We start from the raw sequence: 144,179 nt of genomic DNA, 5'->3' as shown, positions 1-144,179 counted from the left end.
TATAGTTATCACTTGGTGATTGGATTGATGAAATTTAAAAGTTGAAGAATTTTCTTGCTACCCAATTTGAAGTAAAGGATCTAGGTCCTCTAAGGTACTTCCTTAGGATTGAAGTGAACCGCTCACAAAAACATATCTTCATTTCCCAAAGAAAATATGTCCTAGATCTACTCCAAGATATAGGAAAGTTGGGAGTGAAGCCAGTTCATTCCCCTATTGATCCAAACCACAAATTAGGTGACTGTCAAGGTGAAATCAAAGATGTGAAATAATTTTAGAGAATTGTAGGAAGATTGTTATATTTTTCTATGACTCGACCAGACATTGCTTATGCAGTGGGTGTTCTTAGCCGGCTCACGCATGCCCTAAGACTACCCATCTTGAAACAGTAGAAAGAGTTCTCAGATATCTTAAAAGTTCCCAAGTGCAAGCTTGTTGTTTCAAAAGCACAGACATTTGAAAATTGAAGTGTACACTAATGCAGATTAGGCAGGATCCCTGAATGACAACTTCATTTGTGATCATATCTTTTTTAGTTTTACCACTCACCCATTCAAACACCATTTTAATGGACGCCAAAACGCTGCGGAATGGGTGGGCGAATTTCAAAAATTTTCCTACCTTCTCCCAACTAATACAATATTCAAGGATCCTACTTGAACCATAATCGAACCAGATCTTAACCAAAAAGAAAAAAGGAGGATTATACCTGATCCGGAGAAAGAGTATCTCCCAAATTTGGTGTTCGCGCCCAAAAAAGACACCAAAATCCGCTCCTGCTGAAGATGACACAGCTGTGGGTGAAACAGAACCAGCAGGGTGCGTCCTACATATTGGATCCTTCCCAAGAATCCTCTGGAAACTCTGAACACCGAATCTTTTTCAGTCTTTTCTGCAAAACAGATGTGAAAAAGAGTGGCGGCGGCTGGAGGAGAACTCTTGGGACGAAGATGGCTGAATAGCTGCTCTTCTCTCTGGAGTCTATATGAGATTTGATCTCAAATCGTAGGATGTATCCTTGCAAAAACCTCTGTATGAAATCTGATGTATTTCTCTCGCAGGATGTACGAAATCTGATATATTTCTCCGCGTCACTATGATCACCCACTCAGATGAATTCTCAGACTGTCCCAACATACCCAGGTTTTGATCCCCACCAAGGATCTCACTGATTGGCATATCAAAGACAGCCTGATCCAACACCTAAGGGCATACAAGACTGTCTAACAGCTCCCACTTGCACTTAGGTCCAATCTAGTAGAAGCCGGAGTCCTATACTTTCCACGTGTTTCTAAAACACCTTCTGTGTTAGTGGCTTAGTCAATGGGTCTGCCACATTATCCGCTGATGCTACCTTCTGAATTAGGATGTCCCCTCTACCAACGATCTCCCGCAGTATATGGTACTTCCTCTCGATGTGCTTTGACTTCGAGTGGGCCCGAGGCTCTTTAGCCTGAGCGATCACTCCATTGTTATCGCACAACAATAGGATGGGTGATGTGCTGGATGGAATCGCTCCCAATTCGTGTATGAATTTCTTCATCCACACGGCTTCCTTGGCGGCTTCACTTGCGGCAATGTACTCGGCCTCGATTGTGGAATCTACAGTGGATCCCTGTTTGTTGTTTTTCTAGTAAACAGCACACGATCCTATCAAGAAAACATACCCAGATGTAGACTTTCTATCATCTCGATCCGACGGGAAATCGGCATCGGAATACCCTAGAACTTGTAGTGAATTACCATCAAATACCAGACAAAACTCTTTAGTCCTTCGAAAGTATTTAAGTATGTTCTTCACAGCAGTCCAATGCTCCTGCCGTGGGTTGGCCTGGAATCTGTTTACCACACTCACCGCCTGAGCTATGCCCGGGCGAGTGCACAGCATGGCATACATGATGCTCCCTATGGCTGAGGCATAGGGAACGTCTCTCATGCCCTCAATCTCCTCAGAAGTCTTGGGAGACATCTTCTTGGAGAGAGTGACTCCTGCCTGAAAGGAACGTTTCCTTTCTTTGAGTTCTCCATGCTGTATCTTATGACAATTTTGTCAATGTAAGCAACTTGGGATAATCCAATTATCCGCTTCGATCTATCTCTATAGAGTCGAAAACCCAGTATGTATGAAGCTTCTCCAAGATCTTTCATGAAGAACTGCTGTGATAGCCATACCTTGACCGAAGTCAACATTCCTACATCATTCCCAATGAGTAGGATATCGTCCACGTACAACACCAAAAAGGTGATCTTATCCCCACTAGACTTCCTGTAAACACAGGGCTCATCCGGATTCTGCTCAAAATCAAACGTTTTGACAGCATAATCAAAACGGATGTTCCAACTCCAAGAAGCCGGCTTAAGTCCATATATGGATCTATTAACTTTACATACCATGTGTTCCTGACCAGCAGCAATGAAGCCTTGCGGCTGCTGCATGTAGATATCTTCACTAAGATCCTCATTCAGGAACGCGGTTTTGACATCCATCTGTCAAATCTCGTAGTCATGGTATGCTGCTACAGGTAGCAGGATCCTAATGGATTTAAGCATGGCCACGGGTGAAAAGGTTTCCTCATAATCGATACCTTCTTTCTGAGTGTACCCTTTCGCCACCAAACGAGCTTTGTAGGTCTCAATCCTGCCATCGGGGTCCTTCTTCCTCTTGTACTAGAGTCCAGACCCTATTGGTCTCCATCGAGTCCATCTCAGCTCTCATGGCCTCCACCCACTTCTAAGAATCTATGTCTAACATAGCTTCTGCATAAGTTACGGGATCCTCCTCACTAGTCAAGGCTTCCACCAGGTAACTATCCTGGTCATAACCATATCAGACTGGTGGCCTGGATACCCGAGTGGATCTTCTAGGTTGGTCACTACCTGGAACTTGTGGGACATCTCCCACTGCTCCTGAGCTCTCCTCATCAAGAACTATTTCCTGACGATGGGTTTCCAGGATGTATTCGGTTTCTAAGAATTGAGTGTTTCGACTGCAGAACACTTTCTGCTCACTTGGGTCATAGAATAGATAACCCACCGAATCTTTTGGGTAGCCTATAAATAGGCAACGACTGGTTTTGGATTCCAACTTGTTCGCACTTGTTCTTTTAATGTGTGCAGGACAACCCCAAATCTTCAAGTGTCTTACACTTGGCTTCCTTCCGGTCCATAGTTCATATGGAGTCTTCGGAACCGATTTGGTTGGAACCCGATTCAGTACGTAGATAGCAGTCTCTAATGCATATCCCCAAAAGGATGTGGGTAATTCTGAGCGTACGAGAAGGGACCGGACCATGTCCAACAAGGTCCTATTCCTCCTCTCTGAAACACCGTTGAGTTGAGGTGTGGCAGGAGGAGCTAATTGTGACACTATCCCGTTGACCTATAAGTAGTCCCTGAATTCGTCAGAGAGATACTCGCCACCTCGATCTGATCGAAGGGCCTTAATTTCTCTCCCTAACTGTTTCTCGACTTCCTGTCTAAACTCTTTGAACTTTTCAAAGGATTCAGACTTGTGTCTCATTAGGTACACGTAACCATATCGTGAAAAATCATCTGTACAGGTGATGAAATACACGTGTTGATTTCGTGTCTAACACTCAGGGGACCACATACGTCAGTATGTATTATGTCAAGTGTGCCTGCAGATTTTCAGGCTTACCGTCAAATGGCCGCTTAATCATCTTACCTTGAAGGCAAGGCTCACAAGTGGGAGAATTTTCTACGGTTAGAAAATCCAAAGGACCATCCTTTACCAGCCTTGTGATTCGATCAACACCGAATCTGCACTGCGATCTCTAGGTTCGAATAGTCCATTAAATCAAAATAAATAAAGAACAGTTCTAAATAAATTTTGGATTTAACAAAAATTAATTTCAGATCAATTGCCCTTAACAAGAAACAGTTTCTTGAAATAAAGAAAACAATCTGCGCAAATCTTGGCAGAACATCTTCTGTCCATCTGCGCATGTTTAGATCTGATTTTCTTTTGGTTCAAGATTCGAACCTGTGGTTCTGATACCACTGAAAGAATGGTAGGATCCATCTAATGGACACCAAAAGGCTGCGAAATGGGTGGGCGAATTTCAAAAATTTTCCTACCTTCCCCCAACTGGGAATCGTATTCCCTAAATTTAGAATACAATATTCAAGGATCCTACTTGAACCATAATCGAACCAGATCTGAACCAAAAAGAAAAAAAGAGGATTATACCTGATCCGGAGAAACAGTATCTCACAAAGTTGGTGTTCACGCCCAAAGAAGACACCAAGATCCGCTCCTGCTGAAGATGACACAGCTGTGGGTGGAACGGAACTAGCAGGGTGCATCCTACACACCGGATCCTTCGCAAAAATCCTCTGAAAACTCTGAACACTGAATCTTTTTCAGTCTTTTCTGCAAAACTGATGTCAAGAACTGATTTCTTGACTTCTTTCTTCTTCAAAGATCGAATCTTGTCTGAAAAAGAGTGGCGGCGGCTGGAGGAGAACTCGTGGGACGAAGATGGCTGAATAGCTGCTCTTCTCTCTGGAGTCTATATGAGATCTGATCTCAAATCGCAGGATGTATCTTTGCAAAAACCCCTGTTCGAAATCTGATGTATTTCTCTTCGGGTTTCTCCTCTTTTCTTCTTGATTAAGAAACCTCCTAATTAGGAGTTATCCCAATCCAAATCAGTATTTGGATAGGGGATTATCTTAATCCTATCTGCAGATTAAGTTAGCTTACTCCTGATCTTATCAGGAGGTTACCAGATTCAAATCTGATTTGAATTTGGTCTCCTAGAGTGGATAAGGTTAAAGGCCCAATCCTTTTACTAACATTAATCTCAGATTCGCCCCATAAATGGGTGATCATATCAGCCCAGCTCGAAATGGGCTTTTGGCCCATTAAGTGTTCAGTGCTTAACTAATTTCTAATCTGCTGCCCAGTTGGGCTTCTTTGTATGGCGTAGGACCCAAGCATTGATCTACACACCAGCCACATGGGTTCGGCCCAGCATTTATTACAAGGCCTAGCCGAATTCACTGAAAAACTCAGTAAACCCCTGAGCCCATCATATGGACCCTATGGGCTCAACACTTACATTAAATGGTCCTTGGGCCAAGCCATCTTATAAAAACCCAGGGACTATGGGCAGGTGCAAGATTAACCCATCAGGCATTATCCTAAATGGTCTTACACTTAAACTCTCGGCCCTTAATGATCTAGCACTGCCCAACAAGATAGGACCTCTCCCTCGGCTACAAGGAACAGTGCCGCAGTCTCAATTCACATGGATCCCGGGAATTAAAACCATTTGCAAACATTTTGAAACCGTACATATACATATATATATATATATATATATTAATTTTGCAAAACAAAATTCCAACGATTGAAATCAACTACCGGCAATTTGGTTTCCATCAGAGAGAGTGCACTCCTGATCATTACCTTTGTCCGACAAAGGGGCTGATCCTATCACTATGATCACCCACTCAGATGAATTCTCAGACTGTCCCAACATACCCAGGTTTTGATCCCCACCAAGGATGTCACTGATTGGCATATCAAAGACAGCCTGATCCGACACCTAGTGAAGTATCATAATCGAGTCTAGGGGTCAGGTGTAACTTTCCAGTTTTGCCCATCTATCTCCAAGGTCTAGGGCAACACTGGAAATCTGGTCCGGTTCAAGGATTCGAGTAATCCCATACTACATGTGCCTTGGGTCTTACCCTGGTGGCCGAGACAGGCCATCCCAACACTTGGTGGCACACCAGTATCAGCCTTGGCAAGATAAATCTCCCCAGACTTATCCAATGGCTGTGAACATTTAAAACTAACACGAGTCTCTATAAGTGTCCAGTTTTAGGGTCTTATACAGAATTAAACCAAACAACATGAATCAAACATGCACTTTATTTATTTACACTAAATGTCAAAAGTACATGAAATCGGATTGAAGCTAAGGGCATACAAAATTGCTATTTTCTCATCTCCTTCCAATTTTACCCCTTGGCCCAAATTCATGTTTTTTTGGACATTTTGTCTCATTAACACATAACTGTTCAAATAATAAGTTGAATAACATGTTCAACTATAATTTGTCCAAATACTGAATCAATCAACTGAGAAATAATTCATATATATTCTTTTTTTTTGTTTATGGTCTCATATAAAATACTTGTCAGTACGTAGATTCCAGGGTTTTTTTCTCTATTTCTTCTTTCTTCTTCTTCTTCTCTCAGATTGCCTTGATACACATTGTAGACCCCTACCAAGTTAACCATTTAGAACCTAGACCTGTTGAAGAACCTTCAGGGCCTCATGATTTTGGAATTCTAAAGTAGGTTCCATGGGGGCTTGGCTCTGATTGGAATTCTAACTTTCTGGTGGCTTGAAACCTGCCAAGTTTGCTAGTTTATCCACTTCATCAACTAGTAGTTGGATCCTTGCTACAATTTTAATCAACAAAGAAGCTACTGTGTTAAGAGGAAGAACCTCCATGAGAGGTATGGAACTAGTGATTGATGGTTGCTGCTCTCTGTGCTCTGTTTCTGGAGCCTTGGTTATTGGTAAGTGTGGTGGAATGAGCTAGTTAGGAATAGATTTTAGGGCATTTTGGACATCTTCTACTGCTTTGTTCAATTCTTCAACTACGGAATGTATTGTGGAAGAGGTCCTCATACTCTTAATGTTGATCACCAATTCCCTCAAGATGCTTGAAGAGATGGAGCTTAATGCCAAGCACTCTTCACTCGGATGCTTCTTTATGTAGTCGGATGCTTCTACTGCTTTGTTTAACTCTCTCTCTCTCTCTCTCTCTCTCTCTCTCTCTCTCTCTTCGTATGTATGTATTTTATGTAGGTATATATGAACTGGAAACTGTTCCAAATTACCTAAGTCTCTACGTTGATACGACCACTGAGAGCCTCTACGCAATAAGCATAGTCACGCATGGAGGCTGTGACCTTGAGGTACTGTTTCCATGGATGCCGGAAGTTGAAGTTGCCATGGGCGGGTTCCCATCGAGCAAAATTGGCCTATATAAACGAATTAATGCATGATTAATTAGAGAAGAAAAGAATTAACATAGTTTTGAATGAATGAATGAATGAATGAATGAATTACAAGAGAATCTTCTGCTGCCATGGAATTCAGCACACACTTGTAGCCTAATGCAACCTTATTGGAAGTTTGAGGGCTGAAAACAAAGTCAATTACCTTGGCAGGTTTCTACAATGAGAAAGCTTCGTTTATCAATTACCTTGTCCTGTTTGTGGGCTAAAAACAGAGTTGAACTTGAAGACCTTCTTGGTTACACCATTCAGCTTGACTATAAGTTCACCATCTTTAGCAAAATCAGTTACACCATTGATGCTCCTGCACCGATTTCTTTTGTGTTCAGAGGCCTGCATTTGTAAACGACTCCTATATTGCCCACAACAAAAGGCAAGTTTTGAGTTTGGGGCAATTTTAAGCTAGTATATGTCCTTTTAGCACGCTCTAATTCAGCAAGATCCGTCAAAAGGATCATTGCACATAAAATATTCATCAGCCAACTCGTCATTTGGGATAGCATTGTCAGGTGAAGCTGGATGGACTTTTCATATTTGCTCCAATGTGATTGTGAAGATAGCATGTGAACGACTTTTACAAAAAATAGAATAGGGAGCTAAGTACAGTTAGAGTAGCTATTGAAGATTAAAGAGTGAGATTTCAGTCAGAATATGGAATGGGGACATATGAAATTAACATTCATCTTTTGAATTCACATCCCGAAACAAATTCCAATGGAAAAAGGGAACTCAATATTTCTAAACCAGACTAATAGTAGTATTTCCTTGCCTCACATCACACCAAATTCCTATAGAAATATTATGAAATATAAACAGTACTTTTATCAGTGAAATATGAACAGTATTCAATTCCATAACCTAAGACAAACAATGGATAGTGGACTTTTTATTCAATTCCATACACTCTTTATTTTTCAATCTTCATTCAATACAATATAAGGTGTCCATTGGTCTTGAAGGAGTTGGGATAGGATGTATATGTCTATAATCCGGTGGCAATCTAAAAAAATACTCCACCTCACTCTTGTCACTAGTCATCTTCCTTCCTACCTTCATCCTTGCATTCATGCTTAAACTAGGGACCTTCATTAACTTGTCAAACACCCTCATCCCCATCTACCTACCCTCTTTATCGATAAGAGCATCTGCCACGTGAGATATTCTTTCCCCTACTACGGTAAAATGTTGTTCCACCCTAAACAACTCATCTATAAGAGCCCTAGCCACGGGATCATCATTTGTGTTGCTTTCTTGATCTCTTACTTGCTCTATGAGGGCAAGGGGCTAATGAAGCACCTAATTGAGGTCAATGATTAGGGGATTGTGGGGTAGAATGAGAAGCCATCCCATTATCCTGAATGAACTCTATTCCATTATATTGAGTTTCTTCACCATTGACTGATTCACCCACCATAGGTGGGTTGTTATACACCTCCTCCCTTTCACATTTTCTGCAGCATCAGCAGGAGCCTCTGCACTCTCCCTAGTTTCTCTATCTCTCCCAAATATAATGGAGGGGTCTCTATCTCTCCCTAGTTTCTCTATCTCTGCATTTATTAAAATAAAAGTATGTTAACAAATTAGAAGTTATGTGAAATAGATATATAAACATTTGCCTCATTATAGAGTATAATTGATAACAATTACCTTTACCTAACCATTGAAGACCTCTTCTTCACAAGTGATACACTTTTTTAGATCATCCCATCCAAATCCTGTGCAACTGGGGCCGAGCATCTCACAAATGACTGCATATTGTCTCTTCATATGTTTCACTCTAGACTCAATGTGTGGGTTTGCTTTCAACCCACATCTACGAGGTTCGTTTCCATGAACCTCTCTAACTGATTCAAGTACACTAACTTGAAGGTCCCATTATGTGATCTCCACATCCCAATATGAACTAGCATAATTAATCCTTCAATTAACTTGTCTTCTTCTTTTGACCAAGTTCTATTTTGTCTAGTTGGTTGCCTTTTTTCCTTGTCTTTGCTAGCCATGTCTAAAAAACAAGTCATATAAAAACATAAGGCAAATATAAGAAAATAAATCAACAAATGCTACTAAAACAAACCACTAATTATTGAACATCATAATAATAACTCATACAATAGTCTCATAATAAACAAAATGGACAAGTAATACTTTATTACAACACAAAAGTAACAAATACAAATTGCTATTAGTGTCTAAAGTGCTGCCACATTTGATTTGCCAGGTTGTCTCTAAATGCATTCCACTTGCTACTACCATTTATGCTTGTTGTTCAATCATCATCTACCTTAGTTGCACTTTGGTCTTGTTCACCAACCAAAAATTCTTCAAGTCCAACTTCCATGGGGTCATTTGGCATGCTTCTCCATATGTAGTTGTGTAGGAGGCAACACACAATAATGATCTTAACTTGGGTTTTTATTGGATACCAAGTTGAAGTCCTAAGTATTGCCCATCTTATTATGAGGAGGCCAAATGTCCTCTCAATTACATTCCTGGCTATATAATGTCTCATGTTGAAAATCTCAACTAGGGTGTTGGGATGGTGCCCATGCATCCACTCATTTAGATGATATCTTATTCTCTATAAGGTGTTAAGAATCCATCACTATTAGAATACCCAGCATCACACAAATAATAACAACCTAGACAAGTAGCAAAACATATATTAAACTAGTAAATAATTGCATTGGTTCTCTAAACTATTTCCTTAGTGGTTAGGGTTTATTATATACCTTGTGGTACTTTTAAGTTGTTTCTCCTTGAGATGGAATCACACAGGACTCTGGTGTCGTGGGTAGATCTCTCCCAACCAAGTAAAACATAAATGAATTGCATGTCTGGGGAGCAAACACCCAAGACATTTGTTGCAATTTCATTTTTCCTTGTTCGATACTTAGGCTTATCCTTTTAAGGTACTCAAACCCTAATATAGGTTCCACCTACAGCCCCTAGGTACTTCTACACACACAAAAAAAAAGAAAGATGAATTTAAGGACAATAATCCTAAATATATGTTGTAATGGAAAGACAAATATATAGAAAAGTGGACAAACCTTGAACCACTTCCATTTCTCATCGAGTTTGCAATCACATGTCGGGGTTTTTTAAGTATAAATTCATGCAATCATAACACCGAGTTCAACACCAAATTGAAGTACTTACTTATGGTAAACCCAAACCTCCTAAAATGCCATTATTGCTATCTATTTTTGACATCATGTGCCAAAATGTTTAGGGAGCATGCAACCATTTCACCCACTCCCATTTGTCTACTATCCTTAACTTTCCTACCCTTCTAAACAAGTCACATAGTCTAAGATAACTACTCCTATCCATTCGTGTATGGTATATACACGCCGCATCTGAAACCATGACCATAGTTTTGACATTTGAAAGCCTACATATAATCATTTACTCAGTTGTCTACATATTGATGTAATCTTGACCATCACTACTTAATCTCCTAGGGACCCTCAACATTCTCTTCCTATTTTCAATGGCATTCATAACCAATACAACCAGAAAAGTATATTGCACCAACATTTCATAGTAAGTACAAAGCAAAGTTGTAACCAATTTTTTCTTACTATCCATATCTAGTGGTGGTCCAGGCAAGTTTCTACAAAAGATCATTGTTTGTTCCAATTATGACATAACATAATGAATCCAACTACAAAGAAGATCAATTATGGTGTATAAAAGGCATATATACACATGATGGTTTTTGTGATTTTTTTTTACCGTGGAAATTTAAAAACAAATGAAAACAAAAAAAAAAAACATTCAAGAGTACCCCCTAAATTCTGAATGTGTCAATTAGAAATCCCCAGAACATATTCCTTTCTATTTTCACCTATTCTAAGGGATGGCACAAACCCTAAAGATAAGGGGCATCTGAATTAGTGAATTAACCCTATGTTTAGGCTATGTTTGGTTTGATAGAAAATGAAGTCCAAAGGATATGACCACCAAATGATTTGAAACCTGTTTCGGAATGATTTTTAAGACTCTTATGTGTACAAAGTAACCCATAATGCTATCCTGAATTCAGGTTTAACCCCTCTCGTATCAATGATTCAAGCAAAGTACATTATTATTATTAGGAGACTGACTGATGTTTGCATGAGAAAAAGCACTCAAAGCCCATTATTTAAAGGGAAATCTGATCGTTTAAGCATAACCTACAACCAGCCACTTTTTTATTCATTTTTATTTTTTGCTTTTTTTGTTGTTTCTTGAAAAAAATAAAATAAAAATAATAATAGAAAAAACTAAAATGAGATTCCTACAATAGTATTTGAAGAGGAAAACCACAGTCTAAGCTTAAACAAATCCTAGGATTTCAGCATGCTTGAGTACAAGGAGTTAGTGCAGTACATCACGTTCTAGGGGAGTTCCACCAGCTCAAGAATCTCAGGAATCCCACACATTCTGTCCTAAAAACAAGCCATTCATAGGTTGCACACATGAGAACCAAGTAACCCACTTAGATGGAAACCAAACAACTTTCTTCCAAACGCAGAAGAACTAAAAACAAGATTTAGTTTGGGGCTGGTTTGAAGGGTTCAATTTGGTTTTGCAAAAAAAATTACAAGACAAACCAAGTGACCCATTGTTAATTGTTGTACAGAACTGATTGGCTGATGGCATTGGGCTCTCAGCACCACAAGTAGGACTCAATATTCGACTCATGGTTTTTAATCCTGTTGGTGAATGTGGTGAAGGGGAGGAAATTCTTCTTATAAACCCAAGAGTTTACAAATATTCCAAAAGAACAGAGCTTTTCAATGAAGGTTGCTTATCCTTTCCAGCCATTTATGCAGACGTAGAGGTATTACTTAACTATGGAATTCATTTTTATTTTTTTTTTCTTTTCATTTCTCCTTTAGCAATTCTTTTCCTAGTTTGAAATCCACTTTTAGTAGTCTGGAAGACATTTCTCTTCAGAAAGGGACAAACGCAAACACAGACTTGGATCCTCAATTGTGGACTATGCAGGGCATTTGGAAAAACAATGGGTACAAAGATCAACCAATAGTTAGGCTAAGGGGTTACTAGACAACAAATGTTTTGGGCTCAGTTGTAACAAATTATGGTGAGATAGAAGGGGTTATGCTCAAGTTTTCTAACTGATTTGTTAACTCTTAACCTCTTATTGTGTACCTACATCTATCTTAACTAATCAATGGTGTCATATCATTTTTTAGTTATCCCAACTGTTTCTTTTGTTTGGCTATTGATCTTCTAGGCAATACTTACAGCTAGATCACCTGTATGTTGGATGTATACCAAGGTTCACATTTTTGTCATATTGGGGCCCCTCCGATACGTCCCCACACAAGGTGTTTAGGGGTCCCACCTATTTCAGGGGGGTAGATGGGCCTTAAACTGACCCCCTTGAACAAGTTTCGAAGAAAAAAACTAAAAAAAAATTAGGCAGTTTTTCAAGGGGTCCCGCCTAGCAATAGCCATCCCTGGAACAAAGAACAAGCAGCACCCACAAATGAAATCTACAAACCCATAGGCAACTTTTCCCTCCTAACCCCCTTGCCCCCTAAAAAAGTTCAGACCAAATCCACCAACCAGGTTCTGATGTCAACCACGTACTCATGAAGGTGTTCTGTATGTGGAAGATATTTTGTATGCATATGTAGATATACTTAACATTACCCAAAAGAAGAAGTGATTTGTTTCAAGTTGAAGAGGCTAGAAGGGCAAGAGGGTAGGCCAAAATGGACATGAGTAGTAGTAAGAAATGATTCAAAAACCAATAAATTAAGAAAGGATATGACATTAAACAAAAAGAACTAGTGAAACAAGATTCATGTAGCCAGCCCCATATAGTTGGGAAGTTGAGATAAGGCTTGGATGATGGTGATGATAATGTGGATTTACTTCATTTTGTAAAACTAAAACTATGTTAATTGTTTTTAAACAATATCTACGGATTTGATTTTAAACAAGTGAAACTATTGTCTTCTTCTAAGCTTTCAAAGAATCCACAAAAGTTAAAAATAGATGTGATCTTTTTGGTATTATCATGGATTTCTATTCAATGGGCGATTGAATCAAGATTTTTTCTCATTTTGATCAAAATTCATCAAGTTTAACTTTTGATTGATAATGGAAACTTCTTTAACTAAAAGAAACAGATACAAGCAACAAGCCTTCCCAAAAACTACAAAGCAATGTTGCATGGGCATAGTCACGAGAATCAAAATCCAACACATGTTCAGGAATCTGACTTCGCAAGAAGAAAGTCATTTGGCAAGTAGCTAGCCCACATGTGCTCAATCAAGATAGCCAACCAACATTTCCTTTTATTCACTTTTTTATTTGAGTTGCACTTAGGTTGATTATCATTAAAATGGGTCACACTAAATTGATTAGAGAGAACCTCTCTAATTGATTTACTTAAGATAATTTAATAAGATTTGAGAGCAAAATTCTCTAATTAATTGCCATGAACAATGGGCCTTATTTCCATATTTCATTCAGTTCTCTCATGAGGTGCTTAGGGGTGAGTCACATGGTAGAGGACTAATCCCCTTGCCTCTATTCAATTTGGTTTGTAATGAACCCCACCGAGCACTCTATTAAGCATGGGTTCAACAATTCTCCTCTTCATTTTTTTCCAATTTATATTAGGCCCTCATTTGAAGCAGTTCTTGAGCCTATACCATAGCTCAATTAAAATTTACATAACAAAAAATATATCATAATTGGTTATCTTGTTACATATTAAACCAAAAAATGGTAAAAAATGAGATTTCTTCTTCAAATCATCCACCCATTTGCTTATTGCTATATCTTGTATATATGTTCAACTTGAAAAAATAAAAAGAAAAAAAGAAAAATTTAATGTCATGTAGACCAACTTACATATAAAATATCATTTAAAAGCAAATAAAATTAAAATATCACTTATACAAATTAATGGCTAAGCAATACTCCCACCAATAAAATCTCCAATTGTTTTAAAACAACTATATGGTTGAATTAAAGCTTTTGTTGTGCATAATTGACATATCAATAGATACCTCCCAAAAATATGGACCCAATTCTATACATCTTATTCTTATGGTTGGATCTTTGTTCAAAAAAGTCCCTCGAGGCACAATGGCTCTATGCTTCCCATAGCTCATTAGGTAGACACTTGTTTGTATTAAGATAAACTTCAAAAAATGCATATATTGCTTCATAAAAAATCTCATATCAAACAAAAAATAATGACCATAGTATAAAAACATATCTCAATATCATTTGAAGAACTTACACTTCTTGCTTTCTTTCTTAGTGGCATCTATAAATTATAAAAGTAATTTCAAAATATTGAGATTTATTTTAATTATAATATATCTTTTTCATACCTCTAATAAATCCCTAGTCTATTATTATGAATTGGGATGCTTAAATTGCTAGGGCAAAAGTAGGCTATCAATGGGCCAGGTTTGATTCAAGACAAGGTAGAACCATCCTAAATTGACTTGAAAATGCCCTGTCCCAGTTCTAAAGCAGAATTGAAAGAGCTAATATTTTCAAAAACATACAACGATCGAGGAGGGCATCCCATGTAACCTAAACACCTCTTTCATGAAAACCTTAGCAATGTCTTGGACTGAGAAGGAATGAGTCAGAGCAATGAAATATCCATATTTGGACAATCTGTCTACAACCACAAGTATGGAAATCTTCCTGTGAGAGGAGGGTAATCCCTTTATGAAGTCCATGCTAATATTAGTCTAAACCCTTTATAGTAGTGGTAGGGGATGTAATAACCTAGGAGTATTTATATTTTTAGTTTTGTTCCTCTGGCATACCTCACACTATTGGACCCATTTCTTTAATTCAAAGCGATGCCCCCTCTAGTAACAAAAATATTTGAGGCGGTCCATGGTGTTCTGATACCTAAAATGGCCACCTGAAAGTGCATCATGGGCTTCATCGTATAGAGCTCTCTTGAATTTAGACTTTGGGCTTAACACTATTTTGCCCTTCCTCCATAAAAATCCATTCCTATATTCAAACTTAGCCGGCATGGGCTCTCCTTGCTACAATCCCATAATAATTTGTTGTAGATATAGGTCTGAGGTTGTCTTCTCTTTTAACGATTATATCCAGCTGGGAACTGGGTGGGAGATTGCGAATAACTCTTCCTTAGTTCTTTGAGAGAGAGCATCGACCATAACATTGTCCTTCCCCTTTCAAGTCACTATTTCATATTCAAGCCTAATAACTTGGTAATTAGTCTCTATCGGGGTGGGGGTGTGAATTCCTTGCTTCAAGAGAAAGCCCAAACTTTTATGATCTGTCAAGATTGTGAATTTTGAACCTAACAAATAATGCCTCCATTTTTGTTTGTTGATACTATAACTAACAACTTCTTATCATATGTAGATAGGCCCAAATTCCTTCCTTGTAAAGACTTTCTTGAGATAGAACTTGCTCAAAGGCCCAGGGTGCTTGCATCGCTTTCTATGGTGAAGTTGTTCGTGAAATCTGGTAATGTAAGCACAAGCGAAGTCACCATTGGTTGCTTTAACTACTCAAAAGATGATGTGGCTTGTTCCATTCACCTCCATTCCCCCTTTTTAAGGAACTTTGTAAATGGTTGGGCGATGACTCCATACCCCTTCACAAATTTGCGATAATATCGAGTCAGCCCAAGAAAGGCTCTTAATCCCGTAATGAATTTAGGCCTGGGCCATATGGTAATCCCTTTAATCTTCTCAAGGTCCATCTCAACTTCATGGGCCGATATTACATGGCCCAAATATTCCACTCTAGCCACAACAAACTAATATTTACTCAATTTTGCAAACAGTTGGTGATGCTTAAGGATCTCTAATGCAACCTTCAAGTGTTGAAGATGGGTTTCAAAGGATTAATTGTAAATGAGAATGTCATTAAAGAAAACAAGGAAAATTTTCCTCAAGTGATCTCTAAATATATTGTTCATTAAAGCTTAGAAAGTTTACGGGGAATTAGTAAGCCGAAGGGCAAGACCAGAAATTCATAATGCCCCTCGTGTTCTAAAAGTTGTTTATGTATGTCTTCTTCTTTTATCCTTATTTGATAGTAACTAAACTGAAGGTCCAATTTAGAAAACACATTGCCGTGGCATTGTTGAGGGCTCAGTAGTCAACACACAAGTGACACCTTCCATCTTTTTTTTTCTCACTAGAAGAACAAGGGCGGAAAAAGAGTTGGTACAAGGCATTATAATTCCAGTGGGTAGTATCTCTCTCACCAAAAGTTCAATCTCTTTTTCCTGTTTGTGGGGATACCGGTAGACCCGAACAGAAAGGGGTTTGGTGCCTTCCAAGAGGGGAATGGCATGGTCTTGTGTTCTAAGGGGTGGGAGGCCCACTGATTCCGAAAAATTTTCTATCTAAGATTCCTATAATGCTTTTACTTGTGGTTCGTACTCATCATGGGCTTTTCTTTGGTATGAGTGATCAGCTATAACAAGAATATCTCATGGGATTTGTCTACTGCCTTTTTTACCTAATCCATTTCCACTACTATGAATTTAGGTATCCTTATTCCTTTTAGCTCATGGACCCCATCACTATCAAAGAACTAGAGCCACAAAGCATTGAGATCCTAGAGAACCAACCCTAAAGTTTTCAACCATCGCATGCCCAAAATTGCATCATATCCAGGTAATGGTAATAAATAAAAATCAGCAAATATGACCACACCTTGGGCTATAATGAGTATCTTTAAGGCATTTGCATGTAGGCCTTATAGATTTTGTCCATTAACAAGCATGACTTCAAAGGCATGATCAGAGAAGGGAGAGAGTTTTGCTCTCTCAACTACTTAGGGGTCTAAAAAGATGTGTTGACCCACTATCTATGGGAATTGATAAGGGTCGATTATATAGAGTACCATTGATTCGCATGGACTAAGAAGAATTGATACCAATGACGGTGTGTAGAGAGATCTCTACTGGGGTTTCCCACTCTTCAGTTCTATCAATGTTCTCTTCTAGCCACCCGGATTCATCCTCCATCTCCTCATTCGGCCCCATGATCCATAATATCTTTTGCACCTCACATTTGTGCTAAGGGGTGAATAGCTTGTCACAGTTGTAACAAAGCCCCTTGGCTACCATCTAGCGGGGTCAGTCGCTTCACTTCTGGCATCCGGAGTCCTCCATTTAGGTTTAGGTTTGGGAATGGTCAAGGTTTTAGATTTTCACTCCTCACTATAACCTTCCTCCTTCTTCTAATTGGTCTAACCGAATGGCTTTGGTTAGAATCACCGGTTCAAATTTTTCAACTTCGATTTTAGCCACGCCAAGAAATAACCCACAAGATGTTCTTCTAGTAGGCCCTTAACTCTCGTTGAAAGCCTCTGAAACTCTTCAATATATTGAGATAGAGTTGAAGACTGTGTTAGTTTAGCGAGCCTACGCGAGAGATTATGGCTTTGAGGACCATTAAAATGACTGTCTAGTCCTACAATGAACTGTCTACACCATCTCAAAATCTAAGAAGAATAGATGTCTCATCTCTTAAAATATAGAGTCAAAATAGCTATAAAAAGAAGTTATTGTACCCATGCAAAGATTTAATTACTTTAACATCATAATAAAAGCATAATCATCAAATGAAGCACTAAAAAGTTACTAAACACCAAGTAAGCATAACCACAAAATGCTTCCAAATGCAAAAAAAAATGTCCTTTCAACTTAATACAACATGAAATTTGAATGTGAATAAAGTAACAGTAGGATGAGGAGTTATATACATTTTTTAATTTATCTAAAATTAGTACTCCTAGCAACCTAATGAATTATTTTTTAATTTCTATTGATTTTTATAATATTTATTATTTGTTGAATAATATTAAGTATTGTGTACATCTTTTTAATTGAATATGTGTATATTTTATTAATTTTTAATTAATACATTTATATTTTATTAATTATTATTTTTATATAAAATTAGTACTCTTAGCAACCTAATATATTATTTTTTCTAGTTTTTATTGTTTTTATATTCATTAATTTTTAAATTGTATTTGACTTTAGAAATATTATTAACTTCATAAATTACTCTTAGCAATTAACTAATAGTTTTTACTATGTATGTTACTTAAAAACTAAATCATTGCCTTTTTCTTATTAACGCCATAGATCATCTCACATAGTATGGATAAAATGCATCGAATCAAAACATAGGGTGTGAACTGAAATGCATCACTTACGGGGTGTAGTTTGGTTCAATCCACACTTATTTCTCCATGGTTTAGACCAACTACGATGTTGGGGTGTGGAGTGTGTAGGAGAACACACCACCCAATTTTTCTACACCCTATTACTTGGAAAACATTAGTTTGGTTTTGAAAAGTCACATAAGTTTATTAAGAGAAAGGGTAAAATATAAAAATCTCGGCTGAGGTTTTTGATAATCATTAAAACCTCCTTTTAAGTTTCAGTTTAACAAAAGCCTCCCTTGTAGTTTTGAAAAATCTTATAGTTACCTTCCTTCCATCATTTTCCTGTCAGAAAATGTTGGCTTAATTAGAGGTGTTCAAATTCGGTTAATGAATCGAAATCCGAACTAAACCGAAAGAACAAGTTCAGTCTAGTTAATTTGGATAATGGTTCGGTTCGATTTTTTATATTTAATAAACTCAGTTTTCGGTTTTCAGTTCAGTTTGATAAAATTTTTCAACCTAACCTAACCGAAAACTGAATTATATAACATATAATAAACATATTACATGTAATTATTACTCAATAATAGTGTAAATTAATCAATAAGTTATAACAAAAATACAATAAATTAAATTTAAAAAATTCAATAATAGTAGTTTAATCACCAATAATTATTGAAAGTTTTCTATTAAATAACCAAACAAAATAAATTTATACATAATCATTTAAAATACATGTATCACAAAAAAATAATAAATAATTACTAACATACAATAAATATTAAATTGTATATATAATTAGACAATAAAAACAGATTAAGAGTTTAAAATTATTATTAATAAATATTAATTTTTTGAAAGTCATTCTCTCGAATTATTACTTGATATAAGTGAAATTCATTATTTACACTATTAAATTATTATTAATTTAAATATTATGTTAAAAGTATTTTTCTCCTGTTTAGAATTTTTTAAATTTATTACATAATTTCTTTATTTTAACTATTTAAAATCTAGGTACGTTAAATATTTTGTTCTTTAAAATATTTAGTTACTTAAATACTTAAATAATATGTAAAATATTTAAAATTTAAATATTACTTTTAATTGAATTTAATAATCCAAAAAATCATATTTTATACTATTATTACATAATTTCTTTATTAATTTTGTAATATATTAAATTATTCTTAATGTCAATATTATGTAATAATTATTTTTCTACTTTGAAGAAATTTTTTAAATTCATTACATAATTTTTTTTATTTTAACAATTTAAAATATAATTATGATACATATTTAAATAATCTATAAAATATTGTTTTTGTTATTTTAATTTTATTTATTTAAAGCTATTACATATTATTAAATATTTGAAAAACACTTAAATTGGTAATCCAAAAAAACATAATTTAAATTGTTAATACTTAATTTTGTGATATATTTTGTATAAATGTAAAATTATTTTCTTTTTTGTATTTTTAATAAATATTTTAAAGTTATTATATAGTTTTGTTAGAATATTTATATAATTCTTAAATTTTTTTAATGCAAATTCTTTACATAGATATAGATAAAAAGTAGGGGAGATGATAAATTGGAATTAGAGATAATTTAAGAGAGAAACTCTCTACTAAATTAGAGATGATTTTGGAGATAAATAGGAATTCGAGATAATTTAGAAGATAAATATGATTTAGAGATACTTTTGGAGAAAGCGGGGGAGGTAGTTTAGGAGAAATTTTGGGAGAAGAGATTATTTACGTAATTGGGAAAGTGCACCTCATTGGTTGTTTCAAAAATGACACGAAATTAATATTTATATAGGTAGATAGATAGATTAATTAATATTATCTTTTAAAAGTTATTTTTCAAGAATTATTAATTGATGTAAGTGAAATTGTTTATTTAAAATATTATTTAGTTATTTAAATAATATCCATATTTAAAATTCTAAAATTTTAATTATTTATTGAATTTAACAATATATGAAATTATAATTCAATCTATTATTACATAATTTCATTATTAATTTTCTAAAAGTATTGAATTATTATTAATTTGAATATTATGTTAGGATTTTTTTTATTGTAAGATTTTTCTATTTTATTGAATAATTTCATTATTTAACTATTTAAATTATAGTTATGTTAAATATTTCGTTATTTAAAATATTTAGTATTTGAATTTAAGATATTTAGTTATTGAGATATTGAAATAGTTAAATATTTTCTATATAATTATTTAGATATTTTTAGTATTTTATTATTTAAGATATTTAGTATATTTAGCTATTTTTTAGTATTTTATTATTTAAGATACTTAGTTATTGAAATATTGAAATAATATTTTATTTTTAATGTTAAATTTCTATTATTTGAATAACATTTAATTTGAGTAATCTGGAAAATCCTAATTTATACTAGCGGGGACCCGTGTAATGCACGTGATTTGTTAAGGAAAGCTAAATAATAAAACACATAAGAGTATACAATTGTTTTATACTTCTAACTTTTTATATAAGGATTACTTATTTATATTTTATAATATTTTTAATAACTTTTTATAATACAAAAGTAACAATAATTTACTTCAACTAAGCTTGTTCATCGAACTGGTAAAACCAACCAACCCGACCAACTCGACTCAAATTGCTTATTTTCTAATACTTCTGGTTAAAATTGGGATCAGTTTCGTTGTGGCCATTTGTAAATTGACCAAAATCGATTGACCCAATCATATATATATTAAATATAATTGTTTAATATGGGAAAGTGGGGAAATTCCCATATTTCTTAGTCACAAATATTTTATATTATAAATTTATTTTTTAATAATGTCAATGAATTTTTAAAATTTAAAATTAAGTTTTTAGTGTAATCTTTTAAACCAATTGAGCAAACCGAAAATCAACCCAAATCAATACAACTCGATTTAGTTGATTTTAACTAATGGTTACAAGATTTCGGGTAACCAACTCCCCAACCTGACTGTGTCGATTTGGTTGACCAAATAGCCTAAAACCGAACTAAACCAGACCGTGATAAACACTCCTAATTTCATCTAAATTATTATTTTAATCTTTAATAAATAAAAGTAGTTTAATTTCCAATGATTATTAAACATTTAATTCAAAAAAGCACAATAATTAAAAATATATTGATAATAAAAATAAAATAAATAACTAATAAAAAATAATTATAATAATTAAAAAAATAGTAAAAAATATATTAAGTTAGTCAATAAATATTGTAATATCAAATAATAATTTAATCTCAAATAAATATCAATGAATAAAGTACAAAAAAATACAATAAGTATTATTAACCGAAAGCTAAATAAAAGAAATGGTCATTTACTAAAATACCACTTATAGTTTCATGGATTTACTAAAATCTATCCCATAGTTAAAATTTTACTAAAACAACACTTATAATTTGCGATGGATTTAATCAATCTTCCATTAGATGGCAGTGGAAAATGATATTGTTGACCCTAATGTTCATTTAAATAAATTTAATCAAGAGAAAATAAAAATAAAAAATCCATTTTTGCCCTTTATAAGACGCAGGCAACCACTCTATCGGCAATATTTGGTTAATTTTGTTTTATGTACAAAAAAAAGTGTTAAGAGTATTTTTGGAATAAAAAATCATGAGCCTAATGGCAAAACAAAAACACTCCTTAACGAAAGGTTGATTAAGTAAATAAATTGTAAAATATATGGGATGTTTTAATAAAATGAAAACTATGATGTAGGTTTAAGTAAATATGTAAAACTATAAGATATGTTCTAGTAAATGACCCTAATAGAATCACATAAGAGTATACAATTGTTTTATATTTTCAACTTTTTAAATGATTAATAATTATTCATATTTTATATACTACTTCTAATAAATTTTTTATAATATACAAATAAAAATAATTAATTTCAGTTAGGTTTATTCATCAAACTGATGAAACCGACCAATCCGATCAAAATTTTCTAGTATTTTAGGTCGACTTTGGTTCAAAATTTTCCCAATTCGACTAAGTTGGATCAATTTCACTTTGGCCATTTGTAAAACAACCAAAATCAAACAACCTAACCATGGATATTTATATATTAATATTTTATATCTTAAATATAATTTTTAATATAGAAAAGTGAGAAATTTCCCATATTTCTTAGTCTAAAATGTTTTATATCATAAATCTAATTTTTAATAATTGCACTATATTTTTTAAAATTAAATTAAATTTTTAAGTTTAAATCTTTTGAACCGACTGACCAAACCAAAAAATCGATCCAAACCGATACAACTTGAGTGGGTCGATTTTTATAAAAGGTCAATCGGTTTTAGCTTACCAACACCCCAACCTGACCAGGTCAATTTGGTTGGCCAAATAACCTATGATCGAACCGAACAAACTCATGAACACTTATAATTTCAGGTAAATTAATAGTCTCATCCCTGATAAATAACAATAGTTTAATCTCCAATAATTATTGAAAACATATTGATAATGAAAAAAATACAATAAGTACTAAAAACATATTAACTTATTCAATAAATAGTATAATCTCTAATAAATATTAATCAACAAGTTATAACAAAAATACAACAAGTACAATAAATTAAATTTAAAAATTTCAAAAATAGTAGTTTAATCTCCAATAATTATTGGAAGTTTTCTATTAAATAACAAAAAAAAATAAATTTATACATAATCATTGAAAATACATTTATCACAAAAATAATAAATAATTACTGAAACACAATAAAGATTAATTTTAGTATATATAATTATATAATAAATACGAATTAAGAGTGTAAAATTATTATTAATAAATATTAATTTTTAAAGTTATTTTCTCGAATTACCACTTGATATAAGTGAAATTAGTTATTTACAATATTATGTAAAAATATTAAATTATTATTAATTTCAATATTATGTTATAATTATTTTTCTACTTTTTAGAAATTTTTTAAATTTACTACATAATTTCTTTATTTTGACTATTTAAAATCTAGTTATGTTAAATATTTTGTTATTCAAAATACCCGATTATTTAAATACTTAAATAATATTTAAAATACTTAAATTTTAAAATATTAGTTATTTATGGAATTTAATTATCCATAAACTCATAATTTACACTATTATTACATAATTTCATTATTAATTTTGAAATATATTAAATTATTATTAATTTAAATATTATGTTATAATTATTTTTATGCTTTAAAGAAAAAATTTTAAATTTATTACATAATTTTGTTATCTTAACTATTTAAAATCTAGTTATGATAAATTTCTAGTTATTTAAATATTTAAATAATCTATAAAATATTTAAAATGTTTTGTTATTTTAATTTTATTTATTTAAAGCAATTGCATATTATTAAATGTTTGAAAAACATTTAAATTGATCATCCAGAAAAACATAATTAAAACTTTTAGTACATAATTTCATGATATATTTATGTAAAAATATAAAATTATTTTTTTGTGCTTTAATAAATATTTTAAAGCTATTCTATAAATATAAATTAGAAATAATTTAGAAAAGAAACTTTACTATATTAGAGATAATTGTGGAGATAAATAGGAATTAGAGATAAGTTAGAAGACAAATAGGAATTTGAGATAATTCTAAGAAAGTGGTGAGGTAGTTTAGTATAAATTTTTTGAGAAGATATTATTTAGGATATTGGGAATGTGCATCTCATTGGTTGTTTTAAAAATGACATGGAATAAAAAAACAAAAAATGATAAAATTTCTTGACTGCTTTGTAATATATGTGTGTGTGTATATATATATTGTTAGTACATAATTTTGTGATGAATTATGTAGAAATATAAAATTATTAATAATATGAATATTATTAAATCTATTATAATTACTTTTTGTATTTTTAATAATAAATTTAAAGTTTATTAGATATAAATTAGAGAGAAATTTTATAATTTAAACTTTCTTTAGATAGATATAGATAAAAAGTGGCAAAGAGGATAAATAGGAATTAGAGATGACTTAGGTGAAAGTGGGGGATGTAGTTTAGGATAAATTTTAGGAGATGAGATTGTTGGGAACTTGTGGGTAAGAGAGAGAGAGATTTTAGATAACTTTTCATGAGGAATGAGAGCATCTCATTGATTGTTTCAAAAATGACATTGAATAAAAAAAATAAAAAATTCAAAAAAAGGAGAAAAGACATCGGACTGAACAGTCATTCCCTATTCTCCATGAGCGGAATTGGGAAGCAAAGACATCGGGCTGAACAGTCATTCTCCATGATATTTTGCACCCACCAAGTCAGTTGTCCTATGATATGACTCCTATCATTGTACATGTCCGATGTCTCTGCTTCCCTATTCCAGCAAGTCAGTTCCCTAAATATAGAGACATCGGACATGTACAACGATAGGAGTCATATCATAGGACAACTGACTTGGTGGGTGCAAAATATCATGGAGAATGATTGTTCATCCCACCTCAGAATTCTTAGCCCCATTGTACAATTCTGCAGTGGGTTACAGTATACTTCTCCGAAATATCATCAAACCAAACAAGTTTTGTGAATTCTGATAGATCAAGAATAAATGCACCTGATGATTGATGATGACCGAGCAATGTATCGTGGTTTGGCCAACCAATGACATGCCATATGCAACTCTCACGTTTGTTATGCTCAACCAAACCAAACTGAATTGAATTAAATTCAGTTTGGTTCAAAAGAAACAATTATTAACTAAAATTTTCAATATTGCACATTAAAGAGTAAAGTAAATTAATATTGTAAATTCATTATGATCAAGTGAAGTCTAAAAGGACAAATTTGGTTTTTTGATTATATTAAAAGATTTCATAACAAGTGGTAAGGATAATTTTGTAACTTGAAAGCCTTATTAAGATATGATATCTGAAAATTTTCTGACTAGTCAATTGGAGTCATAAACGTGGTAGCCAATCATGTGTTATTTATCAAAATTCATGGATGGATTTTGATTGATCAAAATTCTTTCCATATCATATCTTTTCTGCATCATGGATTTTCTCATTATGGAGGTAGTAATGTTTTCTTCTTCATCATTTAATGAGAAAAAGAATCAATGATGGAAGGGAGGTGATGAAGCACGAACTGGATGCTCCCCTCTGGAGGATAACCTGGAGCTTCGCTATGCGATGAGCAGGTTGTTCTGCAAAATAGTGAGTTTAGAGAACCCAGGGTGGCTAACCCGATTAGGTCGCTCCGATGCTTAAGTTAGTATTCTTGTAGTAGATGCGAGCTGAGAGTGAGATAGAGTGCTAGTGTGCAGGTGATATATGCGTACCTGGGCCCTGGAGGGGTTGTTGCCTTTATATAGAGAACTATCGTGAACCTCACGGAACAGTTTGGGGATCTTCGGCTTGGATGGATGAGGTCAGTTCCCGTTTTATCTAGGGAGTATCGTATCAGTTAGGGAGGTCTATCTTCTCCGCCCGATTCAGGCGGGGAGAGGATAAGGCCTGCCATTATGCGGTGTGATCCTGCGAGGTTCTGAGTTCATTGGGCAACTTATGGATTTGATGACATGTCATTCCGAGTCTTGAGCCCCGAGCTGGATTAGGTGCCAAGATGCCTTTATGCCAAGGTGGTTTTGGGCCGAGGCGACCGAATACCCGAGCTCTAACTTTTGTTGACTGGGATCTTTTCTATGAGTTGTCATCCCTCGGGAAAATCGTGTCCACGTGACCTCTACTTACTAGGTCGTGCTAAATCACCCTCCATCAATTGCCCCCCACTCCTCGTGCCAGGGGTCCTGACCTAGCGTAGAGAGTTCATGGCGAGCCCAGATGGATTTGGCATAAAGTCTAGGTGATATAGAGGGCGGACCATTGGTCGGACCTATTCAACCATTTGGCTCAACCAGGAAGTAACCCAGATCGCGTCTCGGCTACGCGCGGACGTCACACAATTTATAAACTCCGTGGACGTCAAAGAACGCGCTCAACCGATTTCGTCCTCGGATAGCGTGTAGCTAGTTTTCATGGGAGTCGTCGGATCATACAGATCACAACCACCGATTGTCGAATGCGGTGGATTATAAATAGAGGCCGAAGGGCCCATTATCCTTGCCATAAATCGTGTAACTGAGCTTTCTTGAGATCGTGCCGAAGTCCTTCAACTCGCCATTATCTCCCCTTGTGTCTGAGGTCATTACCGCCTTCTTTGGTGAGTTCATCTTCTTGTGCTAGTTGTCCCCTTTTACTTTTTCTTTTTTTTTGTCCAATATGTCTAGCACTAGCACAAATAAGCTACTTAGCGATTCTAGTGAGTCTGGGGGTGCCAAGGTGTGGTCCTCAGCTCCCGCTGGTGAGGCTAGATCTTTACCGGTGAGCTCTTCTTTGAACCTTTTAGGAGAAGTGCCTTTACCCGGAGTCAAGCCAGCTCGGTTTGAGGAACCCAAACTTCAGGCAGAGCGGCCGACCTCTAGAGAGGGGGTCTCATCTTCTACTCAAGGTTGGGACACGGATAACTTTGGTCCTTCCATGATGACCTCGGACAGGTTGCTATCCTTAATAGCTCATTACCGTCTCCCCAATACCCTTGTCTTCATTATTCCTTTGGGTCAGTACCCTTGGGATCATGACCATTATGAGGTCACGGTCTTTAAGGAGCAGCTCGTAGTCGGGCTGTGCTTCCCGCTCCACCCCTTCATCATAGAAATTATTAAGTTTTTTAACGTCACCATCGATCATCTTCACCCAAACTCCATTCGTACTATTGTTGATACAATCTCACTCTTCCACGAATATAACCGATCTCTCTCCCTAGATACCTTTAGCTCAATTTGTTCCATTAAGAAAAATTTTTCTTGTTTGCTCGGCGACACCCGACAAAGTTACTATATTTCACCCGACAAGGTATCGGCTTGGAAGAGAAGGTACTTTTTTGTTTGGAACCCCGAAGGATGGTCATTCCTGACTCACTGACGAGTGGCCATTAAAGACCCCGGGGTGAGGTTGGATGCAGAGACCAGAGCGGTCATCCATTCTTGGAGGGAGCTTGGCCTAGAGATGGAAGATTTCTTGGCCGAGGAGAAGCTTGTGCAAGCTGGGCTGAGTCCTCCTGGTAGACCTCTACCTCGGCACACACATTACTTCTCTCTTTTTCTCTTATTTGCACTTACTTCAGTTCGTAGCTGACTGGAAAAAAAATTGTAGAAGCTATGACGGGTGTCGACGTTGCTAACCTCTTGAAGAGTGTTTAGAAGGAGAAGAAGAGAATGGCCTAAAAAAGGTCTCATCGAGAGGAGGCTACCTCTTCAGTTCTAGCCAAACCCAAAGTCGCAGCGCCAAAGCCTACCACTGCTGAGCTCCTAGGGGAGGATGTTCGTCCCCATCCTCCGGTTGTTGACCTAGAAGAAGACCAGGGTGAGGAGACCCCACCCCGCGAGCCCGAAGGTACTTCAGTGCCTGAGCCTCAACCCCCCTCAACAAAGGAAAGCATATTGACTCTAAAGCGCGGGTTCCTTAAGAGAAAAGACGCAGTGTTTCCTGCGAAGGTCGCGGAATGGGCTGACACGCCAACAAGTCAGATCGGAGGAAGAGCAGCTAGCTACTGTATGGTGGTAAGTAACCTACCTCTTCATCTATTTCCTTATCCTTTTTTTAGTGATACTTACACTTGCTTTCCTTTTTAGGTGAACTTTGTTATCCACTCGCTAGTTTATCAATCTAAGATCCGCTTGAAGCGAGCTCGAGAGGCCGAAGAGAATGCCTGGAAGCTTTATCGCGAGTTGGACCTAGCTCAGGGTGAGATTCTTGGGGCGAATAAAGGAGCTCGGAGCCAGGAGGAGCAGATTTTGTTGCTAACGGAGGAGAAGAAGAAGCTCAAGGGGGAGAATGAAGCTCTTCATCGAGAGAATGAAAACCTTGTGGCAATGATCAAGGAGAGCACTGAAATCTTTGACACCGCAATTCAAGAGGCGAGGATTCAGGAAAGAGATCCTGCCATCAAGGAGTCCCCCGAGTTTCATGACCTCCAAGTCAAGTACGGTTCCGGCTCGTTTTGATCGGGCTTCAAGCTTTGTAGGTGGCTGGTGCGGCAGAAGTTCCCCGAGCTTAACCTCGGATCCATCTCCATGCCTTCCATTACTCCAGAGATGGCAAAGGAGGCCGCCGAGGAACTTGACTCCTCAAAGGGAGAAAGTGATGATGAACTCCTCGAAGTGAGACCGTTAGAGGATGCAAGCCAAGACGACATGGAGGAGGACCACATGGAGACCGACCTACTTGCTGGAGGAGATTCTAGAAAGTCCAATGTCTGAACTTGCCTCTTTTCTTGGATCCCCCCCCCTTTGTAAATACTTGATGAGCTGAGCCTCCGAGCTCGGCTAAATAGTTGTAATCTTTCTCTCTTCTCTTTTATTTTTTTCCATGTATTCGAAGCATTTTATCAATGGAACACCAATATTTTGTAAAGCTCCTTGTGTACAAAATTTTTCTAAGTGTAGATTTCTCTCGGACTCGCAAGCTAGACCATATATGCCGGGGGGGAGACACTGTAGGGTATATATGCCCGACCTGTCTGTACCTTAGCCTTTATGTGGTGCTGAGGTCTTTTATCAGCTCGACACCTTAGACCTTAGGCTTTTGGGAGTGACTTAAGGTCCACTTTCCTTATCCTTGATCTTGCCCATGCCGAAGAGGTGACTGGGTCCCATGTGGTGCCGAGGTCTTTTGTCATCTCGGCACTATAGCTCTTAGGCTTCTGGGAGTGACTTAAGGTCCTCTCTCCAGTCCGTTGTCCATCGGATCAACTCGGTGATCTAAGGACCTAGTCGTTTTTTGCTTGTGTTGAGATTTACAAATAGTATGACCTTAAGTTGTTGTTCCAAGCTCGAGGTACTTGTTTTCCTTCCATGGTCTCGAGCTCATAAGTTCCTCCTCCAAACACCCATCTCACCCGGTAAGGACCTTCTCAATTTGGATCAAGCTTTCCCACGCTGGGGTCAGGTACCATTACCTTGCGAAGGACCAAGTCGTCGACTCGGAATAGTCACTTCCTGACCTAGGCGTTATAGTACCAAACTACTTTTTGCTGGTAAGCCGTTGTTCGAATGTAGGCCTAGTCTCGTACCTCTTTTATCAGATCGGTAGCAGGTAGTCGGGGGATGTTGGCATGCCTTTGGTAGTTGTTGCACTTCTTGACGAGCTCAAGGGCGTCTGCCTTCATGGTAGGCCAATAATACCCTTGCCTTAGTGCCTTCTGGGTAAGTGCCTTGCCCCCCTAGGTGTCCTCCGCAGAGTCCCCCGTGGATGTCGCGCAGTACTTGATCCGCTTCTGAAGGCCGCAAGCAACGTAGGTAGGGGAGCGTAAAGGATCTCCTGTACATCCACTCATCAATCAAAACATATCGAGTTGGCTGTCGCTCTACCCTCTGAGCTACATTGCGTTCTGCTGGAAGGGTCCCGTGGAGTAGATAATCGATGAGTGGGTCGATCCAACTCGATTTTGCTACTGACACGGGAGCGACCTCTTCTGCCCCCCCAAGAATGCTAGGGTGAGGCAGGTCTTAGATATATATTGTTCGCTTTGTGGTGTCACTGGTACTGGTCAATCGAGATAGTGCATCATCCTCAGCCTTCCCGGATCTCAATATCTGCCTGAGGAAGCAAGAGTCAAAGTTCGGCAGAATCGCTCTGACCTTAACTAAGTATGCTGCCATTGTCTGGTCACGAGCCTCGTAAGTACCGTTAACCTAGTTGACCACCAACTGGGAATCGCTGCATACGACGAGGTGTTTTGCTCCCATCTCCTTCGCTAGGTTGAATCCGGTGATTAGTGCCTCGTACTCTGCCTCATTGTTTGACGCTTCGAATCCAAATCAAAGGGCGTACTCCAACTTCACCTCGCTTGGTCCGTACAGGATCAATCCGACACCACTTCTTCGCAGATTCGATGGGCCATCTACGTGGAGGATCTAGGGCTCCTCATCCCACGTTGGCTTAACCGCGGGGACCGGTGCCGCGTTGGTCAATTCCCCCAACATATTGGCGGGCTCAATCAGTTCCAGGGTCGGCGTACTAAACATGCATTCTGTGATGAAATCCACCAAGACTTGGACTTTGATCGCTGGACGGGGCTCAAACCGGATATCGTATTCGCTCAGTTTGATGGACCATTTTGTTAATCTTTCAAACACCTCAGATTTGAGCAAAATCTGCCTCAGAGGCCTGTTGGTGAGGATAACAATAGTGTGGGCTTGGAAGTATGAGCGTAGTTTTCAGGCTACTATGACTAGTGCGTACGCTAATTTCTCAATCTCGAGGTACCTGGTTTTGGCATCTTGCAAAACTTTACTAACATAGTAGACGGGTCGCTGGACCCAATCTATTTCTCTAATCAGTACCGAGCTGACTACCTCATCACTCGTGGTGAGGTACAGTTTTAACTCATCTCCTTCTTCAGGTTGAGTTAGAACCAGAGTGGTACTTAAATATTTTTTCAACTCGTTAAACGCAAACTAGCACTCCTCGGTCCATTCGAAGTGCTCGTTATTTTTTATTGCCTTAAAAAAGGGTAGGCATCGACCCGCCAATTTAGACATGAACCGACTCAAGGTTGCTACTCAATCGGTGAGTCTCTAGACTTCCTTTATTTTTCGAGGTGGTTTCATATCTAAAATGGCCTTAATTTTTTCTAGGTTGGCTTCGATGCCGCGTCGATTCACTATGTAACCTATAAACTTACCCAATGTGACCCCGAAGACACATTTTCTTGGGTTCAACTTCATGTTATACTTCCTTAGAATTCAAAAAACGTCATTCAGATCACTTAACAGAGAGCTTGAGAGTTGGGTCTTCACGACCATGTCATCAACATAACACTCAATTTTATTGCCAATTAATGGTTCAAAAAATTTATTTACAAGGTGTTGGAATGTTGCCCCAGTGTTTTTCAATCCAAAGGGCATAACCTTATAACAGTATAGCCTGAGCTCAGTTACAGTGCGGTCTTGTCCTGGTCAGCAGGATCCATCCTAATCTGGTTGTAACCGGAGTAGGCATCCAGAAAACTTGATAACTCGTGCCCCGAGGTCGCGTCTACTAAGCAGTCAATCTTTGGTAGTGGGAAGCAGTCTTTAAGGCAGACTCTGTTCAAGTTGAGGTAGTGACGCACATACACCACTTGTTGTTGGCCTTTTTCACCAGAACCGGGTTGGCACCCTGCTCTGGTCTTTCGCTAGGAGCTTCCCGACCTCCTCATCGACTACCCTCCACCGTTTTGGGGCAAGGTTGCGTTTCTTTTGTCTTACTGGCCTGACTAAAGGGTTGACATTAAGCTTGTGAGTTATTATTTTAGGGTCAATACCGGGCATCTCTGCCACAAACCAAGCAAAAATATCTAAATTTTTAAGTAAAAAACTTACTAGTTGAGTTCGAAGTGGCTCGTTGATCAAGGCACCGATTTGAAGAGTTCTGGTCGGTTCTGTCTCAGAACCAGTATGTGGATTGTTTCTTCTGTTGGGGCAGCTCGCTTCTCTGTATGTTCCGCTGGTTGTTCAATCTCGATATCCTCCACCAGTTTTGCTTTTCCTTTCACGGTGGCCACATAACATTTACGGGATTCAAGCTAGTCACCTCGCATGACCCCCACGTCGTAATCAGTTGGGAACTTCATCGCTAAGTAATAGGTGGACACTATCACACGTAGAACGTGTGTGATAGGCCGACCTATGATCGCATTGTAGGGGGATGGAGTCCCGACTACCAGGAAAGTGTGCTCGAATCGTACGATGTTCGATCACGTGCCTGCTTCCACTAGTATTGTGACCCGACCAAGGGGCTTGACCTCTTCCACTAGTATTGTTGGCTTTAGGTCGCTCCGCTATAACTGCAGCTTATCGAATGTCTCCTTGAAGAGGATATCCACCGAACTGCCCAAGTCCACTAGGATCCGCTTCACTTCGAAGTCATTGATTATGAGCTTCACGACTAAGGCATCATCATGCGGATACTGAATCCTGCGCGCATCATCCTCAATGAAGTAGATAGGTTCTTCGAGCCGAGCTTGCTTTGGCGGGTTTTCGCTTTCATTCTCCAATTCACGAATCGATGTCCTTCCTGCTGCCGAGGTGCACCCCACAATAATGGATCCGCTAGTGATCATATTGATCACGCTGCGGGCTGGTCTCTCCTCTGGTAACTACCGAGGTAGTTGCTCGTTCCGTCTACTATCTTCTGGAGCATCTTTTTTTCGATCTCTCTGTCGGTCCCCCTGTCCTTTTTCCTCATGCAAAATGTACTTCTTCAAGTATCCATGGTGGATTAGTTCCTCGATCTCATCGCAGAGATTTCTACAGTTTTCAGTGGTGTGGCGATGGTTCCGATGAAAGTGACAATAGACATTCGGGTTCCTAGTAATGTTCTTCAGCTTGTTGACAACGACATTCCATTTGAACTCTTTGTGAGTGATTCTTTTTTGCGCTGCGGTGAGACGTACTGCTAGGTCAAGGTCCGGTATCTGTAGGCATGTCTTGTTGAAGCCCTTGGTGTAGCTTCGAATTAACTTTCCTTCCCTTTGCACCACGTTCAGTAGACTCTCCTATGATTTCGGGCACTTTTTACTAGTGATGAAGTGGGCCGTGAACATGTCCGCGAACTGTGCCTAGGTTCTGATGAAACCTGGTGCAAGGTTTCTATACCAGGTCTGAACTACTCCTTTGAATGTGGTGGAAAAAGCCATGCACATACAAGCCTCGTCGGCCCCCGCGAGATGCATCTAAGACTGGAATGCATTGACGTAATCGTTGGGATCAAAGGAACCATCATACTTGTCTAGCGATGGTACCTTGAAATCTTTCGGCATTGGGGTCGCTAGAAGCTCGGGTGATAGGGGGATGGCCGACGCAAGAGAGCAGGCGTTGTTCTTGTAGCCACTGAGCTCACCTCCTCTCTTTCTTGACCTTGATCCACTGGATGGTGAGGCTTCTTTGGTGGATCGTTTCTTTGCTGATGAACGGTGAGTTTTGCGGCATCGCCGCTGCTGCTTCTTTGGTGGTGCAACATTCATACTGTGAGCCTCATTATTGTTAGGTAATTCGATCTTACTTCGAAGGGTAGGGCGAGGTGGCTCAGGGGTTTTCCTCACCGCCTCTTCTTCATCGCGCGTTTGTTGCTGGCTATCACGGGGAACCGAGGGGTCTCTTCTCGAGCCCGCACCTTGGGCCTCGGGCTGACGATCCGTATTTAGATTTTGCTGACTGAGCCTTTCAAGCTAGCCGGGTTCGGGTCTATCTCTCGAGCTTTCTCTTTGGGAAGCAGGGGGAGTACGCCGGTCACCTGCTGTGCCCCACGGCAGGGTTCATCCCGAGGGAGGGACCAGTACCTATGAAGTTCTCTCACCGCGGGGGGGGGGGGGCAGACTAGCGGATGTGCTAGTGAGCTCGGTGGTGCTCACCTGGGGGAGTGGTACACTCACTTGTTGGGTAGTGTGCGGCATGGACAGCAACAGGACCCCGAAGGCGGTCAAGGGGATGGTGAACTGGCCGATAGTCACCAAAGATCCTTGGGGAACTACTGCTTACTTATCTTGCCCCCCCCAGTGATGTTCATGTCGCTCTTTCCGTTGTGGTTGGATGATGCCATTGAGGTTGAAACTGAGTCTAAGACTGTAAGTAGAATTGGGATGACCTTTCGATTGTTTCCCACAAACGACGCCAATTGATGGAGCACGAACTGGATGCTCCCCTCTGGAGGATGACTTGGAGCTTTGCTGTGAGACAAGTAGGTTGTTCTACAAAACAGTGAGCTTAGAGAACTCGGGGTGGCTAACCTGACGAGGTCGCTTCGATGCTTAAGTTAGTATTCTTGCAGTAGATGCGAACTAAAAGTGAGCTAGAGTGCTAGTGTGCAGGTGATATATGCGCACCTGGGTTCTAGAGGGGTTGTTGCCTTTATATATAGAGCTGCCGTGAACCTCACTGAACAGTTACGGGATCTTCGGCCTGGATGGATGAGGTCAGTTCCCGTTTTATCTAGGGAGTATCGTATCAGTTAGGGAGGTCTATCGTCTCCGCCCGATTCGAGCGAGGAGAGGATAAGGCTTGCCATTTTGCGGCATGATCCCGTGAGGTTCGGAGTTCATTGGGCAGCTTCTGGGGTTGATGATGTGTCATTTCGGGTCTTGAGCCCCGGGCTGGAATAGGTGCCGAGATGCCTTTATGCCGAGGTGACTCTATGCCGAGGTGGTTTTGGGCTGAGGTGATTGAGTACCCGAGCTCTAACTTTTGCTGACTGGGCTCTTTTCACTGAGTTGTCATCTTTCGGGTAGATCACGTCCACGTGACCTCTACTTACTAGGTCGTGCCAAATCACCCTCCATCAGTAGGTAACTACAAGAATTTTTCGAAACTATAGAGAAAGTTTTTTGTTAAACTGAAATTTCAGGGGAGGTTTCTATGATTGTCAGAAACCTTAGGGGTGATTTTTATATTTTTCCCAAAGAGATGTGAAAAAGTGATGCTGTAAAATATGATTTGCGCGCTCATTACCACTCTTTCTCTTTCCCGGGTCTTGTTTTGAAAACCCCATTCACCTCGTCCGCCATTTTCCGTTCAGCTCGACAATCCGGTGCCATAGACGTTCTCTATCCTGTCGGTCAATGCTCTGAGAAGAACTGACGACGGTCAATGCTCTGAGAAGAACAGGTTTCGCGGGAACCAGTCAGTTGCTGTTAGATAGAATATATTTATGGCGGGAAGTTTGAAACCGGTTGGGGCATTTGCCATTACGCCGCACAAAGTCTCTGTGTGCATTCTCCTCCAGATCTACGCGCCACCGGCTCAAGCATCAGTGCCGTTTCCATTCTCTTCCGTCTCCCAGCACAATCGCCTCGGCTTGTTTCTGTTGGCCTTGACGAAGGTTCGTTTTAAAAAATCCCTAAAATGAAACCGAATTTGGTTTTTATGGGGTTTGCTTTGTTTGGCTATTTGCATTTCGTTCTGTATTACATTTACGGTTCGTTCAGTCCTTGCTTATTGAGAATACGTAGGATGGAACCAAGGTGTGTGTTCGTGTGTTACTTAGAGTCGTAAACTTTTCCCTACTGAATACACTAAAATTTGTCTGATTCGTCTCATTTCGGATTATCCGATGGAATTGGTCTGAAAGCAAATTAACTGATCGAGTTTAGGCAGTTAGGCTGTTGACATTTCAATGTTGAACTAAGGCGTGGACCATCAAAAGATAGCCGGATAGAAGAATGTGAGTTTACTGGAGAAGAGTCTCTAAACTTGGTAATATGATGCATGTAGTCAGTCTGTGGCTGTGAGATTCCTATAGTTTAGTGACTTCACTCTTCTCAGACCCTGCAAGACAGCACACAATTCCACCCTTGTTAAGTCTCCATCTCCAACAGTGCCAAAGTATAAAGCAAGCATGTTTCTTTCCTAGATTCTGATTACGTCCCCAAAATTAATGCTCCTTTCCTTATCTGTAAAAAGGCAGTGTGTAACTCCAGCTTCCAAATGCACTTCTGGATCAAAACCCGATCATACATCGCACCAGAAGCCCAACCCTTCTACCAATGAAAAAACCAACAAACAACCAAACCCAAGCACCGTAAATCCCCCCCACACAAAGAAAAAAAGAAAATAAAAAAAGAACTCCCAGCCAAAAACTCAAAACTCAAATTCAGAAGCTAGAAATTTCTTCACCCTTTGAATCTGAAAGTGGGATTGCAGCGGAAGTGGTGAAACCATCTAGGTAGTAGGTGATTTGCAATTAACAATTCAAACCAATAAACTGCTACTAAGCTGAAACGTTTCACAAAGAGAAACATTTTTCTCCAAAACCTAGGTCAAAGAGGGGATTGAACCACATTATTTCAGACCCAAAACACAAACTAAAAGAAGATTACCTGAAGAAAATTCCACTACAAGTGCAGCAGGTCACTGTGTAGTTCACACCCAAACTGCCAAAGTCTCTCACAACCTGACAAGAGATTGCAGATGGCACATGGCACAACATTGTTCTTGCTCCAAATCTGGTTCCTTTGGGATGTATAATGAATTTGGCAGCTAATAGCATATCCTTCAATGAGTCCAATTCACCAAAGATGGCTGCTATGGACTGGTACAAAATAATCTCCAATAGGTTGAAGAGTAACACCCAACGTGTTAGATTGTATCTAACAAAGAATGATCAAGTTGTTGGCTGAATTAAGAGATGTGAGACAGCATTAATATGCTGGTTGAACTAGGGTTTTTCCAAGCCTTAAGAGACCTATTTAAATCCCAAATAAAGTCCCGATCAAATTAGGAAAGAGCTAGTTACAAGTGCTTTCCTAATTCTGATGCAACTTTCCTAGTCTTTTGTTTTGGTAGATTACACTTTCCTAGTCAAACTAGTTAAAATCTCAGTCACATACGGACTTTCCAAAAATTGGCTGTACTAGCCCTATGAACTTTCTAATTCTCAAGAGAAGTGTGGAAGAGTGAGTTTGTAAGGCATGGGACCCACAGGAGTCCATCTGAACCAATATAGAAGTTTCCTTCTCTCTTGAATCAAATCCTAGGACAGGGACTCCACTATGGTCAAACTTGTTTCCTATTCTAACTTCTAAGGAGCATTTGACCATAATGATTGGGCCTACAATTAGGCCCAATTATAATTGTTATTTTATGCTTTGGGTTTGCCATCCTTACAGTCCAAGCCCTTTGGTCCTAACTATGGTCAGATCATTATTGGCTTCTCCCTTTTCTTCTCTTCTCTCCAAGAAATTCTTTTAACTCTTTTTTTCTGTCACTGTTATCAAATCAGGTTGCAGTTCTGAGTTTTCTACTGTGCTGATTACTCGACTAGCTGAATAGTGACATCAGTTTGCATTTCGTTCCTCATCTCTTCATTCCTTACAAAATAATAAACATGTTGCAAATTTAGGAGCTCATCTCTTCTGAATATCTGTGATTGTATGCTCTCACATGATGGGTTTAGGCCTGCAAGAAACTAAAGGCACTTCTTTCTTGAACTTGTTTCTCATACTTCTGATCACCATTGCTGTCCCAATCAATCACCAAATGGTGGTGTAGCAATAAGTAGCAACCTACATTTCTCCTTTTTGCTAAATCTTGGATTGATTTATAGATCTGAGCATTGTTCTTCCACTGTCTGTTGGTCTTGGAAAATTTTTCCCAAATCTTGAAGGCTATAGGAAAGTGCTGGACTGTTTTAGCAATTTTGGGAATCATAGAGGTTAATAACCAAGACAGGACAGAAACATTCTCCCTACACCTAGTCTATTTGTTAGGTTCGTCTTCCTTTGTCTCCTTAATTTTCTCATTAAGGGTCTGTTTGATTGTTGAGAAAATTGGGCTGAGAAAAGGAAAATTTATTTTCCCAGTTAATCATAATGCGTTTGTTTGCTGAGAAAATTTTTGTGAGAAAATCCATTTTTCAGTATTTGTTTTGCAAGAAAATTTATACGAGAATCCATCCCCAAAAGATTTTTTTTTTTTGAGAAGGTAAGGCAAAAATTTTATTAAAGAAGGATGGAAAAGATACAGCTATTTCTGGGCATCTCACACCCAGAAAGAAGACGTGTTATAGACTCCAAACAGACTGAGTACAAAGCAAATGGAAAAGATTCTGAGACTTAAACTCAGAGTTAACTGACAGCCAAGAAGCAAGCTTAGACACTGCAACCTGAATTAATTCCTCCGGACTTCTCACTTTGTTGCAGAAAATTTTGTTGTTTGTTTCAGTCTATAAAGTTACTAAGACAGCCACAGGGGTGGTTCTCCAGATCAGATTACCCATTTTCTTTAGGCCTGGCAAATTCTAGCAGCATAAGAGATCCTTAATTGAATCAAGCATAACCCAGTAGACCCCAGCTGCTTTAAAAAAGTTTTCCCAAACTCTTACAGAGATTGAACAGTGGATGCCAAGATGATCAACTGTCTCTGGCAAAAGCCCACATAAGCCACTACTAAGGTCAGAAAGCTGAACTCCTCTCCTAACCAAATTAGCTCTCGATAGGCACTTATTTAGAGCCATCACCCAAATCAAAAAACTGAAGGGATGGGAGATCCATCAAATGGATGGCCGAACCATGCAGGGTGGCTAGGCGGAATTTCAAAAATTTTCTTTTTCCCTTTCGGAAATCCTATTCCCTAATTTAGAAAAACTGCATTTTTCAAGGTTCGTTCTTGAAACAAACTGGACCAAATCTGAAACCAAGATTAATGTAGGGATATACCTGATACAGAATCAACAGTAGTTCCCAACGCAAGTGTTCACGCCCAAAGAGTTCACCAAATCTTTCCTCCACTTAAGATGACACAGTTTAGGGTGAGGCAAGATTAGCAAAGAGATTCTTCAGCAAGAATCACGCAGGGATGTGAGCACAACTTCAAGATTGTTTCTTCTAGCAAGAAACGATATCAAGATACAATCTTGATCACTCCAAGAACTGGAGATCAAACAGGGTAGGGTGGCAAGAATAGCTTATAACAGCATAACGAGGGGACTCATTCTTGCATGTCAATATAGTTTGCATGCTGGAAAAAAATGGTGAAAGAAAAAAATAAACCAATACTCACCCATGAATAAGCGTGTGTACTATCCTCTTAACTTTTTATTTCAACTTTCTTTAACCTTAAGTTTGGAGTAAATATGGATTTAAGTTTCTGAAATTTTGAAGAATTATATGTTTCTAACTCAGATGCGATTTGAACTACATATCTGAAATTTCTTTGATGCATGCCATATTCTCTTTCACTCATGGCTGGGGATAATAGTTGAGTTTACCATTAAATCCTCCTATACAAGTTTTGTGCTTCACAAGTGCTGCCCTAGTGGCAGACATATAGTTCTCTTAAATAAAATCCAACATCTATGATGAAATCCGAGACACAAAATGGCAAATATCACTTGAAATTTTATGCATTCAAGTAAATGAGTTGAACAAGTTGATCTGAAAGCTATTCATTCAAAAAAAAGTTGATCTGAAAGCTAATTAATTAGACATGAGGCCAGGAAATCTACAAAATTCATGGATTTTTTGGTGGGTCTTCTGCTAGAAAGTTTCATGAATCTGGACTTATAGTTATTTCATTTCTAATTCCTAGAAAATATTTTGAAAGAGATTTATGTTACCAATAAAAAAATCTACAGTTATATTAATAGGACCATTCATGACAGTTAGCTCTTCTATAAAATAAATCTTGTTACTACCACGAAGATATGGTTTAGTGGCTGCTAATTAGCACTTCAATATAGCTAATATAATTCATGACAGTTGGTTTTGGGGTCAAAGAGTTTGACAAATCATTCAAAAAGAGTTTGACAATTCAAGTGCATAAAAATGCAAAACCCAATTGCATTGTTTCAGAAGAGCCAAATGTTAAGACAATGTTCTCAACTTCACATTTCGTTTTAACAATATTGAGGGCTCATGATCTATATTGTGGCTTGTTTTTTTGTTAAATTTAAAGAAATTTGTGCAAATACCCTTGGTTATTATATTTGAAATGCAACTTTCATAATTGACAGCGGCTACCTGATAACTATCATGGTTGATTAAAAAAGAAATTGAATGACTTTAAGACCTGTTATTTGAAATTATATGGAAAGATTCATGATTATCTTAAGACCTATTCCATTCAACAAAATAAATTACAAAGATCTCTACTCAACCGAACTTAGTAGAAGACTAGGAGGATTACCACACCATTCAACAAAATAAATTGAAAGATTGAATTTAAGAGGGCTACCAGTACTGAAATACGGGTAGCTAAAACTTTGTTCTTTTTAGGTATGAAAGCAATTTCATGAAACAGATTTTACATAGTTGGAGGAGAGGGAGAGACAGAGAATTACAAGATGTTCAAAAAGAAATCAGGGGTTCTAATAGGACTTGTTATTTGGTTATGGTTTTAGTTATGTTGGCAGAGGAGAGGAGGTGTTTGGGATAAAGCTGTAAAGGAGAGTAGGGATTATGGAAGAGAGTTTGTGATGGGGTTAATGAAGTTAGCAGAAATGGGGGAGGTAAAGTAAGCAGAATCTTGGTTAAGTGAAGGATTGTGCATTACTGAAATTTAAAGTGGCAGAGTGTTAATTAACGGGCTAATGTTAGTTGCCTAAGTAATTGATCCAAGTACTCCATATATTATACTTGTTTTTGAGTATCAATAAGCCTAATGCAATTACAAATGATAAGGGTAATCAAACCATATAGGTTCTCTCAGATTTACAAAATATACAAGAAAGTATACAGGAAAAATAACATAAACAAAAAAATATTGATTTATTCACAGATTGATCTGCATGAAAGGTATTAACAAACAGATATACAAGAATGAAAAATGCACAGCTGGGTTTCTTTTTACAAGAAAAACCATATCTGGGTTTCTTCATAGCAGTAAAATAGTAGATCTTCATGCCTTTTAATGAAGGTTGGAGATTGGAGCAAAATCTGAGTACTCTGCAACGGTAGACCAGGAAGATGGGTTTTTCCATGAGTGTTGACTGATGAGCAATGTCTGAGTGCTCTGCAATGATCGATCTAGTGAAGGCTTGGATGAGAAACATGGTCTGAGAAGCACAAAATAAAAAAAAAGGAAGACAAGGGGTGTGGCTTGTTCCAGCTGTTGAAGGGAAAACATGAAGATGGGGAAGAAGGAATAACGGATTGAAAGAAAGAAAAAGGGGTAAAAAAGAATTGCTGAAGCAAGCTATTCACCGATCTGGTCTTACCTTTCAACGAGACGGACGGAGCAGTTGCCGGAGATCTGACCGTTGGGACACGTAAAGGTCGATGGAGACAATCTCTTGAGGCTCAGTTCTGAAAAGCCCGATAAGTTTTCTAACGAGAGTCTTTATTTTCCTTTTCTCAATGGGGTCACACTGTTTTAGTGTCATCCCGCTTGCCTGTTTTTGGGATCCCACGCCCCACGATTTTCTCGTCCCAAAACACTGTTCCTACAAACAAATGCCAGAAAGAGGGAATCATTCGGGAATATTCCATTTTTCCATCCCTTTCTCAGCAATCAAAGAGACCCTAATATACCCAAAAGTCCATGGCTGGTTACGAACAACTTGGCTGAAATGGAACATTCCTAGCTGCATACATAACACTTCACATCATTGATTTGAAGGCTGGACAAATTGGGATTCTCTATATTGGTTGCATTATTCCCTGGGCTGGAAGTCATGTCCCCCATGCTTGAAGACATCTTGAATCTTAACAATAAAGAAATCTGCAGCTGATTGAACTGAGAGTGTAATATTATATATACTATAACATTTGTAACGTTTGTGGTTTAATGGACAGTTTTCTAATTGTCAATCAAGTGACTTAGGTTCAAGTCTTAATGATGCTTTTGTAAAAAATGCAAATATATTTGGTCAATAACTCTACCAGTGTGAGCTTGTCTTACACTGCTGGTCCCAAGCCTGGATAAAGGAGGAGTGTTGTGTCAAGTTGGCAGCCTGGATTGAAACTTTTGCCAAACTCTTATTAGCTGATCCAAATTGTTGGGAGCTGGCTTAGATGATAGTGAAGATGATCCAAATTGTGTCAAGTTGGATGCCCATCTTTCAACAATCATCTCCTGCAGAGATCTTTTCTACTTGGCCAAAGTTCAGAGGAAGTTTGAAAGCTAAAATTGTATGGAGCTGCATTCCCTTTGCAGTTTGCTGGTCTCTGTGGGGGGAAAGAAATAGGATACTTTTTGAAGGAAAGGAAAGAAGCATTGAAGAGACTGTGGCTTTGGTTGGCAATCTCATCACAAGCTGGGTCATAGATCTTCAAGAATTTGAGCAAATCAGTCCTTCAGACTTTGCTGCGAATTTCTGAGGCATTTTAGAGATTCAAACATGTAATGCGAATCAGTTCAATCTGAACTGAAGTATTTGATGTATGCTTGATTTGATTAAAGGTGTTATCTTGACACCTGAACAGCTTGTACTTGTTTTTAATAAAATTTTTCCGCTTACTCTTCAAAAAAATGGTGATGATGATATATTTGGTCAATATAGGTATTAAAGAAACAAAAAATAAACACAACGGGTGTTGTGGCTTAATGATAATGTGCAATTTTTTGTAAATAGAAGGTTATGCGATCAATTCCCCTCATTATCATTTTACAATACATGATGAAGTGGTGACCCAAGTGGGTTGTTGAAAACTAGATGGGTTGCTAAAACCCGGCCAGTTTTTAATGTTTTGCTCCAGTAAATAGGAGGTCAGATGTTCTTTTGGCAAAAAACTAACAATTGGGGTTTAAGAAAACCAGATTCTCCTGTTATTTCTGAGTCTGATGATCTGGTTTGAGTCATTTACATTGGTCCAATGTGATTTCCTTTGCCTTCAGTGAAAAGTTTCCTCCATTAATAGCAATTTTGATTTTCACTAAAAATAGTAAATTTCTAGAAGATTGAAACTTAACCCTACAACCACCTCTATGGTTTCTCTTCAAATTTAGCTCCTGCATGATGCATCACATCCCCTTCAAGTTGTTATGGACTTATGTCAAACAAGCATAGAACAAACAGGAAAACAGCAACCCAGGAGTCATCTTACCAAAATCCAACCATGTTGAACCAGGGCACTTTGCCCACCTATTAATGTCCATGCAACATGGTATCATAGTTTCACCTTTCTTGTATTGAGGATTAGAGTAGTGTCACTGGTTCTATGGAGTCACACCTTATTGAAAGACAGCTTGCAGTTCTTGTCTAATACTAATTCTACTCTTACAGATGCATTCTGGAACTTATATTCTGTTATTATTTTGTTAGTTTTTGGTACTGCAATTTTGCCTTTAAATAATATGTGCTGTTAAATTTTGTCTTGTAGTCCTGTGATGATATTTTGGAGCCACAGTTGGATGAGCTTATAAATCAACTCAAGGAAATTGGTGGCTTACTCAATCATTGGTTAAGTGAGCATCTAACCCGCAAGCTCTCAGCTCTATCTTCACCTGATGATTTATTTAACCTTTTCAGCAGTCTGCGAAGTGAGTTCATCGTGATCATTTTGTTCTCCTTTCTATTATATAACTTATATCTCATCTTTTTCAAAAGAGTTCCACTTCTGCATTAAATTCAATATGAGTTGGCCAGGTATCCTTGGAGGCCCTGAGACGAGTATTTTGGAAGATGACCAGATTATCTTGGATCCAAATAGCCATCTTGGGATGTTTCTACGTCGTTGCCTATTGGCCTTTAATTTGCTATCATTTGAGGTATTATCATGTTGTTGTCATTTGATAGTTAAGTTTCCGCATAAATGTATTTTTTTCTTAGAAATAGATAATTTTATTGTAGATTTCTGTTCTAATTTTGTTCCCAGGTTTTCTTAACAATCCAAGACTTAAAACTTAACGCAGTTGTATGGGATAGAGTGTCAACTAGCCAATCTCTAGCTCTGGAAAGAAATTGTAGTCTTGAAGAAATTAAGGAGGCTGTTTTTTCAATGGAGAGATCTAAAGCCCGAGGACTAGATGATTTCTCAATTGAATTCTATCAAGATTGATGAGAGTTTTTAAAAGAAGACTAGTTAGAAGTTTTGGGTGAATTTTATCAAAAAAGGGAGATTTCACCTAGAGCAAATACTATATTCATAGCTTTGATGCTATTATAATCTAATCTGCACTTGAATTCTGTTAGAATAAGGATTGGAGAAGTAATAGAAAGACTAGAAGAAGAAGAGAAGAAGAAGAATTCTGGTTCGAACAAGAGAGATTAATCACCTCTCTAGTCGGCCAGATTTAATTTATATGTTTCTACTTAAAAACAAGAAGACTCCTTTGCCCCTACTTAAGTATGGGACACAACCACTAATAAAACATTATACATCAGCAGCTTTAAACATAAATATAAAGCCCAAAATACCCCTACACAGTCGACATTAACACTCCCCCTCAAGCTGGTGAGTATATATCATATAGTCTCAGCTTGTTACATATGTAGTCCACTCTCCCCTAATTCAACCCTTTGGTGAACAGGTCTGCCCATTGGTTTCCTGTGTTAACATGTGCAATATCTATCACTCCACTTAGCACCTTCTCTCTCACAAAGTGACAGTCAACTTCTATATGCTTGGTTCTCTCATGAAACACCGGATTAGAAGAGATGTGGACTGCAACCTGATTGTCATAATAGAGTTTCATTGGAGTGTCAATAGAGTATCCCATCTCCTGTAGAAGGTTTCTCAGCCACACTAATTCATAAGTAGTATGTGCCATAGCTCTATATTCTTCCTCTGCATTGCTTCTTGCCACAACTATCTGTTTCTTACTTTTCCATGTCACCAGATTACCCCCAAGGAAAGTACAATAGCCTGTAGTGGATCTCCTGTCAGACATAGAGCTAGCCCAATCAGCATCAGTATATCCCTCTATTTCAAGTTTTCCTCCACTTCTATATATCAAGCAACGACCAGGAGCCCCCTTTAAATACCTTACAATCCTTAGAACTGCATCCCAATGTGGAACCCGAGGTTTCTGCATGAACTAACTCACCATACTAACTGCAAATGAAATATTTGGTCGAGTAATGGTTAGGTAGTTTAGTTTACCCACCAACCGCCTGTACCTTTCAGGATCTTCAAACTCTTCACCCATATCACTGCTCAGCTTAGCATTTGATTCCATAGGTGTTTCAGCTGGTTTGGGGCCTAATAATCATGTTTCTTCTAACAAATCAAGAACATATTTCTTCTGGCACAAATTAATACCATGCTTAGACCTTGCTACTTCTATCCCCAAGAAGTACTTCAGTTTACCAAGGTCTTTTATCTGAAAGTGTTCCTACAGAAAAATCTTCAACCTATCAATTTCCAATCTATCACTCTCGGTAATGACAATATCATCTACATATACCACCAATAAGATCTTTCCAGCCTGAGAGTCATGACTGAAGGCTGAGTGATCAACTTACGCTGTTTCATACCAAACTTCTTTACCACCTCACTGAACCTACCAAACTATGCACGGGGAGACTGTTTAAGTCCATATATGGCCTTCTTTAGTCTACACTGAGCAACAAACCCCGGTGGTTGCTCCATTATAGACTTCCTCAAGTAGATCACCATGTAAGAAAGCATTCTTGATGTCAAGCTGAAAGAGAGGCCAATCATACATAGCAGCTAGAGATATCACAACACGAACTGAACCAATCTTAGCAACATGAGAGAAGGTCTCCGTGTAGTCAATACCATATGTTTGGGAATATCCTTTGACAACCTGTCTAGCTTTTAATTGCTCTACACTACCATCAGGTAAATACTTAACAATGTATACCCTCTTACAACCGACAACCTGCTTAACAGGAAGAAGTGTAGTGAGGTCCCATGTATGATTTTGAGTTAAGGCAGAGAGCTCTTCTTCCATTGCATGGCGCCACCCTGGAGAGGCAAGGGCTTCCTGGACATCTGTGGGAACAACAATAGAGGATAACAAGGAGATAAACTGGCGATGGGAAGCAGAAAGGTGAGTGAGAGAAACATAATTAGAAATGGGATGAAGAGTGCAATTATGTTTACCTTTCTGCAAGGCAATGGGAAGATCAAGTTCAGAAATCGGGGTTGGAGCTGGTGTGGGAACAACTGTCGGATCTGTCGACGGTGATGGAGCTAGAGGAGTAGCCGGTACATGTTGGCGATGCGTATGCACTTGACAAATGGGTGGCCGTTCAACAGGAGGTGGCACCGGAGGCAAAGACTTTGTCATAGCTGGAACAAGTGGAATGGGATTCGCAACTGGAATTGGAAGAGGAGGAGGTGATGAGGAAGAAGAAACATCACCTGAGCCTGAGAAAAACGGAATGGACTCAAAGAAAGTAACATCAGCGCACACAAAGGAATGTTGGGAGTTAGGATTATAACACTTATACCCTTTTTGGGTCCGGGAATAGTCAATGAAGATACACTTAACAGATTGTGCATCTAACTTGTCCCTTCCTGGTCCTAAATTATGAACAAAACAGACACACCCAAAAACCCGAGGTGAAAGGGGAAACGGAGACAATGTAGGAAACAAAGTGGTGAAAGGAGAGTGACCTTCAAGGATGGACGTGGGCATCCAGTTAATCAGAAAACAAGATGTAAGTACAACATCACTCTAAAAGGGTTTGGGTACATTCATATGATGCATAAGGGACCGAGTAGTTTCCAAAAGGTGGCGGTTCTTTCTCTCAGCTACCCCATTTTGTTGTGGGGTATAGGTACATGAAGTCTGATGGATAATGCCATGTTGTTCCAAATACTCCTGAAATAGTGTATAAAAATATTCACGGCCATCGTTGGAACGAAGAATTTTAATGTGTACACCAAATTGGTTGCGAATTTCAGCATAACATTTTTGGAAAATGGTAAACAATTAACTCCTTTCTTTCATTAGGTAAAGCCACATCATCCTTGAATAATCATCAACAAAAATAACAAAGTATTTATAACATTGTATAACATTACTTTATTTAGACCCCAAACATCTGAATGAACTAAAGAAAAAGGACTTGACATACGATTATCAACCCTAGGACTAAAGGGAACACGATGATGTTTCCCAAACTGACAGGACTCACAATACAAAACAGAAAGATGACTCAACGATAGAACAAGAGACTTCAAAACCTAAGTGATGGATGACCAAATCGATAGTGCCACTGGAGAGGAGAAAGAGATGCCTGAAGAGCTGTTGACTAGTATTTTAAAAGGCGTGGGAGGTGTGCCTCCAGGCGAGGCGCTCCCAAAACGCCCAGAGGCGTATGCCAGAGGCGCTGACACCTCTGAGGCGTACGCTACGCCTTTTGTGCTTTTCTCATGAGGCGTGCTAGAGGCGTATGCCTCTTGCGCCTCATGCACATCTGGTATGAAAATATAGAAAAAAAAAGAAAAAAGAAAAAAGGAAAGGAAAGGAAAGGAAAAGAAAAGAAAGGGAAAGAAAAGGAAAGGAAAGAGAAGAAAAAAAGAGAAAATGAAAGAAAAGAAAAGTTAGGGAAGGGAAGAAAAGATAAGGGGAAAGAAAATGGTTTGCTTCCTGTCCCTTCGGTTCGCATCGACAAGACCCCCCCTTTGAACTATTGTTATGCATCTTTATTCTTCTTAATATAAAAGATTTTTATTAAAAGTAAATAAAAAATGAGATCCCCCCTTCCTTTTCATCCTCCTCATAACCCCCCTCCTCTTAAGGAGGCTTACGCCTCTTGCGTTCTAAATTACGCTCACGCCTCTAGGTAGTGGAACGCCTCGCGTCACACCTCCACGTTTTAAAACACTGTTGTTGACACACTTCCACCACCATCAAGGTAATACAGTCCACTAGCTTCATGCGCTCCACCAATCTTCATCCCTGTCTTGAGATCCTGAAAAACACACGGAGAAGGGTAAAAAGTGATAGAGCAATTAAGAGATTTGGTCAACTTACTAACAAGCATAAGGTTAAAAGGAAACTTGGGGACATACAAAACTGAGGATAAAGATAAAGGGTCTATGTTAACATTACCAACACCACAAATGGAGGATGTGGAACCATTAGCAAGGGTAACAGAGTGTGATGTTGGGCACTGAGAGAGGGAGGAAAACACACCCTGGAGTTCCAGTCATGTGATTGGAGTCTCCAGAGTTAATAATCTAGGGATTGGGTTTGGATGCCAGACAAGCCATACCTGAGTGTGCAAGGGTGGCTGTATTCTATTGAGATGTGGCCTGAACAAGCCTCTCATACTCATCATGTGGAACACTCATCATCTCCTTCCCGGGAACATCAATGGATATAGAGGGCATCTGATCAACTGGATGGCTCTCCTGTCTGGAACTACTATCATTGGTCACCGCATGATTGGCCTAGTTGAAGGTGGACCATGCAAACCATAGAAATAATTGATGGTATGTCCATCCATACCACAGTGTGTACATCTTCTTGGACCAGAACTGCGTCCTCTACCACGAACTCCCCCTGAATCTCGACCTCCAGTACGTCCACCACCACGACTATACATAGGTTCACCACCACCACTACGACCATACATTGGTCCACTGCTACCACTACGGCCAGATTGAGCTCCCCGATCTCCACCTCTAACACCATGGCCCTTGATACTGCAAAGGCTGACCTATCAGAGATACTAGAATTCTCGGTAGATCCAATCGAAATCCTTCGAAGCCGAGCAAACACCTTTTCTAAGGAAGGAAGAGCTGATCCTCCTAGTATCTGTGCCCGTACTGGTTCATATTCAGATTTCAGCCCTACCAAAAATCTGGTCACATCTAGTTGTTCCCTCTGCTGTTGCTGAATTTTAACATCAAAGGTGAGGGGGTGATACACATTCAGCTCATTGCGAAGGTTTCTCATGCTAGCATAATACTCCTCAAGACTTTGATTACCCTGTTGCAGATTAAAGTATTCCTGATAAAGCTGATATACTCTAGTCGTGTTGTCCTGCCCTGAATACAGCTTTTTAGCATGGTCCCAAACTTCCTTGGCTGTATCAAGAAACATGAAATTCGTACTAATCTTGGGTTCCATACTATTCCATAACCAAGTTATAATCTGTGCATCTTCTTGTTCCCAATCACCATACTCATGAGACTCAGTAGAGGGTTTTTCTTCCCTTATATGCTTTACTTTCTTCTTTGCTTTAAGAAAGACTTCTATGGATTTTGCCCAAGGCACATAGTTTCTCCATTCAACTTGATAGAAGTCATCTAAACATTCAGGTAGTCGGTGGGAACCATCACACTAGTTTTACTTTCACTGTTGTCTCCCATGGCTGTAAATTTTTTTTCTTATTTCACCTCTCACCATACTGCACACTATACCACACTGCACTCAGCACCACTTGTTTCTGAATTCTTCACTCTCCATACAACCCTACTACACGACTACCTAAAAACTCACCGCACTACTTGCAACTCACTCACCCTTCGAACCACACTAAAATTTGCATAAACCCTAACACACGACAATCTGAATTTTCACCACACAACTTGGAACACATCAACCATTCGTTTCACATTGAAAAACTGCACAAAACACTTACCTAATCACCAGAAAATTAAGCTGTACTCGACACTCCACTGCATCACTCGGATCAGCCCTCTTCTCTCCATCGATTAGGGGGGGCTTCCTATAAACCACTGCAAACACCCACGAACTTGCTGACCGGAGGCATAGAAATCTCCAAGGGAAGAGGGCGATCACTCCTTTTCAGCCCCTTTCCTTATCTCCAACTAATGATGAAGAAAAAATTAAAAAATCCTAGGCTGGATGTGTGAAGATCAAAATTCTGGGCAGATTCGGTTTTGTCACAGTTGTTCTGATACCATATTATAATCTAATCTGCACTTGAGTTCTGTTAGAATAAGGATTGGAGAAGTAATAGAAAGACTAGAAGAAGAAGGAGAAGAAGAAGAATTCTGGTTCGAACAAGAGAGATTAATCACCTCTCTAGTCAGCCAGATTTAATTTATACGTTTCTACTTAAAAACAAAAAGACTCCTTTGCCCCTACTTAAGTATGGGACACAACCACTAATAAAACATTACACATCAGCAGCTTTAAACATAAATATAAAGACCAAAATACCCCTACATAGTCGACAATAACAGATGCCAAAGAAGAAGGTGCCAAAACTCCAAAGGGTTTTAGACCCATAAGTCTGATTGGGAGCCTCAACAAAATTATATAAGATGTACTCTTTGGAAGATTGGAGTAGGTATTACCCTCGGTGATTTCACAATATCAAAGAGCTTTTATTGAAGGCAAAGTGTAGATCGGATCCTAGTGGCAAATGAATGTCTGGTAGAGAAGAAGGGTGGGGGGAAGGGGCTTATTTGCAAGTGGGACTTAAAAAAGGCTTATGATCTAGTGGATTGGTCTTTCCTCCTAGAGATCGTGGAGAAGATTGGCATGGGCGAATGGTGGAGAATGTGGATTAAAGGTTGTACAAGTTCATTGCACTTTTCAATTTTAATCAATGGTGTTGCTAGAGATTTCTTCCTTGCAAAAAGGGGCTTGAGACAAGGGGGACCCATTACCTCTTTCCTGTTTATTCTGATCATAGAGGTTCTAAGCAAAATAATTATCAAAGCTTACTTGGATGGCTTAATTAGAGGTTGGAGGGTAGGAAGGGATGATGTAATAGTAATCCACCTACAATTTGTTGATATAATTTTATTTTGAGAAGGAGACAACCTGGATCTTTTGAGGAATCTAAAGCAGTTGGTTGTATGAGAATGTTTCTAAGTTGAGGGTGAACTGGGGAAAAAGTGGAGTAGCAAGGATTAACTTGGAATAGGAGGAAGTTCATAGGTTGGCATAGATTTTGGGGGTGTGAGGTTAGAAAGGGTATTGAGGTTTGTTTTTGAGAAGACAAGACCGCCCCCCTTTCAACTAATGTTATGCATCTTTATTCTTCTTAATATAAAAGATTTTTTATTAAAAATAAAGAAATAAAATAAGATCCCCCCTTCCTCTTCATCCTCCTCCTAAGTCCTAACCCCCCTCCTCTTAAGGAGGCTTATGCTTCCTTGTGTTTGGGAGGCTTATGCCTCTTGCGTTCTGAACTACACCTCACGCCTCTAGGTAGTGGAATGCCTCACGTCACGCCTCCGTGTTTTAAAACATTGATTCAACTACTGGTCAAGGTGGAAATTGTTTTCTTTGACCAAAATGTGGAGGACACTAGAATTTGGACAATCCGTTTGATGGTTTTTTCACTTGTGCCTCTTCTTTAATAACCTTACTATGTGTAGTCCATTGGTGGAGAATCTTTTGGTGAATGAGATTTGGAGTAAGCCTATTCCACTCAAGGTTTCAAGCTCTGTGTGGGGAAGTATTCATTAGAAAGATAAATACCTGTGATGTGCTACAGAAAAAAGGTTCAATAAATGCCTTTCTCCTCATATGTGCTTTTTATGCACAACAAGTGGTGAGACCATTCCCCATTTACTAATCTCCTGTCCTTTTGTGCTTTGTATGTGGGAATAGTTTTTTTCTTCTTTGGTTGTAGGTGGGTTCCTGCCCCGATATTGTATCTTCAGCCCAAGCTTCTTGAAGCAACCAAAGAAGAGAGGGAGAATTATGTGGAAAGCAGTAAGGGCAGCAGTTGTGTGGACTATATAGGAAGAAAAAATGGAAGAATTTTCAATAAGAGCATATCTAAGGAGGAGATGGTAGGCATTATACAAATAAAAGTTACACATGGGGTAAAGATAATGGAAACCTTTGAAGTTCTCTTGGTGAATGGCATAATAAGAACCTGGGTGGAGGTGGCACAATTGTCTAAAGGACAAGAACGGGTAATCATGGAGTGGAAACTTCTTAAAACTGAATTTTGATGGGAGTTCCATGGGCAATCTGGGGATGGTAAGATGGTGGCGATGTATTCAGGACCTATTGGAGCTGGAGACTATAAAAGCAGAAGTGATAGCTTTGCTGCAGGCTTTAAGTTTTGCAAAGCAATCTAACTTCCAAAGGGGACTCTAAAGTGATCATCTCTTGGACAAAGTGCAGCTGTAGTGTACCTTGAACCTTCAGACATGCACTTAAGGAAATATAAAGCCTATCTAGGGAATTAAATGCCACTTTTAAGTGGATGAGAAGGACAGCAAATGGGACAGCTGACTCTTTAGCAAAATAGGGAGTTAATAGACAGAAGCTGTTTTGGGCAACAATGTGAATCTTTTGTAATCCTTTGTAATTTTGGGTTGCTGGACCTTCCAACCTACTGTACTAATTTTAGTGATATAATTAATAAAACTTCTTCTTGCTATTTAGAAACCATAGAAGAGAATGGGTCCATTTCACTACAAACACATTAATCTCTAAAAACTATTGATTTTGGTTAAAAAAATGATGGGTAGTCAAACTGGTAAACTGTTCACTGGTTGATGATTAACTATTATAATTAATAAATTTCAAGAAACACATTAAAAATAAAAAATAGAGAGAGAAGGGGGATTTGGAAGTGAGAGAGAGATTATGAAAGAAGAAAAAAAGAGCATACCGGTAGCAATGATGGTGGCAGTTAGGGGTGTAATCAAGCCGAGCCAAGCCTAACTTTGGCATGCCTTGGCTTGATTTAGCTAAAATACTACTAGGTTTGAGCTCAAGTTCGAGTTCGGATCGATTAAATATAAACATGACATTTTTTTATAGTATATAGTATATTATTATATTATATAAATATAAAAATATTTTACATAATATATATTATAAAATATATTTTTATATTCTATAATATTAATATTAATCAAGCTAGGTTTGTGAACTTTCGAGCTGAACCTTTTATTGGACTTGCTCGAGTTTGAATAACCAATCAAGCCTAGGTGACTAGGCGACAAGGTGCCCCCTTGTCGCCTAGCCTTGCCTTGGCGCCTTAAAAACTATGCTATCTTGGTTGAAGAGAGGGAATGAGTAATCACAAAGGACAGAACCTTTGAAAAATTTGAAATTTTGACTTAATTGATATACTTTTCGTTTGTTTTAAGATGCCTTGGTAAATCACCCTTGTCCACCTTCACCATCTTGGTTGAAGAGAGGGAATGAGTGATTGCAAAGGAAATTCACCTTTGTACAGGGGTGGTTTTAGGTTTCAAGAGATGAAGAGATTTCTTTCCTTTAAGCTGATGAGAGGGAGCAAGGGAAGGAGAGTGAGAGAGGAGGGGCGGTGTGAACAAGAGTGAATGAAAGATGAGGAGCACTTACCAGAGGTCGCTGGCAGTGAAAAGATGAAATAGTGTCATCTTCCATCTTTTGAATTTTGTTTTGGTAAAGGATGACTTGAGAAAATATGTTCATACAACCAAGAATGAAAATTCATTTCTTGCATGATATTTTTTAGTGCTACGGGGTACGGGCAAAGCTATTTTCCAACCCAAGGCTCATATCTCATTCTTTTTGGAATGAGTCCTGGGGCAAGAATCACAGAACCAAACAAATAACGTTAGCTCATTCTAGCCCAGAATGAGAAAGAATTTTGGGAAGGAAGCCTGTAGCAGTGAACCAAACATGGCCTAATAGAATGACATAATGAGAGATTGATATGCTCCTTTCTGGCTTTTTTCTTTCAGTTTTTTGTATACAGATGTATATCTTCATAATATGATCCGTATTTGAACAGTAGGGACTTTTTCTTTATTCTTTTGAAACTTTCTTCTATATTAATGAAATTATACCATTGCCTATAATAAAATTTACAACTTTCATCTCTCCATTGGTCTGATTTGATTTAATTTATTTTGCTGTTGTCTTTTTATTTTATATTCATTGATTTTGCTTTTGTTTGCCCATAAACTTTGCTCATATGCCCATTAATTTCTTTTAGTAGTTTTATCTTCATTTTGTTTGTCAACAGTAAAGAGTTGAATTTTTCTATTTACATATTCTGCATTCATTTAAAATTTTAAATATGTTGAATTTTTTGACATCTTATGCAGGGTGTGTGCCATCTTTTGACTAACATAGGGACATATTGTAAAGAGGCTGTTTCATCTTGTCCTCCTTATGATTTGCCTGATGAGGATGATTCTAATAATGACTTGGAAGAACTATTGGAGTATGAAGACATGGATCTTGAGTCATTTGTTTTTCGGAAAGTTGCTGAAGAAGCTGAAGCTAGAAAAAGAGCTAGAGAAAGTGCTACATTTCATACTCATACACCTAGATCACTACTTGGATTGGTAGAAGGTATAAACACTAAGCATAATTCTTGCTTTGCATGGTAAGAGTAACTGTAATAAAAGCAAATTGGTCCTTTTGTATTTATCAACATCTCATTCTTTGTGAGCTATTCCCTTGTAGTAGTAATTGATTGTGATTTAAGGTTTTCTCATCGTTGGAAATTCGAAAATCTTTTGAAGTGAAGATATTTCATAGAAACCACTGAATATTTTGAAAAACTTCAGTGATTTGTGGAAGGATTCTATAACGATTAGCAGAAAATGTGGAATCTACTGAACATAGTTCCAGCAATGATAAAAACCCCATTATGACACAACTCTAGGCTCAAGAGGCTATAAACAATATCTTAATATAACAAGCAAGAGAAGATTAGATAAATAAATCAAGGTTTAAATGTCAGTTTTGTTGGAAATGGCAGACACTCTTAAAATAATATTGGAAAGTTTGTATAGATTTATTGTAAAAATTTTATAACTATTAATCTATGAAAAATGTATTTATATATAAATTTTTAAATCATAGAATTACTTGCTCTTTTGAATTATTATATCATTACAAACTACAAAGTGACAAAAATGATGCTTTTAAAATGATTATACCATTTCAAGATGTCTGCTCCATCCACTTTGAGTAACTAGTAATAATAACAACCCATCAAGAATAATTTGAAGACTGGAAAAATGTGTCTTTTTGAAGGACAGCATTTTATTTGTCTTGTTCCACAGTTACCCATGAAAAATCTAATCCATCTTACCTGTCACGTTTGGAAGCTATTGAAACTAAAATCAATTTTTTTTTTTCCCATGGCAGCCTTTACAGTTTATGTGTTTGTAGTGGTTGTTTGGTTTGCTTATTAGCAAAAGGATTAATGTGGTAGAAAAGATAATTTTTCTATTTACCATTATTTTTGTAGGAAAGAGTGAATTGTTTATGTATACATGTTTTATGCTGTTATTGGGCTGTTAGTGGACTTAATGGGCCTCTTTATTTGTTCTTTTATCAGTTATAGGCCTATTTAGTGGGCCAATTCTTCTTTTGAGTCGTTGTAGGATGTTTTTGTTTGTTGCCACCATTCTAGGGGCTGGTATGCAATTATACCTATCTTATACTTAGAGTATAAATAGGTGGGATCTCACATTGACACCCATGATTTGTTCTTCTCCCATACCACTTCGTTCCCTCTTCTCTCCACTTCTCTACTCTATTTCTTCTCTTCTGCTTCTGAAACTTCATTCTCTAATCAAAAGTAATTAGTTTCTAGTGATCTGAAATTTTAATCATACTTACTGCTCGACAACTTGGTATCAGAACCAAGTTTCCGCCTACATATCATGCAGTCTTAGTCCAGCCAACTACATGAGAGAAGGAGAACTGGAGTGTTTTGTGTATTTGGCTTGGTTTTGGAAACTTTTTGGAGAGATACAGGTTGCTGGGCCAGGGGGCAGTGTCCCAGACCCTTGATTGAGCCCCTTGAGGCAAGCTCAAACAAGTCCATGCTAGGTTCTTAAAATTCTTAACCTTTTATAATTTTAATTATAGTTCCTTCTCTCTTAAATATTATCTTGTTTTAAGATGAATGTAAAAATTGTCTTATTTTTACTTGTTCACTTTGAATATGTTTTATTTATTATGTTTATGTATTTTAATTTGGGTAACAGGCTTTTTAAAATATTTAGATTTAGATTTAAATATGCATATTTTGATTAATATTATTTTTAATATTTGTTTTTTATTTTTTTGCAATTTTTCTGATTTTCTTTTTTGCATTTTGTACTTTTTTTTTGAAAAATTTGCATCTTACTTCAATAAGACACGTGCCTTGCTTTGCACTTTGTGCCTTGGGCGCAAAAATGTCTCTTGCACTTTTTTTGCGTCTTGCGATTAAAACATTGCGTAGGCTATAAAGGTATATATTAGTGGATGTGAGGAACTAGGTTATCTTATAGCTTCTGAGAGAGCCAGACTCACAGGACCCAAAATGTGCTACGTGGGTGCAAGAAGGTATGATGATGATGTCATGGTTGCTTAATTCTATGCAACCTGAAATCAGCCAGATTTTGTTTTCGATGAAAACATCAAAAGAGATTTTGGGATAACACAGCTGAAACATATTCTCAGGCTCTTAATGTGGCCAGAGCTGATTGGTTGAAGTTGGATTAAACATGGGGAGTTGCATATATTTTATTATCTATTACGATTCCTCTTTACAGAGGTCAGCTTAGGAGGTACACCCACCCACAAATCATGTGACTAGGGGACAAAACAACCTTTCTTGGGTTCTGCTTTCTGAAGAAGGATCTTACTGATCAGTTCCCAGTGTTATCCCAAGCTCATATCCTTCTGCTCAAAATATAGCTGTGGCTTGATAGTCTGAATAAGTTGCATCACATCTGGTAAGGACCGGACCTCCCATAATTCATACCAATCACAAAAAAACTTTCCAATACGTCATTTCTCTGAATACAGGGTCCTATATAACCTTTTTTTTTGATGAATAGCAGAAAAAATTTGTCAACATTTTTAGAAGAGTACACCCATTGAAAGTGTTAGCCTCGGCTAACCATCAAGGTACTTACCACAACACAAACAAGATACAAACAGAACCCTTTGAGCATTACAACATAAAAGAGATTCAAAACAGTCCTCAAGTCTTCCTCCAAACAATTTACAGAGTTGCCCAGAAAAGAGGGTCCCTATTATTTTCCCTGTTTTGAAAGATGGTCTGCTAAGTTTTTTGCTGATCTATAAACCTACTGTATCTTCAACTGCATGTCTCTTGTGAACCACTAACAAAGTAGAGAACCAGGTACTAAGGTCCAATTTACCAGCTTACATTATCCTTTGAACCTCACCCTCTCTCTGTTGCCATTATTATATTTAATTCTGCTTGAGAATTGTTGTTATGCCTTTTGAATACCTTGCCACATTTCACATCCATCAGAAGAGCTTCCTTCACATGTTCTAAATATTGTGGCTATAAAACATCATAATGATTAAACTTGAAAAAATAAGTGTTGACTCCATATCTTGATGATACATTTCAATATTTTGAACCTTGCTTCTAGCTACATAACTTGTTAAATTTTCTCCCTGCTTCGGTTTCTCAAATGTTGACTCATTGGTCATTATCACACCATTATTTCGAACTTGCTATGCATTGTCTACCAAGTTATTTGGATCCCCATTGGTGGAGCTTGATCGGTCATGCTATCTGTCATCCTTGTACTTAGGAATTACAGTGCCGTTGTCCAATGCCTAAGGCCAACACTTAGAGGGGCATTGGCAATCAAGTTCTGTTATCTCAACTGAAAAGCCTTTTTAAGTTTTTCCTGCCCTTTGATGAAATAGCTTTTTTTCCTTGCCTTTTCTTTTAATTTTTACCTCCTAATTTTTCATTGCTACGAATGGAGACATGTACCTGCAGATATCCAGGTCTCTGCTGACTCCAAATATAAAAACTGTGATGGTATTGGACAAGGCAGTGAATTTTTAGGCCCTTCACATGATACATTCAGAGGTGATGATCACAACAGTGGACTATTCTTACGTACAAACTGGCAAGTGCAAGGTTACTTAAGAGAGCAAGCAGATTTAATTGAAAAGTAGGTGAAATGTTAAATTTTTTATCTATATATGGATACATTATTGGTGGTGTAGTGCCTCAAGTTGTTTCCTTTTAACCAGGCATGGCAGCTCATTTCCACTGAATGCTTTTGAGTCTATCTTGAAACAACTTCAGAAACTGGCTCCAGAGCTGCACCGTGTAAGTTGCAAAGCTTAGATAATGGAGGTGTTCAGTGTTGACATTGTATATGTTATTCGAAATTATATTTCCTGTCATTGATTAAAAAAGTCTATATTACATTTCTTGTTACTGGATCTTTTCAATTAACCTCTGTTGTTTCCCTTAATTTTTTTATCTTCCAGGTTCACTATTTGCGCTACTTGAATAACCTTTATCATGATGATTATCCTGCTGCTCTTGAAAATCTCCACTGCTACTTTGACTACAGGTAGATGACTAAATCTTATTTGTTTCATTTTACTCTTTCATACATCAGACTGCTGTTGCTAGGTTCTTATCCTTTTTTCATGTGTAGGTATATTTCTGAGTCAACCTAGACCATGATATTGTAACAGCAATTCAGAACTTTGGCTGGAGCCTTCTTCATAACCATGTCTATGTTCATATATATTAACTCTTTTCCTCAATCCCCGAATATGGTTGGATCTTAGCATGGTTGTCAAGGTGTTTGGGCAATCGTTGGTGACAGATGACTACCAAGTAGCCTTAGTGACAGATTTTTACAAGGAAAAAACTAAATTATGGGTTAAATCCCTAATTTTACATACCATCAACATGCATATAAATTGGAAAAACACAATGCTCTTTACTAGTAATTTAACTTTCCTCTCAAAACATAGCAAATGATTGCATCTGAAAGACAATTGTCATGGGGCTTTTCCACTGCACAATCTTACCCTGTGACACTATAGAATTATGTGCAAATTAATTTCAATATTTCAACCACTATACTATAAGTATTTTAACAGAGCAATTGAATGTTATACAAGTTCAGCAACTAAAGAAGGCACTTGGTTGCTGTTAGAAGAGGATGGCAGCTCTGTTATTTCTTTATGTTTGTCTTGTTGGAGTTTCCTGTATTTTCACTTAATGTAATTTCATAATACGGGCATTAGTGTAATTGTACACATTAAAATTTAATATTAAATACTAGCTGGTCGACTTGGAAATGTGACCCTTTTCTCTCCAGTTTGACAGCTGGGTTTCTTCTACTCTCCCGTGGCTGTTTACTGTCTCCCTCTTTTCTACTTTGCTGGTTACTGAATCTTTTAGTTTTTGATCTGCTTTTACATGGTATCAGAGCACTGATTTGGCCAATCTAATTCTTTTCTTTATTTTGTTTTTTTCTTGATTAAGTTGATTGCTCTCTTTCTTTTCTGACTTTTCACAAAATCTAGAGGATCAGACTTGATTAGAGCTAATCGGATTGCTCTGTTAAATGCTTCATGATGGTTCAGATCATCAGAATTGATGCTGTGATTGACTGATGAGGTGAAACCCTCAATGGAACAAAAAATTAGTAGTGGCCAGTGGGCTGATATTCTTCAGACACATCTAAGCTGATTTGGTACATCTACATATGTGGAGCGGATTCAAGAAGATGCACAAATTATGTCCTGGCTTTGGAGTTCAGTGGAACAAAAAATTAGTAGTGGCCAGTGGGCTGATATTCTGACACATCTAAGCTGATTTGGGAATAGTTTTGTAAGGTGTATTCAGGAGGAATAATTTACAAGGATTTATTAGTTGTTCCAGACTTTATATGTACCAGCTGATTACCTCAGATGTTTCTGCATAAAGGAATAACTTTGATGTGGCTAAATTCCTATTAAGGATTAAGCCCGGGTATGAGCCTATTAGATCATAGATATTGGGGACTCCAGAGTTACCTGATGTTGAAGAGGTCTTTTCTCGTCTACATAGAGCTAGCTTGACCCATGATACATAATAGGTCTGCTGTTGCAGTTACTGGAAGTAGTTGAAGAGGAGGTTATTGTGGTGGCCGTAGTGGTCATGGTACTGGTGGTAGAGAAGGTAATGAGTCTAGTCATGGTTGTGGTGGGATGGTAGGACCATTGTGGATTGGGCATACTATTGGCTACTATAAGGAAATATAGGGAGTTTGGGTTTGTTCTCATTCTAGACAAGAGGGGCATACAGTTGAGGCATGTAATCTACTGAACAGGACAGTAAGGAATGCTAATCAGACTGCTCATGATGATAGCCCAGTTACACGGGGTACTACTACCATGACAGTACAGATCACTGCACCTACTACACAGCAGTTAGAGAGTCAAGCAGAAAGAGTAAAAATTATCTTACTAAAAAAGTCAAGCAGAAAGAGTAAACACAAAGAGAAGGGAGGGAGAAAGAGTTTCTGGGTAGAATAGATTGTGGGTTCTCTATCAGAGTCTCACTAGAATTTATATTAGACCATAAACTAATGTAAAGCTACATATGTGCCCCTCAAAAGGCAGAAGAAATGTAAAGACTAGAAGAAACAACATATAAGGCCCATTGGGCCCAATAAGAAAGACGAATTAAAAGACTAATAATAGGCCCAAAATAGAAATATAAAAGAGACAAAACCAGTTCATTGTCAACACTTCCCCTCAAGTTGAGAGTATACATCTATCTTTCCTAACTTGCCAAGTGTACTCTAAAGCTGCAACTGGGATACTCTCTTGGTGAAAACATCTGCCAATGTTGATCAGACTTCACATAAAAAAGACACACTTCTCTAGTCATCACTCTCTCCCTAACAAAGTGATGGTCTACTTCAGTGTGCTTGGCATGATGTTATTAGCTGCCTTATTGTCATAGTAGAGTACCAATGGCTTCTCCCAGGTAATTTCCAACTCACTAACTTTAGAGTTGCAGAGCAATAATATGTCATTTATGTTGCTGTTAGCATGTTATTAGTGTCAGTAAGTTATTTCAATTAATTTTCAGCTGCTGTTTATTTATGTTAATAGTAGGGGTAATATTGTAAGTTTACTATGTTTTAAACTATTATAAATAGCTGAGTGGGGCGGCAATGTGTTATTGACCCACACTCTTTTCTGAATTCTCTTCTTCTTCTTCTTCTTCTTCTCTCTCTCTCTCTCTCTCTCTCTCTTTTCTGTCTCTTCTATTCTCTGAATTTTTTTCTTACTGAATTCACATCTAGAGTGGGACTGATTACAGTCTCTACAAGACAAGTCTAACTAATGACCTCAACCATAATACTTCAGAGAAACCATGAGCTATAGATTTGTTCTTAGCCTCTCTGTTGGAACAAGCTACAATAGATTACTTCTTACTCTTCCAAGAGACTAAGTTACCAGTTACCACCAACAAAAACCCAAAACCCAGACATGGACCTCCTGTCATCAATGCGACCTGCCCAATTAGCACCAATAAACACCTCAATCCAAATATGATCATGCCTAGAAAACAAAATCCCTTTTCTAAGACAACCCTCTAAATCTGCCAAAGTCTTTTGGACTGCTACTAGGTGTGTGGTACGAGGTGTTCTTGTCCTTCGCTAGCTTTGAAAAACTTGTAACTTGTGAGTAGGAGAGGTAATGGTTGGCTCAACAACACTAGAAAGAGGAGTAGGAGGGGGAGGTTCAATGATAGCAAAGGGCACAATGTCTCCTTGCATTGAAGTATCAGAAAAGAAGGGAGTAGACTCAAAGAAAGAAATCTCCTCCCAAAAGTAGGATCAAAGCAACAATATCCTTTTTGATTAGATGTATAACCTAGAAATACACATTTGATGGATTTAGGATCAAACTTAGATCGTTGAGGCCTAAGGACATGGACAAAACACGTACATCCAAACACATGATGGGGAATAGGAAAATAATCAAAATATCTTCCTTGGAGTAAGAGCACTAAAGGGAGTTTTAAATCCAAGGACACGAAAGAGAACTCTATTAACAAGGATGACATCTGTATGAACAACATCACCCCAAGAACGAATAGGTCCATGAGTTCTGTACATAACTCCCCTAGAGACATGAAGAATATGTTTGTTCTTGTGCTCTGCAACTCTGTTTTGCTATGGAATGTAGGCACAAGAACTTTGATGTATAAGACCATAAGAACTCGGGTAAGAAGGAAGATTTTTCTCAAAATATTCCTTAACATTGTCAGAGAAAAAAAGAAGTAAATCAGTCCTCAAAAAACTGATATAAACTTGATTAAAATTAGAGAGAAAAGTGAAAGAAAGGTAGAGGACAGCAGTACAAAAGAAGAAGATGGAGAAAAGAAGAGGAAGAAGAAGAAGAGTTCGATTGTCTCCTCTCTCCCTTCTCTAATCTTTTTGTTGATCTTCATTTTCTAGGTTAATTACAAGTATGCCCTTAAGTGGGCGGCCAGCTAAGCAAGAACTTAAAAGAAACTTATAAAAAGATGTAACAAATCCATAAAGACAGGCCCGTTAACAAACAAATAAATAACACACTACAAAAATAATAAAAGAATAGATACTAGGGCCCATTTGGCCCAGTCTCTCTACACTCTCTGTCAAGCTGAGCATAGATGTCAATCATTCTCTTCTTGCTTATATAGTGTCAGATTCCCTCTTGGAACACCCTTGGTCAAAACATCAACCAATTGCTCTTTTGAAGAGATAAATAGCAAGCAAACTTCCCCTGAAGCAACTATTTCCCGTATAAAATGTCTATCAACCTTGATGTGCTTAGTTTTGTCATGTTGAACAGGATTATGTGCAATGTTGATAGTTGCCTAGTTGTCACAATAGAGCATCATTGGCTTTTCATAGTCAACTCCCAACTCTTCTAAAAGTGATCGCAACCACAGTAATTCTGACACACCATGTGCCATTGCCTTGTACTCTGCTTCAATAGAGGATCTAACAACTACAGATTGTTTCTTACTCCTCCATGAGCCGATGTTCCTTGCCACCAAAGCACAATATCCTGAGGTGGATCTCCTATCATCAATACATCCAGCCCAATCAGCATCGGTGTACGCTTTCGGTTTCATGTGTTCATGCTTGGCAAATAGAATACCTTTCCCTGGAGTACCTTTCAAGTAACACAAAACTCTTTCTGCAACAGCTAAATGTGTATCTCTGGGAGAATGCATAAACTAATTAATAACACTCACTGCATAGGAAATATCCGGTCGAGTCATGTAGAGATATAACAACTTCTCAAGTAATCTCTGAAACACTCTCCTATCAAACAAAAGTTCACCATCAGTAGCAGAAAGCTTATGATTGGGATCTATAGGGGTGGAGGCCGGTTTAGCACCAAGTTTTACCAATCTCTACAAGGAGGTCAAGAACATACTTGTGTTGAGAAATGAAGATACCATCCTTAGATCTAGCAACTTCAATTCCCAAGAAATACTTGGGATCTCCTAAATCCTTGATCTCAAATTTAGAGTTAAGAAACCTTATGAGTTTATTCACCTCCTGGGTGTCATTACCCGTGACCACAATGTCATCAACATAAACAATCAGAAAAGTCACCAAAGAGTTACTTCTTTTCAAAAGCAAAGTATGGTCAGATTGAGTTTGTGTGTAACAAAAGGAGATAAGAGCAGCCCTGAATCTCTCAAACCAGGCTCGAGGAGACTCTTTGAGACCATAAATGGATTTCTACAATTTACACACCTTCCCTTGCATTTTCTTTCCATACACCTCCAGAGGCAAAGCCATATAGACCTCTTCATATAGGTCTCCATTCAAGAAGGCATTTTTAACATCAAACTGGTGGAGAGGCCAATCAAAAGTAGCAATTAGAGACAACAAAACCCGAACTGAGGTCATCTTGGCCGTAGGAGCAAAAGTCTCAAGGTACCATATATCTGAGTGTAGCCTTTAGCAACCAATTGGGCCTTAAACCTTTCAATAGTGCCTTCAGAATGATATTTAATGATAAATACTCATTTACAACCTATTGGTTCCTTCCCTTCTAGCAAATCCACAATATCCCAGGTATGGTTCTTATGCAAAGCATCCAGTTCAGCCATCATAGCATCTAGTTCAGCCATCATAGCATCCCTCTATTCAGGTTTAGACAGGGCTTCTAATACAGACCTGAGAATCACATGGGAAGAGACAGAAGCAAGAAAAGAATAATAGGTAGGGGATAGAAGGCTATAGGACAAGTGTTTAGAGATACAATGTACTGTACACTTCCGCTTGCCTTTGCGAAGGGCAATAGGAATATCAAGGTCTGGAAAGGAAGTAGATGGGTCAAAGGAAGGTTGACCTATTACCTCAGTAATGATGGGAGGAGCAAGAGGCTCTTTTGCAGGAGTGGAAACAACTTGCCCATGCCTAAATCTGTGTCTTTGGTACCACCTTTGGAGAACAGGATGTGAGGGAATTATAGGAGGATGAGGTGGAGGAGGAGGGGGAGCAAGAACACTTGAGGTAGACACAGTGGGAGGAGAGGATAACTCAACAGAGGACTCAAAAGGAAATAGAAGAGGAATAGTTGGAGACATAGCAAAGCGCTCCTCAGATTGCTTCCCCTCAGGAGAAATACTAAAGAGAGGAGTAGACTCAGCAAATGCGACATCTCGAGAGGCAAAGCAAATGCCACTAATTAGATCAAAACAGCAATATCCCTTTTGTGTGGAGGCATATCTTAGAAAATTATAGTTATGTGCCTTAGGTTCAAATTTGTGTCTTTGATGACTATGAACATGTACATAGCAGGTGCACCCAAAAACTCGGAGAGGATGAGAGAAGAGATCCTCATCCGGAAAGAGAAGGTTAAATGGGGTTTTGAAACCCAGAACTTGGGAAGGCATACAGTTAATAAAAAAAAGTAGTAGTAAGGACAACATCTTCCCAAAATTTAATAGGAACATGAGATGCAAAAAGGAGGGACCTAGCAACCTCAACCACATGGCGGTTCTTCCTTTTCGCCATCCCATTCTGCTGTGGAATGTTGGAATAAGAAATCTGATGAATAACCCCAAAAGTCTCAAAGTAGGATGAAAGGTTCTTTTCAAAATATTCCTTAGCATTATCATAACAGAATATTTTGATCCGGGTGTTAAATTGGGTAAGGATAAGTTCATGAAATTTTTGCACAATAGTCGGTATTTCATCCAAAGATTTCGTGAGATAAATCCAAGTGTAATGAGAATAATCATCAATAAAAAGGATAAAGTACTTGTAACCTTCCTAGTAGGCAAATGATATGGCCCCCACACATTAAAGTGCACAATATGAAAAGGAGAAATATATCTTTTATTGCTTACTGAGTAAGATTGTCTACAATGCTTTGCAAGTTCACAAGACTCGTAATGAAGACTCGATAAAGACACTCCCTTAAACATATTGGGAAACAAATGACTCAAAGCAGAAAAAGGCAAATGACCAAACTGGAAATGACATAACATGACTCTATCAATGGACTTTGACAAAATAGACTCCAAGGCTAATCCATGAGGTGGTCCAAGACTCCTATCAGGTGTGTCCAATAAGTATATTCCATTCATCTCATGGCCACTCTCAATCGTCTTATGAGATTTCAGGTCCTGAAAAACACAATGGGTAGGAAAAAAGGTTATGTTGCAATTCATGGATTTAGTTAAGCTGGTAATAGATAAAAGATTAGTATTAAGTTTGGGGACATGAAGGAGAGAGGATAAAACAAGGGTGTCCGAGGTCTTGATATCCCCCTTGCCAAAGATGTGATCAAGAGACCCATCAACAAGAGATATTTTCTCTTTACCTGAGAGGAGATGATATAAACAGAAAAGGTTAAACAAGCTGGTTAAATGGTCTGATGCACCAGAATCAATGATCCAAGGGATTTTATGATTATTTGAAACAAAAGCATGATTTGCAAAAGTATGAATACCTGAGTGAGCAAATGCGGATGATGATGTGTTGGTTGAAGAGTGGGATGTTGAGACAATAGTTTCCATGTGATTCAATAGCCTTCCATACATTTCAAACTTTGCCTTCATTGCTGCCAACTATTCCATGGCTTACTTTTCTTCACTCTCCTTATTCCCTTCTTCAGGCACTGTGGCAACATTAGCATTCTTAGGCTTTCTTGTCTAACCAATCTTCTTAAAATTGTTGTTATTCCTAAACCTGTCCAGGAGAAGATCTGGATGAAGCTTTCAGCAAGTGTCCTTTGTACGCCTCCGTTTCTTGTAGTATTCACATATCATCTCTTTCTTCTCAGTCGGACCCTTCGAATTTATTCCAGTATGTGCAAAGTGTTCTGTAGGTGGACTCTGTAACTGAACCTGCCGCCTGCTCTCTTCACTACTTACCATAACATATGTCTGGACAAGAGTGACCTCATCCTTTGCCAGAATATTCTACCTAATAATGTTGAACTCAGGGTTGAGTCCTGTAAGAAACTTAAACACCCTGTTTCGTTGCACCAATTTCCTAAAACTCTCTGGATCCTTTGTACTCTCCCATACAACTGTCTCCATAACATCAATTTCCTTCTATAGCGATTTCAGCATAGAGTAGTAGATTGCCACACTCTTCTCCCCATGTCTTAGATTTTTCACATCTTATAGGCTCTTGCCACATTCAACTTCTGTACATAGGTTTCTGTAACATTGTCCCAGATCTCCTTGGCTGAAGACATTAAAAGCTAATGTTGACTTATATGGGGCTGCATAGAGTTGACCAACCATCCGATTATTGTATAGTTCTCCTGCATCCATTTCTCACATGTAGGGTCTGTCTCTGCGGGTTTCACCTTACTGCTTGTGAGATACCCTAATTTACTTCTACTCCAGACAAATCCGTATAGACTGTGCCCAAGCTAGTAATTGGTTCTATCCAACTTAATTGTGGTCACTCTAGTCAAAACGGAATCTACCGAGCCAAGCCCGGATATCGACATCTTCTTGGACTCACTTCCATATTGTTCCATTGATAAAAAAAAAAAATAAAGAAAAAACTAAATTTTCAGTCTTTATAAACTTACTTGAGGTCAAAACAGTACTTGGATACTTGACAACTAGGGTTTCACTACACTCGGCTGTTGGAGAGAAAGAGAGAAGAGGTAGCCGCTCCTACCAGATCTTCCCAACCTCTTTCAAGTCTTAACCACACACTTCTAGAATTCACAATACACCTCCCAAGCACTGAGCGCCACACTAAAAGCTTCTCCTTGACCTGTAACTTCAAAACTCTCTAATTGGCTAGGGTTTTGGGCAGAAAAAAATACAACATCACTTCTTGGCAGTTTTCAGTCAGACTTCAACTCTCCAAACCCTCTATCAACTAGGCAAAAGATCTTTTGAACTATAGGGAACTTATCTCTCCATATACTCTCCTAATCAAAGGGTGTATGGGAAAAGAGAAAAAGAAAAAAAGAGAAGGGAGAAACCTTCTCTGATACCTAGAAGTAAATCAGTTCTCAAAAAATTGATATAAACTTGATTAAAATTAGAGAGAAAGGTGAAAGAAAGGTAGATGACAGCAGTACAAAAGAAAAAGATGGAGAAAAGAAGAGGAAGAAGAAGAAGAAATCGATTGTCTCCTCTCTTCCCTCTCTAATCCTTTTGTTAGTCTTCATTTTCTAAGTTAATTACAAGTATGCCCTTAAGTGGGCGGCCAGCTAAGCAGGAACTTAAAATAAACTTATAAAAAGAAGTAACATGCTCATAAAGACAGGCCCATTAACAAACAAATAAATAACACACTACAAAAAATAAAAGAATAGATACTAGGGCCCATTCGGCCTAGTCTCTCTACAAAAAATGCTTTAACCTTGACACCAAATCGAGTCAAAACCATCTGATTGAATTTTTGAACCAACTGCGGTATTTCATCTATGGAATGCACCAAATACTCGGGAGAAACAAGAAAAATAATCCACTAGGAGCAAGAAATACCAATATCTACCCATACATTCGACATGATATGACCCCCACATCAATATTGAACAATATCAAAAAGAGAATCACTTCTTTTCTTGCTTGAAGGAGAGGTGTAGAGAATCACATGTGCGGGGAAGTTTGGAATGTCACCAAACGAGCCATCAGTGTTGAAGTCAACAAACAGGTGGGCAACCATCAAGGTGCATTGAGGACTTCAAAAGATGCAAGTTGCAGAATGGCCAACTAAAGGCTGAGGCCAAGGCCCAAGGTGAGGTGATTAGCACAAAGAGGCAGCCTGAAGGACCTAAACCAGGGTTTGTGGTGGAGGATGCCACATTGGAAACTGTCATCCCCATCCCATATGATGTTGTAACTATCTCAAAGGAGGTTACTAGGTCAGCGGTTCCTCTTAGATTTTCTTGTCTATTTTTTTTTTCTTTTTGTGGACATTTTATGCCCCTAGTAACCTAGTTATTGAGATATGAGTTTCGTTTTTGTCAAGAGTTTTGTTGTTTTGACTTGATAGGCAACATATATACCCTACTATTTCCACTAGATGCAAGAAAAACTTTTTGATATTCTGATGGCAGCCAGTTAGTTGGTCTCGCATAGGAATTTCTCTATGCCAAGATTTTGATATTCCATGTTAGAGGTTGATTGGGTTGGATGCATAATATTTTGCATATCCATTTTAAGAATTATTGAAATTAAAAAAAAGAAAAATAGGTGTTTTTTTTTAATGTTTTGGAAGTTGACTAGTTGCACACTTAAGACTAGACATATCAACTGACTGAAGCAAAGATGGAAACAATGACTAAAAAGAAATAAAATATAAAAAAGGTAACTGGTTGAAGGAATGACTCTTGTACAAGCGTCTAAAGAAGTGATGCACAAAAGAGGTAACTGGTGGGAGGAAGAGAGGTGCTTGCGTTGGACATGCATCGGGGGTTTTAGAAATGGAGTGCAAGATGAAAACCACAGGGCAGCGGCCTCAGAAACATTAAAGAGCTTGGAAATTGGGAGGGCTACAGTTGAGGGGGAAGGGGAAGGCAAGGTGGTAGAGGAAGAGGATGTGGCATAATTTTTTTAATGGATGCTGTTTTGAGATTTTATCTCTCACATGGTTTGGGTCCTGTATGTTGTAAAGATATGAATCTTGGGTGGTGTAATGTGGTGCAAGCTGGCTTGGTATCTCTTTGGATCTTGAGGGGTATTTTCATTGTAGTTTGTTTTGCCTGCTTGGATGTTTTAAGAGTTCTCTGGGGGCCATTGTTGGTGCATTGGCAAAATCTTGGGCTAAAATGTGTTTGAACACAGGTTTGAGTCTGATAGTGGCAACTTTGTGCAAGAAAATGTTGAGGATCAGGTCTGTATCCATTCCATCCCTCCCAAGACCCCTAGGTAGTGACTACTACCCTACCACTTCAAAGTATACAAATTAAAAACAGGCCCACAACAACTTCCTTGCTTAGATGGAGTGCCAGCCATCCCATTTGCTTCCCTTGGCACCCATTTTACCTTTAGATTTATGCTCCTTGTCAGATTCTTAAGTTGTTTCATTTCATTTCTATAACCCCATATTGCTTTCTCCGCGTTTTTCAACCATCCAATGATAGTCTTGGAGTCACCTTCCACAAATGGCCTTTTGGGCTCTGTTTTTGAGGTTGTTTCTTTTGTTGAAGGAAGTGTTTAAGGCCATTGTTGGTATTTGTATGCATAGTTGTCAAGGCGACGCCTAGGCGGCAAGGCACCCTTGGAGGCTCGCCTCACCTAATCGCCAAGAAGTTTTCTATAGCGTGTTATAAAAAACCCTTATATTCTTAATTTTTTTGAGGTTATAATTATAAAATAGACATTTTAAAACTAAAATATTCATTTTGTGTTTATATTACTAATTTCTTTTTATTATTTTCTTATTTGTTAGGGTTTAATCAACACAAACATTTCTAAATGTTGTATTGAACCCTCAAAGACTTAAAAACCTGAACCAATAAGTAAGGAAAAACATAAAATGCTGTCCAATCAATACATTTTCTTCTTTTTCTTTACTAATTTTGTGTGTATATACTGATTTCTTCTTCCTCTTCTTCCACCTTTTCTTTTCTTCTTTTCCTATAACAGAAATAGGGGTTCAGCCCCTATATATATTTTTTTATTTTCTTTTATTTCTTCTTTTTCTTCTCATGAATATGTTGGAAATATGTCGATTTTCTATACTTTAACATGAAGTTTATACTTTTCTTATGAAAATGATGGATATATATCAAGGAAATATGATTATGGAACCTAGGGAACTACCCTTGGATACAAAAAAATCCATCACCTAGGTGACTAGGCGACAAGGCGCCCCCTTGTCGCCTAGTCTCGCCTTGGCGCCTTGAAAACTATGTTTGTATGGTGGTGGGGATGATTGTCTGTGTATTTGTCTTTTGGGCTCTGTTTTCTGCCTATGAGATTCCCTTGTTTATTTGTGCACATCCTTAACCTTCCTATAATATGTTTCTCTGAACTTTATGATTTCATTCCATGGATGCATGGTTTGATCTTAGTCCTTTCACTGGTCGTGCTGATATTGTTAACCAATCACATACTGGAAATTTATTGATTCAAGTGACATAAAAAATGTTGATTCAGAGTAAGTTATTCTGATATAATAGTTTTGTCATTAAAGTGCAGGGGCAGAAGGAATTGATGCTCCGTCTTCTTCATCTTCTTTTATTAGTTATGGAAACTATGAGATTGCTTTATTATGTTTGGGCATGATGCACTGTTACCTTGGGCATCCTAAGCAGTCTTTGGAGGTAATTATTAGGCGACTTCACTTTCTTGTTTCTTTTCTTTTAACCAGTAAGTGATGGTTTTCTTCTGTTTTTATTTTTGGTTGGTATGTTTCCTACTAAATTCAATCTGGTTCAATGTCCAGGTGTTAACTGAAGCAGTTCGGGCTTCTCAGCAGGTAGTCTTATTATATTTAGTTTACAGGTCACTCTGTTATGATGATGTTTTTGAATAGATGTGAATCAGTTCAATAAAAATAACAGTATGATCTGAAATTAGGAAGAGAAATAGAGAAATTAGAGAAATCAGAAGAGGAAAGGGAGAAGGAGAAGAGAGTTTGATCTGTTCTCTCTCCTTTCTCCTAATTAATTTTATTAATCTAATCTCAATGGTATAATTATAATGATTCCCTTAATGGGACAGCCAGCTCATAAACATAAAAGAATAAAAAATAGTTAATAGTCCCATATGGACAAGGCCCATTAATATAAACATAACAAATAAAAGAAGACAAAAGATAATAAGACATTAGGGTTTATTTGGCCCAATCTCTCTACACTCTCCCTCAAGATGAGCATAGATGTCAATCATGCCCAACTTGCTTATATAATGTAGTGGCTTTCCTTTTGGAACTCCCTTCATCAAGACATCAACTAATTGTTCTTTAGAAGCAATAAATGGCAAGCAAGTTTCCCCTGAAACAACTCTCTCCCATATAAAATGTCTATCAACCTCAATGTGATTTGTTCTATATGTTGGACAAGATTATGTGCAATGTTGATGGTTGCTTGGTTGTCACAATATAACATCATTGGCTTCTCACAATATAACATCCGGCTGAGTGGTCAAGAGCTTGTGATTTAAGTCTATAAGTGTAGAAGCAGGCTTAGCACTAAGTTTGCCAATCTTGGTAAGAAGATCAAGGACTTGTGCTGAGAAATGAATATACCTTCCTTAGACCGTGCAATTGTACTTACTGCCTGCTCTCTTCACTGTTAACCATGGTATATGCCTAAGCAAGAGTCACTTCATCCTTTTCTAGAATATTCTACCTGGTAATTTCAAACTTACGATTGAGTCTAGTGAGAAACTCAAACACTTTGTTCCTTTCTACTAACTTTCTATAAGTTTCTGCATCCTTAGTGCTCTCCCACTCAACAATTTCCATCGCATCAATTTCTTGTTACAAAGATTTCAATAGAGTAATACATGGCTACACATTTTTCCCCTGGTCTTAGATTGTTCATATCATTCTTCAATTTATAATCTTTGGTAACATTTAGCTTTTGAGAGTAGGTTTCTGTAACACTCTCCCAAATCTCCTTGGCTGAATTCACCCAAAGGCAATGCTGGTTTATGTGGGGCTGCATAAAATTGACTAACCACCCAATAATTGTGTAATTCTCTTACATCCACTTCTCATATGTGGAACTGTTTCTCTAGTTTCTTCTTACTGCTTGTAAGATACCCCAATTTACCTCTATTGCAAACATAAATCTGTATGGATTGTGCCCATGCTAAGTAATTTGTTCCATCCAGCTTAATTATTGTCACAACATTCAGCACAACTTCTACAGGTCCTATTTGACCAATCCCGGGCTCTGCATTCTGCTTCATTTCATCTTACTTCCAAACTGCTCCATTAATTAAACGAAAACTCAAAAGTGATATTGCTAGCCTAAATAGACCTCACTATAGTCAATCCCAAGCTAATAAATCAAAAACCTTGGGTTTCACTAAACCCCACCAACTGAGAGAAAAAGGAGAATTGCATCCACTCCAACCAGTGGCTCCTAAAAGGTGTCCAACTGCAATCGATCTCTTTTAGGTATGAAACAAAACCTTCGAAGCCCTAAGAACCACTCCCACACAGTTGCCTTAGCCCATAATTGTGAAAATCTCTAGTTGGCTAGGGTTTTGGCCAAAAACAAAAAACCTCAATTTCTTGGCATTCCACAGCCAGCTTTTAGATCTCCAAACCCTCTACCAACCAGGCAAAAATAGCTGAAATTAATCAGCAACTTATCTCTCCATACACTGTTTCAATTAAAGGATGTATGGGATCGAAGAGAAAAAGGGAAGAGAGAGAAGGTGCTCTGATACCAAGATGTGAATTAGTCCAATAAAAATAACAGTATGATCTGAAATTAGAAAGAAGAATAGAAAAGAAATAAAAGAAATCAGAAGATGAAGAAGAAGAAGGTGAGAGAAGAAGGGAGAAGGAGGAGAGTTCGATCTGTTTTCTCTCCTAATCAATTTTATTAATCTATTCTCAATGGAATAATTAGAATGATGCCCTTAATGGGGCGGCCAGTTCATAAACATTACTTAAAAGAAAAAAATAGTTAACAAGCTGGTATGGACAAGGGTCATTAACATAAAAATAACAATTAAAAGATGACAAAAGATAATAACTTAATAAGACACTAGGGCCCACTCGGCCATTCAGCCCAGTCTCTACATCCATAACACCTAATCCAAGAGGCCTGTCAATTGGCACCCTACTTATAGCATTTTTTCATTATTATCAGTAAAGTTAAAGTGTGAGTACTCTTGAGCTGCAAATGGCCAGCAAATTGACAGATAATTGATAGAACAAGAGATGGTGAAAATGGGAAGATAAAGTAGAGAAATTAAGGTCATTGGTTGCAAGCCCCCGGTGATTGTGGGAATAACTCACACAGTGAGGATACGCTTTAATTGAAGGAGAAAAGACAACCATTAGGGTTTTTTTACTGGGAGTGAGGGAATGGAGTTATAAAAGGATATCTTTGATAGAAGTGAATTCCAGTTTCTGCAAGTTGGTCGATCTTTTATCATCAACAGATCCACCACAGATATCTCCTATTCTTTTGAAGATTTATTTGGTCCATAAATGGAAATGCAAGCTGTATATACTGTTGGGACCCAAACACTCCCTCTGAACCCAACTATAGGAGTGGAGAAGGACACCACCGAGCAACATTTCACTAGAAGACAGAGAGGCTAGCGTGACATGCGACAGAGCCTCCCAGAGTTAGTTACACTGCCACTAGAAGATATTCTCTCCATGATTGCATACATGTAGGCTAGCTATATAAGGCCCTGATCATGTAATAAGTGGTGTGAATGAATATCCCTTTCATCTCTCTCTGAGTCATTTTCTTCCTACCTTTCCCCTTTTCCCTCCCATCTTCTGTTTCAGGAGGTTAAGCCACCCTCGAAGGGGCTTCCGAGGTGAGCGGTAACTCATCAGATTGGTATCAGAGCCAGGTTATCCAAATCCCAGGCTTCATGATGCCACAGACACGTTCCACTACCGTGGATGAAAGGGTCGACCAGCTTGAGGTTGGATTTCACCAGGTGTTGAACGAACTCAAGGAACTCAAAGTGGTCGCCTCCAGATTCGTTTCTCAGCAACAGTCCGGCGAGACCAGTCACTTAGCAGGAGCGGAAGCCTCTGCTTCCAGTAGCCAAAGAACAGGGGATTACCCCACCGGAAAAGTCACTAAGATCAACTTTCCCAACTATTCCGGTGGAGATCCCATTCCTTGGATCTTCCGAGCAGAAAGATATTTTGAATACCATGAAACTCCTACACACCAGCGTGTCTCCATCGCCTCCATTCATCTAGAAGGAGATGCGATTCTATGGCTCCAGTGGTATCGCCGGAATCATCCCCAGGTAACTTGGGTGGAGTTCACCAAAGCTTTGTGCATCCGCTTTGGGCCGACGACGTTCGTGGACTACGACGAGATGATCACCCGGTTGAAGCAGACTGGAACGGTAGCAGAGTACCAGCTCGAGTTCGAGCGGATGGCGACCAGGGTACACGGCTGGCCGGAGAAAGCCTTAGTAGGATGTTTTGTGGGAGGTCTCAGAGAGGATATCTGTCTGGAGGTGAGGGCTCTCCGTCCGACGACTGTCATGGCTGTGGTGGGATTGGCTTGCCTGCAAGAAGAAAGAATCGACAACCTTCGTAGAGCTAGCAAACTGACCTACCCGAATTTGAGGACTCCTCCACGGGTCGATCAACAGCCCATGAAACCGGCTGGGGATCCTCAAAAGCCCATATTGCCCTGGCCCATTATGCCCTTCAAACGTCTCTCATGGGCTGAGATGCAAGCCCGACGTGAGAAAGGCCTTTGTTATAACTGTGATGATAAGTTTGGACTGGGCCATAAATTTCGGGTCCAGTGGGTGTTTCTCCTACAGACAGAGGAAGAGGCGGAAGAGACAGACCCAGAGCACTTAAATGACTGTGAACTGATTCCAGACGGACCAGAACCTGACGGGGCTGAGATCTCCTTACACGCCCTCACGGGCCTCAACTCTCTTCAGTCCATGCGAGTAGAAGGAAGATTGGTTGGCCGGACCGTGATGATTTTGATTGACAGTGGCTCTACCTTGAATTTCATCACTTGTCGTTTGGCTAAGCAGCTAGGTATGACCATACAACCCACTCCTCTCTTTTCAATCCATGTGGCTAATGGGAGTCAGATGTCATGTAATGGTGTATGTAAGAAGGAAAAAATCCTCATACAAGGCCATAATTTTGTGGTGGATCTCCACCCATTGGATTTCTTGGGGGCTGATATTGTTTTGGGGGTTCATTGGTTGCGTGGCCTGGGCCCTACTCTATGTGATTGGGCCAAATTGACAATGGATTTTCACCAGGATGGCCAGTCTTGTCATTTACAAGGGGTGCGGCCCCCTAGTCCACAAAGTGACACTTTAGCCTCCATGATACGGGTCTCCAAGGATGCTGGCCAACCCATATTTATGCGCTTAGGCATTCGGCCCACAGTCCCAATTCTGGACAACCAGGGCTGTGTTCACTCCACAGAAGCCCAATACAAGGCCTTGCGATCGATACTCGATCAGTTTGGTGATGTATTCAAGGAGCCGAACCAATTACCTCCACCCTGGGCTCGTGATCATCAGATACCTCTCTTACCCGGTTCTAATCCGGCCAATGTGAGGCCATATAGATACCCTTACTTTCAGAAGCTGGAAATCGAGAAGGCGGTGAGAGAACTATTGGAAAAAGGGCATATATAGACCAACACCAGCCCTTTTTCATCTCCTGTACTCTTAGTAAAGAAGAAGGATGGTAGTTGGCACTTTTGCGTAGATTACCGGGCCTTAAATCAGATTACTGTGAAGGACAAGTTTCCTATACCCCTCATTGACGAACTATTGGATGAGTTAGAAGAGGCACGGGTGTTCTCCAATTTAGACCTACGGTCTGGGTATCATCAGATTCGGGTCCACCAGGCTGACATCCACAAGACGACCTTTAGGACCCACGATGGCCATTATGAGTTTTTGGTTATGCCTTTTGGACTCACAAACGCCCCCTCCACCTTTCAGGCCCTCATGAATGACATCTTCATTCCATTTCTAAGGCGATTTATTTTGGTGTTTTTCGATGATATTTTGGTGTACAGCAGGGATTGGGACACACATATGGAACATCTGATACTCACCCTCACAACTCTAAAGGGGCACCAGTTACATGCCAAAATGACAAAGTGTTCCTTTGGACAAGGACAAATTCAGTACTTAGGCCATGTGGTTGTAGCAGGTCGGGTCATGGCAGACCCAGAAAAGGTAGACGCCATCTAGAAGTGGCCCAAGCCCACTAATGTAAAGGCTCTGTGGGGTTTTCTTGGGCTTACCGGATATTATAGGCGCTTCATTAAGGGGTATGGGCTTATGGTCGCGTCCCTCTAACGCGTCTATTAAAGAAGGATTCCTTCAGTTGGACTGATAAAGCCCAACGGGCTTTTGAAGACTTGAAGACAGTAGTTTCCAGCCCTCCGTTCTTCACTCTTCCAAACTTCTCTCAGCCCTTTGAAATAGAATGTGATGCGTTGGGTGTAGGAGTAGGGGCCGCCTTGATGTAGAAAGGGCAGCCCATTGCTTATTTTAGCAAGGCTCTCTCGGCAGCTCACCAAAGTCAGTCCCCTTATGTCAAAGAAATGATGGTTGTGGTAATGGCAGTGCAAAAGTGGCGTGCATACCTATTGGGACGCCAATTTGTTATTAGGACAGACCAACGAAGTTTGAAGTACATAGCAGAGCAAAGGGTGCACACCCCAGAGCAGCAAAAATGGCTTAGTAAACTGATGGGCTTTGACTACCTCATAGAATATAAGTCGGGGCCCGCAAATAGAGTAGCTGATGCCTTGTCACGAGTAGAAGAGTTAGCCCATCTGACCTGCTCAGCCCAACTTCCTTTTGTTTGAAGCTATACGGCAAGAAGCCAGGTCTGATCTGCAGTTGCAGGTCATTAGAGATAAGTGGAGGCGAGACCCTTCACAAGTTGCTGGTTACCAAGTTGTGGGGCCTGATCTTTTCTTTAGGGCTCGGTTTGTTGTTGCCCAGAATTCGGCCCATAGAGCTGAACTGCTAAGGTTGTTTCATGACTCCGCCTTGGGAGGGCACTCAGGGGTGCTGCGGACCTTAAAGAGGCTCAGCAGCTACTATCGTTGGGTAGGAATGCGTAAGGATGTATTACAATATGTATCCGAATGCCAAACCTGCCAACAACAGAAATACTCATCACAGTCTCCCGCTGGCCTTCTACAACCTCTCAAGATTCCAGATCAAGTGTGGGAAGACCTTTCCATGGACTTCATCACGGGTCTTTCTCGTTCTGCAGGAAAGGAGGTTATCATTGGTAGTGGTTGACCGTCTCACCAAGTACAACCATTTCTCTGCATTACCTCACCCTAACATTGCAGCAATGGTGGTTAACATCTTCATCCGGGACGTCGCCAAGCTGCATGGAACCCCAAGATCCATTCTCTCAGATCGGGACCCTGCTTTCCTGAGTTCATTCTGGAAGGAATATTTTCGGTTGCAAGGAACCCAACTGCACCCCTCCACGAGTTATCACCCGTAGACTGATGGGCAGACTGAAGTTCTTAATCGTTGATTGGAAGCCTACCTTAGATGTTTCATAGGGGAAAAGCCTTGACAGTGGGCTCATTGGCTTCCATGGGCAGAATACTGGTACAATTCGACTTATCAGTCGGCTGCTGGAATGACACGCTTCAAAGCTCTTTATGGCAGAGAACCTTCTCTCATATTACCTTATGAATATGGGTCATCCAAGGTGGCAGAAGTAGAGACCCGTCTACTTGCGAGAGACGAGATTCTTAGATTGCTTAAGTCCAATTTGACAAAAGCCCAACAGCGAATGAAAGCCCGCTATGACACTCACCACCGCCCGTTAGAATTTCAGGTGGGTGACTTCGTTTACCTTAAGCTCCAACCTTACCGCCAGATCTCAGTAGTAAGACGGGCTTGGCACAAGCTAGCACCCAGGTATTATGGGCCTTATAAGGTTCTGGAGAGAGTGGGCCTTGTTGCTTATCAGTTGGACCTCCCTGCAACCTCAAAGCTTCATCCAGTGTTTCACATCTCACTTCTTAAGAAGGCGGTGGGAAATCATACACCTGTCTCACCCAACTTACCCCAATTCACTGAAGAAGGGGACATCGACACGGAGCCTATCAGAATTGTAGATTTCCGTTGGGTTCGACGAGGTGGTCAGGTTGTGCCAGAAGCCAAGGTAGAATGGGCTGGGCTTCCTTCAGATGATGCCACTTGGGAACCTTATCTTAGGCTGAATGAGAGGTTTCCAAACCTAGACCTTGAGGGCAAGGTCAATGCTAAGGGGGGAGGAATTGTTGGGACCCAAACACTCCCTCCGAACCCAACTATAGGAGTGGAGAAGGCCACCACCGAGCAGCATTTCACTAGAAGACAGAGAGGCTAGCGTGACACACGGCAGAGCCTCCCATAGTAAGTTACACTGCCACCAGAAGATATTCTCTCCATGATTGCATACATGTAGGCCAGCTATATAAGGCCTTGATCATGTAATAAGTGGCGTGAATGAATATCCCTTTCATCTCTCTCTCTGAGTCATTTTCTTGCTACCTTTCTCCTTTCCCCTCCCATCTTCTGTTTCAGGAGGTTAAGCCACCCTCGAAGGGGCTTCCGAGGTGAGTGGTAACTCATCATATACACACTATGATAGCATTGGCTCTAGTGCTACAAGACATCATATTTGAACCTGGTCACCATTTAGTAACCACAACCATCCCCAATGGTGTTTACACCTTCATGCTCAAATCTAAGGATGTCAATGGGTCGGCTTCAGTTCAGCCCAAACCAGATCTGAAGCACCATCACCCCAAACCTGACCTGATCTGTCCTGTCCCATATATGGCATATCTTTACTCAACCAAACCTATATGTACATATATTTTGATGCTGTAATGCCAATGGGACAGGTTTAGCACATGCCCACCTGAAACCGGACCCGACCTGAAACCTGATTAAAGGCTAATCCGACCCTAACCCAATAATGTCAGGTCAGTATAGACTACCAGTGTGGATTTACCAATTAACCTGATCCACTGACACCCCTACTCAAATCTGTAATTGTCTCATGTACCACCAGCAGAACTTTTGTTCTTCCAAAGATCTTTGAAATCCCTACTCAAATCTGTAATTGTCTCATGTACCTCCAGCAGAACTTCTGTTTTTCCAAATACCCTTGATGTGGAGTTCCTCTTGACGTTCAGGCTCTCCTTCCAACATTTTTCAATCTCCCTTGATGTGGAGTCCCTTTAGGCAAAGACTCCTCTGGTGCTTGACTGCTTTCATTCATATCTATCTTCTTTTCTTTGATGTATTCCTGTATTATTCTTGAAAAAGACCTCCAACTCCATAATCCATACTCTCTTGTTTTCAGGGATACAAATCATTTGCCTTTTGTTTGCTCGTAACACCTCAGTCAGGCTCACAAACTGGCCCTTGCTGTTCCTTTTCCTCTCTGCTGTATAATGTTTTGCTTCTCATGTTGGCATGTGTCTCCATGTAAGCTGATGATCCATGAACATTGTTTCGTCTAGAAAACGCTTGAATCACACCAGTGTTTCTCCCACCTTGAGAATAGTTCCTTGATGCACATCTTTTATCTTCAAATTCACCCATGACCCCTCTGTTATTTGCACTCTCTTTCACCATGACCTTTTTGGCTTCAAAACTGCACTCTCCATCTTCATTCTTCAGAGTTTTTTCTCAAGGGACAACTATAACCTTTTTGAATAATATGGAATTATATATATGGAATGAATAAAAGTCAACTGTTCAAAGTAAAATCTTTAGTATAAAATTTCCTTAAAATGGTTTGTACATGTAGCAAGGTTTAAGCCCAAAAGGTCTTGCCGTGTGTTCAGAACATGATTGTTTTAAGGCCATTTTTGAATTGAAAGTTTTACGTTGAACAGTTCATGTTAATTGGGTAAGCTGTCAATACAAGATGGAGATGAGATCACATCTGCACCTCACAGGCGCCCACATGCACATCTCAGTGTGCATTGGGAACATCTCCTGTAGTTGTCATTGGGAGGTGTTCCCAATACACGGTTGGAATGTGCTGCGGGGCGCAGATGTTAATATGGAGATAGGATTGACATGGAGTGGAGAATTTCCTTTTTGGATGATTTGGTTGAACCATATAACCTGTCCTTAACAAAAATATGGTAGGTCATTTAAGGAATCTCCCTACTTGACCTGATTAGGAAACCATTTTGTATATATGTAATTATGTTTTTCAGTGAAGTACACAGACACTTGTGTATTGGAATTTCCATTTCTTCCTCTCAAGCAGTGAAGCTACATCTTTTGTTTTTATTCTCTTTCTTTTCTTCACTTCTTTCCCTGTTCCTTTTGTAATTGGTTTTGGTATCAGATATTTCAGCAGAGCTTTTCTTATATCTTGCCTAACAAGGTTTATGTATTTATTTTTTTTTGTGCAGCATAATAATGATACCTGTCTTGCTTATACACTGACATCTATTTGCAACCTTTTGTCTGAAATTGGCATCTCGAATGCAACTGGAATCATTGCCTCATCATATTCACCTGTTACCAGCATAGGTACTTCATTGTCAATTCAGCAACAATTGCTTGTGCTATTGAGAAGGTCACTAAAGAGAGCAGAGAGTCTAAAGCTGACACGGCTTGTGGCTTCTAATCGTCTTGCAATGGCTAAATTTGATCTTACGGTAGACTTGCAGACACATTATCCTCCGACCATTATTAACATTATCCTTGTTTATCTGGAAATGCATTTTATGCCCTAAAAAGATCTGTTTTATTTCTACAATGCTTCTCTTTTCTTTTGGCGGGCAATCATACCCTATGATATGTCCTGTTCTTTTGTGGAGCATAATTGCTGATGGCATGTGTATGATAATATTGCCATAGGTTTTGTAGGCTTGTAGCATCAATTGATGAACCATGTTGTTTGGTTATGTTGAAGATTAATTAGTTTTATGATGTTTTTTTGAGTAGATGTTTTATGTTAGTTGTTAGATAGGAGGTGGGGACCACAGTAGTTATGTGAATCCAAATTTTATTATGTTTTTTTGAATGTTTTATATGCTGTTTTATGTTTTGCCGCCCTATAAGGGCATAGTTGTCTTTGTACTATTCTATTATTTTAGTATGAATAATAAGTGAAGGGGGCGGCCAGATTATGGCTCTCTTTTCTTTCAACTTCTCTTCTTCTCTTCTTCTCCTTCTCTCTTCCTTCTCTCTTCAAGAAACTACTTCCTTTCATATTTTTTAATTCGGCAGATTTCTACTGGTTACTTGACGCCTTGATCTTGTACACTTATCTTGCAAGTCAATGTACAGATTGATACATGCTGGTATATGGCAATAATTAAAAAGGAACATATTTTCCTAGTACCCTCCAATGCAATAGTGATTTCATCTTGGGTATATGTTGGATGTGATTTAGGACCAATTTTACTTCATAGCTGAAACTTGTAATTCTGTTTTTAGTTGATAGAAGAACTTTATTATTTTTGAAAACAATCTTAAGTGAAGAGATCCATCCATAGAGGTATTCCAAACAGAGTGTCTCATACTCTCTCATACTAGGAGGCAATTCAAGCTGATACAAAATGAATAAAAAATAAAAGTGCTATGAAGTGAGGGTTCATTGTAACAGACCTCTCCACCCCTCTTAGGTTGACATCTTTGAAATCTAACCCATTGAAAATCCAAATCCAAAAGTCTCCACCCCTCTTAGGTTGACATCTTTGAAATCTAACCTATTGAAAAGCCAAATCCAAAAGTCTAAAGTCCAAAGAATGGACTTCCAATTTGGGCCTTAAATGAACTTTTGGTTCAAGTGGTTTGGCTTCTCAAAGCAGATGCAACCTAACTCTGAAGGTCTAATGTTGTGCTTTTTGACTTAACTAAGCCAAAGTCCAAAAGCAAAAGTTTATGGTTAATGGTTCCACATATTGTTTCACAGATTGGCAGATCCTACATACCTGAACAATCTTTTGGCCAAAGAGATGAGCTTATGTCAATGATTATAAACCGGCTTAGGGAAGATATAGCACTATTATTTGATGAAATATTTGTTGCTTTTTCTGTGAAGGGTTGCTTTATATACATACCTATATTTATTTTACCAACCTTTAATTATTTATAAACATGTTCTTTTAGAGATACATTTGCTCCACTGTTTTGAAATTCCTGTTTTCTGATAAATAAGCACCACTTCTTGCAGCATGTTAAGAGACCATTGCTATCATTTGGTCCCAAAGCTTCTACAAAACTCAGAACATGTCCTATTGATGTCTGCAAGGTATTGTGAAAAGTATTTATAATTATTTTCTAATATGCACATATCCGGTTATCTTCATCAAATTACTGATGAATTTTTTGCTAATGGTATTACAGGAACTGAGATTAAGTTCTTATTTGCTTAGTGAATTTGGATCAGATGGTGCATCACTAACTATTGATGGTGCTTTTAGTACTGCATGGCTAAAGAACCTACAAAAACCTATGGCTTCTTCAGTTTTATCTCAAGAAAACCGATCTGAAAATGGTTCTGATGCTTTCCAGTTTGGTTCACAACCAAGTTCCATTCCTGGGTATGTACTGCAACTAGCAGGAGCGTCCTACTTGCTCCGAGCCACAGCATGGGAGCTCTTTGGCAGGTAAAATTGTTGTGATATTTTATTCTCTTTTCTTCATTAAGCTGATTTTACCTTTTCTGCATTTGTTGTTGCTTTGCTTCATGTCATGTCTTCTATAAAGACAGTGGGACAGAGCTGTCCAGGTCTAATACTATTTAGTGTATTATTCATTTTTATTAATAGCAGTAACTATTTTGCATAAAAGAGAGGTGAAAGCCTCAATCCTAGGAATGGAATTGAGGTCGAATAAAAGAAGCAACCATAGTCTGTCTTGCTGCATGATCTCTTAGTCATTGTTTATTACAAGTTAACCTCCAAACCTAGATCCTCCCAAATCAGATCCTCTGTGACCACTCCAGCTCTTGCGGAACCATCTGGAAAGTGATTGGCAGAATGAGGTGCCTACTTGAAGCATGCTTTAGCTTCTCTGATCAAGTGTTTGGGAACCCAAGGACCTAAATTTCTCAAAACAAATGATGAAATAACAATTTCTGTCACCTTAAACAATTAGATTTGGCTGGTTGTAGGAAGAAACTAATCCTAGACCTTGAAGTAAGACAATTGTCTAAGCTCTGAAGGAGTTATCCATTCTGATTCTGATGGGGCCTGAGTAGCTAAGTAACATAGAGCCATTGTCATCTCTTCTTACCCCACCTATGCCTGATTGCTCTGGATTTCTATGGCTACAACCTTTACTCAACTCTACTAAGGCTGCATTTGGCATTCCTTATTTTAAGGACTTGTCTCCTTTTTGCAGTTAAAAACTTAGTTTTCATAGGGTTATTTTAAATGGAAAAAGGAGGTAAGTCCTTAAAATGCAGCCTAAGCCTTGTCCTAACCCTACAAGAATCCTGTTCCACCATTCCACTCTGTTCAATACAGCCATTTTCATAACTACAACCATCACAATTTAATTTGTGTGATTGTGTCTTCTTCTGATGTCTCCAAGGCTGGATGATTATTAATCCTTGATGTGAAGACTAACAACTCTAGACCACCCTCTCAACAGTGAGTCCATTGGAGCTCCTTTGAATCCATCCTTAATCAATGCCCAATTGGTCGCCCTTACTTTGATCACTACATCCTCTACCTTTTGTTCTTTAATATTCTAGCATTTTGTTCACACCAAGTAAACCATAAAACAGTTACTCTTGTGCAATGTCCAATAATCTAACCCGATTTAGTGTGGGCTTGGAATTACATAGGAGAAAAACCATCATTGAATTGGGTGTAATGTTAGGTAAGCAAAAAAAATTGATGTTTCTGTCAAGGTTCAAAGTGTTACACCCAATATGCATGAACATGTGTATCAGTTGTTTCGAACCACAACTTTTTTTTTTTTAAATTTTTTCTTTATTTTTTTTTTTCAAAATTGGTCAGGGGGTCTGTCTTAGGCCTGCCAACCCCCTGAAAATGGTCAAAACCCCTGTATTTCTTGTATTGAGGACTTTCTGATAGGATATGATACACTTGATATGTGGTGTTTTGTATCAAAATTATGAACCTTGGTTTGAGTAACAAATAATCAAAGAAAATTGTAGAGAACACTGATGTGGGCCCCACTGCAGTGGTCCCCACTGTGTTCGTAGGACAGCATGTGTAGTTATTTGTTTCAGTTATAGTAGTGTCAGTTTGAGTCAGTTTGTTAATTCAGTTGTTATTTATTTCAGCTTTATTTACTTTATTTATTATGTAAGTACTAAGGGCAGATGTGTCCTTTCCATTGTGTACTAAACATAACCTATAAATAATAAGAAAGTGGCAGCGGCAGATCAGTTAGAATCTGTTCCTCCTTTCAACCGCTTGTGTTCTCCTGTTCCTCTTCTATTCTCTCTTCTTTCTCTCACTTTTATTCTATTTTGTAAACCTAAAACCTATTTGGATTCAAGACTGATTACAGTCTTGATCTTCTACTTGGTATCAGAGCCTATCTAGGGCTTCTCATGTGTGTCTAGTCCAGCTGACTACATGAGAACTAGCTAGGACTGGAAGCTTTGAAGAAGTATTCGGTGGCTGAATCTTGGAGATTACCAGAAGAGGTTCGCAACAGTTGAAGACTTGCCGTGGCTTGCAGAGAGTTGGTAATCAGGAAGAAGCAGCGAAGGTTAGGGTTCAGGTAACCCTAGAAGACAGTAAACCGAAAGTACATAAGTAAGTTTTTTTTATTGTGTTTCAGAGACTGCAATCAGTCGAGATATGTTAAACCTGTCTAGAAGGAGGGGCCGAACTGTGTTCCAGTTTGTTTCTAGGGTTTGACTTGCCGAACTGTGTTTAAGTTTGTTTCTAGGGTTTGACTGTTGGGCCGAACCCCCCCCCCCCCCCCTCTCAGATGTGATTAGTTTTTAGGGTTTCATATTGCCCTACGATAAGTCCCACTTGTGCGGACTGTTTGGAGAGTGCAGCTGCGCACTTATTTCAGACCTACAGTTGAAACCCTAATTTTGCTCTCGCAGCAGTGGGCCCCACAGTAGTGATTTCAGAAAATAGCATCTCAGATTGACAGGCTGCTTGGTACTGTGCATGCCGATTGATTTCAGATCAGATTTGAGTTGATTTCTTGCATATACTGTGATAGGCAATTGTTTTCAGATCAAATTTTGGATCAGATCAGATTAGATCAGATCAGATTTCAGATCAGATCAGATTTCAGATCAGTTTTGTGTTGGTTTCAGATCAGATTTCAGAACTGCTTGTTTTACTCTGTTTCCTGGTACAGCAGTAGTGGCTCTAACAGTTTGTAGCCACTGATTCTTGATCAAAGATGGAGTTTAAGGGTCAGGGAGAAAGTAGTTTTGGAAACAACAGTTTTGGTGGTGTATCTGAAACCGGGTTTCAGTTTACAACTATGAGATTTGATGGGTCAAATTACTTGGAGTGGGCTCAATCAGCCATGATGGCTATTGGAGGAAGGGGAAAACTGGGTTACCTCTTGGGAGATGTGAAAGAACCTTCCAAGGAGGACCCAACATACACCAAGTGGGTTCAAGAGAACTATTTGGTTATGGCATGGCTATGTAATTCTATGCAGCCACATATTAGTCGAAATTTCTTGTGGGCAAAGACAGCCAAAGAGATATGGGATGTTGTGAAAGAAACCTATTCCCAACCCCTTAATGTTGCCAGAGCCTATGAACTGAAGTGTGAGGTGAACAACCTTAAAGGAGAGAAGCCAGTTTCTGTCTACTTCTCTACCTTGAAATCCTTGTGGCATGAGATTGACGATCTAGAGACTCTTGAGTGGGAGAGTCCCAAAGATGCACAGACTCACAGAAAGCAAGTCGAGACGAATAGGGTATTTGAGTTTCTGGCTGGTTTGAATTCAGATTATGACATTGTGCGACAACAGATATTGACAAGAGATAGTGTGACCCTTTCTCAAGCATACTCCTTGGTGCATAGTGAAGAGACTAGGAGGAAAGTCATGATGCAGCCTCAGCCCTCTTTCCCAGCCTTGACAGCTATTAAACCTAAGCCAGGGGGTGACTCAGAAAGGGACCGGAAGAAGGAAGATAAATGGGATCTGGTATGTGAACATTGCAAGAAACCCAAGCACACAAAAGATACTTGTTGGAAGCTACATCCTCACTTGGTCCCAGCAAAACTAAGAAATAAGAAGGGTAATGCTCATGTGGCCGTGAACACTGATTCAACATCCTCATCAGGCACATCCCTAGAGACTTACTTGTTGTTCGGGCTGCCCTCATACAGTTGGAAAAGGAAGTTGGGAGTTCAGCTCAGCCATTTCAGTCACCATCAGCTCCTGCCACATCTGCATTTGCACATTCAGGTACTCGAGCCTCAGCTTACCATGCTTCAGCTCTAGGTAATACTGACCACTGCTGGGTAATAGATTCAGGTGCATCTGACCATATGACTAGCTTGCCATCTTTGTTCACTTCTTATCACTTGTCCTTTGGCCGAGATAGAGTGTCCATTGCTGATGGCTCTCTTGTTCCCATTTCGGGCAAGGGGGACATCAAACTGTCGGATACTATCTCTTTATCTTCTGTCTTGCATGTTCCTAAACTTGATACTAACCTGCTTTCAGTTAGTAGTATTACCAAACACATGAACTGTTCAGTAATCTTTTTCCCTGACCGATGTGTTTTTTAGGATTTGGAGACGAGGAAGGTGATTGGGACTGGCCGTGAGACGAACGGGATCTATCTGCTTGGAGAGAGTTCTCGTCGGGAGGAGTTAGTGGATAAGAAGTCTTTTGTTTCCCAGTCTGTGAGTTCGGTTATGCTTTGGCATAACCGATTAGGTCATTTGTCTTTTAAGTCTTTGAAAAGTCTGTTTCCTGCTTTATTTGAGTCTATTGAGTTATCAAAGTTGAGGTGTGAGAGTTGTGAGTTTGCCAAGCATTGTAGAACCTCTTATTCTTTAAGTAATAAAAGGAGTAATTCCTCTTTTGATATTGTGCATACTGATGTTTGGGGGCCATATCATATCTCTTCGATGGGTGGGTACAGATATTTTCTACTGTTTGTTGATGACCATACCCGGTTTTCTTGGGTCTATCTTATGCGCTCTCGGGATGAGGTTCCTGCTCTGACCCAAAACTTCCATTAGATGGTTCTCACTCAGTTTGGGACCAAAATCAAAGTTCTTAGATTTGATAATGCAAAGGAATACTTTGCTTAGCCATTGACCTCCTACCTTTTTAGCCATGGAGTTATTCACCAGAGCACTTGCCCTTATACACCACAGCAGAACGGCGTTGCTGAAAGGAAGAATAGGCATATCTTGGAGGTGGCTAGAAGCATTATGTTTACCTCTAATGTACCTATTCGCTTCTGGGGTGATGCTATCCTCACGGCAGTTTATCTCATTAATCGAGTTCCTTCCCGGGTTCTTGATATGAGAACCCCTCCCTTCTATACCCAGACGAGGAGTTGTTCATTGTTCCCCTTTAAACCTTTGGTTGTACCTATTTCGTTCAGCTTCGCGGGCCTCATCATTCCAAGTTTGAACCTAAGGCCTCCAAATGCATTTTCCTTGGTTATGCACAAACTCAAAAGGGTTATTGCTGTTATGATCCGGTTTCAGGGAAACGGTTTGTCTCCATGGATGTCACCTTCTTTGAGGAGACACCCTATTATCCTAGGGTTTCTCCTCAGGGGGAGAGCAGTGAGAGTGGAAGTGGGGCTGGTAGAGGTGGGGCTGTTCCTTTACCTATTCCACTGGATGATGAAGGTTGTAGTGGTGAGGGTGGTCAGAGGGAGCCGGAGTTGAGAGTCTATCACAAGCGATGCAGGCAGGTTGATCCCAGTCATCGGCAGTCCCGGCCAGCTCCAGTTTCTTTTGCGGCTCCAGATCCAGAGCCTACTGAGATACTCCTCCTTGTTGCCACTTCTTCTCTTGTGGATGACCTTGATCTCCCTATTGCCATTCGCAAAGGGAAACGACATTGCACCACTTCTACAACTCACAGCATCTCACAGTTCTTATCCTATGATCGTCTGTCTCCATCTTACCGGTCCTATCTTATTTCCATTGCCGATGTCCCTATTCCAAGAACAGTGCAAGAAGCCTTATCAGTTCCAGAATGGAAAGATGCAATGCAAGTTGAAATGGATGCCCTGTTGAAGAATAATACTTAGGGCATTGGTTGACCCACCAAAAGGAAAGAAACCGGTGGGATGCAGATGGGTGTTCACTGTGAAGCATAATGCTAATGGCTCTATTGAAAGGTACAAAGCCCGGCTGGTTGCAAAGGGGTTCACTCAGACTTATGGTATAGACTACTTGGAGACCTTTGCCCCAGTAGCCAAGATGACCACCATCCGAGTTCTGTTATCCCTTGCAGCAAATCATTCTTGGCCCTTGTTTCAGATGGATGTTAAAAATGCCTTTCTGAATGGAGATTTACAGGAAGAGGTTTACATGCAGTTGCCTCCTGGATTCTATGATACTGAGACAGGTAAGAAGGTTTGCCGATTAAACAAGGCATTATATGGTTTGAAGCAGTCACCTAGAGCCTGGTTTGATAGGTTTAGATTAGCCCTTAGAAAGTTTGGTTATGTACAGGCTCAGTCAGATCATACACTATTCATCAAGAGGGTGGAGTCCTCTCTGATACTACTTGCAGTATATGTTGATGATATTGTGGTGACAGGAAATGACAATCATGAGATTGAGTCCCTTAAACAGCTCCTTCATCAAGAGTTTGAGGTGAAAGATCTTGGTGCACTACGGTACTTTTTGGGTATTGAGGTTGCAAGATCCAAGCAGGGGATTTTTATCTCTCAGAGAAAATATGTTCTAGATCTGTTGGCGGAAACTGGAAAGTTGGGGGTTAAGCCAGCTGATACACCCATCGAACAAAATCACAAGATTAGTGCAGAAGGCGGGGAACCTCTTGAAGACAAAGTTATGTTCCAACGGTTGGTTGGAAAGCTCCTATATCTCTGCCTCACTCGGCTGGATATCAGTTATGCAGTTAGTGTTGTTAGCCAGTACATGCACTCCCCTAGAACTTCTCATCTTCTTGCGGCAGAGAGAATATTAGCATATTTGAAGAGATGCCCGGGTAGAGGTATACTGCTCAAGAACAATAATCACATGAGGGTGGAAGTCTATACAGATGCCGATTGGGTTGGGAGTGTTGATGATAGAAGGTCTACTTCTGGATATTGTGCCCTTGTGGGAGGTAACCTTGTATCTTGGAGGAGTAAGAAGCATGGTGTTGTTTCCCGCTCCAGTGCTGAAGCGGAATACAGGTCAATGGCTAATGGAGTGGCTGAAATCTTATGGCTGAGGTCACTACTTGAAGAGTTGGGTATTGACTATGAAAAGCCCTTAATGCTGTATTGTGATAATCAGGTAGCTATTAATATAGCCCACAACCCAGTGCAGCATGACAGAACTAAACCCATCGAAGTTGATCGACATTTTGTGCGAGAAAGGGTCACATCACAAGAAGTGTGTCTTCCGTACATCACATCTAATATGCAGCTCGCGGATATCCTCACCAAGGCTGTACCAAGGAAAAAGTTAGAGACAGATCTATCCAAGTTGGGAATGATAGATATCTACTCCCAACTTGAGGGGGAGTGTAGAGAACACTGATGTGGGCCCCACTGCAGTGGTCCCCATTGTGTTCGTAGGACAGCATGTGTAGTTATTTGTTTCAGTTATAGTAGTGTCAGTTTGTTAATTCAGTTGTTATTTATTTCAGCTTTATTTACTTTATTTATTATGTAAGTAGTAAGGGCAGATGTGTCATTTCCATTGTGTACTAAACATAACCTATAAATAATAAGAAAGTGGCGGTGGCAGATCAGTTAGAATCTGTTCCTCCTTTCAACCACTTGTGTTCTCCTGTTTCTCTTCTATTTTCTCTTCTTTCTCTCACTTTTCTTCTATTTTGTAAACCTAAAACCTATTAGGATTCAAGACTGATTACAGTCTTGATCTTCTACTAAAATTAAATAATAAATGCATAAAAATAAGAAGATCCAGCAATGGAGAAGAAGAAGACAGGAAAGAGATGTGAGATTCCACTTGTTTTAATTTTTACTAATGTCTCAATCATTATTCTGCCTTCATGAGTTGGCTGGGACAGAACATAATAAATAAAATGGAATAAATAGAAAACAAGGCCCAACATACCTAAATAGAAAACAGTCCAATAAGAAACAATTGCAGGCCCATAAACTGAAAGAATAAATAATCTAGCTCAATCAACAAAAAAAAAAAAAAAGATTGAAGAAATGATTCCATACCTTTGCAGAGAAGGAGCAAGAAAGGAACAAGTGGTTAGCGTCTTACCCATTCTTGAAACAGAGAATGCACTCACAAGATGAGATGCACCACAATTTCTGTTTTGTTGTAGCATTTCAAAGTGTTGATTACCTATAAGCAATGTTGCTTCCTAACAGATTGCCTAGATTTTTTGTGGGGCTATGGCCCTTCCATAACTCCTTATATGGAGGGGACTTTGTGGGTCCATAGGTATGAACTTAAAGAAATTTTAATATCTAGCAACAGGAATGCTGGTGAAGGTTCAATGCATTACAAGATTAGCCAATGCTATGGCTGATGTGTTGGAAAAACAAGGGGTGAATAGAAATCATTTATTTTGGGCTGAATTGTAATGATCTTGTTATGAGGAAGAGATAGTTTGTCTTCTTATCATTGATGTATATCACATTGTACATTATGATTTTTAAGATTTAATAAATTCAAGTTAGTTATCAAAATAAAAAAGAAGAGCAAAAAATACTTCCCAAAAGTTGACCCTAATATATCACATTGCACCACTTTTCTACATCCATCACCTCTTTTATTTTATTTTTTTAATTTTCTGGATAACTCACTAGTGACTGATGGACCCTCTGACCCTAATTAATAGTAAGAACTCTTAACATTTTTATCAACTCTATTAGGTAAGCCTACAACTAGCAGTTTGTATTTCTAGTTCATCACCATGGAGTACGGTCTTGAGCATCTGGAGGCTGTAGAAGAGGTGCTGCTTCTGCTTTTTGAATGAGCTGCTATCCAACTATTTGTCCTTCTCATTTTGAATGTTGTCCAAATTTCATTATGGCCAACTAGTCCTTGCTAGTCACTTGGTGGTTTCAGGTATTTTGAATATTAAACAATTCTAGCACCATCAATAGCAAAATACATGTTTCAGGCATTGGTGGTTCCTATAGTTGTTGGAACCATCAGCAAACTTTTTGCTAACTCTTGCATGACACTGCTCTTCATTCTATAGAGAGATATCATTTACTAGGCCTGGCTTCCAACCAACATTCTTAGATGGCTCCTCTTGCAACACCTGTTGGAGGTTGTGGAAGCACTTTGTATCTGCAGTCATTGTGTATAAATTATCCTTGGTCACTATTGGTGGTGGAAATTGGTTAAGATTTAGAACATGTTGAAGTTGCCAAGTGGCTACAGGGACTGGTGTAGTGAAGTGATGTTTGCACAACATCCATGTTAGGAAGGGCAGCTGGTTCAGCAGCTTCTTGTTCAGACAACTATGGAAGCATCTTTTCCCCTCCTCTAGATGGTTGGGCTAATACTCCATGGTTAGACCTGTTCACGGGCCGGGCTTTGCCTCTTTATAAACAGAAAATGACCAGGCCCGAGCCCCGAGCCCGGCCTGACCATCGGGCCTAGATCTTGAGCCTGAGCTCGACCTTATATAAAGTCCAAAGCCCAATCTGGACAGATATTTTATAAGTTATTAATTATATATTATATAATGTTCTATATATTATAGTATATGTAATACTTTTTCACTACTAATTTTATTATTACATAATATATATTATATATTATTAATGCATATTATATTTTTTATTATGTATAATATTATTGGGCCAACTTATTTGGGAAAGCCCGAGCCTGGCCTAGAAAATAGTAAGGCCTTGATTTTTAGAGCTCGAGCCTAAGTCTGTGGGGTAAATAGGGACACTTTTGTACTTGTTTTTCATTCTGGGTCAACTACCTTAGTGAGATTAGACTCTAATCTTCTCTTCTAAGAGAGGTTTGGATGTTTCTCCTAATCCTAGTCCCTCTTTCTCTTCTCTTATCTTTCTTCTTTCTGGTCTGAATACTAATACAACTCTGTTACATGGTATCAGAGCAAGGAGATTAAGGAGGCTTCTTCTTTCTATTCTATTTTATTTCCTTCGAATTGATCTTTTTTCCTGGTTAGCTAAACCCTAGTTCTCCTGATCGGCCTAGGATTTTCTCACTTTCTGTTCTCACTTTGCTGAAGTTCTCCTGAACTTTCTGTTTGATAAAGTTTAAGCTGTTCTCTCTGCTGTTGCTGAATTTTGACATCAGATGTAAGAGGGTGATACCCATTCAACTCATTCCTAAGATTCCTCAAGTGTGCTCCTCCAACCTAATTTGATCTACATCCCTAGCCACTAGATTGCTGTTCCCTTGTTATTGTACAAGTGATTGTCACTCCTAGACCCTGCACATTATATCTTGGTTGTCATCCTTGTGCTACATGGGCTGCTGACACATGGAAGAAGAAGATGAAGGAAAATCAAATTTAAAGTTCATATTAAAGTATAGAAAATCAACATATTCATGAGAAGAAAAAGAAGAAGGAAAATAAGATTAAAAAATATAGGGGATGAACCCTTATTTTTGTTAGAAGAAGAAGAAGAACTCTCTAACAGTATAGTATCTTTTCAATCATCTTTGTTACAGATCATTTCTCTGGAATGTTGCACCATCAGATTTCTCCTTCTTGGATCTCCTTGTAAAGACTGTAGAGGAGATGGGCCGAATGGCCCATAGACTATCATTTCATGTTATGTTATGTTTCCCTCTGTAATGGGCCTTATTCTGGGCCCATACTCTGTAATGTTCTGTTTTTTGTATTTTCTTGCCCATTCAAGGGCCTCTCTGTAATATTTCAAAGATTAACTTCTTGATAAAATGTTTAGAGTGTTAGAGGGAGGTTGAGTTCGAACCTCTAACTCTCTAACTCTCATTGCTGCCAACTCTCTCTCTCTTCTTCCTCTTAATCATCTCTTGTTTGTTTATTTTCTGGTTTGCATCTAATCTCAAACAGTTCCATACATCAAGATGACTGTTTTTCAACTTGGTATTAGAGCGGGCCATTGCTTGGCGTGACCCTCATGTGGTTCTAGTTCAGCCAATTGCATGAGGAGGTCCTAGGGCTGAAAGTTTACAGTCATTCGCTTGGTTCTTGGAGGTCATTGGAGGGTGCCCAAGTCTCTACACACTTGGAGAAGGGTTCGGTGACCAGGAAGAATTAGAGAGCAAGGTGTTCGGCCTGGTTTGAAGTTCAAATAAGAGATTCTCTTACTGTAAGTTTTCTCAATTTTTTGCTGGGTTATTTTTGTTGATTGGGAGGACTGTTAAAGCATTTGAACCCTTCCTCCATTCTGCCCTACTGTTGCTGGACTGATTCAACTCAGAAATTTCTGGGTTATTTTGGAAGAGCAGTTCGGCTGTTATTGGACTGCCAAGCTGCTGAAACTGATTTAGACTAAGTGGTACTAGTCTCTTTTTCATCCCAGCCTCTTCTTGGACCTATACAGAACACTATTGAAGTGGTTTCTTCTAGTTAACAGTAGGCTGTTAACTACTGCACACTGAGTATTTGACAAAAAGGTCTCTTAAGGACTGTGGACTTTTTTTTCTTTCTCTTTGGGACAACGGTTGTTGGGGACTTGAAATACTTTGTGATTGGGGGTTTGCTGGTTGTCCCTTGAAGGCTGAAACAATATAGAAAGAGCTACCACCGAGCTGGACTGTCACAGTTATCAAGATTGAACTGATTCTGTGAGCTGGTTGTTGTTGCCTATTCAGCTCAAACTAAGCTTATCAAGAACCCCAGTACTTTGGAAACTTATTAAAATCCTAATTGGAGCCTTTGCATGATGGATTTCTCAAACCTTGAAAACAAGAATGCTGCTGAATATGGATAGACTTTGGGAACCCCAGCCGATTCTATGTTGGCTGTAACTACAGTTAAACTTGATGGGACCAACTACTTGGTTTAGTCACAATCAGTGAAAATCCATATTTGTAGCAGAGGAAAATGGGGTTTTATTTCTGGGAGCAAGAAAGCTCCTCTAGAGGATGATCCATCTTATGAGAGATGGATGCAAGAAAACTACACAGTGATTGGGTGGCTTGTGAATTCAATGCAGCCATAGATTAGTCAGCATTATCTGTGGATGAACTCGGCTAAGGAAATCTGGGATAGTGTTGCAGAAACTTACTCCCAGAAGTTGAATGTTGCCAGACCCTACAAACTGAGAAGTGATGTGAAGAATCTAAGGCAGGGGGAGGAGTCACTTGCAGTATACTTCTCAACCTTGAAATCTCTATGGCAAGAGATTGATTTTATAGAGGCTGTGACATGGGATACCCCTAATGATGTTGAAACATACAGGAAATTAGTTGAAAGGAATAGGGTCTTTGAGTTCTTGACAGGGCTGAATTCTGAATATGACCTCACAAAGCAAAACATTTTGTCCAAGGAAGATGTTTCATTGTCTCAAGCATATGCTTTGGTCAGCAGTGAAGAGAGTAGGAGGCAAGTGCAGGTTCAAGGAGTCAGTATCAATGATCATTTTGCAAATATGGGAATTAAACCCAAAGGGGTTACAGGAGCTCCCAGTGGCACAGGAAAGAAGGAGGTGGTGTGTGAATATCGCAAGAAGCCGAAACACACCAAGGACAAGTGCTGGAAATTGCATCTCAGTCTTGTCCCTATCCGATTCCAGAAGAAGAATGATAGTAGAAAGACAGGAAGTGCACATGCAACCATAAGTACAGATACAGAGGTTGAGTCTGCCAGTGCACAGTTGGCAGGCATGAAAGCTGAATATGAGAAGTTTGGAAAGATGATCAGCCAGCTTGAAGGTGTAACTTCATCATCCAACCCTTCTGGAAGTCCAACCACCACCGCATTATCTCACTCAGGTATAAGGGCTTCTGCTAACCATGCATCCACCTCAGGTAATCCCAAGACCCCTTGGATCATAGACTCAGGTGCTTCTGATCACATGACCAACCTTTCCACTTTGTTTGTTTCATATGATTTGCTTCCTGGTCGTCACAAAATCACCTTAGCTGATGGTTCTCTTGCCCCTATTTCTGTCAAGGGAACTGTCAAGCCTACAGACTCCTTACTCTTATCTTTCACTCTTCATGTACCTAAATTAAATACCAATTTATTATCTGTAAGTAGCTTGACCAAGTCATTGAATTGTTGTGTAACCGTTTTCCCTTCTCACTGTGTGTTTCAGGACCTGAAGTTTCGGAAGGTGATTGGGAGTGGCCATGAAGCGAATGGAATATACTTGCTCCACACCCCTGGCCAATGCTTTGATCATCCCAAGAATGTTGCTTTTGGTTCTACTTCTTCAGAGTTTGTCAGTCAAATTATGTTAAGTCATTGTCGGTTGGGTCATTTACCCTTTTCTGCTTTAAGTCATTTACTTCCCAAACTGTTTAAGGGAGTCAGTGTGTCCAGTCTCAATTGTGAGTCATGTCAGTTGTCAAAGCATTGTAGAAACAATTACCCTGTGAGCAATAAAAGATCTTTTTTTCCTTTTCATATTGTGCACTCTGATGTGTGGGGGCCTTACCATTTATCCTTTATGGGGGGTTACAGATATTTTATCCTGTTTATTGATGACTTTTCTAGATTTACTTGGATATACTTAATGAAATTCCGGGATGAAGTCCCAAGACTTGTGAGGCAATTTCATGAGCTTGTTTTAACTCAATTTGATACCAGAATTAAAGTTTTCAGATCTGACAATGCAAAAGAGTATTTTGAGAAGAGTTTATCCTCGTATCTCTCTGACATGGGGGTTATCACCAAAGCTCCTGTGTTAGAACCCCTGCACAAAATGGAGTTGCTGAGAGGAAAATAAGACATATTGTTGAAGTTGCAAGGAGCCTTTTGTTTGCCTCACATGTTCCCACAAGATTTTGGGGTGACGTTGTACTTACTGCTACCTATCTCATAAACTGTATGCCATCCAAGATTTTAGGGTTTAAATCCCCCTTTAGTCTTCTTCATCCAGACAAGGATCTCTTCCCAATTCCTCTTCGTGTGTTTGGCTGTACCGGTTATGTTCACATTCCAAGTGTGTAGAGATATAAGTTTGAACCAAAAGCCCACAAATGCATCTTCCTTGGTTACTCCCCCACACAAAAGGGTTATTGTTGTTTTGATCCAAAGACTGGCACCCGACATGTCTGTATGGATGTTACCTTTGATGAACTTTCTCCTTTTTATGGCTCCTCTCAGGAAGGACATTGTCAACAGGGGAAGAGTTTGTCACAAGTTTTTGCTCTTCCTCTTCCTGTCCCAGTTGAGTCTTTTGACAAGCCTGTATCCTCACCAAATGAATCAAAGGAGGATCAACCACTTCATTCCTCTTGTCCTAGTGCCCCTATTTCTTTACCTCCTCGTCCTACCCATAATCCCAAAGTGTATCAAAGGCAGAGATCCTGGAATGAGCATGTAGTTTCCCTTACAACAGATGAGGCTCATACTTTCCCAATCATAGATGAGATAACAGGTACTGCTTCAGCCCCCTTGGAATCATCCTTCCCAGATCTTGATGTCCCCATTGTTGTTAGGAAAGGAAAGCGGAAGTGCACTGCACACTGCATTTCCAAACACCTTTCATATGACCTACTTTCTCCTTCATACTGTGCCTACCTCTCTTCAGTTGCTTCTAACCCCATTCCTAGGTCTGTATCAGAAGCTCTTGGGATTCCAGAATGGAGAGATGCCATGAAGACTGAAATGGATGCTCTACACGAAAATGTTTCTTGAGAGGTGGTGGATTTGCCTGAAGGGAAGGATCCAGTTGGGTGCAAGTGGGTCTTTACCATTAAATACAGGGTTGATGGGACTATTGAGAGGTACAAGGCCAGACTTATTGCAAAAGGCTACACACAGACATATGGGATTGACTACCTGGAGACTTTTGCCCCTGTTACCAAGATGACATCTGTGAGGGTTCTTTTATCTCTGGCAGCTCACTTTGATTGGCCTCTTTATCAGTTAGATGTAAAGAATGCATTTCTGAATGGTGACTTACATGAGGAGGTCTACATGTGTCTCCCTCCAGGAATGTATGGGAAAGATATGCAAGGAAAGGTATGTAAATTGAAGAAATCACTTTATGGCCTCAAACAATCTCCTAGAGCCTGGTTTGAGAGATTTAGAGCTGCACTTGTTAAATTCGGCTATTTTCAGACACAATCAGATCATGCTCTTTTTGTGAAGAAAAGTGGATCTCTAGCAGTGTATCTCATTGTGTATGTTGATGACATTATAGTGACTGGTGATGATGCCTCAGGCATTCTGGCCCTTAAGTCTTTCCTCCGTACAGAATTTGAGATTAAGGATCTGAGGGAGTTGAGATACTTCCTTGGCATAGAAGTTGCTAGATCCAAGGATGGGATTCTTATTTCCCAGAGGAAATATGTCATTGATTTGTTGTCTGAAGCTAGAAAATTGGGTGCAAGACCAGCTGCAACTCCCATTGATATGAGTCACAAACTTTCAGCTTCGGATGGAACTTTGTTGGAAGACAAAGGGGTTCTTCAGAGACTTCTTAGGAAGCTTCTGTACCTGTGCATGACTAGGCCAGATATTGCGTATGGTGTCAGTTTTATTAGCCAGTTCATGCATGCTCCTAGAGATACTCATATGGCAGCAACATAACGGATTGTGTGCTATCTGAAAGGATCTCCAGGAAAAGGAATTCTATTTACCAAGCATGGTCATCTGAAACTTGAAGCCTATACTGATGCTGATTGGGCTAGAAATATTGATGATAGAAGATCTACTTCAGGGTATTGCAGTCTGGTGGCTGGTAATGTTGTCTCTTGGAGGAGTAAGAAACAGTCAGTTGTGGCCCGATCCTCTGCAGAAGCAGAGTATAGAGCCATGGCACATGGAGTCTCGGAATTGTTGTGGCTAAGGTCCTTAATGGAAGAACTTGGGATTGATCATGACAAACCCATGATGTTGTACTGTGATAATCAGGCTGCCATCAACATTGCTCACAACCTGGTACAACATGATAGAACCAGACATATTGAGGTTAATAGACACTTTATTCGAGAAAGAGTCCCTCCGGTGAAGTGTGTCTTCCATTCATTACTTCTGAAGGACAATTGGCAGATTTCCTCACCAAGGGCATTTCCAAGGCAAGGCTTCAACATGACACTGGCAAGCTGGGCATGATTAACATCTATGCTCAGCTTGAGGGGGAGTGTAGAGGAGATGGGCCGAATGGCCCATAGACTGTCATTTCATGTTATGTTATGTTTCCCTCTGTAATGGGCCTTATTCTGGGCTCATACTCTGTAATGTTCTGTTTTTTGTATTTTCTTGCCCACTCAAGGGCCTCTTTGTAATATTTCAAAGATTAACTTCTTAATAAAATGTTTAGAGTGTTAGAGGGAGGTTGAGTTCGAACCTCTCACTCTCTAACTCTCATTGCTGCCAGCTCTCTCTCTCTCTTAGTCCTCTTAATCATCTTTTGTTTGTTTATTTTCTGGTTTGCATCTAATCTCAAACAGTTCCATACATCAAGAGGGCTGTTTTTCAATTAAGACATTGGATTAGCCTGAAATCTTAGATCTGGTGTCGCCTAGAGCTAATCTACTGAATCCTTTTGGTTTAATTTGCATCAGTTTTTATTTTGAAGAGTTTCAATCCACTTTTCAGTTTGGCAGAATACTACAATTACCTTCTTTGGACCTCGGCTGAAAAGTAGTCTCTTTTTTACCCTCTGGTTTGGATTTTATTGATTTCTTGGAACTGTGCATTGCTGTCTTTTGTCCTTCAATTTCATCAGAAGGGATGGAGATTCTCCCTATTAAATTCAATGGCACAAACTATGCTTTATGGTAGTTTAACTTTCAATTCCATGTCGAAGCCAAGGGTCTTTGGGGATATCTGGATGGTTCTGTAGCTAAACCTAATGATTCAGATATTAAGGGTCTTAACCATTGGAAGATCGACAATGCAAAAATTGCATCATGGATCCTAGGATCAGTCAAAACCGACATTGCAATCCCTATGAGAGGGTACATGATTGCCTATGAGATGCAGGAGTACCTTGAGAAAGTTTACCAGCAACTGAACACCTCTAGACAGTACAAGATAGTAATTGACATCTTCTCATATTATCAGGGAGAAAGGAAAGTCTAGGAATACTATGTAGGGTTTATTAACCTTTGGACTAAGTATGAGTTAGTACACATGGGAAAGGATCCGTCGGACTGTTGCGTGAAGTATATGAACACTTTTATAGAAGGAAGATTATGCATTTTCTAATGCATCTCAGGCTTGAGTTTGAAGTTGTTAGATCTAATATCCTGAGCCATGGAACACTTCCTAGGATTCCAACATTGATGTTGTCTTCCTGGCAACATAACCGAAAGGGAAGGACTTCTCTAAAGTACAGTGCTATGAATGTAAGGAGTTTTGGCATGTTGTCTCCCATTGCAAGAAATAGAATACATGCACTTATTGCAAGCAGTTCGGCCATATCATTACTGAATGCCCTACTCGGCCTCAAAAAATGGAGGATCAAATTAGAAGAAAGGAAGCTACAAGGCCTATTAGACTGTTGTAGATGGATCAAATGCCTCCTCTATTACTTTTGTAGTTGGCCAAAATGACACCTCTAGTGGCATGTCTGAAGAATGGATTCGACAACTCATGTCCTTGGTCATCTCCTCAGCCTTCTCTGCTATTGGCCTGTTTAGTAAGTCACCAACCTATTGTCCTTCACGAAATCACCTCTGGTATATTGACCCATGAACCTCTAACTATATGACAGGGGCCACACTTGGTCAATATCCCAAACCCCATCTTCCCAATAAACACATTGTCACTGCAAATGGTGAAAAATTAGATATACTTGGCTGTGATGATTTGTATTTATCTACCTCTAAGTCATCTCCATTTCATTTATGTCTTCCGTGTGTAGTGAAATCATATGGCTTTGGGCTCTTTTACTTGAAATACTTAATGAACCATCACCGTCTGTTCCTCTCTATGCAAACAATGCTAGTGAAATCAAAATTGCCTCCAACTTTGTCTTCCATGAGCACACCAAACACATAGAAGTTGATTGCAATTTCATCCGCGATCTCCTTCTTGAGGGTGTTATTTCTCTTCCTCATGTCTCCTCCCTGCTCCAATTGGCAGACCTATTGACAAAAGCAATAACTTGGGCTCGACATCTATTTTTCATAGACAAGCTGATGCTTATTCCTAGGCATCAGTTTGAGGGGGAGTGTAGAGACAGTGAGAAGATCTAGCTGCAGGGCTATTTTTGTACTTTTACTTCTTTTGTTGTACATCTATTTTCTGTACTCTTTCTTTTATACACTAAGGGCAGACTTGTCCTTTTATCTTTAATATAAATATCTCTTTTAGGGTGTCGACAGTCACAAGGAGACACACCCACCAAACTGTTTGTTCTTTTTCTCTTTTGTCTCTGTCTTTTCGACTTGACTCTAACAAAACCAAGTCCATGGAGATTGCTTTAAACCATAGATAGATTTTTGGAACTTACAAATCTTGCCTTCATTTCTAAGAATAAATGTATCAGGAGGGGGATCCATATATACCTCTTCTCTAACTTCAGCAGATTCTACAGTTAGGCTGAATATTAAACTGGTATATGGTTTTACCTTGTTTAACCATATTGACTCCCTTATATGGGCCTTGGGCCCTATTCTTTTTTTTTATCAGAAAATTTGGAGGCACTTTAATATGTCAGTTTTGATTGATTGGGCAAATTCCTTTGGAGATTTGAATTCTACTTTACATTTATATTCTTGCATATTGGAAAATAATTTTCTCAATGATGTAAAGCTTAGCTAGATATAAAATAAAATTTCCTGTTATTGTTTATTTTCTTTATTTTTAATGCTGTTTTATTTCCAAATTTTCATTTTCTGCAGTGCTCCTGTTGCTCGACTAAATGCTTTGGTCTATGCAACCTGCTTTGCTGATGGTTCAAGGTAATTTTGCAAACCATCATTTGGTAATATCGACAACAAATAGGTTCTTTATTTATTTTCTCTGAGATATTATTTAGTCAGGGAGACAGACCTATCCAACATGAATTGTGTCTGTTTGATGTTTGTAGTTCTGCTGATTTGGCACTAGCATATGTCAAACTTATTCAACATCTTGCAGTATACAAAGGATACAAAGGTGACATTGAATTATTCATCATCTCACAAGTTGTCATGCTTTGTTTTTAGGGTAAAAGACCTAAATCTCCCCTGAGGTTTTTAATAAATGCTGGAACCTCCCCTCTCTTTTTTGAAAGACTTGAACCTTCCTAGTCAAAGAATATACTGTCATATCTAATGGAATCAGTAAAATGATTATTTTACCCTTAATAAAAGTTCCAATCTGTTATTCAAAAACCGAGATGTACTTCAATGCCTTTGATAAATTACCTTGCATGACAGCATGGAGATGAGGCATCCATGGGAGCTTGTTATAGGGATGGGTCTGGGCATGGTGTTTGCAATCAGCTCGTTAAATGGGGTGCTCAACTCCAAGAAGATCTCAATAAGATTCTGGAGATGGCCAAAGCTGCTAATGAGAGCTGTTATTTCGATGAAGATGAAAATTAGGACCTTGGTGGGCAATGATTGCTGCAAGCTTCTCTTATGGATTTGAAGCTCTTAAAGCGCTTCATTCTTGGATCGTGGACATTTTAGTATTATTTACAGTACTGGTGTAATTTTCTGTTACTTGATTAAACCCGCTGCTACTTTAACCCAGTGCAGTGCACTTGAAACATGAAATGAAGAAAATGAAATAGATTTTAAATTTAAGTTTTAAAAAAATAAAATGCGATAAAAAAGATAAAAGTTGAACCTTCATTCTACAAAGCATCCTCACAATTTTAGATTCATTCTACAAAGCATCCTCACAACATTAGAATGTCGCTCAACTCAATGAACCTTCATATTTGATTTTCATGGGTTTGCCGGGTGCAGCTCTGGCTGGAACATACATTTGATGATGAAGAAAGAAGGGTAGACAAAAATTATGAAGGATATTTTGAACGGTGGCAGAACTGGGTTTTTGAAACATTATTAGGGACACGTGATGTCTCATACAAACATATTACCACAGATGGCTAATGGATGGTAATATTTGTCCAATAACATCATCAGATTGGGGAGGTTTTAAGTCCTTACTGAAAAAGGAGGGGAGATTTTAGTATTTATCAAAAACCTCAGGGGACATTTAAATCTTTTACCCTTGTTTTCATTTGTACATGTGTGTACTAAATAGCTTATTTGTTTTTCTTTGTTAGACATCTCAAGTGTCTTTATTCTCATTCCTTACCTATCAAAAGAAAAACATTGCTGCATAAAGAAAAATTTCTTGCTTTTCTTAGCTAGAAACTCATTTGAAACTGTTCTGTAGTTGTATAGCTGTTCCAGTGGGACATAAATTAAATCTTTTAATGTGGTTGTATTGAAGTTTTAAAATGTTGGTATTGGTGGAAGTGTCGGTCATAAATACACCTTTTTAGAGTCAGAGATGTTGATTGGAAATATTGTAAACATTATAGACATTAGGGAAGCATTATGAAATATGCAAAAGAACATACAATTATATTTTATGAAATGGTAAAAGAAGCATACATACACCCTTTTATTTTATTATTTTATTCCAAACTTTCAAACAAGGCCAAGCAATTAAGGTTAACAGTCAAAATAATGCATTGCAAAGTTATCCTGTAGACTTTGCGAGTTATAATTACATAATAGAATGTGCAAATTATTCTAATAGATCAACCAAATAATCTATTACACAAATAAAAGCTACGATTTAACATCATCTGCATTAGGTCGGCTATAATACTCACTCAATATATCTACAATACTGTTGCTAACTCATCATGTTATAATACCATTTTGTTTACTCCTACACATAGTGCTAGTAATTTTCATTGGAGAATATGTTGATTCCAGTAATATTTTGTGTTGGTACCCATGGAAATGGAAATGTCTAAAATCAACTCTGCAGAACTCAAATCTATAAAAACACTGCCATAAAAAAGAAACCCAGATCCTTAAACAACCATCACAAAGTAACCCAAGCAACCAGGTTAAAAACAAGATGTTTAAATTACTTAAACCTCCCCTGTACTATGACCTATGCTTATTTCTCCATTGGTGTATTGAAGAATGAAACAACGACACCCTATAATTAATTTGTTCTAGACAAAGATGGTGAAATTACCAGTACACCCTTTGTAAGTGGAAATGTTTACTTGTTTTGATTTAGTGGAGATTGATAATATTCAGATGTAGTGTCCGTACGATTTCATATAATAATAAGACGAAGAAGAAGAAGAAAAGAGAAGAAGAGAAACTGTTGTAGTCGAACTAGAGAGAAAAGATCACTTCTCTAGTTGGCCAGATTTTATTTATGTCTTTCTAAACAAAACAGAATTACTCTTATGCCCTCAGTTAAGTGAGAGTCACATCAGCTAACTTAAGATCTACTGATAATTACATTTAACATATAACTTAATGTAAAAAGCCTATACTACCCTTCTACATCCGATTCTAACACTCCCCCTCAAGCTGGTTAGTATATGTCATATAGTACCAACTTGTTACATATGTAGTCCACTCTTCTCTGACTCAACCCTTTGGTAAACAGATCTGCCTATTGATTTTTTGTGTTCACATATATTGTACTTATCACTCCATTGAGCACCTTCTCACGTACAAAATGGCAATAAACTTCTATATGCTTCATTCTTTCATGAAATACTGGATTAGAGGAGATATGAACTGCATCTTGATTATCGCAATATAGTTTCGTAGGAGTGTCAATCGAGTACCCCATTTCCTCTAGGAGATGCTTCAACCACACTAGCTCACATGTTGTGTGTGCCATGGCTCTATATTTAGCCTCTGCACTACTTGCTACCACTTCTGCTTCTTACTCTTCCATGTCACTAAGTTGCCACCAAGAAAAGTGCAATACCTTGTAGTGAACCTTCTGTCAGATATGGAACCGGCCCAATCAGCATCTGTGTATCCCTCTATCTCAAGACTTTTTCTACTCTTATATAACAAATCACAACTTGGAGCTCCCTTCAAGTACCGCACAATCTAGAACCGCCTCCTAATGTGGAATTTGAGGATTCTGCATAAACCGACTCACTATTACTAACTACAAATGAGATATCGGATTGAGTGATTGTTAGGTAATTCAGCTTACCTACCAACCTTCTGTACCTTCCAGGATCTTCAAACTCCTCACCTGCATCACTACTCAACTTAACATTCGGTTCCATGGGTGTTTTAACTGGTCTGTCCCTTAACAACCCTGTTTCTTCTAGCAGATCAAGGACATATTTCCTCTGGCATAGATTAATACCATTCTTGGACCTCGCTACTTCTATCCCTAGGAAGTATTTTAATTTGCCAAGATCCTTTGTTTGGAAGTGATCATGCAAGTAAGTCTTCAACCTGTCAATCCTTGGTCTATCACTGCCAGTGATAACAATATCATCTACATATACCACCAATAGGATCTTCCCAGCATTGGACTCATAGTTGAATACGGAATGGTCATCCTGACACTGTTTCATGCCTAACTTTTTCATCACTTCACTGAATCTACCAAACCATGTATGGGGGGATTGTTTGAGCCCATAAATAGCCTTCTTAAGTCTACATACCTAGTGTTTTAAAAGCGAAAGGCGCACAAAAAGCGACAGGTTCCAAATGCGCCTGAGGCGCAAGGCAAGGTGCATGCCTTTTTAAAAAAGGCGCACAAAATTAAAAAAAAACTAAAAAATAGAAAAAATAGAAAAAACATGTAGAAATTCTAAGAAATCAGGAAAATATCAAAAAGCAAAGTTAATTACTTAATTATTAGCTCAATTGGTTAGAATTAGATACTTAGATCATTACTCATTAGAGGTAATGTAATCAGCTTATCAGCAATCTGAAGTTAATGAATCAGGAAAATATGCAAATATGCAATTATCAATGATCAATCTTGAATCTATCAATATAAAAACTAAGAAATCAGCATGATTAAATATAAAAGAATTATAGAATATGCAAATGCAATCAGCATTGAATATAAAAGAATTAAAGAATATGCAATCAGAAATGATTCAATTGATTAATCAGGAAAATATGCAATAAGTACAGAATTAAGAAATCAGCATTAAATAATTAAAGGAGATTAGTCTACAAAAAAAATAACAGAACAGTATGTATAACACATTCAAATTCAATGATTCAATATAAAAATATAAAATATAAATATAAAAGAATTAAAGAATATGACATATGAGCACAACCTATACAACATTAGATAGTCAGCATTAATGAAGTTAACACTTAAAAGACACTTACCTCTTGGTATCAGTATCCTCTCCATGGCTCACACCGTTACACTCACACGTAACAAAATCAATATAAAAATTAACCATTTATTGTAATAAGCAAGTAAGGAATCAGATTTGAAAAATATTTCAAAAAACAAGCTATATATTAAGTATTTAAATATGCAATATCAATTTTCTAATATAAAAAAAGGTTCTTTCATCAGTCACCATTCACAAAGCACAACCTATACAAAAAGCAAGTTTACTGCCTATACAAAAATCTCAAAATCATATGTTCTCATATGTCCATTGACTCCATTCATCCATTCTTGATTCTTTTTTCCTCAAGCTTCTAGCATTCATTCTTCCTCATCATTTCCCTCTTCTTCATTTGGAAATTCCATATCATCTTCATACTCATCAGATTTGTAATCATCGATATTCTCTTCTTCTGTTTCTTCTTCTATGTCAAATTCATCTTCATCTTCCAAATGAAGTTGGGAATTTGATGTTCTAGGTCTTTTGGAATTGTTTGCCTTGGGCCATTTGGCTCGTAACTGTGAAGTTGAGCTTGAGCTTCTAGATCTTGTATATCTTAGTGGCTCTTCAACTCCAGAAGCATGAGCAACATCTCCCCATGTTAATGAATCACCATCATCAAACACCAAATCATCTTCAGCCCCATCCATCTCTCCCAATAACCACTCATTACTTTCATCAATATCCTTTAGAGAGATGGGATCGGTGTAACTGTGTGAATCAAAACTCTCTTTCAGCATCTGGTTGAACTTAATAAACACCAAATCATTTAATCGCTTTTGATCCAAGCGATTCCTCTTTTTGGTATGAATCTGTGAATTCATAAAATAGCATTGAATTACTAAAAAATTTGAAATTTAAATGTAAAATATAAATATAAGATAAATTACACAAGTAATATTAAAGACATACATGCTCAAACACACTCTAGTTCCATTTGCAACCAGATGCGCTGCATGTTAAACTAAGAATTTTGATTGCAATTTTTTGTAGATTTGGAGCTGAAGCACCAAATGCTGTCCACCTATCAGCTGAAAAATATAAAGATTAACTAAATGAGCAAATTTACTATATAAAAATAGAAATTATTAAAATAACTAAACACAAATATTAATTTACTATATATGAATATTTACCCGGTGCTTTTATCTTTCTCTGTCAAATAGCCATGTTATTACCAAAAATCCCTTCTGCATTCTTATACCTTGATAATTCATCAATGATTGTATTCAACTTGTTCTTGTCACTTTCAAAAATCTGGATTACTTTATAAAGGCCATTTATAATCTCTTCATCTGAATCAATTCTTTCCGCATCGTCATAATAAAATTGAGGGTTCAAATAGAAACCAGCCGCATGCAATGGTTGGTGGAGCTGACAATCCCATCTCCTATCAATAATCTCAAAAATTTCTGATATCTTTTCCCTTTTACCATCAAATGCCTTTGAATTGCTTCCTTTGCTCTTTTAACAGCCTCATAGATGTAACCCATAGCCAGCTTGTTTTCACGATCTACCAAGCGTAGGACATGAACAAGAGGGCTGCACACCTTAAGAATATATATAATGTTATTCCAAAATGAAGGCATCATTGCTGTCTCTGCAATCCTTCTACCCTTCGCTTCCTTTGCCCACTTGCTATCACTCCACTCAATAGAATTGAACATCTCCCTCAAGTTCCTGTTTTGCTTAAAAATGCTTTGTAATGTAAGATAGGAAGTAGCAAAGCGGGTTTTGGCCGGCCTAATCAATTCCCTTTGACTTGTAAACTTTCTCATCAAGTTCAATAGGCCCGGATGGTTGTATATGTATCCTGTTAGTGCTATAGCCCTCTCAATAGTCCTCTTGACAATACGTAACTTGCCAATGTCTTCCAGAATGAGATCCATACAATGGGCAACACACGGTGTCCAAGTCAAATGAGGATACTTAGCCATCAAATATTTTCCTAATAACACAAAAATAATAATTTAAGAAATAAGACAATAAAAACCAAGTAAAAGTTGTAAAGAGAAAAACAAGTTAGAAAATTTACCTACCAAAACATAGTTTGAAGCATTATCGGTAATCACTTGAATGACATTCTTTTCACCAATCCTCTCAACCATCTTCTCAAGTAAATTAAACAACTTCTCAGCTGTTTTTATATCACCCGATGCATCGATGCTTTCTATGAACATCGTCCCAGCATGGCTATGGACCAAAAAATGGATTAGGGTTCTATCTTTCTGTCGGTCCATCCATCAGACATTAGAGAACACCCCCACTTTTCCCATGCCTCCTTATGATGTTGTAATAATGTCTTCGTGTATTCAACCTCATTTTTCAAGAAAGGAAGCCTTGCTTCATAATAACTTGGGATCTTTAATCTAGGCCCAAATTGCCCAATTTCTTCCACCATAGCTTCAAAGGTTTTCAAGTGAATGGTATTTAAGGGAATACCCACTTGATATAACCACCTAACAATAGGTATACAAACTTGTTCCCTCCCTTCTTTGTTATATGTTTCAGTGATGGTGGTTTGTTTCATTCATTTTTGTTCCCTTCTCATCTCTACAACTTGCTCCGGACTAGGTGTTGTCAAAAACTTATCCGTAGGCCCTTTTTTGTCTTTTAAGGGGTGGCTTGGAACTTGATCCGGCAGATGTAAAAGGCTTAGGACATGAATTAGAACTACCACCAACACTATGAACTTGTACATCATCATCATCTTCAATTTCAATCATATTCTCATGATAATCAAAATCAAGGATTCTATTCCTTTCTTCCATCATCATCTTCAATTTTGCATATATGCCAAAATTTTTCCTTGACTTCTTTAGGGCACTTGGTACATCCTTTAACATTCCTCCTTCCACCAACAATGTGCTCTTTTGCCCTATAGATTCCTCCATTAGTTACTTTTCCACAGAATTTCCAGGTGACTGAGTTTGTATTATTAGGGTCTTGTAGAGTTTAGTATTTCCATGATGGATCTCTCCTACTAGTTTCATGAAAAGTATTGCCTTCATCCATATCTAGTTGTACAAAAAAAAGAGGAAACTAAATTAATATTTAATAATCAATCAAAATAAAAATATATAATAAAACGAAAACAAATCAACTAAAATAGCTAACCAAGGAAATAGAAATCAGTAATGCTAATGCATAATGCTTAATTTCTTTCTTTTATTTTTATTGAAGGTTCAATACTTCAATCTGTATTCTGTATTTCTGTAACCAGAAGTTCAGAATATAATGCAACAAAAGTACAGAACTGAAGTCTGAACTGAACTGAAACAGAAGTTCAGACATATTTGAATTGAAAGTCCATAGTCCATCCACTTCTGGGACAGAGCTGGGACTGGGAGCCCTGTTTTCGTGTAAAAAAAGAATTGAAAAAAAGAAAGAAGAAAGTGGGGGAAGAAAGAAGTAAAGAAAAAATAAAAAAAGAATGGGGTGGAGCCTTGTTTTACTATTTTCAAATTAATATTTGCTGATAAAAAAAACAGTGTGTAACAGTGGGGTGGAGCTCTATTTTACTGTGAAACAGACAAGGAAAGAAGAAGAAGGGGGCGAAGCCCCTGTTTTAGTGTAAAACAGTTCCAGAAGAAGGGGGCGGAGCCCCTGTTTTAGAGTAAAACAGTTCTAGAAGAAGAAACACAATGAAAAAAAAGATTGGGTGGAGTCCCTGTTTTAGTGTGAAACAGACAAGGAAAGAAGAAGAAGAAGAAGGGGCGGGGCCCCTATTTTAGTGTAAAACAGTTCCAGAAGAAGAAGAATTGGGCGGAGCCCCTATTTTTCTGTGAACAGGAGGGAGGAGAAGGAGAAGAAGAAGAAGAAGAAGAAGAAGAAGAAGAAGAAGAAGAAGAAGAAACAAATGAAGAAACAAATGAAACCCCTATTTTTCTGTGAACAGGGGGCAGGTGGAACCCCTGTTTTCAGTGTAAAAAGTGAAGAAACAAATGAAAAAAAAAATTGGGCAGAGCCCTTGTTTTTTTGTGAAGCACTTGATGTTGAAGGCCTGAAGAGTTGGAGATGCTGTCGTTGGTCATCCGACTGAGAGATGACCTCTGATAATCGAACTTCGAAGGTGGTTGTTCAACTGAGTTGAAGGCCTGAACTCGATGATTCAAGAAGAACATGGGGGTTGAGGGCTTTGAACTTTGACATTCCAGACTTCGACTGATATTGGGTGTCTGAGAAGATTCTTGTGAAAGCCTTGCATGGCAAGTTTTTTCTCTCTCGATTGGGTCGTGGGTTCTTTCTTTCAAATTTGCCAGACCATATCTCAATATTTTGGCACATAAAAGGAAATAAATAATATATACGATTATAATCATCTATAAAAGTAAATTTAAAAACAAACAAAAAAAACAAAGGGCAACTTAAAATAGGCGCTCGCTTGGACTGCCTGGCGCCTGGCCTAAGGCGCACACCTTAGGCGAAGAGGCGAGCGCCTTCCTAAAGTCTGGCCGCCTTGACCCATGCGAGGCCCCTACTCTGGAAAACGCCTCTCCTTGCGCCTCAGGCGCGCCTTTTAAAACACTGTACAGACCTTATCACTCTCCCCCTGAGCAACAAACCCTGGTGGTTGCTCCATGCACTTCCTCAAGGAGATCACCATGTAAGAAGGCATTCTTGATGTCAAGCTGAAACAAGGGCCAATCATACATAGCAGCAAGAGAGATCAGAACATGAATGGAACCAATTTTTGCAACAGGAGAAAAGGTGTTTGTGTAATCGATACCATACAACTGTGAATAACCTTTGGCAACTAACTAAGCTTTCAACCGTTCAACACTCCCATTAGACAAATATTTAACAGTGTACACCCACTTACAGCCTACAACATGCTAGCGGAAGAGTGGTGAGGTTCCACGTATGAGTATGAGTCAGGGCCGAAAGTTCTTCCTCCATTGCTTGGCCCATCCTCATGGACATCCTTTGGAACAGAGACAGAGGACAACATAGAAACAAACTAGTGATGGGAAGCTGAAAGGTGAGATACAGAAACATAATTGGAAATGGGGTGAAGAGTGCAACTGCGTTTACCTTTCCGCAAAGCAATGGGACGATCATGGTTAGAAACAAGGGGTGGGGTTGGGGTGGGAACAACTACTGGATCTGTTGATGGTGACGAAGCTGGAGGAGGAGCCGGTACCTGACGATGCGTATACACTTGCCGGATGGGTGGTCGCTCAACAGGAAATTGCATTGGAGGCAAAGACTTGATCACAATTGGGACAAGAGGAATGGGGTCCTCAACAGGAACTGACAGAGGAGGTGATAGTGACGGAAAAGAAGAAACACTTGGCCCAGAGAAAAAAGGAACAGACTTAAAGAATGTAACATCAGGACACAAAAGAACATCGGGAATTGGGATTATAACACTTATACCCTTTTTGAGTCCTGGAATAGCCATGGTAGATACACTTACTGGATCGAGCATCTAACTTGTCCATTCTAGGCCCAAGATTATGAACAGAACACACACACCCAAAAACTCTGGGAGTATGAGGAAAAGGAGACAAAGTAGGAAATAAAACGAAGAATGGAGATTGACCTTTAAGGATAGACATGGACATGCGGTTAATAGGGAAGCAAGATGTAAGCACAACATCACTCCAAAAGTGTTTGGGGACATTCATATTGTTAATGTCGACTGTGTAGGGGTATTTTAGTCTTTATATTTATGTTTAAAGCTGCTGATATGTAATGTTTCTGTTCGATGATGTGTCCCATACTTAAGTAGGGACAAAGTAGTCTTTTGTTGTTATGGATAGAAACATATAAATTCAAAGTAGTCCCATACTTAAGTAGGGACAAAGCTGCTGTTGTCGAACCATCTTCATCAAGGTAATATAGTCCACCAGCTTAATGCCCTCCACCAGTCTTCATCCTTGTCTTGAGATCCTGAAACACACAAGAAGAAGGGTAAAAAGAAATAGAGCAATTAAGAGACTTGGTCAATTTACTAACAGACATCAGGTTAAAGGGAAACTTGGGAACATATAAAACTGAGGATAGGGATAACGAGTCTGTATCAACATTACCAATACCACATATGGAAGATGTAGAACCATTGCCAAGAGTAACAGATTGTGATTTGGAGGACGGAGAAAGGGATGAAAACACACCTGGAGTGCCAGTCATATGATCGGAGGCTCCATAATCAAATGGGAGGGTTTGGATGCCAGACAAGTCATACCCGAGTGTGCAAGGGTAGCTGTGTTCTGTTGAGGCGTACCTTGAATGAACCGCTCATACTCATCTTGTGGAACACTCAACATCTCCTTTTTGGAGACATCTGTAGATGTAGAGGGTATTTGATCAGTTTGCTGAGATTCCTGTCTCGAACCACCACTAGTTACGACTACATGATTTGCCCAGGTTGAAGGTGGGCCATGTAGATCATAGCAGAAGTTGATAGTATGCCCCTCCATACCACAATGTGTACCCCTCCTCTAACCATTACTATGTCCTCTACCATGGGCTCTCCCTGAGTCTTGACCTCCAACACGACCACCACCACAACTGTACATGCCACCACCACCACCACGACCATACATGGGTCCAAATTGACCTTCTCGAGCTCCTCTATCTCCACGGTCTCCCCCTCTAGTTACCGCAAAGGTAGACCTATTTGATATAGTTGAGTTCTCCATGGGTCCAACTGAGATCCTCCGGAGATGAGCAAATACTTCTTCAAGAGAGGGAAGAGCAGATCCACCTAGTTTCTGTGCCCTTACCGGTTCATATTCAGACTTCAACCCTACTACTAATCTGGTCACATCCAACTTCTCTCTCTGTTGTTGCTGAATTTTGACATCAGGTGTAAGAGGGTGATACACATTCAACTCATTTCGCAGATTTCTCATACTTGCATAATAGTCTTCAAGACTCTGATTCCCTTGTTGCAAATTGAAATACTCTTGGTATAGTTGGTAAACCCTAGTAGTGTTGTCTTGTCCAGAGTAAAGCTTCCTTGCATGATCCCAGACCTCCTTGTCTGTATCTAAAAACATGAAGTTCACACAGATTTTGGGTTCCATACTGTTCCATAGCCATGTCATAATTTGAGCATCCTCTTGCTTCTACTCATCATATCCCTGAGAATCAGTTGGGGGTTTATCTTCCCTCATATGCTTCACTTTCTTTTTAGCTTTCAGAAAAACTTCAACAGATTCAGCCCAAGGCACACAATTCTCACCATTCAGTTTTATAGATGTCATCTCCACATTCAAATAATCAGAAGGGACCATTACACTGGACTTGCATCCACTTCTGTCTCCCATGACTGCACAAGGAAAAAGGGAAGAAATTTTACCACAAGTTTGTCACTCTACTTCATTAATTAGTCAGCACACTACACACCAATGACTGATTACTATTAGGGTATCTATTATCCTAGGTTTCAGCAACAACACTCACAGTAGTTCACCGCTTTTAGCAACAACACCACCGCTGTCTTCCACTTTCAGCACCATAAACCCTCACAATACACCTCACGAACTGGAAATTTGGTTCTGCAACACATCACAATTTGTTTCTCACTGCTACTCTCACAATTTGGTTCAGCAATCATGTAACCGTTTCACCAAATGTGCACTGTCACCATCCTCACACCTGAAACTAGCCCTCTTCAAATTGCCGAGTAGAGGGTTTTCTACCAACCACACAAAACCACAACAATTTTACTCACTGGAGGCATGAAAACCCCCAGAAGAAGAAAACAATCAGTTCTTTTTTTTTCTTTCTGAGAAGCTCCTAGCTATCAATAAGAATTCTGCAAAACTCTAGAAGAGAATGCGCTGAATAGAAGGAAAAAAAAGGACATTGATCTGAACTAGTTAACCTGGCTCTGATACCATGATAAAATTCAGATGTAGTGTCTGTACAATTCCAGATAATAATAAGAAGAAGAAGAAGAAGGAGAGAATATCTCTGTCTACACCAAACTAAGGGAAGGGGTGTGGTTGTCTTGTTGGCCCTTTTTTTTCTAACAAAAGGGTGGACAAAAAATAATTAGAACACCTAAAAAGAGCTGAAATGATAAATGTTCACTCTACTGTTGTTGTCCATGGAAAAAGTTGGGATACCATATATTAAAGCATAATGCCATTATTTTCCATTATAATTTTTATATCAAACGCACGGAAGATGTGTAGTTGTTTTGATCCTTAAGACATAAAGGGATAAATAAGCAATGGTCATAGTAGAGGGGAGGTTTAAGTAGTTTTCAGAAACCAGAAGGATGGTTTAAGTAATTTACCCCAACAAAATCCATTATGGATGAGACAGCACCATGATCACATCCCTCAAGTTAGAAATATGAATCATACTCAAATAAGCAAATGCTTTCCAGTGCCTATCAGGAAGCCTTCTCCTTCCACCCTCTACATCTGCCTAGGGCTGTCAATGCCTGCTTATTCAATTCTGAGTTTGAAATCCAGTTCAGTTAAGCCTGATTTGGTTCTCAAAAAGTCAGACTATTTATAATTGGTTAAATTTCAATGGATCCCCATCCAAACTCATTTAGTTTCCAAGTCTGACAATATCAGTATGTATTAACCTGCCACCTGGAGGAAAATTTAGGTTGGTTCAATTCCAAACTTGTTAAGTTCTTAAAAGCTGTTGACTTTGTCATCAACCCCTTCTTTTTTTGAATGGTAAGATAAGAACCCGTCAACCCAGATGAACAAATCAGTGAATCATTCAACCAGTTCAAGATCAAGTCAAGAGCCTAACTTTGACCCTTGACACTTGGGGTGCAGAGAGTGACAAAGGACTGCTTTAATTTCTTCAAATATTAAATGTATTTTGACTCTTTAAGATGATTATACCAATTCCTAGTACTAAAAGTATAAAAAAAAAAGAACATTGCAAAATTTTTGTGTGAGCCCTGTTGCCCCCACTCCTAGAATGGCCACTTTTCCCAGGACCTTCTACAAACCGCTTCTCCCCCTTTCATCTTATTTTTCGTGTTCGAGGCCTGCATTAGGATGCCTTGTGATCTATCCTGAAGGATATCTTTTCAAATACATATTAGATGTTCTCTTCTTCTTGATGGGCTAGCTGAGATGGTATATTGCAAACTTTATCTTTTATTTTTGGAAGTAAACTCAGAAGAAGCTCCTTCTATAGTCATGATTGGCTTTGACATTCTAACACATTACTTTTTCAGAAGCATTTTCTGCTATGAAGTTAGCAGAAGAGAAATTCTTATCTGTATCAAAATCACGAATGCAGCTGCTAAAGCTGCAATTGCTCCACGAGCGTGCTTTACACCGGTGAGTCTATCATGTTTTCTTCGTATTGTATGGATTTAATATCACATGGTTATTTTTGTTTACTAAAATACCTGGAATATAATTCAGAGGACATCTTAAATTAGCTCAACAAGTCTGTGATGAGATTGGAGTGTTGGCCTCCTCTGTTACTGGGGTAGATTTGGAGCTGAAAACTGAAGCAAGTCTTCGTCATGCTCGCACATTACTTGCTGCCAAGCAATTTAGCCAGGTTTTATTTTATTTTTACTGGAATTTTTGGTCTTTAGCAATTTTATAACATATGTTATGCCATAATTGCATCTGAACTCTAAGCATTGCATTTATATAGCATGCTTCTATAAATAATTATATAGTTGGATACTAACATTTTCTATTGTTTTGGTATTGGGAGGATAAAATAAGATATAGTCTATAAGGCTTCATGAAATGCCACAAATTCTGTATAAACATGTCCTGGTATTCCTAATGCTTTTGATTCCTAACTGTAATGCATGTTTCTAGAAGTATTTTCTCATTGCCTCTTCAGGATGGATTGTTATTATGTTCTTAGTTTTGTTTTACTTGTCTACCTGATCACGATGAAGCAACATACACCTAACACATGTCTTTTTGTGAAACCCAATCTGTAGGCATTTCCTCTCATATTGCTTGTTTGTCCTTTTAACTTGAGGGCTGGCTTCAAATTTTTTGGCCTCTTAGTCTAGATTGGCAAAAGCATGGAACTTGAAATATCTCCAACCAGGGGGGTGTCAACGGTATTTGAAAATCCGATTTTGAATTCGAGATTTGACATAGTTGAATCGGATTCGGATAATTCGAATATCTAATCGGTCGAATTCGGATATGACCTGATTCAATTCAATAAATATCTGAATTTGACTGATTATTTAATTCTTATATATAATATATAAAATATTTAAATGTCTAATATAATTTATATATAATAATTAAATTATATGAATAATTTATATAATTATATACTTTATATAAATAAAATATTTATTTTATATATTTATTAATGACCTAAAGTAATTAATTAATCGAATTTGAGTTTGAATTGAACATTCGGATATTTAATTGGATTTGAATTCGGATATTAATTTTCAAAATCCGTTGGATATTGAATCGAACTTGGATATCAAATTTTCTAATCGGATTTGAATTTGGATATTGCTTGATCCGATTTGAATTCGATCCATTTAGACCCCTAGTGGTAATCATTTATTCCCCCTGGAGGTTTAACCTTGTGGAATCTAACCTGTTTTGCTTTATGTTTGTCAATTTGTTGATAAAACAATCTGCACCAGTGGTGTTCAGGATGCATTGTTATTATGCTTTTAGTTTTATTTTTCATTGGTAAAAACATGGAACTTGAAATCTCTCCAACCAGGGTGGTCATCACTTTTTCCCTTGGAGGTTGAACCTTGTGGGATCTTGTTCTGTTTTGATAAAACAAGCTGCACCAATGGTGCCCCCCCTCTCTTCTGTCAATATTGTATCATCTGTTCTGGACTGTTTCCTGCAGGCAGCAGCTGTGGCACATTCTCTCTTCTGCATGTGTTACAAATTCAATCTGCAGGTTGAGAATGCTACTGTTCTTCTCTTTCTTGCAGAGATTCACAAGGTATCCATCGTTTGCCAGTTTAATTATATATCAACAACATGAAATTAAGAATAAATTAGATCTTGCCTTCATGAAGAAAGGTGTACCAGCAGTGTAGTGGTCATGTGTACGTGCAGGATAAAGTTACAGGACTTGATATTGATAACCATTTCATGGATCCTACCTATAAAACCTGTGGCAGAGCATACTGACTCACTCCACTGCCATCTTATCATATACTTCTTTTGTAGTCTGTTTCTACATCCTTAGATGGTTGTGACCATTTTGGCATGTTGCTCTTTTATTTCTTTTATTTTCTGGTATTTAGGTTATTACCTGGCTATTAGTCTGAGTTTCAGTTCTCACCTAGCTCAGACATTTGGATATGGCCATATGGGGCATCTGTAAGGCCATGCTTTATAAGATAACTAGGTAATAACCACTCCATAGTAAGTACGGGGCAATTGCACCTATTATTTGTTCAATATCCACCACTCATGTGGTAAATTTGGATTGGGATTCTTATTTAACTTGGGAAATTAAATCATGTTTATTTGTAATTAACAATCCATTTTATCTAAAAGAAATATTGAAATTCCTTGTAAGATAACATGTCTTTTTTCCTAACCAGAAATCAGGAAATGCTGTCTTGGGCCTTCCTTATGTGCTGGCAAGCCTTTCATTTTGCCAATCATTTAATTTGGATCTTCTTGAAGCTTCTGCAACTCTGACGCTTGCCGAATTGTGGCTCTCTCTTGGATCAAACCATGCAAAACGAGCAAAAGCTCTTATACATCGAGCTCTGCCAATGATTCTTGGTCATGGAGGTTTGGAGCTGCGTGCACGGGCTTTCATTGCAGAGGCAAAATGCTATCTATCAGATCCAAACTTTTCAGGTTTGGCATTGCTTTTTTTTTTTTTTTTTGTTTAAACATTTGAGCAATGTTAGGAAGACGTACCCTTTCTTGCAAATCATTCTTGCCCATTTGGGTGTTCACAGTCTGGTACGGTGCGGTTTGGAGATCTCAGACTAAACCAAAAGCTATTTTCTTATGGTTTGGTGCACTTTCTAATACAGTTTGGGCCATTCTATTGGGCTTAACCCAATTAGAATGCCAAACAACATATATGCCTGCATAAATAACAAATATAGACTTTTAGTCACCATAAAATCATTGAATCATCATCGTTGCTATACTATGTAAGCATCAAGTTTGGTTAAAACGATATATTTGTATGACCCTAATCCCAATTCCATTAATCATCAAATGTGGTTTTGAGAGTTTATATATATAATTCAATTCAGGAAACCGAACCACACCAAACCGCCAATTTCAGCTTGCTTTTGGTTCGGTTTGGTGGTCTGGACCATATAATTAACGTCTCCATTGCCCATGTTTCCATCTTGAACCAGTGTACAAAATGTCATCTTATGCTTCATTTTATGGTTGCCGTAATTCAACTATGGAGATGGGACTTGGCACAGAGCATGGGGATGGGGTGGTCTGTGAAATTTCATCAATCTACTCGTCCCTTCAAACCCTGCTTTTCAATGCTTTGATTCCATGCTAGGGCAAAACTACAGCAAATTAAGCTTCCTGCGTGAGATACCCTACCTTGACCATGAAGACATGGCCCGGCTGGCATAAATGATGGGAATTGGATAATCTTTATAGCCTTTGAAGTTGCATGTTGGTGAAGCCATTTGGCGTTATGCCCTGTTCTTGTATCTATATAATTATATGACATTAATCTATCCCTTTATATTTCCTACTTTATATACACATGCATAGCTATTAGTTTCTCAAATTATACTTATATGGTAATCAATGAAAACTATAAAACAAATAAAATATAACGAGTATGTGAATATGTCAAATTAGTTGGGGATATAGCTCTATATATTTGAACTGAAAAATTGGATGCTTTGGGACATTTACATTTCTTTTATTACATATAAGAGTTCATAGATACATGGATAAAAACATCTTTCACAAAGAGAAAAGCATTCATACCATATGAAAATAAAATTGAACAGAGGTATGGTGTATTGGCCATGTTGATGGGTGTCTGATATTTGTTCCCAAGAATTTATAGGTTGTCAGTTTTCAAAAACAGAATCATTGCTGATTTGTTTTCTTTTAATGAAACTGATTTGGTTTGGGACTTGGGTTTAAGGAGACCTTTAAGAGACCTTGAAACAATTGAGCTGATTCCTTTGATCAATTTACTTCAAGACCTTGTTCTAACCTTTTCGGCGGTTGATGAGAGAGTTTGGGTCCTGTCTATTAAAGGCAGCTTCAGTTCTTCTTCCTTTTCTTAAGGTCCTTGTGAACCAAGATGAAAACCTGTCTTTACCTGCTAATGAATTGTGGTCCAATCAAATTCCCCCTAAAATAAAGGTTTTTTGTTGAGACACTGCTAAGCAAAGATTGAATACCTGTGATAGACTCCAAAGGAAGTGTAAAAATTGGTCCCTTTCCCCCCATGTTTGTGTCCTTTGCTAGAAGAACGGGGAGAGTACCAACCGTATTTTTTTTTCAGTGCTCCTATGCTTCAAAGATTTGGCAACGCTTTTTCTCTTTGATGGGAGAAGTGTGGGCAGCACCCTCTAATGTGGTGGACCTTTTTAGGCCACACTTTTTGAGCTGCACTACACGAAGAAAGAAAACTTGGTGGCAATGTGTGAGGGGCAGTGTATGGGATTTGTGGTGTGAAAGGAATGACAGAAAAGTGGAGGAGATGATTGAACTTAAAAACTGTAAGGGGTGCTCACTGGGATCAGATCAACAAAGATTTAAATGGGGTAAATCTGAATGATCTGCTAAGAGGTAGGAACTTTATTGTGAATTTTAACAACAGGGTACAACAAAGGATGGTGGATTGGAGCCCACCTGGAGAAGAAAGCTACAAATTAAACTTCGATGGGTGCTGGATTGGAGCCCCTCTGGAGTGGGAGGAGTGGTCAGGGACATTGATGGATCATGGATGGTGGATTGGAGTCCCTTTGGAGTGGGAGGACTGGTCAGGGACTCTGGTTGTAATGTAATTCTCAGCTATTGAGAACCAGTTGGCTTTGGAATCTCCTTGAGGGAAGAATTGTATTGAAGATTAATCAGTTTTATGATGTTTGTCTGAGTAGATGTTTTATGTTATCCGTTAGATAGGAGGTGGGGACCACAGTAGTTATGTGAGTCCAAATTTTATTATGTTTTTGAGTGTTATATATGCTGTTTTATGTTTGCCGCCTATAAGGGCATAGTTGTCTTTTACTGTTCTATTATTTTAGTATAAATAATAAGTGAAGGGGGGCGGCCAGATTATTGCTCTCTTTTCTTTTCAACTTCTCTTCTTCTCTTCTCCTCTCTTCAAGAAACTACTTTTCTTTCATATTTTTTAATTCAGTAGATTTCTACTTGGTATCAGAGCATCGGCTAGGGTTTCTTGAAGCATTCTCATGCAGCCCTAGATCAGTCGATTGCATGAAGTAGTAAAGGGCTGATCGATCTGCTATAGATTGCCTAGTTCTTGGATTTTTTGGTGGGATCTAGTCATCTGGAAGGTGATCTACTGTTTGGCATCAAAATCAAGAAGAACTAGAGTACGGGGAAGAGTCCTAGAAAAGTTGGACTCTTTATTTTTAATTTGATCTTGGGCGGCCAGGTATTGTTAGCTTTCTTTTGATTTCTTGAAGAGTGCGGTTTGGTTTTTGGATTTTTTTGAGCCTCCTGGAGTGATCGATTCACTCCTCTGTTGGGAGGCGTGGGGAGGAGAGAGATTTCCCTCAAGCTAGGGTTTTCTTCTTCCGGAAAGGTTGGTTTCTGTGTGTGTGATATTAAATTGTTTTTTGAAGGTCCTCAATCTATTTTTTCTTACTGTTGAACTTTTAGAAGTAAGATGGAGGGTTGGAATACCGAGATGAAATCTATCGGTACTGTGGGACTGGGTGTTGGAGGTAGTAGTGATATTTTTGGGTTTGGGATCATTACTACAGTACAACTCGATGATACAAATTATTTGGAGTGGGCATAATCAGCTAAGATGGCTATTGGTGCCCGTGGAAAATTAGGGTATCTCATTGGGGAGAAGAAACCTGATACAGACTCTTCTCGATAGGTGCAGGAGAATACATGGTAATGTCTTGGTTGTGTAATTCTATGTTACCTCATATTGCAAAAAATTTTCTATGGGCTAATACTGCTAAGGAGATCTGGGATAGAGTGACTGAAACCTACTCTCAGAAGCAAAATGAAGCTAGAGCCTATTAGTTAAGAAATCAGGTGATAAGTATGAAACAGGGAGACAAACCTCTTGCTGTGTATTTCTCCATTCTAAAAACCCTATGGCAGGAAATAGATCACTTAGAAACTATGGTATGGGAAAGTGTAAATGATGCAGCAACTTATCACAGACTGGTAGAGAGGAATAGGGTTTTTGAGTTCTTGGCAGGGCTGAACCCTGAATTTGACATTGCTAGGCAACATATTCTTTCTAGGGAGGGTGTGACACTCTCTCAATCCTATGCCTTTTGTCTCTAGAGAGGAGACTAGGAGGAATGTAATGATGAGACAGCCTGGGATTGACTAGTCGGTTATGGTTGGTACAACAAAACCTAAGCCGAATGGAGACAGGGGGAGTAGTGAGACTAGAAGGGAAGATAAAATGGACTTGGTGTGTGGTTATTGCAAGAAGCCTAAGCATACCAGGGACACTTGTTGGAAGCTTCATCTAAATCTTATGCCTGCTTGGATAAGAAACAAGAAGGGAAATGCAAATGTAGCCACTACAGGAGACTCTTCAGCCCCTCTTTCCCAAACTGATTGCTAATCAATTGCAGTAGCAACAGTGAGAACAGAATTGGAGAGGTTTGGACAGCTTATGAGTAAGAAAGATTCACCTGGCTCTAGCCTTCTAGATGGACAACAGAATGCAGGAGCCAACTACACCACTTCCTTTGCACATACAGGTAGTTCATATGCAACTGCAAATCTTGCATCCACTTCAAGTAAGGAGGGACCTCATTGGATTATAAACTCAGGAGCATCTGAGCATATGACTAATGCCCTAACCATTTTCAGTTCCTATCAGTTGTGCTTTGGTAGAAACAGAGTCTCTATAGCAGATGGTTCACATATATGCCCATTGCTGGGAAGGGGACAGTCAGAGTGACCAATGATATAACTGTCTTCTGTTTTGCATGTCCCTAGACTTCATACCAACCTACTGTCTGTTACTTCTTTGACAAAAAATTTGAATTGTTCCGTGACCTTTCTTCTTGGTAATTGTGTTTTGCAGGATCTGGAGTCAAAGAAGATGATTGACAGTGATCGTGAGGTGAATGGAGTCTACCTTCTGGATGAGATTCCGAGACATCAAGGCCATCATGTTAGTAGCAACAGTAGTAGTGGGTTAGAGTTAGTGAACCAGATTATGCTTTGGCACAATTGCTTGGTGTAAAGAACATTGATGTGGACCCCACGGCTGTGGTCCCCACTGTGTTCGTATGGTAGTACAACGTGTATTCTTTGTTAGTTATGTCAGTGTTAGTTGGTAGTTATTTCAGTTTTTGTTGTTACAGCTTGTTATTTCAGCTTTATTATTAGTTTATTTGCCATGTAAACAATAAGGGCAATTCAGCCTTTTTACAATTAGTAAACATATAAATATTAAGAGCGGGTCGGCAGATCAGAACAATTTGACCCTCTCTCTCCTTTTTTCTAAAACTCTTCATGTGCTTCTGCTTTTCTCCCTCTTCTTCTTTTCTTCTTTTGAAATCTTTTCTTTTACTTTCGGATTCAAGACTGATTGTAGTCTTGATCGACTACTTGGAATCAGAGCAAGGATTAGGGTTTCTCATGTGAGTCTGATTCAACCAACCACATGAGAGTTGCCTAGGGCTGGGAGACTAAGGAGGATCGACTGATTCTTGGAGGCTACTAGTAGTGTGCGGCTACTACTAAGAAGATTGTAGAAGGCTGGGAGAGTTCCAGTAGTCAGGAAGAATTAGAAAAGGCTTCGGATCTTCAAGATTAGGGTTTTGCATCAGACAGAAGGCGGCAGCCAGAGATCTTCTTTCACAAAGTAAGTTTTGCTTGAGAACAACCTTGAAAGAACCATCTTGGTCTATTCTAAGAGGTGCGGCTGAAATTTTTTCTCGTTAGGGTTTTGAGAAAAAACCCTAAAATTCAGAACTGTCGATTGGTTTCAGATCAGATCTGAACTGGGTTCACCCTAAAAATTCAGAACTGCCGATTGGTTTCAGATCAGATCTGAACTGGGTTCATACAAAATTCTGTTTTCCTCTTGTTTGTGGAAGACCTAGGTCGGCTGTTATTAGTTGCTTAGGTGTTGTTTCCTATTACAGTAGCTTCAAAAGTTTTTGATTGCTAATTCTTAACCAAGAATGGAGTTCAAGAATCGGGGGGAAGGTGCTTTTGGGACTAGCAATTCTGGTAATATGTCTGAGAATGCATTTCAGATTACAACTGTGAGGTTTGATGGATCCAACTACTTAGAATGGGCCCAATCGGCCATGATGGCTATTGGGGGTAGAGGAAAACATAGCTACCTATTGGGAGATGTGAAAGAACCATCTAAGGAGGACCAAATGTATACCAAATGGGTTCAGGAGAATTACTTGGTTATGACATGGCTGTGCAACTCTATGCTGCCACATATCAGCCGAAACTATTTGTGGGCAAAAACAGCCAAGGAAATTTGGGATGTCATGAAAGAAACCTACTCCCAACCCCTTAATGTCGCTAGGGCTTATGAATTGAAGTGTGAGGTTAATAACCTCAATCAAGGAGAGAAACCAGTCTCTGTTTACTTCTCTACTTTGAAATCTTTGTGGCATGAAATTGACCATCTAGAAACACTTGAGTGGGAAAGTCAGAAGGATGCACAGACTCATAGAAAGCAAGTGGAGATTAATAGGGTTTTTGAATTCCTAGCTGGTTTGAATTCTGATTATGATATTGTGAGACAACAGATACTAACAAGGGACAGTGTGACCTTATCTCAAGCCTACTCATTGGTGCATAGTGAAGAGACTAGGAGAAAGGTTATGATGTAGCATCAGCCCTTCCCACCAGCCTTGGCAGCAGTTAAACCTAAGTCTGGGGGTGATACAGAAAGGAATATAAAGAAGGAAGATAAGTGGGATGTAGTGTGTGAACATTGCAAGAAACCTAAGCATACTAAAGACACATGTTGGAAGCTGCACCCTCATCTAGTCTCAGCAAAACTGAGGAACAAAAGGGGTAATGCTCATATGGCTGTTAATACTGATTCTGCATCCTCATCGGGCACAAAAGGCACGCCTCTAGACACCTTAAGCTGCTATTCGGCCTGCCCTAACACAGTTGGAAAAGGAAGTTGGGAATTCAGTTCAATCATCTCAGTCATCATCAGCTCCTTCCACATCAACCTTTGCTCGTTCAGGTACTCGGGCCTCAGCTTACCATGCTTCAGCTCCAGGTGACACTGAACATTGTTGGGTAATAGACTCAGGTGCATCTGACCATATGACTAGCTTGTCGTCACTGTTCACTACCTATCACTTATCTTCTGGTAGAGATAAAGTGTCCATTGCTAATGGTTCCCTTGTTCCCATTTTTGGCAAGGGAGACATCAAGTTGTCTAATACCATTTCCTTATCCTCAGTTTTGCATGTTCCTAAGCTTGATACTAACTTACTTTCAGTCAGTAGTATTACAAAACATCAGAACTGTTCAGTAACTTTCTTCCTTGACCGATGTGTTTTTCAGGACTTGGAGACAAGGAAGGTGATTGGGACTGGCCATGAGACGAATGGGATCTATCTGCTTGGAGAGAGTTCTCATTGGAAAGATCATGAAGATAAGAAGTCTTTTGTTTCTCAGTCTGTTAGTCCGGTTATGCTTTGGCATAATCGATTAGGTCATTTATCCTTTCGGTCTTTGAAGAGTTTGTTTCCTAATTTGTTTGAGTCTGTTCAGATGTCAAATTTGAGATGTGAGAGTTGTGAGCTTGTAAAGCATTGTAGAACATCTTATTCCTTGAGTAATAAAAGTAGTAATTCTTTTAATGTTGTGCACACTGATGTTTGGGGCCTGTATCACATCCCTTCTATGGGGGGGTACAAATATTTCTTGTTGTTTGTTGATGACTATACCCGTTTTTCTTGGGTTTACCTTATGCGTTCTCGAGATGAGGTCCCTGCTCTGACCCAGACCTTTCATTAGATGATTTTAACCCAGTTTGGGGTCAAAATCAAAATCCTCAGATCTGATAATGCGAAAGAATACTTTACCAAGCCACTGGCTTCTTATCTACTTGATCATGGGATTATTCACCAGAGTACTTGTCCTTATACACCACAGCAGAATGGGGATGCCGAGAGGAAGAATAGGCACATATTGGAGGTGGCTAGAAACATTATGTTTACCTCCAATGTGCCTATCCGTTTTTGGGGCGATGCTATTCTTACAGTAGTGTATCTCATTAATCGAGTTCCTTCACGAGTTCTTGACTTGAAGCCTCCGTTTACCCTTCTATACCCCGATGAAGAATTATTTACTGTTCCCCTTAAAACCTTTGGTTGCACTTGCTTTGTTCAGATTCTTGGACCTCATCGTTCCAAATTTGACCCTAAGGCCTTCAAATGCATTTTTCTCGGTTATGCACAAACTCAAAAGGGTTATTGCTGCTATGAACCTACTTCTGGGAGGAGATTTGTCTCGATGGATGTTACTTTCTTTGAGGAGGTACCCTATTACCCTAGGGTTTCTCCTCAGGGGGAGAGTAGTGAGAATGGGGTAACTCATCAGAAGTTCCTCTACCCATTCCATTGAGTGATGAGGGATGTAATGGGGAGGGTTGTCAGAGGTATCAGGAGTTGAAAGTCTATCACAGGCGGTGGAGGCAGGTTGATTTTGGTCATCAGCAGTCCAGGCCAGCCCCAGTTCCTTCTGCGGATCCAGATTCAGGTACTATAGTCCTTTTATCAGATCCAGGTCCCACTGAGATACCTTCCACTGTTGCTACTTTACCTTCTTTGGATGACCTTGACCTCCCTATTGCAGTTCGTAAAGGGAAACGACATTGCACCACATCCACAACTCACTGCATTTCCCAGTTTCTGTCCTATGATCGCCTGTCTCCCTTTTACAAGTCCTTTCTCACATTCATTGTTGATATTCCTATTCCCAGAATAGTGCAGGAAGCCTTGTCAGTTCGCGAGTGGAAAGATTTAATGAAGGTTGAAATGGATGCCCTTCTGAGGAATAATACTTGGGAGTTAGTTGACCAGCCCAAAGGAAAGAAACTAATTGGATGTAGATGGGTATTTACCGTGAAACATAATGCTGATGGTTCCATTGAAAGGTATAAAGCCCGATTAGTTGCAAAAGGATTTACTCAAACTTATGGTATAGACTACTTGGAGACTTTTGCTCCAGTGGCAAAGATGACCACTATTCTAGTTCTGTTAGCCCTTGCAACCAGTTATTCTTGGCCCTTGTTCCGGATGGATGTTAAAAATGCCTTTCTAAATGGAGACTTACAGGAAGAAGTCTACATGCAATTACCTCCTGGATTTTATGATGCAGAGACAGGTAAGAAGGTTTGTCGGCTGAATAAAGCCTTGTTCAGCTATGTACAGTTCCAGTCAGACCATACTTTGTTCATTAAAAGAGTGGATTCTTCTTTGACCTTGCTTGCTGTATATGTGGATGATATTGTGGTGACAGGGAATAATAACAGTGAGATTGAGTCTCTTAAACAACTCCTTCATCAAGAGTTTGAGGTGAAAGATCTGGGTGAGCTACGATACTTCTTGGGTATTGAGGTTGCTAGATCTAAACACGGGATATTTATTTCTCAAAGGAAGTATGTTCTAGATCTATTAGCAGAAACTGGAAAGTTGGGTGTTAAACCTGCAGATACACCCATTGAACAAAATCACAAGATCAGTGCAGAGGGTGGAGAGCCTCTTGAAGACAAAGCTATGTTCCAACGGTTGGTTGGAAAACTCCTCTATCTTTGTCTCACACGACCAGACATCAGTTATGCAGTCAACGTTGTCAGTCAATACATGCATTCTCCTAGAACTACTCACCTTCTTGTAGTTGAGAGAATATTAGCATACTTGAAGAGATGCTCAGGTAGAGGTATATTATTCAAGAATAATGATCACATGAAGATAGAGGTCTATACAGATGTTGATTGGGCTGGGAGTGCTGATGACAGGAGGTCTACCTCTGGATATTGTGCCTTTGTAGGAGGTAACCTTGTCTCCTGGAGGAGTAAGAAACAAAGTGTTGTTTCTCGTTCTAGTGCTGAAGCTGAATATAGATTGATGACTAATGGTGTGTCTGAAATCCTATGGCTGAAGTCATTACTTGAAGAGTTGGGTATTGATTATGAGAAGCCCTTGATGCTGTATTGTGATAATCAGGCTGCTATTAATATAACTCACAATCCGGTACAGCATGACAGAACTAAACATATCGAAGTTGATCGGCATTTTGTCAGAGAAAGGGTTTCATCTCAAGAAGTGTGTTTCCCGTATATCACCTCCAGCATGCAGCTCGCAGATTTTCTCACCAAGGCTGTTCCAAGGAAGAAGTTAGAGGCAAACCTATGCAAGTTGGGAATGACATATTTATTCCCAACTTGAGGGGGAGTGTAGAGAACATTGATGTGGACTCCACGGCTGTGGTCCCCACTGTGTTTGTTTGGCAGCACAGCATGTATTCTTTGTTAGTTGGTAGTTATTTCAGTTTTTGTTGTTACAACTTGTTACTTCAGCTTTATTATTAGTTTATTTGCCATGTAAGCAATAAGGGCAATTCAGCCTTTTTACAATTAGTAAACATATAAATATTAAGAGTGGGTCGGCAGATCAGAACAATTCGACCCTCTCTCACCTTTTTTCTAAAACCCTTCGTGTGCTTCTGCTTTTCTCCCTCTTTTCTTCTTTTCTTCTTCTGGAATCTTTTCGTTTACTTTCGGATTCAAGACTGATTGTAGTCTTGATCGACTACTATATACAATAATGCAAATGAAGGAAGATGTTTGAGCTTATTTTGAACAGTTGCTTATCATATAGCATGGAATTCTTGCTACATGCAAGTGTCTACTCGGTGCTAGAATTCATCATCATCACTTTGGCAAAATCTGTATTTGAATTTTAAATCTGGTATTTGGAAGTGACAGCTACTTTGCTGGTAATGTCTCTGTCATGGAAGAAGTGTAAATGTCTATTTACTAATGCTAGACCTCATCATTCAAGCTCATGTGATTTGCAATTAAAGCATATTACTGGATAGAATTAAATAGGAACCTTGTAGCCCAGCCCAGTGACCAGTCATTGGGACAATGCATTAGATAATGGTTATACCTAAAATTATCCCATTTGTCAAGTTCTGACATTCTATTATAACCCCATGTGAAATTTTTTGCTTCAGTTTTGGAAGATTCTGAGGTGGTTCTGGATTCGTTGAGGCAAGCTTCTGAGGAGCTTGAAGTTTTAGAGGTAAGCTGCTTGGATATCTATCTAGTTTTGATCAAGTGGGTTTTGTACTAAAGATGGTAAAACTGCCAGTCCAAATAGTGGATAGACTTTGTTGATGCTGGAATTTTTATTAGTGTATAAATGTTAATTCTTAATTACTTACGAACTACAAAAGGATAAAATACATCTTAGTTTCCATATGTACATCTGCTTTTTTTATCAGTTTTGTTGCCTAAAACCCTGCATTCAAATAATTGTAGCATGAGCAATTGTTATAAAGTACATAGCATTAAGGTTCCAAATCCACGCATATTGTCAAAACCCATTTGTGTGTGATTCCTGCCGTTACTGGGATGGAGCACATTTAAATTTTGCTCTTTCCAAACTAGCCATCAAAATACCTTTGCTTTTGAATCACAAAAGGTCAATCACCCTGTAGTAGTGTAGTTGAGTTGGTTGCCTCGCGTATCTTTCTTTGAGGCATGAGTTCCATATAATGGCAGACTGCAATATACCAGTTGGCTTCTGGCATTTAGCACCTTGCCCCTGTTGAAGCTAAAGCCACATTCCCAGAATCAAAAAAGCAAAGGAAAAGAATAAAAAAAACAGGATAAATATTACATCATGGATTTAGTCTTGGGATGAAAATTGGGTTAAGTCTTTCTTGGCAAGTTGAAGGATTGGAGCCCAATGGAGTATAGATTGTTCAGATTAGGTATCCGATTTGCACCCCAGGAAGTCTGAGTTGCAAGTGCTGATTGCCATGTTGGTAATTGTAGAACAATCCTACACGAGGGGTAGAAATTCCCAACATATAAGATCCCACATAGGGGGGGTGTGTTTCTCCTGTTGTCAAATCAGAACTTACACCAATTAGCTGACTTGTTCATCGCTATGTGTAGATGGATGGATTCCTTTTCTTTATATTAACGAGAATTTGTCGATCATTTGCATATGAAGTATCTTTTGTTCTTTACATAATGTCTATATGTATCCGTTTTGGTTTTTTGGATAATGATTGTTGATGATACAAACATTGCTGATGTAATGCAGTATCATGAGTTGGCCGCCGAAGCCTTCTATTTGATGGCCCTCATCTTTGACAGACTTGGACAACTAGAAGAAAGGGAAAGTGCTGCATCTTCATTTAAGGATCATGTGATTGCTCTTGAAAATCCAAAGGATGATGAGGGCCTATTGTTGGATAGTTATTCGACATAATGAAACCAACATATTTAACTTATGGAGTTCTTATTGCCTTTCTATTTTTGTTTTTATTTCTTAGTCTCTTTTTTCTTTAATATTTTTATTTTGGTGGTGGGTGGGTATTGCCTAGTTAGAATAAACAAAAAGGTCAAATGAAAAATTGACCCTCGGTATCAAAATCTGTTGTAAGTAATCTTCTGTAATATTGACCTAAAATTGGGATAATGAATTAAATACTCGTTTTGGTAAAGAAGCTTCTATCTTCTCTTTTTGTTTTGTTTAATGGATGTTTTTTTTTAAAACAAGGGCAACTATGGCAATCATTTCCAAGCTTAAATAGCCCCAACTACAATCAACGAAGATTATGGCGTGGAAAGGGGTTGACAGTTGACACTTGACAGCACGAGTAACAAATTTGAAAAGTTTCTAAAATTCGATGAACATGCATCAACAAATGTGCATGTATAGCCGGAAGGAAAATATGAAGTGTAAGGTTCAAATTATTGAAAAGAGGTTCGCAAAAAATTGCAAATTTACTGAAAACAGAACGAGGTATATCATATCATGTAGAGATGGCCACAGAACATTCAGAAATTTTCTAATATAAAAGGATAAATTCGAAAAGCCAGTAGAGATGCCCAAAATATCAGAGATAATCATCCAAAAAGACGTGGCCAAATTCCTCCTCAATCTATGAATAACATTTTAAGGTCAAAATAATAATATAGGTACCCATACAATATTCTGCTAGATATATAAAGTGGAGACATGCAAGATTTACATCAACAGAACACAAACCAACTGTGTGGGCCCCATATTAGTAACATAAAATATGCAAAAAAAAAGACATGCAATCAGAAAAGCTTTTCATTTGGTCGCATAAAAAAATATAAAAGAAAATTTAAATGAAGCAAATAGCACCTGTTTAAAACCTATTTAAAATTACTTACAAGGAAATTATAAAAAAACACACAAGGGTCTTTTGTATAAAGTCCTCTAAATTATGAGTATCCCTTGCCTGCAAAATATTACTGTTGCTAATATCCATCATTAATACAAAGACCGTCTTGAAAATATTACTAGACATCTTAAACTATCTAAAATCTTTACAAAAAGTCTTGCATAGTATGATTAAATCAATTACAAATTGTAGAAGTTTAAGGGTCTTTTGTATAACTTGAAGCCTCCATTAGTCCTGCAGCTTTAGCCTACTCTATGTCTACTATCATTTAAGCTTAAACCCCTTTTTTTATTTTTTATTTTTACATATGAAAAGTATAGTTCCATTAAATATGGCCATATGCCTGCTCCATGCGTTATGCCCAATATTCATCCCTCTAATCAGTTTGGAAGGTTGATAATGCCGTGAAAATATGATATTTGTTGCAATTTTTGGACCCAAAGACAGTTTTTAACATTTTATAGATTACATAGACTCCTAATGAAGCAACCAATGAAAATAGAAATTTAAGAAGCAAAAACAAAGAATCATATCTCAGCAAATCTACCTTTATATGAGTCTCACACAGCATACAAAGGGGAAGTTACTATCATTTACTATCATATCTCTCAACATCCCTTCAAACTCATGATGGTGAAAAATAAACATCTAATGTTTGCAAGAATATACATACACACAGATATATATATAGAGAGAGAGAGAGAGAGTTCAAATCCTTTTTACTTCAAAAGGGCCTTTTATATGGATTACAACCTCTTAGCTATCACGTGTGAAATATAACAGAATGGTTTGATAGTTCAAGCATTTGGCTGGCACGGCTTATCTAATGGGACCTTTGGAGGTCCGTGTGTACGATAAACAGCATATCTATTGGGACCTGTCTTGCTGGTCTCATTTGGGATTCTAAGACATATTAATACATATGGGTTAAAAGACAAACAATTGATCATAATCATAGTCCATAACTAATGAATAGAATAAGCCTACGGCTCCATGGATGAACATTACGAATTCGGATTAGCTTGAATGCTTTAGCTGTTCAGCAGGCTGTGAAACCAATGATGAGGTCCCACGCTAGTAATAAATTCATGTTGATAGTTTGACAAGACATTTTTAGAAAGATTCATAATTAACTTGTAGCATCAAATTTATCTGAAAATTCTTTTATTAATGGGAGATACAAGCTTGTATGGTGTGAGATCCATAACTAATAAGAGAATCAACTTAAGCCCATGTACCTAATACTTGAGTGGGTGTGTAGACCTCTTAAAAGTGAGTAGCCCATATGGCCAATTTTCCCATAGCTGTTATGGGATTTAGTGAATTATCTCAAAAAGCGTCTAAATATTATATACTTGGGACCTTACCATTTTAAAGGCTCAAGTCCAAAAAGCGTCTAAATATTATTTGCAATGGATCTCTCTACTAATAACATTCGACACCACATATAGGGAAGGAATTTTTCCCTCATAATCTTTATGTCATGGTGTCCAACTTTCACCTCTAATGGATTCTTATAGAGGATTCATGCAATTCTACTGTTGGTTGATACATGTATCCATAATAGGAAGTTGTATAGAACATTCTTTATGTCTTAACAGTAGCAAATCCTATCACATTTATCATCAACTGACATACCATCTTTGAATATCCCAACATACCTCGGTATTTGACCCCAATCGGATCTCATTGGTTGGCATATCATAGATATGTCCGATACTCTATATGATACTAATATCAAGTCTAGGGATTAAAAGCAATATCTAGTTGACCACATATCATAAAGTCCATGAACACACTATGTTTGTTCCACTTCAATGTTTCTTGCAAGTACTCATTCTCACACCTTAAGTCACAATCCGAGCAACTGAGACCCACCGTTCTACTACATTGGGCACTGTGAGAATGATAACCATGTTAGGATAGACTCCCCTAATCTATTCATTGGTTGTGAACATCTAAGTCTATATTACAACAGTTTTGTGGCCACATACATAATATTAATATGAACTAAGAGGTGATTTAGAAGAACAAACCCATGACACATGAAATGAATAAACTTTTTTCATAATAAGTTATGTACAATACATCAATTGAAATTGAGGGCCTACACATTAACACATTCTATACATTGCTATTTAATCACACAAAGCACTTTACATTATTGTTCTTTGTTATTTCTATTTATTACTTAAATTTTAGAAGGCATTAGTTGGGGAAGAAACCTTGTAAAACCCAATTCAGCCCCCTCTTAGCTTAGTTGTCGTTATATACACACATACCTGGGTAATAGATCTCACTATTTTTTATTGTGTTGATAGTATCTTAGTTGTCATTATATATCTTAAAGGCTCCTATTGGTGCATTAAGAACTTTGAGTTCTTCTAATACTACAAAGTTGTACGTAATAAACTCAACTTCCATGTAAACTTAGCCATGCAACTTTGTTTCTTTTTTATGCCCATAAGATAGTAGCTCATCCTAACAGGAATAAGTACCTGGTTATAGATTTTCTATCATCTCGGTCACCTACAAAATCAACATCATAATAACCTAGTAACTCCATGTCATTTGCATCACATGATTAACAATATCATCATAACCTGGATTACTTTGATATTTACTTACATGATTAACAACATATGATAGGTTGGGTCTTGTGCAAATCATCACATACATCAATTTTTCATGTTAAATTCCCTTGAGACTTTTTCTAGGTAGGGGTGCAAGTCAGGCAAGTTGGGCTGGGTTTTAGATCAACCCAGGCCTAACCCTAAGAATTGGGCCTAAATTCAACCTAGGCTAGCTTGCACTAAAATTTGATGGACTTGGTTTGGGCTTGAGCCCAGGAGCTTGGGTTAGTCAGTCAGCGCAAGCTAAGAATTGATATACATGTATGTGTATATGTATGTATGTATGTATGTATGTATGTATGTATGTATGTATGTATGTATGTATGTATGTATGTATGTATGTATGATTTATTAAAAATATATGCATATATGCATGCAAAAATATATGCATATATAGATGTATATAATTGGGTTGAGCTTGGATTAGGATAAGGTCAAGCTAGGCTCAAGCCGAGTTCATCCTACCTAAGGACTAGATTTAAGGCTAGCTTGAAAAATAAAAATCCTAAGCTTTTGGTCCTAATCTTGGGACCAACTCGAGGACCAAAAATCCAAACCCAACTTGTATAAAATTGTAGATTGGTTCGGTTTGGTCTTCGGATGGGCCCACTCAAGTTTCCCCCTATTTATAGGTAATGAGTGCTCTTGTGATAGAGTTAAGGTGTGAGTTTTTCTATCTTAATTCCAAGAACATAGCTAACAACACCCCTGTCTTTCATCTTAAAATTGGTTTTTAATCAATCTTTTGTTTCATTAATCATAAACATATCATTACTAATAATAAGAATGTCATCTAAATATAATGAAAGAATAGTAAAACCACCCCAACTATTCAAAGAATAAACACAACGATCAAAGGGATTGGGAATAGATCCAAGTTTTGAGATTGCTTCATGAAAAGTATGACACTACATTTTGGAGGATTGTTTTAAACCATACAATAATTTTTTTTTTTTTTTTAGTTTATATACTTTTCTTCTTGTCTCTCTATTATATAACCTTTGGGTTGAATCATATATATTTCTTCATTTAACTTTCCATTAAAGAAAGTAGATATTACATCTATTTGGCACAATTCTAAATCCAAAAAAGCAACCAAAGACATTATGATTCTAATTGATCTCACCATATCTAATAAAGTTCTATTTCTATGTCCAGTCACTTTGTTCTATTGTGGCATAAAGGATATAGTGAGTCAATGTATTGTTCAATTTTGGGTACAAAAATCATCAAACAGGTTGGATATAGTGAGTCAAAGTATTGTTCCAGTCACCATATCTAACTCTAATTTTTCAAATTATAAATACTTTTAATTTTTTAACATATAATTTATATATAGAATAAAACATATAAATCATTTAAGGTAGACAAAATAAATTACTTTTATAATTTTTATCAAAAGTTTAGAAAAATCAAATCTTACATTATTTATTTCAATTTTTATTAAAGTTCAAAAACAATCCAAAACTAATCAATATATAGTTTTGTCAAACTAGGCATTAATACATGTTCTATGTTGGTTCATGTTGATGCTCTGTTTGGCCGAGGGCAACAAAGTAATTTCACTCCCAAGCCTCAAGGGAAGGCTGAGAGATTTGAGGGTCACAGGGAGTAAAGCCGAGGCCAAGGATTGGAGGTCGAGGCGTATGGCTCCTTGGGATACTGTAGAAGTCGAGGGCTTGTATCGAGAAGGGTGTCCGAGGGAGGATGAGGCGTGGTTCCCACAGTTATGAACCTACAAGGGAGAAGGTGTCAGAGGCCTCGGGTGGTTACCTGAGGCGTGGACTCCGATGATTAAGTTAGTATGTGAACGAGGTAAGTGATGAGTTTGGAGCAGAAGGGTCCAGACGAGGTCTCAGATAGCGTTAAGTCCTTAGTGGAGAGAGCTAGAGATTACAAAGATTTCGAGTCGAATCCCTTACCTTGTGGGGGGTGCCTTGCATTTATAGCTAGAGCTGCCAGGGGGTAGTTGGGCTTGGATGGTCCAGATGCAAGTCGTACGAGGGCCTGGCGAGATGTTCTACCAATGCCACATGGCGCCCTGCGACTGGGTCCGCCTGGTCTGCGTCAAGTAACCTTGAGCATCCTCATGGTAAGCCTTTGCAGGCGCCCTCCATTCGACACGCGTAGCCTTGTACATGCCAACCGAATGTGCCTACATCACTTGCCCCCCACTCCCAAGTTCGAGGTGGGGGTTCGGAAGGGGCCTCGGCTTCGGCTAAAGGGAATGTCGATATTGGTAGGTGCCATCGAGCTTGTTTAGCGGAGTTTACCCTACAGCGGCGTCGCCTTCTTCTTGCTTATGCTTCGGCCTGAATGCAGTTCATGGAAGAGAGGTGAGGCTGTGGATACCTTGGCTTCGGCTAAGGGGCCTAAGGTGGAGGGGGCCCGACTGAGTCGAGCCTATGCCTTGTACTCACATGGTGACGGTCTGGGGCTGTACGCAGTACGGGATTCACTGGCTGACATGCCAGGGTCATACCTGATATGGGTCTAGCGTTAGGAGAGCCTTCCGTAGGGGAGACGGGCGCTTTGGGCAAACCGGTCCACGTGTTCATCGGGTTTGTGCATCCGAACCTGTGGATCACGGTGAGTGGACCTATTGGTTCGCTTGGTGTCATTTTTCCTTCCTGAGGCTAAGTGCCAGTTCACTAGGCTTTGTTTCGCTTCCCCAAGGCTAGGCATGCATGGGTTTACTAGGCATCGTTTCGTTTCCCCAAGGCTGGGCACGCGTGGGTTTAATAGGCGTCGTTTTGTTTCCCCGAGGCTGGGCACGCGCAGGTTTAATAGGTGTCATTTCGTTTCCTTGAGGCAAGGCGCCGAGTGCCACACCGCGGGTGGTTAGCGAAAGCGAGGACCTCATGACTATTGGATCTGGTGGGATCTAAACCGTTCATTCTTCTATAAATAGAGGCCTTAGTGGTGATTTTTCTTCGTCATTTATCTCTAGGTTCCCTTGCTATCAAGTGAACTTTTCTCTCAGACCTTTAATCCTTCGACACACCTTGTCTCCACTTTCTTCACCTTCGTCTCTTAGGTAACTCTCAAATCATGTCTTTCTCAGACTCTGGCACTGAGTGCTATGAACTTCCAAATGGTTCGGAAGGGAGCTCTCTTCGGACTCCTTCCCCCCTTTCTCCTCTAGGTCCTTTGGCTACTGTCCCCCTTTAGCAAGAGTTTAGGGTGCTGAGGGAGAGGGTAGCCTTTGGGGGTGCCGAAGGCAGCCGCCGAGGCAATGACCCTCCCTATGAGGGTGCCGCATCTGTGATGCTGAGGGAGGCAGAGGGGTCCCCCCAAGCCGAGGGGGAGCAGATCCCACTGCCGGTCCAGTGGCGAAGGCCGAAAGCACTGCCCGAAGGGTGGCGAAGGCTGATGTTCCATGTTCGGAGTTCGAGAGCACTCTGAATGTGAATCAAGTGAAGGCCCTAGCTAGGAGGTTTTATATACCTTGGTCATACCAGCTTAGGGTTCCTGACCTCGACGATCAGTTGTGGACCCCTGAGGAGGGGGAAATTTGTGTGTACCAACACTTTCAAGAATTTGGCCGTAGGTTCCCTCTCCACCCTTTGATTTTCGAGTTGCTGGAGTGGTACGACATTACTATTAGCTAGCTCTTCCCCAACTCCATTAGGACTCTTGTAGCCATTCTAGTGTGGGCTTGGCTTTGGGATGTAGAGTTGACCTCGAAGATGATTCGCGCCATGTTTGTGCCGAGGAAGCACTCTTCTGAGGCCAGCATGTACTACTTACAACTGCGGAGGGGGAGGTCGGTCGATAACCCCTCGTCTGTCCACAAATGGAAGGGAAAATTTTTCTTCATCTCCTGCCCCAAAGGTTGGTCGTTTAGGTCGAAGTGGGGAGTGGACTGTACAATAGTGGAGAAGTGTCCCCCTTTGCTCTGGGATGAGGAGGCCGCTGTCGTGGCGCACCCGATCGTGTTGGGGACGGTCAAGGCCAAGCCCTTGGTGGAGGAGCAGCTCCCCTTAGTATTTGCGGGGCTCAGCCCTACCCCCTTGGTAGGAGAGGTTCCTTAGCCTTTTCATACATTCCCCTCATCCTTGTTTGTGTACTAATTAATGCTCTTTTCCTTTGTAGAGGTACCAATGGATGTGAAGAAGCTCTTGCTCGAAAGCACCCATGCCAAGTAGAGGACCCAGGCTGAGAAGAAAGTGGGAGGGCAGACGCCGAGGAGGCCTATCGAGAATGAGCTTGCGAAGGGCAAGCGGGCACTAGTCCCCCCCCCCCCCCCCAAGGGGGTTATTCAACAGCAAGTCCCCGCCAAGGGGGAAACTCAACAAGTTCCTGCCAAAGGGAAAGGGTCGGATGAGGGAGCAAAGAAGCCAGCCGAGGCACCGAAGAGGCCTACCGAGGGGGCCGAGGCAGGCAGGAAGAGGCCTGCTGGAGGAGTTTTAAGAGAGCAGCCGTCGAAGGTGGACCATGCCGAGTGTCCGACCGGGGACGCCGCGAAGAAGCCACCTCGTAAGGGGCATCCCACAGGGCCCTTATCCGCCCCCTCATCTGTACAGGAGCTCGTCGAAGGAGCCGAGGGGTCTACTAAGATCTTCTGCCCCCGGTGGTCGGTTCGCGAGGAGGATTCAATAATTGAGGAAGGGGTCAGCCAGGCCCTGGTGAGCGGGGTGATCCTCTCAAGGGATCATTTACGCATGATGTAGAGTGAGCCAAGAGCCGTGTATGACAAGGGGTTCTACCACTTAGCTGGGGTAATTTTCATTCTCATACTTCGTCTCGCAGTTATTTCATTATTGTAGTCTTTACTGATAGTTTCTACTACAGGACTCTCTTCACTTTGTTGGTCTGGGAGACCGAATGAGTCTGACCCTGTCACGCCTAGAGAAGCTTGAGAAGGAGAAGGAAAGGCTCCAGGTTGCTGTCGCCGCTACCGAAGACAAGCGGAAGACCTTTAAGAAGGCTCACAAGGATGAGCAGATGCTTTGAACGAAGATGGAGGTCGACCTAAAGAAAATGCGGGCCCTCCTTGTCAAAGAGCAAGAGGAGAGGGTTTGCTTCGCAAGAATCATCATGGAGGTGGAGTGGCGGGTGACCCAAACTGAGGGGTTGGCTATCGAGACCAAGAAGAAGGCAGCCGAGGTAGAGAAGAGGGTTGTGGAGGTGGAGAAGCAGGCGACTAAGGCGGCGGCTGAGGTAGTAGAGGCTTTCAAGAAGTCAGCCGAGTACCAATGGTCCCTTGCATAGTATGTGTCCACATCCTACTTGAATGGAATTGAGGACACCAAGAAGGCCCTCGTACAAGTGATGCCAGACTTCGACGCCGAGGGGCTGTAGGTGATTCCCGACTCCCTTGACGAGACTCAGGCTACTGATGGCTCTACCCTTCCTCCGGTTAGCAGCGAGGCTTGACGTGGTTCCTCTAGTCTTTTGTTTTTTCTCTTTTTTTTGTGATGTAAATGTGCTCATCCTCCGAGGCTGTAGAATTTTTTTTTGCAAATGCTTATACTGGAATGAAATGAAATACACAAGCATTTTTTATATGATGTGTTCTCTCCTTTTGTCAATTACTATTTGTTATTTTGTTGTTTCTTTTACCGAGAGGTCTCTACCCCTCCCAACGAAGAGATCATGGTTCAAAAAATGCCTTGTAATGGCTCGCTTTAGGTACACGCTCGCTTTAGATTGTCAAGGGGCCAAGGCCGAGGCAGACGTATGCAACCAAGGTGCAACTTTCCTGGCTCATTTTTTACCCAAGTGTCTACTTAGGCTAGGCCAAGGTGGTTTGCCGAAGTATGGGAGAGAAGCCGAGACCGAAGCCAAGATGTAGCTTGCTTGTCTAGTCTCTTTCCCAAATGATTACTTTGGCGAGGCCGAGGTGGCGCTCCAAGGAGTTCAGGGTCTCTGGCCGAGGCGAGTCGCCGAGTTGGTCGGGGTTGCCTTTTACTTAATTGCGCTAAGTGTATACGACTAGGAGGCCATCCACCACCGAGGCGGGTGGCGAGGCGTGCGATGCCTCGGCCGTCCTGATGTGTTTTAGTTTGGCGAGGCGTTAAGTTAGTGTGTTCATTGCTAGTCATGTGCTCTGGAAACGGTCTGGCTTGAGCGCATGGTCCTCGGAAGAGGTTGCGTGCTTCGGCTTGTTACGAAGCCGAGGGGTCTTGGAAATTTGGTAAGAACACGTGCTAAACATTCAACTAAAAAGAAGGTTTGCATTTCATTCATCAAAATTTGTGTTTACTGGTAATATATCCGGAGGTTGTCCGAGTTCCACGTCCGAGGGACGGGTCTTTCATTTAAATGTTCCAAATGAAAGGTGCCGGGGCCAATGACTTGCTTGATGTTGTAGGGGCCTAGCTTTCCTACATCGGGTTTGGGGACCATGACCTTCTTGAGGACGAGGTCTCCCTCTCGGTAGTGTTTTTCTTTCACTTTTGAGTTGTAGTAGCGGGCCACTCGTTGCTGGTAGGTAGCTACTCTGACTTGTGCCTACTCCCAAGCTTCTTTCAGCAAGTCTAAGTTTGCTCTAAGTGCTTCATTGTTCTCGGCTTCGCTATACACTTCAGTTCGAAGCGTCGAATGGCCGATCTCTATTTTGATAACTGTTTCTGTACCGTAGGTCAGGCCAAACAGGGTCTCTCTTGTGGTCGTCCAAGGTGTGGTTCGGTATGCCTAGAGGACACTATTTAGCTCATTAGCCCATAAGCCTTTGGCTCGGTCTAGTTTGGTCTTCAGTCCATCCAAGATTGTTCTGTTAGTGACCTCAGCTAGGCCATTTGTATGGGGGTAGCCCACTGAGGTGTACTGCTACTTGATGTCGAGGGAGGCACACCACTCCCGGAACGTGGCATCGTCAAATTGCTTCCTATTGTCGGTGACTAGCATGTGGGGGAGTCCAAAGTGGCAAATAACGTTCTTCCAGAAGAAGCTCTGAATTGCTTGAGCTGTGATGGTAGCTAGGGGTTCGACTTCTACCCACTTGGTGAAATAGTCCATAGTGACTTCGAGGTATTTCCTGCCCCCCGTTGCTTGAGGGAATGGTCGAGGAGGTCCATCCCCCATTTGGCAAAGGGCCAGGGGCTGCTGAGAGCTGAGAGGGTGGTGGTTGGTTGATGGCATAAGTTGGCATGTCTCTAGCATTGGTCACACTTTCGTACCAGCTCGGCTACGTCTTTGTGAAGGGTTGGCCAAAAGTACCCCTACCTTAGTGTTTTTTGGGCTAGGGCTCGGTTGCTGAGGTGGCTACCGCAGATGTCTTTGTGAATTTCTCGGAGCACATACCTGCCCTCTTCCTAATGGAGGCATAGGTGGTAAGGCAAGGTGAAGGATCTTTCTGTACAATTTTCCCTCCAATAGGGTGTAGTGGGCTACCTGACATCAAAGTCATTTAGCTTCATTCCTGTTGTCGGGCAGTCGTTCTGTCAGTAGTAAGCCAATGATGGGGTCCATCCATGATGGTTCGGCCTCTATTGGAAATACTTGCACTTCTTCTATAGAGAGCCGAGGTAGCTTTTCCAAGCAGACAGTGTGGCTGAAAGCTACGTTTGAGGTGCTTTCCAATTTAGAAAGGGCATCGGCTCTTGCAGACAGTGTGGCGGGCTAGTTCTTGGACTTTGGAAAGGTACTTGGACATGCTTTGCTCTCTGGCATCGTAGTCGCCGTTGACTTGATTCACCACCAGTTGCGAATCGCTGAAGGCTTCGACATGTAAGGAGCCGAGGTCCTTGGCAAGCTGCAAACTAGCGAGGAGAGCCTCGTACTCGGCTTCGTTATTGGATGTAGAGAAGTCGAACCTTAGCGCATACTCTATGATTGCGTTGTTTGGGGTGAGAAGGATGAGGCCTGCTCCACTTCCTTTGGCGTTGGATGAACCATCAACAAAGAGTGTCGACTTGGGGTGAGTCCCCTTGGTTGGGCAATCCCCTTCAGCATCTTCGGGGGCTCGACTGAAAGTGCATTCTGTTAGGAAGTCTGCTAGGGCTTGTGCTTTGATAGCGGGCTTCGGCTGGTACTGTATGTCAAATTCAGACAGCTCGATGGCCTATTTGGTCAGGTGCCCCAACATTTCGGGTTTGGCGAGGACAGCCCTAAGGGGCTGGTTTGTTAGGACCGTTATGGTGTGAGCTTGAAAGTACGGTTTGAGCTTTCTAGCCGAGACCACAAGGGCGAAGGCCAATTTCTCCACTTCGGGATATCTAGTTGCGGCATCGCAAAGGACCTTGTTGATGTAGTATATCGGCTTTTGCACTCCATCTTCTTTTATCAGCACTGAGCTGACTGCCTCATCCCTCACCGATAGGTATAGGTAGAGGGTCTCTCCTGGGGTTGGCCGATCGAGGAGGGGAGGTGAGGAGAGGTAGACCTTTCGCTCGTCAAAGACGTGTTGGCATTCTTCCGTCCACTAGAATTCCTTCAACTTTTTAATGGCACAGAAGAAAGGAAGGTAGTGGTCAGCCAACTTCGACATGAAGCGGTTGAGAGCAGCTATTCAGCCGGTAAGTATCTGAGTCTCCTTCACCGATCGAGGGGGTACCATGTCCAGTATGTCTTGTATCTTGTCAGGGTTGGCCTCGATGCCTCTTTGAGTAACGATGAAGCCTAAGAATTTGTTTAAAGTGACGTCGAAGGCACACTTGCTGGGATTGAGTTTCATGTTGAACTTCCACAAGGTGTCGAAGGTCTCAACCACGTCTGAGGTGTGCATCTTGGCTTTTAGGCTCTTTACCACCATATCATCCACGTAGGCTTCGACGTTCCTCCCCATTTGATTTTTAAACACCTTGTTGATGAGACGTTGGTTGGTGGCCCCTGCATTCTTGAGGCTGAAGGACATCACTTTGTAGCAGTGAGTGTTGTGCTCGGTGATGAACGAGGTGTTCTCCTCGTCCTCTGGGAGCATCTTTATTTAGTTGTATCTGGAAAAGGCATCCATGAAGCTGAGTAGCTCGTACTCAGGGTAGGCTCAGTTAAGGCATCCATGAAGTTGAGTAGTTGCATCTTTATTCACCTTGTAGTTGTTTCGACAAGGTGATCTACCCTTGGCAAAGGAAAACTATCCTTAGGATAGGCTCGGTTAAGGTCTGTGAAGTCAATAAAAATATGTCATTTCCCATTAGCTTTTTTTACCAAAACCACGTTTGGAAACCAATTAGGTTAGTATACCTCTCGAATGAAGTCGGCGTCGAATAGCTTACCAATTTCCTTTCCTATGGCCTTCCAACGCTTCGGTGCAAAGTTCTTCTTCTTTTGCCGAATTGGCCTAGAGCTTGGGTCCATGCTTAGCCTGTGAGTGATGGTTGAAGGGTCAATTCCAAGCATGTCAACAGCAGACCAAGCAAAGACGTTGGCATTAGTTTTGAGGAAACTTACTAGTTCGGATAGGCTCTATGGGGGAAGGTTAGCCCCGATGCGGACTGTCTTCTCGGGCTCGACCTCGGCTCACTGATTCCTCCCTGAGGTCAAAGCCTTCTAGTGGCAGTTCTTCCTTGTTCTTTCCCTTTAGTGCTGCCACATAGCACTGGCGGGCTGCTTGCTGGTCCCCTTGAGCAACTCCGATGCCGTGATTGGTGGGGAACTTGAGGGCGAGGTGATACAAGGAGGTGGCCACCCTTAGTGCGTGAAGGGTTGGTATCCCCATGATTGCATTGTAGGGCGAGCCGATCCTCATGACCAGTACTCATTCATCCTTGTAACCTGTTGGGGCTCAGTCCCTATCGTAATTGGTGGGGTAATTTTTCTCTCCAGTTTGACCATGCTACCAGAGAAGCCAACTAGTGGGATGTCGGCTGGCTGGAGGCGCTTAGGCATGATCTTCATCTTCTAAAAGGTTTTGTAGAAGATGATGTCAGTCGAGGAGCCCGTTTCGACGAGGATCCTCTTAAGTATGAAGTTTGCAATGACGGTCGAGATAACCAGGGTGTCATCATGGAGGACTACGACCCCCTTCAAGTCCTCGTCCGTGAAGGAGAGGGTTTTCTATTGCTTGGGCTTTTTGGGGGCCGGCCCGTGGATGCTTAACTGCTTGGCGTAGGCCTTGCGGGCTGAGGCCAAGGCTCCACCTGAGGCCGTGCCCCCGGCGATGATGTCGATGACACCGGCTATCTGCTGGTGTTGCTGCTGTTGCGGCTGTTGCTGTTGCTACTGGAAGGATGTAGCACCAGGCTCGCTACCCATGAACTGCTTAAGGTGCCCTCGTTGGAAGAGGGACTATCTCATTTTTCGGGTCATAGCGATCTTCAGTGTCGTGACCAGTGCCACAATGGTACTTGCAATATTTTTTTTGGGATTTTCACTCTTGGGGTTCCTCTTCATCTTCTTGGGCCACTTCATGAACTTCTCTTCCCCAATCTGCATCAGTATATGCGTTTGGGTGGAATTGAGTGGCGTGTATTGGTTGTAAGCCAGGGTCAAGGCTGGTGGCTTCTTGTGGTCCTTGCTGCTATTGTTGTTGTGGCGGTGGTTGTCTCCACCCTTCCTCTTCTTCTTAGGGGGCTTGTTGTGGCACTCAACTTCTCTTTCCTTTTAAGCCTTCTTGAGGAACTCTAGCTTTGTCTTCGGCAAGGTCTTGGCAACCAAGCACTTCAGGGCCAAGCTGGCGTAGAGTCCATTAATGGTTGCGTGCATAGAGACCATGGGGTCGAGGTCACAAAGCTTAAGCTCTTCCTTTTTGAAGCGATCGATGTAGGACTGTAGACTCTCTCCTTGCTATTGCTTGATAGACATCAGTGAGACGATGATCTTCTAGCATCGTCTGTTGCTGATGAAGCGAGCGAGAAATAAATTAGCAAAATGCTCCCATGAACTGATTGACCGAGGTGGGAGGCCAGAGAACCAATGATGGGTGACTCCTTTAAAGGTGGCTTGGAAATTCCAGCATGCCAAGGGGTCGGAATACCCGTCAAATATCATGAGCGCTCTAACACTTTCCAGGTCGCCGTCAGGGTTCGAGGTCCCATCGTACATCTCCAGTGTAGGGGCCTTAAAGTGTTGGGGGAGAGGCTCGAAGATGATATTCGGAGTGAAGGCAACCATTCTCCCCATCGGATTGCTTTGGTCGGTCGAGGTGTCAGCTCGGCTTTCTTAGACTTGGATTCCAATTTGTCCACCCTTGTTCTTTTAAGATGTGTCGGACAACCCCAAATCTTCATGTGTCTTACACTTGGTTTCTTTCCGGTCCAAAGCTCATAGGGAGTCTTCGGAACTGATTTGGTTGGAGCCCGGTTCAGAACGTACATCACAATCTCCAATGTGAAACCCTAAAAGGATGTGGGCAACTCTGAGTGTACGAGAAGTGACTGGACCATATCTAATAAGGTCCTATTCCTTCTCTCTGAAACACCGTTTAGTTGTGGTGTAGCAGGAGGAGCTAACTGTGATACTATCCCGTTGACCTTCAAGTAGTCCCTAAATTCGTCAGAGAGATACTTGCCACCTCGATCCGATCGAAGGGTCTTAATTTCTCTCCCTAACTGTTTCTCGACCTCTTGTCTGAACTCTTTGAACTTTTCAAAAGATTCAGACTTGTGTGTCATTAGGTACATGTAACCATACCGAGAGTAATTATCGGTAAATGTTATAAACTACACGTGCTGGTTACGTGTCCTAACACTCATGGGACCACATACATCAGTATGTATAAGGTCAAGCATGCCTGTACATCTTTCAAGCTTACCGTTAAATGGTCGTTTCGTCATCTTACCCTGAAGGCAAGGTTCACAAGTGGGAAGATCTTCTATAGTTAGAATATCCAAAGGACCATCCTTTACCAACCTTGTGATACGATCTATGTTAATATGGCCAAGTCGGTAATGCCACAGGCACGTGGGATTAACTGTATCACGGGTTCTTTTCTTGGGGATATCAACCGACGTAGTTTCGACTATGTTAGTTTCCAGAGAAGGATGGAGAACATAGAGACCATTCTCAAGTTCTCCATATGCGATGAATTTGTTATTTCTTTTAACAGTAATCGCATTACCAAAAAGAATAGAATATCCATCCGCACA

At 39.4% G+C, this 144,179-nt stretch overlaps 1 protein-coding gene across 1 annotated transcript; it reads left to right on the top strand.

Annotated features, from left to right (window-relative positions):
• The first annotated feature begins 34,769 nt into the window (after positions 1–34,769).
• On the top strand, positions 34,770–128,863 carry LOC104609478 (anaphase-promoting complex subunit). The gene is made up of 20 exons (XM_010275813.2): positions 34,770–35,131; positions 43,068–43,227; positions 43,334–43,455; positions 53,652–53,901; positions 57,320–57,497; positions 57,580–57,658; positions 57,823–57,908; positions 69,987–70,116; positions 70,239–70,271; positions 79,915–80,163; positions 81,687–81,764; positions 81,860–82,122; positions 100,567–100,626; positions 100,755–100,822; positions 114,202–114,307; positions 114,395–114,536; positions 115,833–115,931; positions 116,542–116,806; positions 127,361–127,428; positions 128,461–128,863. The coding sequence occupies exons 1-20, from the start codon at positions 34,961–34,963 to the stop codon at positions 128,626–128,628; spliced, it is 2,775 nt and encodes a 924-aa protein (XP_010274115.1). The 5' UTR covers positions 34,770–34,960; the 3' UTR covers positions 128,629–128,863.
• Positions 128,864–144,179: the final 15,316 nt, after the last annotated feature.

This window comes from Nelumbo nucifera, chromosome 7 (assembly GCF_055504915.1).
Source record: "Nelumbo nucifera cultivar China Antique chromosome 7, China Antique-T2T, whole genome shotgun sequence".
Taxonomy (NCBI): domain Eukaryota; kingdom Viridiplantae; phylum Streptophyta; class Magnoliopsida; order Proteales; family Nelumbonaceae; genus Nelumbo; species Nelumbo nucifera.
The sequence above is the reverse complement of the archived record's forward strand: the minus strand, read 5'-3'. Positions and strand labels throughout refer to the sequence as shown.

What these genes read in the sequence shown, in the direction of transcription:
- LOC104609478 (XM_010275813.2), top strand. Translation starts at nt 34,961, where the DNA reads ATGGCGGGAAGTTTGAAACCGGTTGGGGCATTTGCCATTACGCCGCAC. An exon ending in GTCCTATTGATGTCTGCAAG is followed by an intron (nt 81,765 to 81,859) that starts GTATTGTGAAAA and finishes ATGGTATTACAG; the next exon opens with GAACTGAGATTAAGTTCTTA. An exon ending in AGGAGCTTGAAGTTTTAGAG is followed by an intron (nt 127,429 to 128,460) that starts GTAAGCTGCTTG and finishes GATGTAATGCAG; the next exon opens with TATCATGAGTTGGCCGCCGA.